Source organism: Schistocerca gregaria, chromosome X (genome assembly GCF_023897955.1).
Source record: "Schistocerca gregaria isolate iqSchGreg1 chromosome X, iqSchGreg1.2, whole genome shotgun sequence".
Taxonomy (NCBI): domain Eukaryota; kingdom Metazoa; phylum Arthropoda; class Insecta; order Orthoptera; family Acrididae; genus Schistocerca; species Schistocerca gregaria.
The window spans coordinates 197,080,397-197,219,489 of NC_064931.1; the positions used below are offsets into that span (position 1 = coordinate 197,080,397).

General features: G+C 39.3%; 1 protein-coding gene across 2 annotated transcripts; it reads right to left on the reverse strand.

The window, feature by feature from the left end:
• Positions 1-45,973: 45,973 nt before the first annotated feature.
• On the reverse strand, positions 45,974-114,137 carry LOC126297842 (forkhead box protein P2). 2 transcript variants are annotated; one of them, XM_049989094.1, is made up of 8 exons: positions 113,612-114,137; positions 102,764-102,868; positions 102,332-102,474; positions 98,691-98,796; positions 97,771-98,611; positions 84,676-84,911; positions 62,238-62,455; positions 45,974-47,695 (listed from the first exon to the last, which is right to left on the reverse strand). In XM_049989094.1, exons 5-8 carry the CDS (start codon positions 98,598-98,600, stop codon positions 47,468-47,470), a joined length of 1,512 nt encoding a protein of 503 aa, XP_049845051.1. In that variant the 5' UTR covers positions 98,601-98,611; positions 98,691-98,796; positions 102,332-102,474; positions 102,764-102,868; positions 113,612-114,137; the 3' UTR covers positions 45,974-47,467. The 2 variants fall into 2 exon arrangements, with proteins under 2 accessions (XP_049845051.1, XP_049845052.1); XM_049989095.1 differs by lacking the exon at positions 102,332-102,474.
• Positions 114,138-139,093: the final 24,956 nt, after the last annotated feature.

Below are 139,093 nucleotides of genomic sequence, written 5' to 3' on the forward strand. Positions count from 1 at the left end.
TCAAAGTACCGCCATTAATAACGCTCTGTCGCTCAAAGTGATGCTACGGATGAGAAGATTAAAAGTGCCATAGAGAATGCTTTCATCTCTCACAGTAGTGCCATAGATGATAAGATTAATAAGAGTCCTTTGCCCGATCATAGTGCTGCCCTTACGGATGCTCTGGCCGTTCAAAGTGATGCTATGAATGATAAAATTAAGACTGCTTTGAGCAGTCGTTGTGCTGCCCTTAGCAGTGTTGTGACCATTCAAAGTGATGCTATGAATGATAAAATTAAGAATGCGTTGATCGATCATAGTGCTGCCCTGGAGAATGATATGACTGATAAGATGAGAAAAGTGTTTAAGAGCGAGTTCAGGAAGTAAAGATAGGAATCACAAGTTTGGGAACCGATATAGAGGCTGTGAATAGACGACTAGAGAAACATATTACTGATTCTAGGGAGGAAAAGGATAATATCCAGACCCAAATAAATCGAACAATTGAAGAACTTCACAATTTAAATATTACCGTCTAACAAGAACGCAGTGTTGGTATTGAAGAGACTAAAAATGATTTAGATAGTAAACTCGATCAGGTAGTATATCATATAGATGTATCAGTTAATAAATTAAGAAAAAAGAAAGAAGACCGTTTTGGTGAGATGATAAAACCAGCGGTAGCACCGATATGCTTCACAGTAATGTAAAAGAAGACTCTAAGATAATCAGGGGTGATAATCAGCAGAGAGACCACATCTGGTCAGCTGGAGAATGGTGGGAAGAATTTTAGCTTGAAAGCAACAGTGGACTGTCTAGAAACTAGTGGAAATTTGAACCAGGAAAAGGGTTAACCCTACAATTTTATTTGAAAAGATTTGTAAGTGCCGTGCTAGGCTCCCGGAATGATGAGCGGAAAATATAATGGGCACTAGCACACTTGGAAGAAGAAGCTGCGAACTGGGGTAAATTGCATAGTGATAAATTTACTGACTGGGTACAATTTTGTAAAATGATTAAAGAAAAGTATTAGCCTACAGCTGAGCAACATAAATTGTTATTAGAACACATGATGCCCAACCCATATGAGGGAATATGGGGGGGGGGGGGGAGGGAGTGGTTTTTCAAACAATATTTCAAGTGGAATCTAGACAAGGCACAATTGTTAGGTGAGAAGTTAAATATATCACAAATAATAAAAACTCTGATTAGTCAACTACCAACAAACGTCAAGGGAAAATGATAGGTAAAGCTTACACCAAAACAGATGAAATTTTCCAATACGTGGATGAGCTATATATTTTAAGTACAGTGAAGGAAGGCGAATGGGCTCGATAAAACAGGAATGGGGATTCGGGTCACAGTTGTGATGCAAGTGGAAAGACGGAAGGTGGCAGAAAACATAGCCAATTTTGCGAAACTACGAGAGTAAAACATAATAATAATAACCATGGTAATCATCAGGGAAATCAACGGTTAATAAACGTCCGAATAAAAGTGCTTATCAAAGATAATACGCGAGAGATCAGAATGACTCAGGAGATTTGATAGGAGCAGTTGTCATCGAATCAGTGGAAAATGAAAAGGTCCTTCAGTAGGGCCCATGCCGTAGGACCTACACTATGTGATCAAAAATATCCGCTGGACATCTGGTTGAAAATGACTTAAAAGTTCGTGGTGCCCTCCATCAGTAATGCTGGAACTGAATATGGTGTTGGCCCACCCTTAGCTTCGATTAAAGCTTCCCCTCTCGCAGACACACATTCAATCAGGTGTTGGAAGGATTCTATAGGAATGGCAGCCCGTTCTTCAAGAAGTGCCGCACTGAGGAGAGGTATAGATTTCGGTAGGTGAGGCCTGGCACGAAGTCGGCGTTCCAAAACATCCCAAAGGTGTTCTATAGGATTCAGGTCAGGACTGTGTGTAGGCCCGTCCATTACAGGGATGTTATTGTCATGCAACCACTCAACCAGAGTCCATTCCTAAATTGCACTTCAACAGTGGGAAGCAAGAAGGTGCTCAAAACATCAATGTAAACCTGTACTGTGATAGTGCCACGCAAAAAAAAACAAGGGGTGCAAGCCCCCTCCATGAAAAACACGACCACACCAAAAGACCATTACTCCGAATTTTACTGTTGGCGCTACACGCACTGGCAGATGAAGTTCACCAGGCATTCGCCATACCCACACTCTGACATCGGATCGCCACATTGTGTTCCGTAATTCATCACTGTACGCAACGTTTTTCCTGTGTGCAATGGTCCAATGTTTACGCTCTTTACACCAAGCGAGGCGTTGTTTGGCATTTCCTGGCATAATGTGTGGCTTATGAGTAGCCGCTCGACCGTGAAATGCAAGTTTTCTTACCTCCCGCGTAACTGTCATAGTACTTGCAGTGGATCCTGATACAGTTTGGAATTCCTGTGTGATGGTGTGGATACATGTCTGCCTATTACACATTACGACCTTCTCCAACAGTTTGTGGTCTCTGTCTGTCAACAGATGAAGTCGATCTGTACGCTTTTGTGCTGTGCATGTCCATTCACGTTTCCACTTCACTATCACATCCGAAACAGTGGACCTAGGGATGTGTGGAAATCTCACGTACAGACGTTTGACACAAGTGACACCCAATAATCTGACCACGTTCGAAGTCCGTGAGTCCCACGGAGCGCCGCATACTGCTCCCTTACGATGTCTAATGACTACTGAGGTCGCTGATATGGAGTACCTGGCAGTAGGTAGCACCACAATGCACCTAATATGAAAAACGTATGTTTCTGGGAGTGTTCGGAACTTTTGATCACATGGTGTAGGTGTAGAAGTACAGGGCCATGGTTTCTTAGTGTACAAACCTTCAACCAAGACCGATTGTTAAGATAATAATTGTTGAATGAAAGATAATTTGAGTTTCACGAAGAGTTGATAACACCGGTTATATATGTAAAAATAGGCTCCACAACAAAAATCCAGTTGCTTTTAGACACGGATAGCGGTATTAGTGTTATAAATAGAAGCACTTGCAACCAGTTGAGACAAAGTGCACATTATCCCACTTTACCAGTGGAAGGAATACTAGTAAAAGGTATTTGCAGGAACCGAAGGAAACCAATTAAAGAAGAGGTGTTATTGACAGTTTTTTGGGAAACGTAAAGTTCACCCATTATTTCTTAGTTATGCCAAACTTAAATGTTCCCATATTGCTAGGCATAGACTGAATTGGTAGAAATTAAATCATATTCGATTTCGAAAATAGGAAGATAAAATTTCCCAAATTACAACCAATACAGGAAATTAATTTCAGTGCAAGGGAAAGCATAGAAAGATCATAGAGTAAATCAGACGAAGTTTGGGCAGATTCTAATGTCTGTGCAATGTTGTGCATTAAAGAAAATAAAGGGGAAGTAGACATATACCTGTCGGAAGGCACACATAGCATTAACGAGAAAATAAGTGAAAGCCAGGCACTTACTGAACAAGAAAAGGAAGAGCTCAAAATCGTACTGAGTAAATACCAAGAAGTATTTTCGGACAAGTCCAGTATAATTAAAGGGTACGAATGTAAATTAAAAATTACAGCCATTCTTTAAAAAACCATACCCAATACCTCTATCACTTAAGGAAGACGCTTCCAGTGAGATCGATAGACTGTTTGGTCAAAGTATAATAGAGAGATCTATTAGCGGATTTAAAAATCCCTTGGTGGTCGTAAACAAACCACGTGGAAGTGTGAGATTAGTTCTGGACGCCGGAACATGAAATCAGTATACTGAAATGGAAAGGAACCAACTACTACCAATAGAAGAAATTTTCATCAAAATTAGAAGACGTTAAGTGTACGACATTATGGACCTCACGTTGGGGTACTGACAGGTCGCTCTACATCCTAGCGCACGCACTGTAATGGCCTTCATATTTGAATGGACGTCATACCAATTTAAAGTGTTACCTTTCGAGTTGAATGCCACAGTTAGTGAGTTCATGAGAGCAACTAGTCCAGGAAATAATTTTGTATGTAGATGATGTGTCAATGGAAAAAAAATCCTGGACTGAACACATCAAACTGTTACAACAACTGTTACAAATGTTTCTTGTGCGGGAATTACTATAAAATTGAGTAGGTTTGCATTTGGGACAAAGGAAATAAAATACTTAGGACACATGTTTGATAGTAACGGGGTAAGACCAGAGCCAGAGAAACTGGAATCCATAGTGAAACGTCCATAGACCAAGAAAACAAAGTCATTTCTAGGAATGGTGGGATCTTATAGTAGATATTTACCAGGAATGAATTAGTGCATCTGGATATTGTTATCTTACCTAAACAAAATACTAAATGGGAATGAGGTCAAAAGGAATGTGAAAGATTTAACCATATAAATCGGGATTTACTTACTTCTGGTTTATTGCACCATCCCCATATGGACGAGTATTTTAAATTCTCCGTTGATGCATCTTCCCATGGCATAGCTTGTTAGATGTTTCAAGGGAAGTTCTCGAATGTAAATAGTAAACATAGAAGATTGCATTTGCAAGCCGAGTGTTAAATTCCCATGAAATGCATTATGCGCTTAAGGAAAAGGAAGCATTATGAATTGTGTGGGAGCTTAAAAGATTTAGATACCTATTATCAGGTAGAAAGACCATAATTTATACAGACCATCATGCACTCACATTCGCAATGAAAAGCAAATTATTACGTTCAAGATTAATGTGTTGGATTTTATTTTTGCAGGAATTTGATTTTGAAATAAGATATGTAAAGGGAAGTGACGATGTAGTTACAGACGTTCTCTCTAGTTTACCCATGGGATTAGAAAGCTTACCTACGTTAGAAGATGGAGGTAAGGAAAGAAATAATTATTTTATAAAAGTACAGAGTACAAAATGGTATGAAAAGAAGTTAGCTGACAGTATTATTGGGGAACAGAATAAAAATAAGTATCTAACAGGGTAATAGATATACTGGAAAAGGATAGTATAACTAAAGAAAAGAAAGATCACTGGTTTCCATTCAAGGGGATATTGTATTGGCGCAGCCAAGTTGGAGGCAGGAGGTGGCGAATTTGTGTCCCTGAGCAGGCACTAGATGAGCTAATACATGAAGGATATAGTCGTTTTGGTATAAATAAATGTCTACAACATTTTAATAAATTCTTCTATGGACGTGGTATGGGCAGGGCGGTTAGAAGCAACATCAGGCGCTGCGAAATATGTCAGAAAGCTAAAAGTATAAGTATTCCATATAAATTTACGCCTTACCAGATAATACCTAAATCAATGTGGGATCTCATTGCCATGGATTTCTATGGACGCTTGGTGAAAGAAAAAGGTGGAGTATCTTATATTTTCGTAGTGGTAGACTGCTAGTCAAAATTTGTAAAACTGTGTACTCTAAAGTCGGCTACAGTTAAAGGAATAATTCGATGTCCTAAGAATGATTACTTTGTTAAGTCTCAGATACCAAGAAGGTTATTATCTGATAATGGTAGTCAATTCTGTAGAGAAGAATTTTAAAAAATTCGCAGATAATTACAGTGTAAACGGTGTGCCACCTATACAGTAACCTGGCAGAGAGAATTATGAAAGAAATCGGACGCCTTTGTCGAACATGCTGTAACAAGCGACACAGGTCCGAAATGATTGGCCAATTCGAAACCATACTGAGTGAACTACGACACCTAAGCACAGACAAGTTATGCAAAACCTTGTTTCAAGTGCGAAGAGTCGATTAAAGAGACATAATGTAAATGTCAGAACACCTAAGTTCCGTAAACGGGATCTAATGTTAGTTAAGGCTCAGGGACGTAATTCAGAACTCAAAACGGAAATCGGTAAATTTTGTTTCAGAAGAAGTGGTCCGTAGGAAGTACTTGGCAAGCCACACACCCAAAAGCATTGAAGCTTTGAGATCCTAAGGCAGGAAAGTTTAAAGGTTTGTACAATACAGAGCATGCAAGAAAATACAAAGTGAATTGCTTAAACACACTGGAAGATACTAACATCTTGATACTTCTCGTTGTCAAAAGAGAAGATGGAGGTAGATTCGAATATAAAGTATTCCATGTTCAAAAGAAAAAGATAAAAAAAATTAGAAGCTGAGGACAAGCTAAGGACACAAGAAGTAATACACCACCCCGTGTTGAAAGTGCATACCAAGATTCTCTAAACGCTGTGAAGCTTCACAGCTATTAAGAATGTTCAAGCCAAATAATGGAAACTTCTTGTGTGTAAGAAATTTCAAATAACAGTTTATATTCTTGTGAGCGCTGGGGTATAAAATATGAGGTTCTGACTGAAAGGATAATGAGGACGAGGGAGTTACTGTACCTATAGATTCACTAACTGGTGCTGAAAAAAAAAAGCATATACAGTAGATATGATAAATGTCCAGGGACAAGTAGCAAACACTAGGGATAATGATATTATGCTTGTGAGATTCAATTTACTGATGAAAGTTATAAACAATGACGATTATTATTTGAATATAGAAGTAAATGGAAGGATAGTTAGGGTAAGAGAATATACAGATATGAATGGCCGTAACTTAAGTAAAAAGTATTGTGGGAAATTTATGATCTCAGAGAGTAAGAATAATGGTTTCGTATGCTACTCTCTTTTTTTCATTGGATAATGATACAGCGGTGCCAATAGTGGAGCAACAAGGACGTCACCCCACTCTCCATTGTTGCCCAATTTATTCAACATGGCGGATCCAAGATGGCGGCGATAGATATGGCAATGTTGCAATGGCGTCTTGGTGGCATGTTCAACTTTTGGTGGAAAGATAGGTCAATTGGACTACCTCCATTAACCTAACCCCCTCCACCTCCCCTCCTCGACACCAGAAAATGGTGGGAAGTTCAAATTCCAGCAGGACAATGCAACACACCACAGCTACCTCCACCAACCTAAGGAAATGGCGGGCTACCTCCACTAATCTAAGTCATCCAACCGCCACTTCTTCCTATGGTGGCGGGAAATTGACTCAGCTTGTGCATGGGATGAGCTTAAGTCTTTATTTCACATGCAGTGTTTATTCGAACAATTTGAGCCAGTAACTCCAGATAGTGTCTTCACCATGAGGTTTGGAGTCCAACTTACCTAGTACACAGTACTGCCACCAGTGGACGCTGTCATGTTCCCCGTGATGTAATCCAAGATGGCTATTTGGACGGGAAAATGACAGCCTGTGCCGGGTTGCTGGAGAGAGGGAGGAGTGTACTTTACTTATTTTCGGACAATTTATTTAGGAACAGATTTGACATTAACACTGATAGAAAACACTCGCCCTCATGTGCTTGGGGGTCACAGTTTATTTAGGGATGGTTGTTATGTAGTTTATTTATTATACTGGTACAAAACACTCACCCTCGCATGCTTGAGGTCACAGTAAATAGTCTACAGACCTGCAAACTACTCGTAAATCCCAGAAATAATGCAGTATATTGATGTGCAGAGACACAAACAACTCCTCAATTGTCAAAATAACGCATGTAAAACGTTCCGCAGACACACTTGCTAATTGTTAACTGTTGAACTCACCCATTGCAAAGGCTACAGACCTGCTCGCAAAATAATGTAGTACACGAACACACATTGCACGTAAAAAAATGCTTTCGAACTATTGTCAACCGCGACATACAGTGAACTGTTGCAACACACGCAAGTACGTTGCAGGGCTAGCCAGACACAAGCCAACACTGTCACGCCAATGCCGACAGCAGGTGAAAGTCACGTCTACAGGTAGAGTGCTTCGAGTGCTATACTGACGTCACATGTCTATTTAAATAACCGCCAAGTTACCCTCTGGGCCGCGCAATCCCTCTGTCTCCATGTGGTCCAGCGAAGACCTAAGTGCTGAGTGACTCACCCTCGCAGACGCTGCAGAAATCTGTTCCAGAATAGCACAGGCTGCATTGTTTCTAGTGATCCCGACAGGACATGTGAGCTGCGTCTATCCATGCATGCATGCTTACCTGCCCAGGGTGGCTAATGCATCACCGCAAGATGTTCATTCAGTGACCAGGACCTGTTTATGAAAACAGCCCAGAATAACTCCGACTGCATTCTTCACAATGGTCCTAACGAGGGATCGCGTGTTTCCTTCCTCAAAATTGTGACGTCCTGCTGTAAACATATGTCTCAGAAACTTTAAACGTTCTCACTGGTAAAAGCCTTCACCATGTCTGTGCATGCTCGCGAAAACACCATTAATCATAAAAGCATGCTTGTTGTTTGGAAAGAGAGCACTGTCTAAGCACAGACGAGGTGAAATCAGAACAATTACAGAAACAGAAATCGAAGCACTGTCCTACAGAAGAGACAAATGGCGAGAATTTTTGGTAATGTACAGCTACTGGTCTGGAAATGTCCTGACACCACAGCGGTGGATGATTGACGGCATCCCCGCCAGAGAATCAGTTTGTAGACGCTTCTATGCCCCAGCACAAAGGGCGTCTTGTGAATAAATGGAGCATCCTGACAATTAAACCCTGCAAAGTGGCCAACAGATCATCAAATATGAAAAGACCTTTACTCAATTACACTACTCTGCCAGTGGGAACGGAAGCTCGAATATTAGAGCATGAAACTGATCTCCAACCCAACAATATATCACTGCATACCATGTCGATGTAGTAAACATACAATTCGTATCCTTTGCCACACAAAATCGCCCCTTCTACATTATGCATATAGCTATCGACAGACAGAGACTCGTACAAATACTGCGAAGACCGACAGTATAAGCACATGCACCATAGGTATACTCCTCGCTTCACTAGATATTTCCTGCAAGATTTGTCAGTCAATCACTCCCGACGCATGACCAGAGCACCCTCAGTGGACCGAAGTCACTCTCAGAACTATTCTACAAATTCGGGGTCAGCTCCCCTCTTCACAAAGGCGTTACTACCTCTGGTCCCGACCTGCTTGCTTGCTTTCTACACACATCTCCAGACTCTCAGATTAAAAGAAAACATGTATTTTCACATTGTTTGCCAGAATATTATACCATTTACGTGATACTTCTCGATATCAAGTACATATAGCAGTATCCTACCGATCACTCACACAACATAATTCTGGAGATATACACTGGAGATTATTTCTCTAGAAACCCGAAACTTTAGCGAGGTGGAGCATGCTGTAAACTACTGAGTAACTAGTAACTTAGCCCATCTGCTACAGCCTTTACAAGAAAACTAGAAAAAAAGCTGAGGAAACTGATATTTGCACTTGTGTATACTGACGTCGGTGATGTAACTGATTCCAATTCATCACTATAATTTACAACGTCAACTAAGGTGTTCCTCATGTCTAGAGAGCCAGAAAACGTGTTTTCCACATGTGTTTCAACTGCTAGATGCACACACCACAACGATGTTCACTCAACTAAATAAAGGTGTGAATTGTGCAGAAGCAGGTAACCGGATAGTTTACATTGGGGGCGGGGGGGGGGGGGGGGGGGGAGCGAGTAATAGTCCAGTGTAAACACAAATCCATATTGAATCATCTCAAATTTCCACACAATCGTCTATAGGACGACACGGTTAAGTCAACTACATTCCTGCACCACAACAGGCCTCTCCATTTGGACGGCTCCTGCCATTAACGGGAAACGTGAATCATTCCCTCCACAGGCCACCAGGACTGCATGCCAAGCACACATAGGCAGAATCATCATAGGAAATCGGTCACATTTACATTTGATCACTACACTTATAATTAAATGTTATGTTTGCGGTCTCAGTTGAACGACGTTCGAGAATGAGTGAAATATCGGAAATACACCCTGCTGACAGCTGTGGCTCTGGAAACAGAAATATCTGTACCGTTCTTATGACTTGACATACTCTCCTCTTTGCTATCACAGTATACCACGTCAAATCCATACCTTCCTTACGACTGGACACAGTCATTTCCCTTGCACATGTTGGAACACAAACACATACTTTGTAAGCCTGATTCTCAATGCAATAACTGGTTACTGGCGATAAGAAATAATACTGACAGAAAATCAACGATGTTTGGACATGTCTCATAAGTTTTCTTACAAGTGGTACCACCGTGTCTCAGAAAGAGAGCCGTGATCGTCTTACAATCCGCCAGAAGTTAAAAAACACAACCATATTACCATCACAAGCGGTATTGGTTCAACAGGTGCACACAAGTATCCATGTTAAAACCTATACTGGCTTCATAAATCTATGTATGACATCCTCTCTGAATGAAGTGGCTTTTTCCAGCGCCGGCCGCTGTGGCCGAGTGGTTCTAGGCGCTTTAGTCTGGAACTGCGCAACTGCTGCGGTCGCAGGTTCGAATCCTGCCTCAGGCATGGATGTGTGTGATGTCCTTAGGTTAGTTAGGTTTATGTAGTTCTAAGTTCTAGGGACTGATGACCTCAGATGTAGTGCTCAAAGCCATTTGAACCAATTTTTTTTCCAGACAAATACCGTGACACTGAATATAGTTGGTGATAGCTGGAATGTATAGTATCAGACCAACTGTGCAGTTATACATCATCAATGGTGGAACCTCGTGATAAGATTACGGAATTTTGAAAAATTCGGCTAAGGAGCGTGGTATGAAACCTGTATTTGCTACTCCCACACGCCGCCGGCGCTATATAATTCTCCAGTACTTGCAAAACATTCTGTCTGGATGCCATGTCAGAGGTTTGGTGATATTTCGACTGGGTTATAGGCGATGGTTGACTGAGAAGGTCCACGAACAGTAGCAGACGGTGTGCTGATTGAGGTTTCAGATCTCTAGTGCAACGCTTTCGGTAGAAATGATGTCTATGATTTGGAATCAAGTCTTTCCATTCAACTGCATACCTGCATTGTATCCAATGGAGAAATCCTTTGATGATTACAGCCATTAGTGAATCATATTTCTGGCACTCTCATTTCTCTAAATGCGTCACCTTTTCGAACCTATCTGCTACAGTAAAATTTTAGGTAGTCCCTATGCATCTTGCAACTGCCCCTCAGACTCTGCACTACCATCCCAGCAGCTTTGCATATGTGATTGTTCCAATTTAAGTCGGAACTGAGTAGAAGTCAGAGAAAGCACCACTATCTGCAAAACGTGAGAAACAGGCTAAGCTGAGTTGGTGCAACAGAACTGTGTTTTGACCATTCGATGGAAACGGGAACGTGTTCTCATAGCCCAGCCAACTGCGCATGACGTGTAAGGTCAGCACCAAACCAAACCCAGTCCTGTAACATGAGGTAGACGGTACGGGATCTGGTAGAAGGACGAGGATTTTGCTCCTGCATTGTGGTGCTCGCCAAACTACGTACAGATACTGCACTCTGAAGCAGATTCGCGTCTTTCAGGGCCCATTCCCATCTATCACCCCCAACATTCAGTCATCGTTATCCTGCACCATTCAACAGCTAAAATTTAGAGCTATGAAAGCTCCACAAACTTCATCCGATAGAGACTTCAATAAGATTTTTACTGCAACTCTCTCCTCCCAAATATTGAAAACAAATACCGTATGCGTGCCAGCACAAAGCACATGTGGCAATCCTATTAAATATACAGGTGTTGATCAACTGCACAGGACAGTTAAAAGTTTCATCAGCTGCACTGTAGGAGGATGACTACATCCCACAGACTATACTGTAAGTCGCAAGAGACACTCCCTGTGACGCTGTGTCGTTGTTTCTACTGTAACATACGTTGTACACTGCCATACATTTTGTTTTTCTGCCACAACTTCGAGGCCTGTGTCAGATTTTAAACTGACATTCACATGTTTAGATCCATTGCCTCTTGCAGAAAACTAGACGTTGCATGGTGTAAATCAAGTTGTTACTGTTGCTACCGAAACACAACACACACACTGGATGATCTTAAATAAAAGACAGTTACAACATAAGAAAATTAGAAGAGTTTTGCAGTGTTGTGGAGCGTTTCCAAACTGCTGTCCAAAGGTGACTGACGACCTCTACATATAAACTCATCTATCACATTGACGGAATAGCTGATGGTCCTGCGTTCCGTTTCTACTGATTCCTCATATTGCAATCATGTATGCGGTCTCTGTTTCTGTGCTATCCACTTCAGAAGGTGTTGCTCCTCCACCAAAACTCTTTCTCCATCTCAAACAAGTGATATCAGTCAATAATTATGTGGTAACCAACAACGTACCAGTGGACGGATGCAGTAGAAAAGACACCATTGATGTTGTTGTTGTTGTTGTTGTTGTCTTCAGTCCTGAGACTAGTTTTAAAAAAATGGTTCAAATGGCTCTGAGCACTATGGGACTTAACTACTGTGGTCATCAGTTCCCTAGAACTTAGAACTACTTAAACCTAACTAACCTAAGGACATCACACACATCCATGCCCGAGGCAGGAATCGAACCTGCGACCGTAGCAGTCACGCGGTTCCGGACTGCGCGCCTAGACTGGTTTGATGCAGCTCTCCATGCTACTCTGTCCTGTGCAAGCTTCTTCATCTCCCAGTACCTACTGCAACCTACATCCTTCTGAATCTGCTTAGTGTATTCATGTCTTGGTCTCCCTCTACGATTTTTACCCTCCAATGCTAAATTTGTGATCCCTTGATGCCTCAGGACATGTCCTACCAACCAATCCCTTCTTCTAGTCAAGTTGTGCCACAAACTTCTCTCCTCCCCAATACTATTCAATACCTCCTCATTAGTTACATGATCTATCCACCTTATCTTCAGCATTCTTCTGTAGCACCACATTTCGAAAGCTTCTATTCGCTTCTTGTCCAAACTAGTTATCGTCCATGTTTCACTTCCATACATGGCTACACTCCATACAAATACTTTCAGAAACGACTTCCTGATACATAAATCTATATTCAATGTTAACAAATTTCTCTTCTTCAGAAACGCTTTCCTTGCCATTGCCAGTCTACATTTTATATCCTCTCTACTTGGACCATCATCAGTTATTTTACTTCCTAAATAGCAAAACTCCTTTACTACTTTAAGTGTCTCATTTCTTAATCTAATTCCCTCAGCATCACTCGATTTAATTTGACTACATTCCATTATCCTCGTTTTGCTTTTGTTAATGTTCATCTTATATCCTCCTTTCAAGACACTGTCCATTCCGTTCAACTGCTCTTCCAAGTCCTTTGCCGTCTCTGACAGAATTACAATGTCATCGGCGAACCTCAAAGTTTTTACTTCTTCTCCATGAATTTTAATACCTACTCCGAATTTTTCTTTTGTTTCCTTTACTGCTTGTTCAATATACAGATTGAATAACGTCGGCGAGAGGCTACAACCCTGTCTCACTTCTTTCCCAACCACTGCCTCCCTTTCATGCCCCTCGACTCTTATAACTGCCATCTGGTTTCTATACAAAATTGTAAATAGCCTTTTGTTCCCTGTATTTTACCCCTGCCACCTTCAGAATTTGAAAGAGAGTATTCCAGTCAACATTGGCAAAAGCTTTCTCCAAGAATACAAATGCTAGAAACGTAGGTTTCCCTTTTCTTAATCTTTCTTCTAAGTCGTAAGGTCAGTATTGCCTCAAGTGTTCCAACATTTCTACGGAATCCAAACTGATCCTCCCCGAGGTCTGCATCTACCTGTTCTTCCAGTCGTCTGTAAAGAATTCGCTTTAGTATTATGCAGCTGTGACTTTTTAAACTGATAGTTCGGTAATTTTCACATTTGTCAGCACATGCTTTCTTTGGGATTGGAATTATTACATTCTTCTTGAAGTCTGAGGGTATTTCGCCTGTCTCATACATCTTGCTCACTAGCTGGTAGAGTTTTGCCATGATTGGCTCTCCCAAAGCGGTCAGTAGTTCTAATGGAATGTTGTCTACTCCCGGGGCCTTGTTTCAACTCAAGTCTTTCAGTGCTCTCTCAAACTCTTCACGCAGTATCTTATCTCCCATTTCATCTTCATCTACATCCTCTTCCATTTCCATAATATTGTCCTCAAGTACATCGCTCTTCTATAAACCCTCTATATACTCCTTCCACCTTTCTGCTTTCCCTTCTTTGGTTAGAACTGGGTTTCCATCTGAGCTCTTAATATTCATACAAGTGGTCCTCTTTTCTCAAAAGGTCTCTTTGATTTTCCTGTAGGCAGTATCTATCTTACCCCTAGTGAGATAAGCTTCTACATAATTACATTTGTCCTCTAGCCATCCCTGCTTAGCCATTTTGCACTTCCTGTCGATCTCATTTTTGAGACGTTTGTATTCCTTTTTGCCTGCTTCATTTACTGCATTTTTATATTTTCTCCTTTCATCAATTAAATTCAATATTTCTTCTGTTACCCAAGGATTTCTACTAGCCCTCGTCTTTTTACCTACTTTATCCTCTGCTGCCTTCACTACTTCATCCCTCAGAGCTACCCATTCCTCTTCTACTGTGTTTCTTTCTCCAATTCCTATCAATTGTTCCCTTATGCTCTCCTTGAAACTCTGTACAACCTCTGGTTCTTTCAGCTTATCAAGATCCCATGTCCTTAAATTCCCACCTTTTTGCAGTTTCTTCAGTTTTAATCTACAGGTCATAACCAATAGATTGTGGTCAGAGTCCACATCTGCCCCTGGAAATGTCCTACAATTTAAAACCTGATTCCTAAATCTCTGTCTTACCATTATATAATCTATCTGATACCTCTTAGTATCTCCAGGATTCTTCCATGTATACAACCTTCTTTTATGTTTCTTGAACCAAGTGTTAGCTATGATTAAGTTCTGCTCTGTGCAAAATTCTACCAGGCGGCTTCCTCTTTCATTTCTCTCCCCCAATCCATATTCACCCACTATGTTTCCTTCTCTCCCTTTTCCTACACTCGAATTCCAGTCACCCATGACTATTAAATTTTCGTCTCCCTTCACTACCTGAATAATTTCTTTTATCTCATCATACATTTCATCAATTTCATCATCATCTGCAGAGTCAGTTGGCATATAAACTTGTACTACTGTAGTAGGCATGGGCTTCGTGTCTATCTTGGCCACAATAATGCGTTCACTATGCTGTTGGTAGTAGCTTACCCGCACTCCCATTTTTTATTCATTATTAAACCTACTCCTGCATTACCCATATTTGTTTTTGTATTTATAACCCTGTATTCACCTGACCAAAAGTCTTGTTCCTCCTTCCACCGAACTTAACTAATTCCCACTATATCTAACTTTAACCTATCCATTTCCCTTTTTAAATTTTCTAACCTACCTGCCTGATTAAGGGATCTGACATTCCACACTCCGATCCGTAGAACGCCAGTTTTCTTTCTCCTGATAACGACGTCCTCCTGAGTAGTCCTCGCCCGGAGATCCGAATAGGGGACTATTTTACCTCCGGAAATTTTACCCAAGAGGACGCCATCATCATTTAATCATACAGTAAAGCTGCATGTCCTCGTGAAAAATTACGGCTGTAGTTTCACTTGCTTTCAGCCATTCACAGTACCAGCACAGCAAGGCCGTTTTGGTTAATGTTGCAAGGCCAGATCAGTCAATCATACAGAAAAGGCTGCGGCCCCTCTTCAGGAACCACATGTTTGCCTGGCCTCTCAACAGATACCCCTCCGTTGTGGTTGCACCTACGGTACAGCCATCTGTATCGCTGAGGCACGCAAGCCTCCCCACCAATGGCAAGGTCCATGGTTCATGGGGGGGACACCATTGATGTACTGTAATAATTAAGCATTACAGTTGATAGTGGGAACAGTTGTAGCTATTTTACAGTTATTTCTACATGACCAATGATGCAACAGCATGTTTCCTAATTTCAGTATCACAGCTAAACAGCCCCTTCTCTAATTTGCAAGTATGATTGAGAATGTAGATAAATGACTCTGCAGTACATCCATTCATTGCTAATTCTCGAACACATACATCATCAAAGTATACCAGACAGTGCTCTACATATTTCTAGCACCTCAAGCATAGTACATAATTTACGATCTATCTCTATGCCAATGTGAGTAACACAGCATTCTCGCAGTCTTGGGATAAAATTAGAGACTTTAAGACCCCCTCGCACTGTCTTTGACCAGCCCGCACTGCAGCACTATTACAGATTTAATCTGCAGTTGACCAGAAGTAGCCAGGTACATTCCACGTCTTGTGAATGAATGGACCTTGCTGAGTCCTCGCCCATCCAAGTGGACAAGATTTCCCCCAGATGATCCCATGTCGAGGAGGTTACCACTCCTTATCGATGTATAGTAACAGATTTGAAAGTGTTGTGATGTAATAGCAGTCAAGAAGAACAAGAAACGAGTGATTTTTACGCATGATGGAGCTCCAGACAGGTGGAATTCGAAACATTTTACTTAAATCAACTACGCAATCAATTTTAAAGTATTGTTATTGTGTCTGGGATCAGTACCAGAAGTATATTATTGGCAAGAGAGAACATTAACACACACACTCCTAAGGCTACACAGTTCTACACTTAAAACAGGCTATACTGTTAGATCGCGTCAGTTTCCGACCTGTCAGTCATGTGGAATGCACCGCTGTTAATATTCCAGTGTAAGAAATATATTTTCGGGACATGACATACATCCTTCTTGCAGGTTGTTCTACGACAAACTATGGTAACAAGCAATAAAACGAAAAAACTACTTCCTTAAAACAGTGGCTCTGTGTGATACATGCACAATATAGCTTTCCAGAGATGTATAGCGTCCACTGTTCATATCCCATCTCAGTTCAGAAATTATACTATGCCCACATCAGTCATACATAAAATGATCGTTAGTAATGGAGAATACCTCTTACAAGGAAACAGATGAGCGAATAGCAGCAGCGTCCGACATATGAAATTACAAGTCATGCCGCCACTAACTCTGTAAACAGCACATCGGTGAAGCAGATGTATACACAGGGATTGCAGTGTTTCAAAAACACCTATCACTAACTTATAAACCATCATAGTTATGAAACTTAAGTATCTATCGCCCCCCCCTCCCCCGCCCTCCAGATGCGACAGGGAAATGGAGTACACCGCATAAACCTCCGTTCGTTCAGAGGAATGTGTCATGTTTCATCACACATGACATGGAAGTCCTCTGATGACAGAGTGTTACTGTTAACGATCACAAGTAGACACTGCTCTAAGACCCGCACAGAACACACTGTTGTAGATGAGTCGAATGCAGGCTGTGTCACACAACTGATGTGTCCTGACAGAACATCAAGAAAAAATGGTCAAATGACCTGCAGCAACTTTTCTCTCTCTCTCTCTCTCTCTCTCTCTCTATCTCTCTATCTAATGCATAATCAATCTACCATTAAATAGTATCTCGTTACAACTCCATCTCAACCAATCAATCCATCCACTCTGACATCCTTTAACGCAGATGCAAGTTAAGTTTCGAGGCATATGGTTCTCTGTCTTTCTGAAAGGCGTCAAATACAGTAGACAACTCGCGTGTATCACTATTACCTCTATAGGCATACAGTAGAATGTGGCGCGACAGGAAAAAAAGTGACTGTTTCCATGGTTCCCCTTGCTTCCATGTCGAAGTTTTCTCGGATTCCTCTTGCTGTCGCATACTTGTTCCCATGTACAAATTCTTCTGCGCCAACCAGAAGACACATAAGTAATTCCTCAATTTCCCCGCATTTTGGTGTACATTCCATTAACATATATGTATTTTTCGCAATGCTATCGATTGTTTTATGTCAGTTCTACCGATGCGATCATGACATAACCTCTTGTTCCATGTTCTAAAATTGCTTGTAAACGTAGTACCGCTGCCAACAGCTAGCACAAATGTAGTGCTCCGGAAGTATAGCACAAATGTAGTGCTCCGGAAGTATAGCACAAATGTAGTGCTCCGGAAGTATAGCATACCACTGCACTCAACTGTATCCAGTCACCTCCACCCCACATATTCCACATTTAAAGAGCGTCTGCTCTGTTTTCTGTATGTCTGTGTATGTACATATTTGACGACCTGTAGGCCATTTAAGAGTTTAAATGTCAGGGCAATATGGTGATCTGTACAAAATAGTTTTTGCTGTTTAAAGTCTCATCTACAGAAAGAAAAAAAATGCAGACTGTGCTTCCACACCCATAATTTGGAGGGTAAATTCAATAAAGGCCAATCAGAATGCTCCATTCATTCACATGACGCCCTTCATGCTGGGGCATAGGAGCGTCTACCAGCTGCTTCGAACAGGATGCAGCCAAGGTATCTATGGAAAATTCTGAGAAAGCAAGTATTCAAAGACATGTTGAGGTAGATCATCCATCTCTGGCGGGGAAGCCGGCACTCATCTGCCACATTTGCATTAGGACATCTCCAGACCAGTAGCTGTAGGATACCGAAAATTCCCGCCATTTTTCTCTTCTGTAGGACAGTGCTTCGATTTCTGTTTGCATGATTGTTATGATCCCCCCCCCCCCCCCCCCCTCAGTCTGTGCTTAGACAGCACTCTCTTTCCGAACAACAAGAATCCTTTTATGATTAATTGTGTTTTCGCGAGTGCACACAGACATGATGAAGGCTTTTAGCAGTGAGAACGTTTAACGTTACTGAGACGAATGTTGACAACAGGACGTTGTTTCTCTGGAGATAGGTTGTTTTGTACTGTTTTCATTGCGTGTATTGCCTCTTTCAATGTTGGCAGTGCAACTACACTGAGGTGGCAAAAGTCAGGATACTTCCTAATATCGTGCTGGACCACCATTTGCTTGGTGAAGTGCAGCAACTCGACATGGTATGGATTCAACAAGTCGTTGGAAGTCCCCTGTGAAAATATTGAGCCATGCTGCCTCTATAGCTGTCTATAATTGCGAAAGTGTTGCAAGGGCAGGATGTTGTGCACGAACTGACCTCCCTATTATGTCCCATAAATGTGGAACGGGGTTAATGCATGGCTATCTGGGTGGCCAGGTCATTCACTCGAATTGTCCAGATTTTTCTTCAAACCACTCATGAACAATAGTGGCCCAGTTACATGACACTGTTGTTTGGGAACATGAAGTCTATGTATGGCTGCAAATGGTCTCCAAGTAGCTGAACATAACCATTTTCAGTCAATGACCGGTTCAGTTGGACTAGAGAACCCAGTCCATTCCATGTCAAGATGGCCCACACCATTATTGAGTCAGCACAAGCTTGCACAGTGCTTGTTGTCAACTTGGGTCCATGGCTTTTGGGGTCTGCACCACACTCGAACCCCACCATCAGCTCTTAGCAACTGAAATTGGCATGCATCTGACCATGTCAGGGTTTTACAGTCTAGGGTGCAACATATATGGCCACGAGCCCAGGAGACGCACTGCAGTCGATGTCGTGCTGCTACCAAAGGCACTCCCATTGGTTGTCCATTAATACCAAATCTCGCTGTGACGTCCTAAGGGATAAATTCGTGGTAAGTCCCACATTGATTTCTACAGCTATTTCACGCAGTGTTGTCTTTTAGCACTAATAACTATACACAAACGCCGCTGCTCGCGATAATTAAGAAGGTCGTTGGCCACTGTGTTGTCCGTTGTGAGACATAATGCCTGAAATTTAGTATTCTTGATACTGTGGATCTTGGTACATTGAAGTCCCTGACGATTTCCGAAATGGAATGTCGCATGCGTCTCGTTCCAACTACCATTCCGCATTCAAAGGCTGTTAATTCCCGTCTTGCACACAATCACATGAATCACCTGAGTACATATGACAGTTCCACCAGTGCATTGATCTTTTACACCTTGTGTACGCGATACTTCCGCCATCTGTATGTCTGTCCATTACTTTCGTCACCTCACTGTAACGGCTCTGCGTTATGATCTTTATGCTGTTCCTTCATTTCCGTTCTTCCATCTTCAACGTTTAATAACTCCTCAAACTATTTCTTCAAAATTTCCATACCTTTTGTTCTTATCAGAACTCTACTGACATTTTTGTCTTTAATGGTGTACGTCTGTAGTATGGATGCTTTTCTGAAGAATCTAATTGACCCATAAAAATCTCTTGCATGCCCTAGTTTTACCCTCTAATCTTCTTTTAAGCAGACTTTCGACATGATCATTCTTTTTGCTTTTGAGAAAATTCTTGTGTAATGGCTGGTGCAAAGCCACTTAGTATAGGCTCATGTAGATTGGCAAGGACCACGAGAACTTCCGAATCCTGAACTGTACTATGGGTAATTGGTTAAAGGAAAGTTGAACAAGCTATATAGTAAGGTCATTTTACGTGAATGTTGTGGCCCTTTAGGTAAAACGTAATGAAAAGCAAGGTTACTTGACGAAACATTTACGTACAATGCGGGTCAATTGTTTGGATCGCCGCTACATGTGTGGAGTGAAAGAGAATGGTATCTTAAACGACCATTATTTTCACTTAAATGAGGAAGATTTTAGTTTAAAAAAAAAAAAAAAAAAAAAAAAACCCGAAACAGTGGTACGGAAATCACATTTTGTTTTCATTTAAACCCAAAATCTTAAAAGTGTGTCACAGAAACATAGTTCGCCACACCCGAATCACATTGTTCAATTAACCCGATAGAGCTAATCAATAAAGAAAAGACTAATCTACTGACTACCACACTAATACCTACCAAGTTATCTTGTTGTAATGAATAAAAAAAATGAAGAAAAGAATATTCTACTGACTACCACACTATTACTTTCTAAGTTATGTTGTTGTAATGAAAAAAAAAATGAAGTACTACCAAACTAAGTCTGTGGAATTTTTAAACATTTCTTTCTATGTAATTTCACTTTCCCGAGCACACATTGGAAAACAGTTATTCTATATCACCTTAATTAAACTACTTTAATTCTTTCACTTTAATTCACAGCATTTTTTATTATTTTAGCACTACAATATCACAACATTACAAACTCAAACATTTCACTTGTCTATTGCCCCTTTTTAGGCACTATCATGGACCCAACAGCTCACAAAACCTCCGTAATCATTAGTTAAATTCCTTTTTGCAAAGTAAAGTAGCATAACTGGAACCACCAAATGAAAACTTTAAAGAAAGTGGTTAACACGTGTTATAATTATGAGTTTAACTTCTTATTCTCAGTCTGATGTAGTCAGCTCAGAAGATATGTAAGACTGTGTTAATGTTTCTCCATTTTCAATTCTCTTTTGTAAAAAACATTTCTTTGGTTGTCGACAGAAATAATAATGCTCACCAATTTGAGATATTAAGTAATAGATGGCTAACTATGCTGGGGAAAAAGAGCATTTCAAGCGGACAGGTACACAACATACAATTTATAGTAGCTTGATACTCGTGACAGATGCACAATATCAGAGCATTTTATCCCAGTCAGATTGGGGTGCCCAAACATGGATTGTTCTGTCTCAAATGCCATGCAAATCCCGAACCTATCACATGCCACTGTGGCACGGTTTCATTACAAGTACTACAATTTTGGGGGCCAGCAATATATTGATGACATGACCTGCCACTAGTTATTTTGACTTGTAAAAGCAAACAGATGGGCAAAAGTAATAGTAAATCACTCATCAACTGAATACTGGAAAATAACAGGCAAGTAGCCCTACCATCCACAGACATCACCTTTACCTTAATTCACAGTAACTCTACACTCAAAGTACACAAAAAGACATCAGAATTGATGAGTAATTGTACCCTAAAATGGCAGAGCATGAAGAAAGAAATAACTACATGTGGCGATGCAGTCTGCTTGCCAGTAGGGCTCCATTTAGGTAGTACTGGAGGTATTTTTGAGTTGATTTTAACATAGGACAAAATAGGTTACCTTAAATGTCCACCATTGCGTTTCATAGGCAAGAGAGACAAGAACCCACCACCCTATTGTGCGTATAAATTTGATTCCTTACAAGTGAGCTGTATCTTAATTATGTCGGAATGGTTTGCATGATGGTGCTTGTATCGAACACATCTGCTAGGTCATCTGCCCTAACTCCCATTCAGAACACCTATAGGTTATCAACCAATTTTCTGTAGAGTAGAGTGACTGAGTTGTCATTGATCAGGGTAACTCTCCAGGGCATCCCTGTCAACATCAGTTTGTGCGTAGACAATTCTGATCCTCATGAGTAAAGTATTGCCCATCAATTCAGTCCCTAATCTTGTGCTCATTTCAATGTTCCTTGATACCATTTCGGGATAATTACCTTTCTAGATAACTGATTTCATTATAATTTGTGTTCTTCAATAGCAATGGGCAGATGTCAACTTGCATAAATCACTTGGTTTTTATAATTCGTATCTTCATTTATGCTGAGAAGTTGCCACATAAAGATTATTTCCTTTGATTCAAGAATAGTGCCTTGCTTCCACATCAGTTTTACAGGGCTACCAATCTGAATGTGTTGTTCCACAGTCCACATCCTGTAGTTATCACCTTTTTTTACATGTATGATTTTGCTAATACTTTAGCATTTTGTGTACTTCCCTAGTATTACTGCTTCCTCAGTTGATATCAATAATTTTAATTCATCATTTGCTTTCTGTGTTCCATGGAGTGAACTCTTTACTTGATAAATAAAATAAAATATTTGCAAGGAATAAATTACATCATAGATATAGGATTATTTGCGATAATATAAGTTATACGCTTTCCCATAATCTCCACACATGACCTCAAGCAGGAAAAAGTTCAACGCCATATTACTGCTTTCTCTATGTCCTCTATACCAAATCATACCACAGCAATTTGAATTTGTGTTCACCATAATAAAGTTCCCAATAAAAATTTTCTACGTTATCAAGTAATTGCTACTGTAGGGCAATGACTAAATTTGAAACTACTCTGTTGCAATGGAATCTGAATGTTAACAAATGTTAATAGTTGTGAATTCTTCTTCTTCACATTCTAAGTGAGTGTGGACTGCCAAACCCCTTTCCACAGACATCACATCCTTTTTGGTTTGGAGCAGAATAGACACAAAGGATGTGGCTACTTTGGCATCTGATAGGCAGAGACCGAAATCAGACTGCGTACAAAATAAAGACAAAATTTTAACAATACATTGTCAAAGTATTTGTAACAGGATTCATGAACTTAGTGCCCTCCAAGAAAGTTGTGCACTCAAATTATTCTTGGAACCAAAAGCTGGCTGAAACTGAAAGTACAAAAATCTGAAATATTTAATGAGGCATGGAATGTCTACTGGAAAGACAGATTAGAGTTTCAAATCACTCAAAGAAAAGTCTACACTCAGTAGTGTGAAAATATCCAGATCAAATATATTAGCTGGAGGCTACTTTAATCTACTGAGTCTAGATGGGAACATCTGTGGATTCATTGCACGTGGTATACACAGGCAGTCCAAAAAGTCTTGAGCAGGTAGTTTGGCAGCCCACATGCAAAGGAAATATTTTACACCCTGTAGCTACAAACAGACCTGACCTTACCAACTGAGTCTGTATAGACACATGGATTAGTGATACTGGTGTAACAGCAATTATGGTTACTAAAATTAATAAATCCATTAAGAAGGCAAGGAGAGTATTTATGATAGAAAGAGCAGGCAAACAAATGGAAGAGTATGTGGTGAGTAAATGGATTAAGGACGGAAAAGACCCATTGTGGCTTAATAATAAAATTCAGAAAGTGCTAAGGAAGCAGGGTTTGTTGTACTTTCAGTTCAAAACAAAATGCACAAATGTTGAGCTGCAGAATTAAAAACAAATCCGTGTATCTCTTACAAGAGTATAGATGCACAAAGCATACAATGACTTCCACTGTAATACCTTACAGAAAGGTCTTACCAAAAATTTGAGAAAATTCTGGTACTGTGTAAAATTGGTAAGCGGGTTGACAGCTTCTATCCAGTCACTCATCGACCAGTCTGATGGTGAAACAGAAGATAGTAAAAGGACAGATGGAAGTTTTAAATTTTGCGTTTAAGAAATCATTCACGCAGAAGGCTCATACAAAGTACCATAATTATCACAGCACAGAGAACATACCAATAAGCATCCTTGATATGGACAATAAACTGAAAGAGTTGAAAAAAAGTTACCATGTCCGGATGGAATTCCAATTTCGTTTTATGGAGAGTACTCTGTAGCATTAGCCCCTTACTTAGCTTGCATTAATTATAAATCTCTTGTCCAACAAGACGCCCCAAGCGACTGCAAAAAAGTGCAGGTATCCCCTTCATATAACAAGGGCAAAAGAACAGACACACATAATTACAGACCACTATCCTTAACCTCAGTTTGCTGCAGAATTCTTGAACATATTCTGAGCTGAAATATAACAAACGTCCTTCAGACAGAAAAGCTTCTGTCCACAAATCACCACAGGTTTTGAATGGATTACTCGTGGTAAACTCGGCTTGCCCTTTCTCACACGGTACCCTGCATGGAGGGCAACAGGTAAACCTCATATTCCTATCCCATCAGAAGCAGAGCCACCCGTGAAAACAGCTATGTGATATAGCAGCTATGCAGCAATTTGTGCATAGCATTTTATGCGAGTATGAACACCAACCATCTGTCAACCACTATGAATGGCCACCACCAAACTGTGGCCTTGAGCAGAGTATAGCACCCAGTGGTGGAACACGATGTTGAGCACAACTTCATTTAGTTTGATTGTTGCTTCACAATCTGCGCCAACTGGATCCTCCCTCCTCTATAGCATCCCAGATGCATGCCATAACATTGAGGCATGGTCACCTGGACAAAATCTACATTTATTCTCCACAAGCTAGTAGTAGTAATAGAAGTGTGATTACTGGGAGGAGGGGGGGGGGGGGGCGGCATGTTGATGGGCACTCTAGCTTCTGTCATTGGTTGGTATTTTGCCCATTTTCTAATCAATTTGCAAAAGATGCCCCACAGGATGATTTTAAGCACTTATACAAATTCACATTTTACACTCACTGACATTTTCCAACAAGTATATGGAAGTAGCTTGTTACTGACGTCGTCTTAAAGTGTAAACCTTCCAACATTTAACAGTAAACCCTTCTATAGCACACAGGGCCTCTTGCAGCTCAAACACATTGATTGGACAAACTTCACACTTTTTCAGTTAAACAAATCAGTGATGAAACATGCTGCTCTGCTTTTGGTCAGCAATTTGCTGCTAAGGGTTGCATACTGATGAGAAATCCTCAATAATCAGTATAATGAAGGACGTAAGCTACCTTTTTCAAGACTGAATTACATTAAGGGTCCTATGGTAGTGAGATAAAGTGGGTGTTTACTGATAAATCTTCAAAAAGTCAGACTTCACACATCTTAACCACTAACTGTCTGTCAGTGTAAATATGCCAACACAATTTAAATTTTCCACACAGTTTTTACACTTTTATTACATATTTAGTTTTGAATGCCAGTGCATGTCCTTTACATTTTCTATCCTGTATGCTGACAGACGCTGCATTGAAATTTATCAAGGAGTAGTTAAATCACAATAACAGTTCTGCTGTGCTGATTCAAGTATCAGCAAAACCAACAATGGTGTAACACATTCCTACCTTTCTAACCCTCCTGTTGTCCAAACTGAATTATAAAAGGTAATCAGATGTGAATGAGATGTATGGAAAAAAGAAAGTAAACTGTTTGTTATTTAAAAAGTAACTATCACACCTGTTAGTACATGTATTCCACTGTCAGACAAGATTGTCAATGTCTTAAGGAAAAATGTATGAGGTTGCAAACAGAAAGCTGATTGTACCCAGGTGTTCACATCATCTTCTGAAGCAAATAGATGGTCACAAATGTCTTTCCTGCGAGCTCCAAAAACATGGAAATCACATGGGGAGATATAGCGACTGTATGGAGAAACTGTACGAGCTTCCCAGTGAAAAAAGAACATGTGGGCACACCCACACATTGCCTTGGTTGGTTTGAGTATGCTGCAGAAGTTTCACTGAGAAGCCATTACAAAGCCTCCATACAGTTCTGATCTCTCCCCATGTGTTCCATGTTTTTGAAGCCATAAAGAAAGACATTTGTGGACATTTATTCACTTTGGACAAAGATGTGCGCGACTGGATACAATAATTGATTCCATAGGCAAACAGTAAACATTTTTCCATGAAGGCATTGACCAAGAATCTGCCCTGAAGATAGAAATTTTTAGCTTCTGATGAAAAGCTGACTCCACATTTTAACAGTGTATCCTGCCAATATGTTTTACTGTATTAGAAAACTGTTGCTTATTAGAAAATGTCACAGCAGATGCACTATTAGAAAATGTCACAGCAGATGCACTGACATTATCTGAACACCATTATGTGCCTATACTCAAGACATTTCTTAACGATGAACTGGACATTCTCATTTGTAAAAACTGTTAAAGTAATCATACCAGATTTAAATTGTATCGCAACCATTAAGCCTGAACAACTTGCATAATGTTGTGAAAATACCGAAATTATACATCAAGGTTAGTAATTAATATACCAAGAAAGTACTTGATTCCTACTTGAAACTAAAGCATTTAATGTTCTAAATTTTTCGGTCATGGGGGGAGGGAGTTATCAGAAAATAATGTTGAACTATAACTCAAAAACTGAGATGATCAGAAACCTCTTACCACAGCAATTAACATCTTGTAAATTCCCAGTTTTAAAGTGAAACTTGACAACAAACTGCATGTGCACTCTTCAAACAGAAAGTTGATGCAGCCATTCAATAACATAAAAAAGTGGTTCTTACCTTATTGAAGACATTGCCCAATTAATATCAGCAGCAACATACAGTTATCTTCAGAATAATCTTGAGATGAGACACTATTCTAAGTAAACTTTTGTATCAAATGCACACGTGGTAATGAGATACTTTTGACCAAACAAAGGTAGAAAAAAATTCCTGCTATGCAATATTGACCAAACAAGGATAGAAAAAAAAATTCCTGCTAAGCAATACTTAGCCCCCATGAACCATCAACCTTACCATTTGTGGGAAAGCTGGCACGCCTCAGTGAACAGATAGCCATACCGTAGGTGCAACCACAACGGAAGGGTAACTGTTGAAGTCCAGACAAACGTGTTGTTCCTGAAGAGGGGCAGCAGCCTTTAGAGTAGTTGCAGGGGCAACAGTCTGGATCATTAACTGAACTGGGTGTAACAAGGTTTTGCTGTGCTGGTAGTGCAACAACTGAAAGCAAGGGGAAACTACAGCTGTAATTTTTCCTGAGGGCATGCAGCTCTATTGTATAATTACACGATGATGGCCTCCTCTTGCGTAAAATATTTCATAGGTAAATAGTCCACCATTCAGATCTTTGGGTCGGGGGCGGAAGAGACTACTTAGGAGGACATTATTATCAGGAGAAACACAACTGGCGTTCTATGGATCAGAGCGTGGAATGTCAGATCCTTTAATTGGACAGGTAGGCTTGAAAATTTAAAAAGGGGAATGGATAGGTTAAAGTTGTGAGAATTAGTGAAGTTCAATGGTCAAACGAACAGGACTTCTTGTCAAGTGAGTATAGTGTTATGAATACAAAATGAATTATGGGTAATGCAGGAGGTAGGTTTAATAAAGAATAAAAAATAGGAATGCTGATAAGCTACTATGAACAGCATAATGAACATACCATTGTAGCCAAGATAGACACAAAGCCCACACCACCACAGTAGTACAAGTTTATATGCCAACTAGCTCTGCAGCTGATGAAAAGATTGAAGAAATGTATGATGAGATAGAAGAAATTATTCAGACAGTTAAGGGAGACAAAAATTTGTCATGAGGGACTGGAATTCGATAGTAGGAAAAGGAAAAAAAGAAGTAGGTGAATACAAACCGGGGGAAAGGAATAAAAGAGGAAGCCATTTGGTAGAATTCTACACAGTGCTTAATATTGGAAGAGAAGGGAGGAGATGTGGTGCTATAGAAGGATGATGAAGATCAGCTGGAGAGAGAAAGTAACAAATGAAGAGGTGCTTAGAAGAGTACAGGAAACCAGATCTCTGTGGAGGCACATCCAAACAAGAAGAGAGAAATCTGTAGAGCACATTCTATGACACAACATCATCATTGGGACAATAGCAGGAGCAGCTATTGAGGGAAGGAATCTGCGGGGGTGACCAAGGGTATCATACATGCAACAGATCATGAATGACGTTGGATGTAACACACATGTGGAAATGAAGAGGAAGGCACACAGAAGAGAGGAATGGCACTCTGCTGCAAACCAACCTCATGGATAAACACTAAAAGAAGAACAATACTTGGTTTAAGAATCCTGAAAGAAGGTTGTATACATCGAAGAGATCTGGAGACACCGGAAGGTTTCAGATAGCTTATATAATGGTTAGAGAGAGATTTACAGACCAGGTTTTAAATTGTAAGACACTTCCAGGGGCAGATGTGGACTCTGACCATAATTTAATTGTTATGAATTTTAGATTAAAGTGAAGAAGCTGCAAAAAGGTAGTAATTTAAGTAGATGGGACCTGGATAAACTGAAAGAACTTTAAGTTGTAAAGAGTTCGCACAGAGCATTACGGAATGATTCACAAGAATAGAGGAAAGGAACACAGTAGAAGAAGAATGGGTAGCTTTGAGAGATGAAATACTACAGGCAGCAGAGGATCAAGTACGTAAAAATACATGGGCTAGTAGAAATCCCTGGGCAACACAAGAGATACTGAATTTAATTGATGAAAGGAGAAAATATAAAAATGCAGTAAATGAATCAGGCAAAAGGGAATACAAATGTCTCACAAATGGGATCGACAGGAAGTGCAAAATGGCAAGCAGGAATGGCTAGAGGACAAATGTAATAATGTAGAAGCCTGTATCACTAGGAGTAAGATCAATGCTGCCTACAGGAAAATTACGGAGACATTTGGAGAAAAGAAAACCACTTGCATGAATATCAAGAGCCCAGATGGAAAACCAGTCGTAAGTAAAGAAGGGAAAGCAGAAAGGTGGAAGGAATATGCAGAGGGTCTATACAAAGGAGATGTTCTTGAGGGCAATATTATGGAAATGGAAGAGGATGAAGATGAGATGGGGGCTATAATATCGCGTGAAGAATATGACAGGGTACTGAAAGACCTAAGTCAAAACAAGGCTCAGAATAGACCACATTATGATAGAGCTACTGACAGCCTTGGGTGAGCCAGCCATGAGAAAACTCTTCCATCTTGTGAGCAAGATGTATGAGACATGTGAAATACCCTAAGATTTCAAGAAGAATATAATAATACAAATTCCAAAGAAATCAGGTGTCGACAGGTGTGAAAATTACTGAACTATCAGTTTAATAAGTCATGGTTTCAAAATACTAACACCAATTTCTTTACAGATGAATGCTGACCTCGGGGAAGATAAGTTTGGATTTCGGAAAATGTAGGAACACGCGAGGCAATACCGACCCTATGACTTACCTCAGAGCATATCTTAAGGAAAGGCAAACCAATGTTTATAGCATTAGTAGATTTTCTTTAAATCTACTTTCTTTAAGCTTTTAACAATGTTGATGGGAATACTCTCTTTCAAATTCTAAAGGCGGCAGTGGTCAAATACAGGTGGCGAAAGGCTATTTACAATTTGTACAGAAACCAGATGGCAATTATAAGTCGAGGGGCAGGAAAGGGAAGCATGAACGGATGTGAAATATGGACGATAAACAGTTTAGACAAGAAGAGAACAGAAGCTTTTGAAATGTGGCGCTATAAAGGAATGATTAATATTAGATGGGTAAATCGTGTAACTAATGAGGAAGTACTGAATAGAACTGGGGAGAAGAGGAACTTGTGGTAAAACTTGACTAGATTAAGGGATCGGTTGGCAGGATATATTCTGAGGCATGAAGGAATCACTAACTTAGTACCGGACAGTAAGCAGATCCAGAAGGATGTAGGCTGCAGTGGTTACTCAGAGATGATGATACTTGCACAGGATAGAGTAGCATAGAGAACAGCATCAGACCAGTCCTTTGGACTGAAGACCACAACAACATGCAGTATTGTTAACGTAATCTTTAGTGTTACCTCGATGTAGTTGATTTCAATCCTAGTACTAGTACCACTGTTTTGCACCTTCATAGGTGAAACTATGCATTGACAAAGTTCTTACCATTCATGTAGACTCATCTCACTCCTGTTGTTGGACTATTATACAGCTGCGGGACTTGCCACCAACCCTAATTTACTGTATTTTTAAATTTTTATAACTGTCCATTTCTCTTATCGTTTGAAATGTTCTTTTACTGTCCTTGAGCTTTTTTCTTTCAATATCTTCATATTCAAACACCGTGTGTTTCCTCTTCCCTTGAGCTACATCTTTTTCAGTTTTCCTATCTCATCTTGATGTGATGTATATTCCCCTTCCCCTCCCCTAATGTATGAGGGCAGATGCAACGCTTCAAGAGCTTTGCTGCCTAGTGCTAATCATCTTGAAATGCTGGCACCTGTTAAGTAGTCTTTTTTCCATATTTACTCAATTGTACCTTTATTTTGTACAATGTTCTTTATATGCAAATTAAGTAACTCAAAACCTCTAACTATACTAAAAAAGCAGGTAAAATGTTACTACACTTATCAATGTACCTCTTACAAGCAATTTTTATAGCAAAGTATTGTGATCCTTATATTGCTAGTTCTCTCCTTCCGACAGCAATTTATTGCGACAACTGAAAGTAAAACTCAGAGAAATGCTGTTATCAGCATAAACAGGGTAAAGATTATGGACAATTTGGCACACAAGTACTTTCCTGAAATGAAATGTATGGAAGGTAATAAATATGAAGTCTTCTGTGTGGTACTGTTTACATGTCAGTAATATTTTGAGCAGTAAAAACAATTTTTATACAAATGACTGTTCATAAAAAAGATACCTATATTAAGTACAACCAGTGTTCAATGAAATATGATGCCATTGTTGTTATACTGTTTGTTACACTATCATCATTATGAACTGACTATGTCAGATTCTTTCTCCAAAACTCTGGTAATAACAAAATAAAAACAAAACAAAGAACCTGGGATACCTCAATATTCCATTTTGTGGTACACACATAACACAAATAAATAAAAAATTATACAAATCAAATAATATATACACTCTGTATCTAACACTTGAAATGCTTTTGGAACAATTGGATTATTGTTCTGTTTTATTTTATTTTATAATTTTTTATGTGGGGTAATTTCACTAACTGCAGTAGTGTAGCTATCATACAATGACAAATTAAACAAACTTTCTGCCAAAGGCTAGGACACAGCCAAACACATTTTTGTTATTCTCCCAAGGAGACATTTAAACGTGACCACCGACATACCAGGTACCAATGGTATCAGAATAACAAAACTGCTGCAGGCACATGTTAGCAATATGTACAGTAACTCCCATATAAAAATTAAACATTCACTATGGTTTACTACTTACAACTAAGTACACAAATTATAACCAGTTTCACCACTGAATTTATTTACATTTAGATTATCAACATCTAGCAGACAGACTTACACAGTTTCTGTACACAGCTGCATCAAATTTTGCACAGTAATAAATGCCACATTCCTCCAAAGGGAAAATGGGCACAATTGTAGATACAAGAATTGTTCTATAAACACTATACTGCAAATTTCTTAACTTACACAGTCTTAGGAAACTATGACTTGAATGCACAAGGATGCAAACAGAACAAATTAAACACCTAGTCATTCTTTTGTACTTACCATAATCACAAACTGTTTATACAAAATTGTACTACTATAAACAATGCAAATGGCACTGAGCTCCCTGTATACAAATACAGAATACATTAATCAGCCAAAAATTATCAAAGTTTTCATCAAAATACTTATCTTGTTCTCACACCTTAAGAAATGCTGAAAATTTTGAAATAATGTAACCTGTGTGTGTGTGTGTGTGTGTGTGTGTGTGTGTGTGGACCGCATCCATTTTGGCAAAATTTGTAACATAAATTCTGGCTTGGATGAGAAGTTCTCTTTACACAGTATGTTCCGAACTTTCACTGATTTATGCATTAAATAGGAAAAAAGGGCATGCATGATGCAGTACAAACAATTTTACTTAGTAATTTTAAAACTGTTGTGATCTGTGGTCAATCAAATGCAGCACTGGATGCTCAAACTTGCATATTTACATTTGATTAAGTGGGGGGGGGGGGGGGGGGGGGACATTACACATCTATAACATTGGGAGAATACCCACGACACACACACACACACACACACACACACACACACACACACACACACACACACACACACACAGAGAGAGAGAGAGAGAGAGAGAGAGAGAGAAACTATTTCACAATGTTAAGTCACCAGTCACTGACGAAGAGTCTGGAAGTTAGAGTACACCAAACAGAACTCCTGTTTTGAGCATCCAAATCAGTCAAGTTCTTCCTCGTAGTACCGAATTCAGGGAAAATCTTGACTGCTGACATCCACAATCCCCTCTGTACTACAGTATTTAATATTGTGTCTTGCTAACAAGGAATGTTGGAACCTTTAATACGGTGAGAAAAAGGCAATGATGTCATTAGAGACTGGAAGATATCTGGCACTAGTAAATGGAGACACTGATGAATCATCGAAAATTCTCAGGAGAGGTAGCACAGTGAATGGCAATGCTCAGGGGAAAGGCAGTTGGATGAAAGTGGCATCAAGTACTTAGTGTACATAATGTGTGGATGAGATGTTAATATGTTAATAGGCAAACAGGAACAAAGAGCAAATCTGACACACAGGAAGAAACACTGAGATCGAAATAAATTGGAAGAATTAGGGGAGGGGGATGGGGAGTGCTGGAAATGTGCAATTGCTTCCTGGGAAATTAATTTTTCTTTCACTTATGATTATGAAGGTTTGATTATCACTGCATGTGCTGAGACAAAAATTTTAGTTTGTAGATGAGAACACCATAACTAGGAATTTGGAAATAAAAATTGGTAGGCACATAACATTTTCACACCTAGTGCTTTCTTAAGCTGTGAGGCAATGCAGAAGATTGTAATGGCATCTGTGAGGGAAAATTTGTACATTTAGAAATACTACCAGCCATAAACAAACTGTATTTCATCAGTCTCTATTTACTAATGCCATTCTTCACAACACTTGCCTTTTTATTTCCAATTAAATCAGTAGGACTTTCTTTTCCCACAACTGTTGGGCAATGTTCAAACAAACAATTAACACCTAATCATTGAGGATTCCACAGCTGCTCCTATATATGCTGTATGTTGGCACTGTTCTCAGGTACTTCAGACATGGCCGAATGTCAGTCAAAGATCCCAAGAAGAATGCCAACAATTTCTACATTAATTAAGGACAAACTTAGACACTTCTGAATTGCAGACACTGTGTACACTTTTCTAACTTGCTCTTGAATACAAAGAGAATGTGAAAACTCACGTTTCAGTTCTAGTCAATGTACTCTAACACCTTCTGCGTCATTCAGCAACAGGATGGTGACATTAATTCCTGGCACACGCTGTTTTCCATCAGATGTCTATGGCAATACATAGTGTTATACAGATCATGCAATCATCAAATCATTATGCAGTCTATTTTAAGTGCCTGATAAATATACCTAATTCATCCAACAATGCACACAAATGGGATAAAAATTCCTCAAATGTTAGATCATTTATGAAGTATCTGAAAGGCTTAGTCTAGCCACAAAATACCTCAAAATAGAGATGCAATACATAGAATTGAATTTAAAATTCATCCTGAGCAATGAATTCTTAAAGCTTTACACAGAATATAATATCCCAAAATATATAATAATTTCCAACATATGATTTATACTAATGTATACATTATAAAACAGCAAGGGAACACAAACTACAGCTACTACCAATACTTTGGCAATGCTACAATACAACTCAAATCTGTGTTGTGAAATGTAGAACAATGACAAAGACAGACACTCACAAGAAGAAACTAAAGATCTTTTCTTTTTCATTTCGGACCTATGCAGTCCCAGTGAGGCTGATCAGTTGTGACTACATTTGCCACATGGATATGGAAAATTCTTCCATTTCTGATTTTTGTTTTGTATCAGCTTTTTAATTTTTCGCACATATGCTTATAGGAGGATTTTTCTAAGAAATAGATCAACTAAGGAACATACATGCTGCACTAACCATATCTTCAAACTTTAAAGCCATATTTTTCAAGTCCATCAGATTTCAAATTTAATCTTTGTGTCACATATTTCATTAGACTCAAACAAATTAGCACTGCAAATATGTCATATGCAGTAAAATAGTGAGTCCAGAATTTGTCCTATGGGAGCGCAACAGGAATTTGTTTGGATAAGGGGCACAGTTATTGCCAAAGCTGACTTCTCTACATAAAGAACTACCACAAACACATGATGAACTGTCAAATACTAATGTCTGGTGGAGAGACAAAAATGGTTCTGTAACTGGTGTGCACTCATTGCCTTTCCATACTTCCTACTTTTCAGCTATGTAACCAATGAGTATGAAAGCAGGTCTAAATGCATCTATAACGATGAAAAGTTACACTTGGATGAAGTTTGTATCCACACGAAGATGACTACATTAAATCGGACTAAATTCTAGACATGGTGGAAATGTTCCCTTTTACATAGCATCACTCTACACTCAAATTCACCATCTCATACAAAGCAACTAATACACTACCGTGAACTAATACCACCACCTAATCAGAACACACATCCCAAGTATACCAATAAAATAGCAGCACACATTTTTAATTATGTTTGACATTAAAAAATAATTTCAGTGCCAATCTTCATAAAACTTCAAGGTGATTGTGTATAACATACTGCATGCATTCTAAACCTAGATCTGTATACATAAATGGAGACCAGAATACAAAATATGCATTGCTATTGAATAAACATGTCAAATAATGAGGTTACTTTTATTTGCAGTGCATTAATAGTGACACGGTAACAACATCATTACACATATAGTAAAAACCTATTATACATACTAACTATTGTAAATTATGCTACAAAACAGCTGTAAAATAAATGTAACCAACCTGAAAGTGAGAGATCTACTACTGCGCCTATGTTAATTGTGTGTTTACAATGGTTTCCCTATTTACATAAATGGGTGTCAAAATAATGGAGAAACTTAAAACTGGTGCCTTAAATTTTGTAACCACTAAATTGTGAATTCATCATCTGGAAGCAACTACAACTACACTGTGAAGTGAAGAATTTTAACAACCTTTTGTAATAATATGTATGTAGCAATACATATTTCCTTTGAATTGTATCTGTGCTTATATTGTACTGTACAGAGAAACTAATTTGCTGTTCTGGTCCCTAATGATATAAGGAAATGCTTTCTTGTGAGCAACAAAAAGGACTGTTTTTTTTTTTCCTGTGAACACTATAGAATTATTTAACATGGTGCAGCATGCATTCCCCCAGAGAATTATGAACAATAGCAGCATGACCTAACTGAAGGATAGACACTGAAGCAAACAGCTGAAACTACATGACAGATGTCCTTCACTCCAGTACTCAAACTTATTGACAGCTGTTAAGACAACTGTTAACACCAGGAGACTCTCCCAATACCTTTGTAAGAAAAATAAAAAAGGATGTAGATGTTTAGATTTCACTATGTGCCCAATAAATTAGTGGCAGTATAACTATTATTTCCAGAACATTCATTGCTACTAAAGCTGAAGTGACCAATTAAAATAAAAACTATGCTGTTTTAAATGGCATGTCTACAACTCATCTTCAAAAGACTAAATTAGATTAAAAAATGGAAATTATCCTCACCTCTGTTTTGAGCTGGTTTTTTTTAAGTAGTGGCAAATGGGGAAAAAGAAGAAGAAGTAGTAGTATTTCTTCAAAGTATAAAAACAGACAGAGCAGAGCCATCAGAAGCAAAGTAGAGACAGAACTTTATCTGACGAGGCTACTTCTACCAAACATAACAACTACAGAAATTTAAGAGAACTGTTAAAAGATAAACAATATCATGTACTGTGTAGAAAAGCATCAAAATGATGGAATAATATAAATGTTATTTTCTATGCCAGTTCTAGGTTAAATAGTCAATTAAAGTCACTTGTGATTTATGTATTTGTTACTATGAGGGATGGCCTATGTGACTAAATGAGTCACAGAAGTTTTCCATATAAAAAATAAAATGTCAACTAAAAATTCAATAGAGCAGCTAGTGCTGATATTCTGTGTATGTCACTGTTCTGTGAAGTCATCCTTACTGAAAATGGCTCTGACCCAAAAACAAGAAAATAATTTTACAAATTGCAGAAAATATATACCACATCCAATAATTAAAAACATGTAATTATGAGTACAACTCATTTTGAAGTCCACAGATGAGCAGCGGTCTTGCCCAAAATGACTAGAGCAGCGGGTATTAAGAAACTGGTATATACAGGATGCATTATTCTACAGGTTTTATCATGATTATGGGGTAATCGAACACTGATGTAGATGAGAGGGCATAACTGTAACAAAAATATGAAAACAGTTATTGATAAGTTTGTTATCAGCATCTTCCTGCAACAATCCTTTATGTAAACTGTAGAAAGAGCTAGTTTTTGTTTCTCTTGGTGGGAATTGTATCTCGTAGTATGGACGAATGATATTACAGGAGCCTTCAAATTCAAAATCAGTCCTCATTATCGCATACTATACATCAATTGCCCAATGTTATTTTAGACTAGACAAACCTTAATTCATAACATTCTATGTCCAGCTCTGTGATGTGAGAATTACCCTTCTATATCAAACTATTTGCTAGAGGGTCAAATAGTGTTAAGTCCAGGATAGAATAACAACAATATGAAAAGGATAGATCACTACTCACTACATAGAGAACTTGTTGAGTTTCAGACAGGCACTGTAAGGAAGACTGCTGAAAATTTATGAAATTTTTGGAAAACACACACACACACACACACACACACACACACACACACACACACACACACACACACACACACACACACACACACGGCTCCTGTCCTCAGTGCCTGGAGATAGAAAACACCCACACAAGTGGCTACTATTCCAGGAAAATGAACTTTTTTTGGCTAAAAGCTTAAACGTGTAACAGTCTTTTTTTCACTGTGCCTGTCCACAACTCAAGGACACCCCTATGTAGTTAGTAGTGCTCTATCCCTTTCACATTATTGTTATTTCCAAGATGTTATCAAACTGCCTGTAATAGTGTTCATTCAGCAACAATTTTTGACTGAAAACTGAAAATGGTTAAATGTTAGATTATATGACCATTTACTGCAATAAATGCCATCCACATCCCACTATTATAGACCCTTTATAATGACCAATGTTAAAACACAGCATACAAATAAAAACTTTTTGGCATTTGTTACATTAATGATAGCACTATAAGAATTAGACAAAATGCCTGTAATAAAAGTGACTTCCAGTTAAGAAACTGCAACATTAAACTGAAGGAGAATTTATTTTGTATTAGTCCTCAGAATTGATTATAGTATTTTGTCATAAAAACTGGTCACTGTCCAAGTCCTGCTATTACCATGGAGAATTTTAATGTTCAAACTGGTTAAAATTGACTTCACAGTGATCAGCACATCAGTATCAACTGCAATACAAGTTATAACTAATAAATATAGGTGACAGGAAGGTCAATGTATAACTGATAAATCGAACAATTTATCTTTCTCCAACTTCATACTTCCAAAAGCAAGTTAACTTACAGGATATTGTAATTCACAATAAACCCTCACATTTCCTTTCATTCAACACGAGCCACTCAAGATGGCTCCAGTCTGTTAAAATTACAAGCAAATATTTACCCAAAAACTGAAGACTAATTCTTTCAGTAAACACACTTCACACTTTTTTACTACAGCGGGCATTCTGAAATAGGGATGACATGCCAGACAATTTTTGAGTTTTGGAAGTATTGAACAGCCACAGCTATATCTGCACTGGTCCAACTGACAAAACATCTAAGTGGGTGAAAAGTACTATCTGCAGAATTTATATGCTGTCATATTTAAATATGTGGTAATACATACAAATATTAAGTAATAACTGCAAAAAATTAAGACATCTGCAACTACCATATGCACTTTGTATACAGCTCTGTGCAAAGTTGAGTTACAAAGCATTTTCATACAGTCAGTTGACTGCAGACTAGAAAAAAAATCATCAAGAAATGACTTACTAGGGTTCCTAAAGGTCCCCAGAGGGGAAAAAATACTAGAAGTTAAACTCAATTTTGAAGATAGAGCAGAACTTAGCCTTGCTTACTTCATACAGCAGATTACTACAGCATTCTCCGTGGCAATAAAGTAACGAAATTACGCTCCTATTTCATAGCAGATTTTGTGATTTTATTTAACAGCTAGCATCATAATTTATTCCTAACCATTTTGCTAATTCCTCCACAGATTCTTAAATGCATGATACTACTCTGAAGTTTACAATAATTAGCTAGAGATATACACAACCTGCTTTCGTCACAAGTCAAAAAATTTTATCACGATGGTAATTTCAGAGTTGCAGAAGTGGGTTTGCTCCAGTCAGACATATTTCACATGATTTGGTGGGCCTACAAAGGCAGGCCTCGTCAGATTATTTGTAGGAGGTTTTCAGACTCAATGGAATAATTAAGTAATATGAAGAGGTGTTAATTTTGACAGTACAGGTGTCAAATACAACCGAGTTAATGCCACAATGGTTCTTCCTACAAAGTCATGGACAGTTGCTTTGCATGCAGTGACAACACAGGTGGTATAATGTCAACAACATATAATGAACACAACAGAAGTATCTGGTGTAACACCATGTGATGAAATTTATACAGTGTGTGCCTTGTTGCACATTCTAAATTGTGTTATGTATACAGTGTCTGCAGAAGGTGTAACATCAAAGCAACAAGACGAAAAAGTTTATTTCATAGGTTTCTGCCAAGAGTTTCCAGTTTCAATTGAGGCATAAAACACTAAATACATAACATATATCAGCAGATGTAACTGATCACTACATAACTGTAAAACACTAAAACAACTGGGGGAGCAGTTGGTTAAATAAAAATTAATAATCACTCCAACAACAATGAAGCTTAAGACTGGTATAAGTGTGTTTAATTTTACAACCCCCAGCTTGTTTCTTTGTGAATGTCCCCAATTGTATTTGACTGGTATTATATTAGATGATAAAATACTCATATATACGGCATTTTGTTGGGAGATTTTGTTTATTTTTTGTTACTGATTCTTTACTTTTATTTTATCGTTCTCAAATAGCTATTTCCATTTCATTATGTAATTTAAATGCCTCATGCATACAGCCTTCCAGTTCCTTTCATCTGCAAGGCTTTCTGACACACTGTGGTCACCCCACATTTTTGCAGTGAAGCACATTCTTTAGTAAGGTGTCATGCATATGAACTGGTTTAGTGCTTCCACTTTATGTCCTGCTAGTTGAGTTGTCTCCTCCACATTTGCGTGCAGAAATATTTTTTACTTCTCTTCATGAAGGTCTAATTCTTAAGAGTTGAGTAACAACATTCCCTGGATAAGTATCTTCATTTTATTCCTGCCAATGGATTCATCAACTAGTAACTTCTATTAATGCTAAAATATTGTTTAACTAACACTTTTCTTTGTATCGCAACACATCACTGCTATGTGACATGAATCTACTGAATTCAGTCATAAGATTTTGAAGTGATTTGCGATGCCATTGCCTACAAAATAGGGCATGGTCCCTATAAAAGTGGTGGCATGTAAAATCCACTGTTAGCGGGACATGAGCACACATCCAATGATTACAGAGTGAGCATTTGTATGCACAGACTGTCCACTGCAATCAGTTGTGCTGAAAACAGATAAATGAAGGCTTCAGAAGAAGAACAAAGGAGTGTAGTTCATTTCCTGACAGTGGAAGGAGGATGAGGAATGAAAATTCATCAAAGGATGGCACATGTGTATGAAAAGCACTGCATGTTGGTTGCAAGGGTCAAGGCGCGGCACAAGCGATTCAAGGAAGGGTAGATGTCATTGGCCGTTGATACACGATCTACACCACCACAATGCATTACTGATACTGTTGCCCAGCAGCAGGATGCCCTCACTATTGAAGACTAGCTAGTTATAATGGCAGCCATTGCCCTAGAAGGTCAGACTGGGTTTCGAAATTGCAACAGAAATCAGTGCTTTCCACATACTTGCGCCATTCCTTAATGAATTTCTGTTCCTCACACTACTTCGGCTGTGAGGAAACACACTACACCCCTTTGCTCTTCTTTTGAAGTCCTATTTCTTTGTTTTCAATACTACTGAGTGCAGTGGTTGGTCAACGTGTGAATGTGCTCGTTCTGTTGTCATGTGGGTGTGTACCCAGTTCCTCTGGCAGCGAGTATGAGGCCTCAGCACTATTATAGAACAGCCTTCTGCAGTTTTCATTTTACATCTTCTGGCTTGTTTCTTTTTACATACAATAAATGTAGCCACAGTCAATTTATTGCCTTTAGGTTCTGTTCCCTATGAACCTATGCATGGCAATGGAAACTTTGTCTCAAAGCTGTCAACTTGACAAAAAATGTATTTTATGACATTAGTGGCAGTATGACTTAGAACAAATATTTTCGTATCTGATCAAGTAATTATGTAAAATTGTGTAAAATGCTACAGGGTGTAAGAATAAAAATATAATACAAGGAAATTTCGTAGATGCTTTGATGACTATAGCTTAAGAATACGGAATTTGTTAACACACACCAGTAGCGGTGACTGTCAACAGAATTGCAACTTTTAACAATAGCACAGCAATGATACAATTTCAGTTAAAGAAATAAACATGCTATTGAAGATGATTTCTGTAAAATGTCATAGGGGATAAGTTACGGCATGCTGTTGAAACTTAATACATGTAACAAATTGGTGGCCAACCAGGGAAACAGACACTGATTAACAAGCCATAAAGTATAACGTACATAAAAACAAGCAATGTGTCACACACACAAATCAAGATGTAAAACATATCCTTTGAATTTAGTAAGCAATGGGATCATAATTTTGACTTTTAGCCCTTCGACTGACGTGTAGGAACTAACTTGTCATACTCTGCTGTTCCCCGATGCTGTGGATGTTTTTAAACATGGCCCCTCAGTTTTCCTCAAGTGCTCCTGACATGTTCACACATCCAGTTTTGCTGACTCTTTCACTGCTGTGAACAAGTGAATAAAGCAAGTTCGAGTATTTATCATACAACATAGGTGCCTCTTTGCATGCTATTATTTGCAAGAAATCTTGTTTCGGTATCTTCAACCATTCATGAAATATGATGATTGTTATTATCACATGCTTCCTGATGCACAGGGAAGAAATGGGAGAATGATGCATGACCGTCCACATGATATAAAAACTAATAAATTGAGAATGAAATATCACTCTGTTCTCAATTTTAATTAAAATTTTTCTATCTTATCTACATTTCATAACCAGCAGTGTATGGGGGCTAAAATCAACCATACACAAAGTTTATATGATGTGTTTTTACCTATGCAAACTCTTTAAAATTTTGTGCAAAGCTTTACTTAATTTTCTGCAGCACAGTAACTATGATGAATAGTGAAAAGAGATTCAGTCTTTTATTGAACAAAGACATCAGACAGGACGAAGTGCAAAAATAAAATTTTTTCATGTTATAGTTTTCTTAAAATTGGATTATAAGTATTTCATCTCTCAGCACAGGTAGCAGCATCAGGTAAGCAGAGCAGCAACAACAAACACACTATAAACACAGAATATAGAAAGGACACCTGTAGCAGTAAAAGGGCTAATCTAACCATAGATATGACTCGTGGAAAAATGTTAACTGTGACATATACTCCACTCAGAGTAAAAATCATGCGGAGATGGAAAAAACAAGTATTCTGCTTCAGCACAAGTGAACTGGTAGCACAAAATTTAACAAATAGTAGAAAGGCAATCAACATGAACATAAACATCACACACCTCCCACCTCACTGCGATTCTGTTTATTGATTGTTACAAGGTACATAAAGAAGGGGATAGAGCAGCAAGCTTTTATACAGCCCAAAGAACAAGAACAAACAAAATGTCAAATAGTTGCGCTAATTTCCAGTCACCAAATATAGCATGTTTTAGATGTGGCAATACAGTGACCCAGAAGATTCAGTTTATTTAATCTGATTTCAAGGAGGGGAATTGAGATAGGAGTATGTAGGAATTATATACTTCAACAATTTTCTATAATTTATGAGAAAACAAACGACTCTGTGGTTGGGGCATATCCAGCTGTGGCAGTACATTTTAAAGCAAGAACTCTGATTCAAGCTACAGCTGTTTGCAATTTTATTAAGGCACAACCAGTTTCATGGCTAATAGCCACTAAACTGCTAGTGGCTTAACAGAATTGGGTCAAGATAGAGCTCTTTGCAGAGTTCTTGCTATGAAATGTACAATTTATGAGTGAAAAATAAAAATCCTGAGGACCTATACATATGTCTTAAGCTCTTTTCAGACTGAATATGCATTCATCTCAACTTTTAAGGAATGGCATGGATTACCTGGGCAAAAGTTTTGATGTTGTCAAGAAGGCGGCATCATCTGACTTACCTACTGGAGCACGAATGTCAATAACATGTCTGACACTGATGTATTCTTGCTGTCCTTTTCTATGTTTTTGAGACACACTGCAAATGTAGCATGAGAGCTTTAGATTCTTTCTGTGCAAGTTCTCTCTTAAAAGCGATCTTACTATATATGGATGAAGAAAAGATCAAAACATGAACAGTAATTCTGAAAAGATTTTGAATTATTTCAACAGTAACACAGTTCCATTAAAAGAAACAGTTTTTCTAACAGCTGTTGGCAATTTGAAAGAAATCAAGACACAAAGAATAAGGAAAAAGTCAATTTGTATTCTGTTTGACTACTGCTCTGCTAGTATGTAAAAATGTAGAGGTTTTTGAAATGTGTGAAAGGCACTCTCTATTCCTTCAAATTTCAACAGTATGTAGGTTTACCATATGATCTTTGTCACGATGATCCATTATGATTTTGGTTTGGTTATTGTTAATTTCGACTACCAATTACCTAGTTCATTAATGCTGAGACTATATGCCTGCATTCCGTAGGTCTACGATTCTTCATAGTGTCACGTATTTTCAATAGTAGCATGACAAGATACGACCTGGCATGATGTTCACATTCCATTTATAGTGAAGACACCTCCATTGACAGGAATATTCATTTCATAATATACAATGTGAATTGGCCATTGAGATGGCATTTAAACCAAGATAATGAAAATCTACTAACCAAAACATCCCAGACTGCTAATTTTTATAAGATATTTGTATCTATTTTACAGACTAGCTTTAATTTTGGAAAATGTCTGCAGTAAATACCATTAGAGCCTTCTTTATTTTTGACATTCTCATTGTCCACTTAATTTCAGGGTCCTGTATGCTGCTATTGGTTGCTTTTTACATACTTCAAAATACTTCAATTTCTGCTATCCTCCTCACACAGATTTTAGTTTCTATCTCCGACTAACCATCACAAATGAATACAGACTTTTTCTCATTGTAATATTACTTTTAGACATCTCAGTTTTATGAAAAATTGTACAAACATTCTCAAATGTCTGTATCTATGAAGAAAACAAAAATTTACTACTAATGCTTATCGAAGACTGTTAATCGAATCATGCAGGAATTCATTAACTACTACATTCTGCAAAAAGTTGCATCAAATTGTGTGAATTTCTTGACAAAAGTATTATCACAATATTTACACAGACTTTGTAAAACTGACTACCAGCAAACAATACATAATTGTTTTATTTTCCAATTCAATGGAAGCTGAAAGCCAGACTGCAATAAACATTTCAAGATTATAACAAAATCATTCTTTCACATGCTTCATCAACGCCCTCCCCCCTTTTTCTAATATACCATTTGGTCTAATAACTGGTTAAACATTTCATTTGTTTCACTAGGGTTCTGGTGCTCAGAATACTGGTCTGAAGGTTGCTTACTTTGCCATTGTTTATCACAGGCACAAGTAAATGTGCAGAACTGTCATTTCAATTTGATGTCAAACCCATGGAGATGGGAACATGGGCAACATGAAAATTACCAGGATGTTTTACAATTTCAAACACATATATTCATATTTTTTAATGTACTGACAGTTCTTTGTTATATTTAAACTCTACTATCAGAAGAGGATTTTTAGTTCTTCATATATTATCATCTATGCCACTTGCATTATTACTAGAAACATTTTATTTAGTAGCTTCCTCTATCAAACTTTTTTTTTACCAAAATCATGACCCATTTTATCTCCCTCCATTGTTCCTTATTGGATGAAATTCCTTCCTCATATAATTAGACTATAATTACAAACATTACCACAGTCACTACTCCAAAAATTATTCCACAGTTTAACCCATAAGAAGGTGTAAGAACAACTGCTATTTCACTATGAGTAAGATAATTACTTTTGCTTCTTCAGGAAGAAAACATACTGCTGTTTAAATGCATCTTAACTACAAGTTACCTTCTTTACAAGTAGTTTCATCCTTTCACCAAATATTTTTCCTCATTCAAATCATTTTTTTCTACCATTAGCTTTTAGTTGTCTTATCATTTGCTTTTGTATCACTCTTTTATAATTTTCAGTGATAGTGCTCTGTTAACTGTTATGTCGAATTCTCATTACAATAATTTAAGTTTCAGGCACTTTTCTTCAGCAACATAATGTTTCAGGGCAACACATGTGCTAGAGGTGGATAGTAGACAGGTATGTATGCTGAACACATATATGCATGCTAGCAAGTATAAACAATAAAACTAGTGTATCGATTGAATTCTCATCCAAAAAATTGCTACACTGCAATTAGAGATTAACCCTTTTGCTGCTGTGGGTGTGTATACACACCCTGCTACACTGTTCCCCAGGTGTTGTGGATGTGTATAGGTGCAATACTTGGGTCTACCTACAGTACTATGGATGTCTAAATGCGTCCCGAATTGCCGACCTCTCACCGTTACAGGCGAGTTACTTCCATATATATCGGTGAATAAAGAGTTTTAAGTATTTATCATACAACACATGCCTCACTGCATGGTTTCACATGCAGAAAACCTAGTTTTGATATTCTGAATCACTTGCGCGATACGACTGTTACTATGACCACATAATTCATGATGCGCAAGTACACGAATGGGTATGTCACGCACGACTGTCCTTCGGATATAAAACCCAATAAATCAAGAACGAAATGAGGTTTTGTTCTACTCTCAATTTTAAATAAAATTTAGATATCTTATCTACAGTTCATTCATTGCAATATGGTAAAATCAACCATATTTTTACACCTACAAAAACCTTTAAAATTTTGCAGGATGTTTCATGTAATCTTATGTAGCACAGTAACTATGATGGGTAATGACAAGAAATTCAGTCCTTTATGGAGTGAAGATATCAGACTGTAAGACGTGCAAAAATCAAATTTTTTCATCAATTAGTTTTCAAAAAATTGGATGATAAATATCTCATATCGCTTGGAGTGCTGTCTCTCAGCACAGGCATGTGCCTTTGGCAAGCAGTACAGCCATAACAAAAGCAGCCCCAGCACAGAATGCAAAGAGCTCATCTGCAGCAGTGAAAGGGTTAAGGGTTTTCTGCAGAATAATAATTTTGTAAAAGACAACTATCCATACAGGTGGTTTCTGAAAAATCAACACCAACCATTTTCCCACATACACTGTTTCCATTTTATGAGCCCTTTTGGAGACCATAAATCAATGTTTTACTGTATGATGTGTGAATTCAACCTTCTTTCTGAACCCCCCATGGGTCATTTAAACATACTGGTTAGCTACTTATGGCAGATTACACAGATATTTCCATTTGTTTACTTTCATAGGTGTGTATCCCTAGACCCCAATTTCCTGCTATACTGTTACTTAACCCAAGTTTATACCAACAAATGAAATAGCAAAAGCTATGCATTTTGTCACTATCTTGAATCATCACATAAGTCATTAACAGCATGATGAAGCTGGAAACTTTGTTGAATACAAGGACATATTAAATTAATGAAAGCCTTTAATACAGAGTGATCATCAGGAAACAGGTAATCAATCACTTTATAATGGATGAGCTTTTAAAATACTTAATTTATGTTTTCCTGGCACTAAACTCCATGAGCCGCATTTTTCGCAACACCACTTTTATAACATTTTCATAAACAAGAGAATGATTTCAAAGGCAGACTGAATTTAGATTAATATCCAGCATACAAACACTGCACACACAACTTCACTTAGCATATTAGTTGCAAAACTTTAAAAACTCATCATGTTTATTTCCCATCATTACTTTTTTAGTACCATTCACCCAACTTGGAACTTAACAGTTGGAAATTCAAGAAAACCACAAAACACACAGGATTTCTCACTAAAACCATAAAACACAGGAATCCTCTAAGTGATGTTTGGATGATATGAACACACACAGATAGGCACACTAATTATGTCTAATACTTATAATTGCAAAAAACAAAATTCCACTGCTACTCTAAAATTCGTTTTGCTCATAGGTACATATTTTGTACTGCCACAAATAATTGTCAGATAGCTTTTGTATGATAATGAAAGAGACACTGCCTCACAACTTATCTACATATTGAAAATATGAAAGTCACCATCATAGCACAAGATACAAGTAACTATTTATGAATACTAATCTATAAAATTTGTACATTTTTACTGGAAGGCAGAACACTGTAAAATATATTACTACAGAACATTTCCAATGCTACTTACAAATACTCAAACATACTCGTGCAACTGCAATTTCACTTCTAAGAACGTTTCTACTCAAGCATGCACCCCTATGATTTCTAGACTGGACACCACAGAGGCCTCTGAATAAAGTTGCACAACTTTACTGTAAAACTATTCAGTAGGCATGTGTAAATACTGTCAGTTTCACTATTTACAAAAATCATTTGAAAGGAAAAATCTTACAACTATGCATATAAATTGTAAATTGTTCAGCCACGAGAATGTAATTTCCCTGGCCAGTAAACCTTGCTCATAGTATATGTTGCACCAAAACACATTTATATCAATATGTTTTAAAAAAGTAACATTTATGTCACATTTAAAAATAAAAAATATATGTATATAAAACTATGTACATCTGATGTACTTTTAGCACAACTTTGTCCAATAAAGATTATACTCACCTGCCATTAAAGAGGCTGTAAATTCTCTTATAACACCAGAATTATCACACAGTTGCTCAGAATTGGATTCTCAACATTATTAAATACCTTACAAAAAAGCAAATGCTGCAACATTGTAACTGAATATTTTAAGAGCACGATTTAACATACCTAAGAGAATAATAAACAAAAATATATGTTTGTAAAACACACCACATTGTATGTGCTACTGTTATTATAAATATGTATTCAGTGCTGTACAAGTATCAAAACTTCACAATTTGTGTCAGACCTACAAGATAGTAACACTGGCATGGGAAACATTACAGTATGACACTATGAAACTGTTCTCTTCATGGGTTTTCAAGTTTGACTAATGCAGCTGAAGCAGTCCTCAGGAACTGTGGTTCCTTCTGTCTCGAGGAGCCACTATCAGATAGCTGCCGGTAAATGTAGTTACCTTGGACAGTGCTACGACTTCGTTTTGGTGAAGGTGCAATCTCGATATTATCAGGTGCTATTGTAATTCCAATATTTAATTTGTCATCGCGTTCAAATTCTTCATACATTCCTTCGGCCACCTGTAACCAATGTCACTTGTATGAAACTAAATACAAATGATTATCTTACTTACTATGAGAAAAATTAAACTGAAAAGGTTATCTACGTGGAATGAATACATCAAAGCAAAATTCTACCGAGTAAACAAAAATATTGTGAAACGGAACTGCTGGCCAATATTACAGATACATATATAAGTAGAAGTGTCAACGCTATCCTAGCTTTGGAACTATTAGTTCTTTCCACAGGGAGTGGAGTGGGATATGTTGCGGAATGTTTAAAATGGAGGTCAGGTCACTCAGACCCCAGGGATAAGAAATCCACATGCAATGAGGATGAAGGTAACTAATTAGTGTCCAAAGCCATGACAATGTCCCACCTCCACTTTTTTAATGTTTCTACCTGACTTCTATATTGAATGACTACATCTTCATGGACATGTAGCATGTTTTGAATAATACATGAAATATCTCGTATGAGTACATTTAGAAAAACTCTTCAGAAAATATGACGAGAGATGACACATGCAGCTGTTGTACAATGGGCACTAAGATTGTTTTAAGACTTCCTTTGCTTATCTTTAGAAACACATGTCTTCACACCTTCGTAAAGTACATGCACTTATGCATCTGTTGATGAAAATCTTTGTGTTACACTTATTTCACGTCTTTTTCAGCACTAGTCTTATGCACAAACAGCTACTTTGGAGAGACAAATAAGATGATTGGAAATGATTTCAGGAAAAGGAAGAAATCACAGAGCTTGACAGGAAATATCAGAACCAGAGATTTAGATTTTTCTGGACAGTGAGTTAGTTTGTTATCATCATTCTTGGTGCATTCAAAAAAGACTGGACGATAAACTCCTTAGTACAAATCTGAAGTTGCAATCTTGCCTTCTTCAACAACAACAAAAACAGTAAATTGACCACTGGAATCCAAATCTGACACTAAAGTTTCTGACTTATTGACTATCCTGCCTAAAAAAACTGACTTTCTGATTTGGACACAATAAAATGACTAACCACAGACTCACACTTATCATTATGAATAAACAAGGAGCAGGATTCTTCTTTTTAAATCTGGCCTCCACTATCCCTGATGCCAGTCATCTCACACTTATTTATTATTTTAATTGTAATCAACATATAAAACTATTACAATATTACAGACAATAATAATGAAAAATAATAAGGAAAATCATTGAACTTTATTATAGTAATACTGACATGTTTCTATTCGGCACAAATAGGTCAAAAACTAGAAAATGCTTTAAATTGAATCTGCGCAGTACCATTTTCAGAGTAATACAAAAAGTTTACAACTTTTAATTTCTAAATATAATGTAGAACGTCATCTAGCTTTCTTTACAAAATTAGGTCATTATGTATCACCTTGTTTTTGCTTCTTTTCTTTCCTATGTTTTTAATTTTCTTGACTCCCTCACTTTTGTAACAATCTCCAACACTGCTTGGGACTTACTTCTTTGAAGCATTTGTCTACATCATCCAATAATCCATCAACAATCGATCTTTTGTCTTATCCTCATCTTTCATTTCCTTCAGTGCCTGCTCACCATGTTCAGTATTTACTTTTTTCTTTTTAAAACTTCCTTTTCATACTTGCTTGCTATCATTTCACTCTTCCCTGTCTTTGTTTTTTTTTCAGTCACTTTTTTGTTATCTTCACAGTAATGTTTGCCTACGACATGTTTGTGAATTGAAGTAGTTGACAAAATGACTTCCCTCAAACACATTCACCACAACATCTGAACAGTCAAATGAGCCTACAATGTTCTTTCTCATAGTGGCATCTTCACTCAAGACGTTCCCCAACATGGCAATCTTTTCTACAACCGCACTGCTACACGAAAGATCAAGTGCAGCATTCATAATCTTCTTAACAGTAGGGTCTCTGTGTGTCTCCCTCCCCAGAGGATCAGTAGTTGCATTTTTATGTGAGATGCTTACATGGAAGAAAATTCTTTACCTTGGCACCTTATATTCTAAACACCATTAGAATTCATGGTGTACAAAGGTTGCAAAATACAATTCTTAACTCCAATTTACAATCACATAAAACATTGAGAGGTATATCTATGACTAAAAATATTTGTGGCAAAGAGCATGCTGGGACTTATCAAATACCTAGTAAAACTATAATATTACATGATGAGCTACATTTCCTGTAGATCTAAAATACACCTGTCATTTAAAAGACTAGAAATAAGAGACAAATTATATAAGTACACTTATTTTTACCTCACTTGTACTGAAAATTTGCCCTCCTGCTTTTCACTGATACGAACTAGTAAGTTATCCACTGACTGAAGTCTGGTATCTCAATCACAAGATCGCTTTTCAATGGGAAAGCTAACATTCTTCCATGGCTTATAGATTCGTGTAACAATGATTTTATTTTTCAAAGTTGAAAAGCACCTTTCTGTTTTGATCTATATCTATGAGGAAATGTCTTCTCTGGGCTGCTGCTTATTATAAACTCTGCTAGATTAACAGCCCCAGAGAGTAGTCTAAATCCTTGTGTTAGTTCATGATGTAGTTTCAGCTTATCAAAACACACACACCAGAACACACTTCATTTAAGATATCTCCAGGAAATTAAGAAAAATACAAAAGAAACTTTGATGGAAGAAACAATGATGAAGTTACAAGATGGTCGAGAAACTAAAACCGTCTTTAGCCTCAGAAATTATCACATCACACACCACCTTTGCTTCTTTTTTCCACTCAGTCTTGTCCAGTTTCTTTTCCTTCATTAACCAATCAGTAGATTCATTACCACTGGTGATGTCAATTTCTTATCAGATCTTAATAATATTTATTTTAAATGCTGAAATGGTCTTATGGGCAGAGCACTCATTTAATATCTCTATGCTGCAGCTGACTGAAGAGCACTTCGACTAATAGCATGACTTTACCAATGACTTCAAATCAATAATTAAAGCTGCAACTGGAAAATATATATGACCTGGAGCCTGACAAACTGTAGTTTCACTCATCATAGAGTACCCTTCCAATATGCAATTCATACACTCAATTGCACCTTTCTTGCAGTCATGAACTGTCTTTACAGATTGAAATTGAAAATTCCACCTACTAGGAAACAATCTAAGCAGATGCTTTCTTACCACCTCATCAAGGATTGCAGTCCGCTGTGGGCTGTTTGAGAAGAAGGCACATATTCACAGAAAAAAAAAAATTTATATTGCGGTTGATTGATACCACTTATAAGATCGAACATATTCTGCATTAGGATAGAATCTTTTCACAGTAAGGGATGCCCCACCTATGCAGATAATATTTGGGGTTTTTCATTTATTTTTTGTTTGTCTAATTCTTCTAGCAAACCTCCAGCTAGAATGCAGACACTGTATTGGGAAGTGTTTTGATTTGTGGCTGCATAAGATAATGGTAGAGGCTGGATCTGCACTGCCACTGCTAACCACAGCAAACAATTGTGCTGAGGGCACTACCAAATGATTTGTGCACTCCAATTTGCTTTGTATTGTGAATTGCTCGTTCTCTTCTTCTTTTGAATTGAGTGAAGAGACTAATTCCGGTCGGTAGAGGGATTTGAACGCGGCTCTCATCACAACAAAAGAAATCAGTGATCCCTATGATCGTCATCATGTCAGTTCTCCTTTCATGGACGCAAAGAATGCGGTTGTGGGATGGCAACCCTTCAAGAGGGAAGCGGAGCTTATTCCCCTGCACCACTTCTCAATCCTCAGGCAGTCTAAGTTCTCATTTGTTTACAGTTGCGGTCGATTGCAACAGTATACTGCTCGCATAACAACATCAGTGTCATGTTTGGAAAGGTAGACAAACTCCAGAACCTTTCTACTGGTTTACCTCTCAATGTGTCACAGTTACAACAGCCATCTGTAATACATTTGATATATTTCAAGTTTCATCTGCTATAACAGCTAAAAATTTGAATTCCCTAGTTTGCTTGGAAATTTCTTCATGACGTAACTCCAACATAATTTGCAAAAACCATTTTGAGATTTTTTACATGTTCCTTTGAGAACAGTTGCCTTATCCTAGTGCTGTATACAATTCAGCATTAATTTTAATCAGTCCTCTAAAAACACATCAGGGTTTGATGACTGTTCAGTTTCATCATGACCCCTTACGAGCAATCAAAGGAACCACAGAAACAAACAATTTATTAAAATATTCATCACATACACATTACGCGAAAGTTCTTCGTTACACTCCAACATTTTTCTTCCATATGCACTATCCAACTGTATATCTACACTGACAGTTCCAAAAAGTGCCAGTCTTAAACAATTTCGTATGTGAACAGCTGAAGATTCATGCTTATTCACTTTGGTACTCAAGATTATTTATGGCTGTAACTTTGAATTTCATCCACGAGGGTTCCCCACCAAACAACATGCATGGGATGCAGAATAATGTATTTTTAACTTTACAACCACATAACCAATCACTGCTTTTATAAATGTCCGTCTAAACGTTCTCTTAAACTGCTGATTTCCAGCATTAATATTTTGCACAATATTTAAAATGATAATGGAATTCCTAGTCTCTTTTCAGCAAGCTTCTCCTCATCAGTTAGATGGAAAAAGTCTATACCTTAGAAATTATTTACATTATTCATTTTCACTCACACTTCACAACCTAGAAACTATGTGATGAGCTAGTTCTCACTGTTAAGAATGTATCGGATACAGAAACTCATAGAAAAATGCGGAAGCCAGAGTCTAAACAATCACAATGAACCACCACAACATCTATGCACAAGAGTCTCATAATTAATACTCACAGATGTGGTAAACATAAACATTACATCTGGCACAGCACCAGCAAACGCAATAATCTAGTCACCTTACCAAATGTGACAATCTTAGCATTAAATCTAAGCTCTAACCTAACCTAACCTAACCTAACCTAACCTAACCTATTTTCGACTGACAAAAATATATAAGGGCCATTCTATTCCACGTTGTCTAATTTCGGAAAAATTTCCTGCATGACCATCACTAAAGTTTTACTTTTACCAATTCAATACTTCTGGAGATTCAGTCATTTGTTTGACCCCATAGCGCAATTACCAACAGTGCATCCGTGAATTTTCGGTAACTTTCAGACGTAATACGGTCGGCAATATTTTCTAAAAAGAAACAAAACTAGGCCATCTCATACACCTTTTCGCTCTCTCCTATGCGAAATGATGATGATGATGATTATTATTATTATAATTAATTATATTAATAATAATAATAATAATAATAATCATCATCATCTCATCATCATTTCGCATAAGAGAGTGAAAAGGTGTATGAGATGGCCTAGTTTTTTTTTCTTTTTAGAAAATATTGGCGGCCATATTACGTCTGAAAGTTACCGAAAATTCACGGATGCACTGTTGGTAATTGCGCTATGGGGTCAAACAAATGACTGAATCTCCAGAAGTATTGAATTGGTAAAAGTAAAACTTTAGTGATGTTCACTGGAACCATGAGTTTTAACAAAATCCGTGATGGTCATTCAGGAAATTTTTCCGAAATTAGACAACGTGGAAACACTTTTAAACCATTTTCATTAGAAAGACCATGTTTTAAAACACCTAAAAAGTGGAATTATTATTATTATTATTATTATTATTATTATTATTATTATTATTATTCCTGATCCATTATAATATGGATCATTTGATGCAAAGTCGGCTGACAAAAACAGATGCTCAAAACAATGTGAAGTTTAGCTTTCTTTATTTCCGAAAGTAACTGGAGTATGAACATGAAACTTTGCATGTATGAACTTACCAATATAAGGTCTTAGAACATAAAACTTCATTCTCCAATTGCTTCCCAATAGTTTAAAAATTAAAGGCAAACTGGATGATTTTCTAAAAATGTCAGAAACGGCTGCACTCTTTGTTGCCTTTTATTCCTGTTAGTTGTTTATTTCCACTCTGGTAGTATGAAACTATGGAATTCGCTAATGATTATAACAACGCTGATCATTTGCAAACCCAGTCAACACATAAACAGCCATTGTCATTTAGCCTTACGTGTGTACGAAATTGCACTGCAATGTCTAAGTAGTCGACAGCTTGTATTGCACGTAGACCCGTCCCCTTTTGTTTGCAGGAAAGTTTATTTCTAGATGCAACGGGGATTCCCCTGGCAGAGACATCACACACACTATGCATGCGTTCAAAAATCAACTTACGATTCATTCAGAAATCAATATAGAATTTGATCAAAAATGTTCAAAAACTAACAGGGATGCATTCAAAATCGTATGAGAAATCAATATACCAACGTCTCCTGGATGCTAGGCGCTTTGCGAAACAAGGTCTTTTTACTCAATAATATGAATTTGCAATAATATGAATTTGCAAACAGTTGAAACTAGCCAATAGTGTGGAATTAAACACTTTGTCTCAAATATATTGACTGCCTCAGCGGAAAAGATTAATAAAAGAAAATTTCTTTCAAACTGACAGAAATAACTTCACTGATCTGCAAAGGAATTAATGCTTGCCTGTCAAAAAGATGGAAATAAAATAAAATCTGAAACTAACAACATATTTTAGCCTTCCATAATTATGTTAATGTATTTTAATTCACTTAATAGCTCACAGGCACAGAAAACCATTTTGTTTTCCATTTGACGTGAGAGATGTAAACAAAGAGGAAACAGCGAAACCGTTAAATATATAAGCACAGGTGGAGACTACCCACTTCCACACTATAGCTCAAACTGCTCTGCGCATCAGCCCAGGATCTACGATACTTCCAAACCGGGGCAATACTAGATAGTGGCGCCACATCTTTCTGAAAAGTCTGATGCATAAAACATATGTATTCGAGGAAGTGTAAGAGATGTTATTTGGTCTTCAGTGTGCCAAAGTGCAGTGCCACGCCTCTTCACACAGCATTGTTCTATCGCACATCACTGCATTTCGCTCTGTGGAATTGAAGCGTGTTTATTTTGTAATGGATGCCATCAAACTATATTCAGGACAGTGGACATTAAAATGTCCTGTGGTGCCTCACCCACTTCCAGTCAGCCGGTTTGACATCCTGTCCTCCTTTTCTTCAGAAAATTTGCATTTTTTATTCCGTATTGGGTAACAACTTGCTGCTGTATGTGACACAAAATTAAACATAGGATACACAAAACCAGTTAAGACAAGCAAAACAGCACACATTTCTCCAATCCTTAGCTCCTAGATTTTTTTTCTCTAATCTTGCTACACATTTACATAGCGTGCGAAAGAATCTATTACTTCATCAAAGTTCATTGAACATTGTGCTATATGAAAAATCGAATACTGAATCTAATACTGAAAACCTGTTATTACAAATAAGACCCAAGATTGGTGTGGTTTCTCGATCTGATTACATCTCTTTTGTCACTGTCTGCTAGATAAAACAAAATAGGCTTTTGTAATACTGCAGCTATTCTAACAAACACCAAATAAACAAGACTGTTTTGGCACAAATAGTCATTTTCATAACACGACAAAATATAATTCACAAAGTACCAATACCAAATGCCTATTAGACCTACTACAAGCAAAATGCTTGATGTTAGGAAATAGTTTCACATTTCACTTCATTCATACGCTCCAGTTTCTCAAGCATAAGATCGAAAAGTAGTAGTACAAAATTTTTATACAAATTTGGAATTATCATATTCTTCCACAATTTGTGTGATGTTCCCGTTTCTTCTCCTTCCTCATTCTAACAAACTGTCTTGTCATCACTAATTCTGTAACTATTCCTGCGAATGCTTATCACTGATTAACTTCACTAACTCTGCGATTGTTCTTCGTGCGATTGCTCTTCAGTTAGGCGTTATTACGTGTTCGTGCAACGCATTTTTCATGCAATTAATCTCCAGTTAGGCATGGTTACATGTTCGTTCAACGCGTTTTCCACGCTAGTTCAGAATAGAACTTAAAGCGGCTGCTAGCCGGGGACCGTACAATTGGCCCTAACTAGTCAGAGATCTGGCCAAAAATTTTCTGTCAAAATTTCATTTTCTTGGATACGTCAAGAAGATAATATGTAATCTTTCTTACCTGTTATTCCTGTTAGTTGTTTATTTCCACTCTGGCAGACTGAATTTATGGATTTCGCTAGTAATTACAACAACGCTCATCATTCGCAAAACGTATCAACCACATAAGGAGACAGAGCTTGGCATTCATCAGTTCAGCTTTACTCCGCTCAGCTCGTATAGCCCCTCTTGCCTGCAGGATAGTTTGTTTCTAGATGCGACGAGTATTTCCCTGACAGAGACATCCCGTACACTATGCACACATTCACAAAGCAACTTATGATTCATTCAGAAATCAACTTAGAATGTGTTCAAAAATCGAGAGGGATGTGCTTCAAAGTCATATGAATAAACTATAAACCAATGTGTGGTGGATACTAGGCAATTTGTGAAACAAAGTTTTCTCCCTCCCAGATCCAGGCCTGCTGCACATGCATGAATTTGACAGCTTGGGTGCGGCAGTTAAATTTTTCCCAGTAGCATCTACCTGTTTGCTGCGACTGCTTACACAGCCAACACCCACATTTCTGTAACCAGAAGCGGGAGGAGGTACTAGTCAACTGTGCATGCGTATGATCCTGCTCATAACTGTTGAAACAAATCTAATGTATACAGTTGTGAGGTCATGCTCATCGGAGGCAATTTGTTGTTACGAAGCATTGCATAGTCTTCCTACAGCCTTGACACATTTTGCTGTTGGCAGATGCTTGCATGAGCACTGTGTGTCATTGTTGTATATGGCGCATTTTCTTCGCAATTTAAGTTTTGTTTTTTCTCTCATTCATGTTTTATTGCAGCAATACTATTCTGCAGTAGTGGGTTACAGTAATATCCTTTTTTAGAGTATCAGTTCTTACTAGTCAAAATTACAAAAACTTAACTGAAAACAAATACAATGAAAAATTCCCAGAATTCTAAAAATTTCCCGGGTTTTCCTGGTTTTCTCCTGCACGAAAAAATTACCGGATTTTTTTCCGGATCTCCCAGGTTGTATAAGCCATGCTCACACATTGCACATGAGCTACGAATTCAAACAAGCCACATGTAGCAAATAAAAAGCTGCTGGGATGCACAACAACTTGTGCTACAACTGTCTTGAGCCATCAGAGGGCTTCTAACTGCAGATCAGTTACCTGCCATACTTGTGGGAAATGATATCACACATTGCTACATGCATAATCCCAATGCACACAAGATAGGACAAGGAAGGATTGTCCAAGTGATATGCAACATGAACACAATGGCAAATGTTAGTGAAGTACATCTAATTATTGTTCATTGATCACCCCAGGTAAACAAGTGCTCCCTGTGACAGCAAGACTACAGTTGCAAGCTGACAATGGAAAATGGCAGACTTGTGCTGTATTAGATTCTGGGTAGCAATCGTGCTTCATATCAGAAACACGTAAAATGCCTCAGTCTTCACAGGTGGCACAGCAGAGTACCAACTCAGGGAAAGAGGTGCAACCTGCTGAGAAACAAAACACCATGTCTTGGCACTGGTGGGCTCTTGCATAAGTAACTTCGTGTTGTCTGTCGACTATCCAGTTTTGCCAAAGGTAAATGACACCCTGCTGGAACAACTAATTAAACCACGTAAATGGAACTTGTGATATGTTCAACTTGCTGATAGAGAGTTTTGGTAACCTGCCACGATCGACATTTTGCTATGAGCAGAATTTTCTCCATACATTAGGAAGGCAAGGGCTATCTCCACAGGAATTGATCATACCGTGCTTCAAGCAACAGAACTAGGTTGGGTCATTTCAGGCCAGCATCAAAAGGCAGAGTTTACCAGTTTTTCATGGTGGCCAGTTTTATTGTGCTTTGTAAAAAAGAAAAAGAGGGGACACTGATGTTCAAACAAGTTCTGTTCTGGGAGATAGAAGAATTACATCAAGGTATAATGATGAAAGAGAAGGAATGGTATGATACACACTTTGTGCAAGACACGAAGAAAAATTCCACAGGCAGATTCATTGTCCATGGACAGCGAAGTCAATCAGGTGGTTCTTTCCACATTGCAGTGAACGCTTCTCTCAGGTTACGCAGAGACAAGTGGGAGAAATGAAGATTCAGGGAAGCTACACTAAGTTCATGAAGCAATATGAAAACATTATGGAGTACTGTGTGTCAGGTAGAGAGGAAATCAAAACATCCACAGTGTGGAACCAAATATCTACAATGCAGAACCCAGCTCATCCGGTGTCACAGAAGAGCATCTCCTACACACACACACACACACACACACACACACACACACAAACCTGTAGCGGCATGGACTTGGTTGTCTTAAAGAATGATCTGTAACAGACGCCTCTAACCTTTGTACATTTCAGTAGATGCCAGAAGGAGCTACAGTCCTCTGTCACAACAGCAGAGCAATCCCAGACGGTATCATCTCGATTCTCGAAGTTGTCATGATTGCAGCGGATAACAATAACTGCAAAGGACACAACAGTAACTGCTGAAATGTCTTGCAATGAATTGCAGGACACTTAGTTACACTGTATCAGAATACCACAAGAAGCCACATATGCAACGGAAATCCACCAGTTGGAGACCAATAAGTTGGTAGATAATAACAGTAAGCTCAAATCACTGCATCTTATCCTCAATGACATGAGATATACTGCCTCTTCACCATCATTTCACAAGACTAATAGTGGAAGCTGATCATCATCATCTTCCTCAAGCTGGTGTCACCTGTTGCTTACATCTTTCAGGAAGCTACAGTGGGTACCTAACAGATCAAAAGCAATCCGGCATGTTCTGCAACAGTGCTTGACTTGTCAGCCTTTAAACATATAGAAACTGTGAGGCCTTTCTTCAATTGTGGCAGTGAATACACAGGACAGATCTATGTGAAAACTGACTCATGGCAATTTAAATTAAAGGAAAAGTGCTATGTTGCTCTATTTGTGCACCTGGCAAAACGAGTAGAGCATTTTGAGCCAGTTAGCAACATGACTACTGGAATATTCCTGTCAGCCATTAGAAGATTTGTATCACGACAAGGTAGGTGCCAAAAATCGTACAGTGACAATGGGTCAAACTTCGTTGGGGCTAGTTGGAGATTCCACCAGTTACCAGCTGCTGTGAGCAGTCATTATAAGCACACACAGGTGAAAAATTTTATGCACAAAGAAGGCATCAACAGGTGCTTCATTCTTCCTACAACACCACACTAGCAAAATATGGGAAGCAGGAGTAAAGTCCTTGAAGAACCACACGCTGTGAACAATGAGAATTATATACTCAACATTCGAAGAGTTGACAATGGTGGCTTGCCAAATTGGGTTTGCTTGAACTCTTGTCCTCTAATGCCATTATCTTGCTATCCTACTGATCCCTAAGTTCTAATCCCATGTCACTTCCTGATTAGAACCACAATCAAAGCACCCCTCAAGCCAGATCTAGGTACAGCCAACCTGAGCTTGCTCACAAGGTGGGAACTTCTGCAGCAAGGGATCCACATCTTTTGGTGGCACTGGTCATCTGACTACATACATCACCTGCAGCAGTGGACCAAGTGGACAGTCCACAGTCAGAAATTGTAACCTGGCGCATGGGTTGTATTATGGGTAGATAAGCTGCCTCATTATGCTGGAAGCTGGCCATCATAAGAGTGCACCCTGGGCACAATGGAATATTGCAAGTGGCTACTATTCGACACCACAAGGGCTTTTCGAGAGACCAATCTGCAAGCTATGTCCTTTACTGAGTGAGGTGATACAAAAGTGAACAGTGAATTTGTGTTTTTTATCCTGTACATTTACTTTATTTTCTTTTCTTTGTTCTGTGTGTACCTTGTAGCAGTCTCAGTGCATTTCATCTTGATCATTTTTTTTTTTTTTTTTTTTTTGTGTGTTTCAATATATTTTTTCTTTATGTGATGGTGACTGCCACACACCAGTCACACACCTTTGGACAGAATACCTGGTTGAAAAAGTAATGATTGCGTATTTCTTGTGTTCTTTCCCATGATTTATAAGGACTTAGGTTACTTGTATTATGTTGAGAAAAAATTAATATTTCCTTGGCAGCTGTTATATTTGGTTGCTACATTCGACTGAGCCACCAGAGATAATGCTGCACTCTCTGGAGATATTTCACCTGATGGACAATGGTCAATAGGAAACAGAATGGTACACTCGCTGCAGCGACGGTGAAGACAGTGGGTGAATGGATTCTTGATTGGTCTGCTGTCCTTAGATCATGGATGTGCGCCACGTGAAATGGCAAATATGTGTAGGTTGACTTGTAAATATTAATCTAATTGCAAATAATAAGTGATTATCTCAGCTGTCATCATTCCTTACAATCCAACTGGATTTGAACCATTATACAGTATTCCAAAATCCATAGTCCTCTGGTACACTTATGCTTTACAATTTTGTATGCAGACGCTAGCAAATGTGTTTGGTATTCAATAACATTACATATTTTCAACCCAACAATTCAAATACAGAATGTTATAAATCACCACCAATCTGGTGCCAAGAGTGCACTGGTGGAAATCCTTTTTGATCATTGGCTACACTTGTAAACCAGTATGCTGTGGCCATTTGTCCCAACTAAAAAGTGCCTTCAAGTGCATTTCAAAAACATCTGAATTTATTGAACGAAAGGTCAACTGATGCTTTTAAAGGTGTAACTTGCAAAAACACATTGCAAATGCTACATACAATGATTTGCATTCAGTCCTACCACAAAATCTTAAAAAACACATAGAAGTGATCCCTTTTTGACTCAACTGCCACCTACGTTGCACACATGTAAAGAAACAAAAGAAGGACCCCAGCAAGTCAAGTGAGCAGAATATTGCGCCACTTGCCAACAACAGGTGCCACTGTTACTGAGAAAATAAAATCAACAGGAACTTTCCAACTATGAAAGCTTCCCCCCCCCCCAAACAACACAGGTTCATGGTTGTTGCACCAAATCATTCTTGCAGAATTATTGATTAGACAGCATGCAACCAGTTCCATGGAAAAGGCCAAAAAATTAAATCAGAAGATTCTGCAAGAAAGATTTGGTATAACCACAGTAAAAATTGTGTGTAAATAATAAAATTACACTGTCAGGCATTAAAATCACAATATCGCACACAACAGCAAACCTAAAATCGGTATGAAGTTGACTACACTTTTGGATGTGCAAATGATTAGCATTTCACCACAACCACACAAAGTAGGTAGGAGTACAGCAAGTTCTTCATTCAGATATCAAATTTAAATGCTGACTGTGTGTGAGAAGATCGTGTTACATCTTATGTAAGATGCAGAAATGTCTACCAGAATGTGTGTGAATTCAACAGCACCAGGGACGCGGCCTATAAATATTATTGTTTCGCAATATCGTTACTTGTGTTAGTGGGATCCTGCAACCGTCACACAAATACAGAATCGGTGGGTTCAGGAGAGCCATACTCGAGCCACACAGGATCTCAGCTGTCCCACCTAGTTAGCATCTGAGAGGGAAGATTTATTGTCTGTCGGGCAACGCAAGATCGAACAGGCACGTCATGTACTTCAATCAGGGAATGTGTTCGTCTGCAGCAAAGCAGGCACACACTGGGAAGAAGCATCAAATCTGGAGCAGCACGAGCTGTTGGCACAAACCGTTGCTACAGCTCCCTTTAATGCAGTGGTAGTGAAAGGTACACTGTCAATGGCGCGCCTGATGACAACACTGGACACAGGAGTGGCACCATTTTTTTTATTTATTTATATTTTTTTTTTAGTAGTAGTCCAGGTTCTGTGAGCAGCATTATGGTGACTCTACTTATGTGTGGCAGCTTTGAGGGGAACGAATGTTGACAGATTACTTTTCCACCACCATACGGGCCTCACACCTGGCGTATCGACGAGAGGTGCCATTGGGTAAACAACACATTTGCGTCCAGTTCACATAGCTTGTAATCCACACAGCAGCCATTACATTTCTGACATTTTAAGGACGGTGGTCACACCATGTCTTCTGACATTACATTTTGAAAATATAGTGCGAGACCACATATTACCTGTGCTATCTTGATCGGAAAAGAAGATGTTCAACTGCTGTCTCAGCCAGCACGTTCTCCAGATATCCCACCCACTGAAAACATCCGGTCATGTGTTGCCATTACTGAGACACCACCACTTGCCTGCCACTACGCCTAATGAACTCTGGTAAAGAGGTGAAACACCACAGAATGTTGTACCCGTATCTGTCATCCAATCTCAGTTCGACTCAGTGCCCAGTGGGAGTGGAGCTGTTTTTCTGCATGAGGTGGCAACTATGTGTACTAAATTTCGCACCCTGTATACCCTCAAATCACCAACAAATTTAACCGTATATTCTTCGTAATATACCCTATAGGCACAATAGGTAAAATTTCCTTATTTGCTATCTTTCCTGGTGTTGCACTTTTAATAGCCAGCAGTGTACATGAAATAAACATAATAATGAATAAAGAGGCAACTAAGGACTTAAAACTGAATAAATAAACTACCCACCTCAATATCAAAGTCTAGACTTGATTCATCAAATGAATCGCCAGGCACAACCATACTGTTAATATCGAGCTCTGGTAACACACTGGGTGACACCGGAGTGTTAGGCCCATTACTTTCAACTTCATCATCACTTTCTTCGCTACCACCCAACATGCCAGTAGTTGAAAAATTGGTGAATTCTTGCTTCATTTCACCTCTCTCAAGAAGTTCAAGGTTTTCTGTAGAACGATCAAAGAAATTTAAAAATTACAAGAGAAAACAGACATGTAAAACAAATTATATAACATTTTTATTTAAGTATGGCTCACACCCAGCACAAGATTCACTTTCACTTTGGCACAAAGTTAACGCTTTATTTTCCTGCCAACACAATTTTATTAACGTGCAATTCAAAATTACTATTTCTTAATGAGTTGCATCAAAAATAACGTTTTTATGAGACACAATATTTTAAAACAACAAGCATGTCACCTAGGGTTTACAAGTTTTACTTACTAATTGAAAAATTCAAATAAAACTTTATGGATACATTGGCAAGCTTCAAATTCCTACTAGTGATTATTTAGCACATTTACAGATCTTATTTAAACTAATTGCAAACACTTTTTTATAACTAATGAAATGCTTATTGCTGATAAAATTAATATACTTAAAATATAACTACATTTTAGTCTATATAATACAGCAGAAGCCCGGTAAGTTGCAGTCTGATACACTGGGGATTCAGATGTAACATGATATAAGTATGTCCCCCAAAATAAAATATCAACACGGAAAAAAGATCTTATTATAGTCTGCATGTAGCCTTTCTGCAATATAACTTACTGCTGCAACCTCCAAGCTCTCTAAGCAATAATCAAAATAGATACAAATAAGTAAACTCAACCTTGGGTTTGTCTTATCAACCTATCACAATTGTTGCTGGACAGAAGCTCTGAATACACATCTCATGGTAAACATTGTGACATAGTCGACGAAGTGACTATGCCACAGAGTTTGGCAATAGTCAAAGTGAGCACAACCATCATGTTGATCATAGATTATTCACTTATTGTCTAGATTTCTGGGGGCTTGTTATGACATCACAGAAATGGAAAGCATATTCTATGAGTGATAAACTAAAAATTAGTTATCACATTGAGGACAATGGAACTAAAGGAAGTTTATCATGTGAGTGTGGTGTACCTGAAGGAACAATCAGCGGATGGCTGAAAAAAGAGAATGAATTTAGAAGTTTTGTAAGCACAGTTGTCAGTGATGTGGGAATGGACAGAGAAAGGACTACACTAAGAAAAGACAGTGAACCAGATGAATGTCTTTACAGGTAGTTTTTAATAAAAAGAAGTGAAGGTGTGCCACTTTATTAATGCTCACTCCAAAAATTTTCACTTTGATGTACATAACAACAAAGTTTTATTTTAGCTTTCATGGAGGGTTTTCAAGATGGAAATGTTGCCATGGAATTCGTCAAACAACCATTGAAGGAGAAGCAAGCTGTTGCGACAGTCAGTCTGCTTTACAGTTTCTTGAAATTTTACAAAAAAATAATGGTGGATGAAAATTTAAATGACCATCAAGTGTATAACTGTGAAGAAAAGGCATTTTATTAACAATCGCTTCCAGAGGCCAGAAGAACCCTCCTCTTTGCCACGAATAAATCGAACAGCCATAAACTGAACCCTCTTTGTTTAGATAAAAGTGAAAGCTCAAGATATTCCACACATGTAAACACCTCTTCATTATAATTCACTTAAAGGTGTTCAAAGAATGCTTGGCTGATGCAACATTTTCACCATCAGGTTTCAAGAAGAGTTTGTCAGTCAGTGAGAAAGTACCTACAGTCATTTAAGCTAGCAGACACTCTACCAATCCTTCCTCACTGTCCAAGCTCATCCAGCTGCAATCAGGAGGTCGAAAAACAAGAACTTTATTTTTGCCAAAAGACACCATTAATTCAGCCACTTGATCAGGGCATCATACGAGCATTTAAGGCTCACTATTGCTGTGAACTGCTCACCTGAACAGTAAATTCACATGAGGCAATAGAAATGTTCTTGAAATCTGCATATATAAAGATTATTCCGTATTCAGTAGGCCTGGGGTAGCGAAGCACTGGTTTGACCTCTATTAGGAATTGCTGGAACAAGTGTTTCACTGAAGAAAATGCAACAGATGAACGCTGTAGTGAAATAGATTTCAACAGCAGTGACATCCAGTCTGCATATGATGTTCTACAGAGCAATATTGATCTTGAAAACTTGAATCGTTGTGTGGTTGTTGAAAATGAATAACCGATTTTGGAGATCATAGATGACATGTACATTATTGATGCTTACAGTTTTAAACATGGCTGTCTCTCAGCATTCGTATATAATTTTCAGCATAGGAATCACACAGCAAGCTGGATGCAAAAAACTGTTTGGTACACCGACCTAGGTTTTGACACCTCTAAGGATGTTTTCATCAGAATGAAATTTTAAGAAACTGTAACATTACTTTGTAAGAAAGCAATGGTCACAGTTTTGAGCAGATATGCTCAAGTCAAAAATTAAAATTAAACATGTTCAAGCCTTTGGCATCAGAGTCTGATGTAGTTCCTAGCAAGGCATATGTGCCAAAGGCTTGAACATGCTTCAAGTTTTTGCTTCAGAATGTCTTCTCGAACCTTTGACCACTGCTTAATCGCACTGTACCTTTATGGTATATTAAAATTTCATTCTGATGAAGAGATCCTTAGGAGTATTGAAACCTAGGTCAATTTACCAAACAGTTATTTGCAACTGGTTGGCTGTGTGATTCCTAAGCTGATTATTGATGCTGTTCGAAATGAGAGTAGTGAAGTAGTCAAGGATAAGGATGAGGATGATGATGATGATGATGATGAAGCTGAGGAAGGAAGTACAGATGATGTTCCCAGAACAAGTGGAATATTGGATAATATAAGTAAAGTAATTACCTGGATATAGTGACAAACTGAATCAAACCAAATTGAGTTGTTGCACCTGACAACCATAAAATAATACGCACTAAAGAAACTGCATCAAGTGACCCACCAAAGAAAGGTAACAGACTTCTTTAAAGCAGCAGAATAATGATGTACTGCAGTTTGCAGGTAGTGTTGTAAATCATGATACTATATTCGATAGTGCACTTAATATAACGCATTGAAACTCACGTTGTCATTTGGTCAACCTTTGTGTGATGTTTGTCTAATTGCTGTACCCTATTTGGTGAGCTTCATAAATTGTTTACTTCTAATATTCTTTAAATTTAAATACAGTGTAGTGCAGTATGTATAATATTGCCTTATGTTTTCTTCCTAACTTTCTACACATAGTTTGTCATTACAGGGCTCACTCTCATTATACCGCAGGTGCACTATAACGCAGTACTAAAGCATGCCTCCAACTACCGTGTTATTTCGGGCTCCCACTGCTATTACAAATTTGTAACTGTAGCAGTAGGTTCTTGCCACTGTCTTATGCAAAGTATAAGAAAGAGTGGTAGGAAACACATTCTAGAAGCACTGAGACTGAATCCCCCAAGAGGAAATTTTTAGTGGTATTTGGCCATAGATGTCCAATAGGTAGTGTATAGGATTGTAAGCAGAGCACATTCAGCACTGTTATGAATGCTTCTGGAGCTAAAAGGGAAGGAAAGGAGATGGGGGAGGCTGAAGCTGGAACAAATGGTGTCACAAATTGCTGTTGTTACATATGACCTGCACCCTAGATGATACTGCCATCCATGTTTCACTGCTGCTCTAGAACAGCACTATGGAAAGATGGAGGGGAAACAGTGACCCAGCTTGACTGAGAATTATGGTGAGGGCAAGGTGGGGAGTGCTGAGTAGGAAGAAATTTCATCGTGCAGCCAACTGTGGGAATGTGTACTGCATTCTTTGGCTTTTTATGAACATCTACCAGGTTTAAACTGTAGTTTGCTGAATCCATTTGCACTCTGAATCAAACCGACTTAAAACTGGACAACTTCTCAACAACAGCACACATTTCTGAAAGAGATGCTATAGGTCTAGGTGGGGACCAGTGGTGTACTTGTGTGTTCCCTGCACCAATGTTATAGACTCTTTCCATGAGGTACGATGGAAACAAGTGGAGAGGTGTATCAACTGATTGTTCGATGCAGCCAGTAAGACAGAGAGGAGCAGATGATATGTTTGGAAGCAAGAGACATTGTAACATTCTCATACTAGTACAGAAGTGAAATCTGCTGTGTCCAAGGAGTGTGTGTGTGTGTGTGTGTGTGTGTGTGTGTGTGGGGCGGGTGGGGGGTGGGGGGTGGGGGGGGGAGCTTTGTTCTCAGGTCCTACAGTAACCACGACCTCTCAAATCGCAACATCGGATGAAATAAAGAAATACTTGTGACAACAGAGGTACAAGTTACACAGCTGTTCTGTTATGATTATGACTGACAATAAAACAAACAACAGGCAATGAAGATAAAAACTAAGGTAAACAACAATCAATAAACGGCATAAATTTAGAATAGGTGAAATGTATACTTCTTAGACAGATCGCTTGCATCAATAAAAGTTTGTAAGTTTGATAGACAGAATATGTTAAAAAATAATTTTTTATCAAGGAGCCTCTTAAAAATAAAAATGGGGTTGTCTTACATTCAGGATCATCCTGCACTTGGGTAAATACAGTAGGGCATAATTTTTTTTATTACCAACTGAACTTTGCAAAATTAGTTGCCTATTGTTTGCATGAAACTATTTTCATTGCAGCTGGTTAATGTGCTCTCACTAAGAAAACCAGCTGCCCACAGCCTAGCTTCCCATGTCAAAGAGAGAAACTACTTCCTTAACTGACTATCAGACATTCCCAGCCCACCTACCTAAACAACAACATTCCCCATACCCATCACCTTGTCACTATCTAACACACTATCCCCCATCGTCCTTCAGACTTAATTCTTTTCACACACAACTAATTAAATCTCAACACAAAAATTCTACTCCTCTCGGGGAAAGATATACAAACAAATCCATGGCATAACAAATCTATTTATGGCCCATATAGAAGAAACCTTCCTAGGCACCCAGAATCAAAAACTCCTTATCTGGTTTAAGTTCACTGACCATACCTTCACGATTTGGACCCAGGGTCAAGACGCATTATCCAAATTCCTCCACAGCCCCAGCACCTTCTCTCTCATTTGATTCACCTGGACCTCCACAGTCCATTATGCCACCTTCCTGTACATTGGCCTCCATCTCTAACAGCTCCATCCAAAACTTATTCATATCAAACCCATTAACCATCAACAGTACCTGCATTTTGATAACTGCCTGTGTTTCCAAACTAAATAGTCACTCCCATACAGTCCAGGAATCTGTGAATGTCACATCTGCAGTGACAAGCAATATCTTGATCAATACATGGAAGATTTTACTAAGGCCCTCACAAACAGACATAACAAATATAGTCCACAGGCCGATGTCCCATGTCATATCCACACGACCCTATCACCCAATGCAGACAGAAACAACTGGACCATATCCTTCCCCAGGGCTTTGACTACTTATAATTTTGTCCAGAGCTAAGGAAAATCCTACCCACTGTTGTATTCTTCCATTCACTCAACCTATGCAGTACCCTATTCCATCCTTACATCAACCTGCTTCCAATCTCTTGCTTAATGGGTCATACCCGCATGGAAGACCTGTCTGATACACTCGCACACATCCTACTCCAGTCCTGTTATAGGCTTATCCTACCAGACACAGAACTACATATAGAAGCAGTCTTGTCACACACCAGCTCTGCAATGAATGGTCACCACCAAAATGTGACCAAAAGCAGACTTGCTTAGCACAACACGCTCAATTTTAATGCAGCTTCACAACCCGTGGATCTTTCCCGACAATACCAACTTCTGTGAATCACATACAAGGTCTGTTCAAAAAATTCTGGAATTTTGTCCACAAAATTTTATCTTTTACTTATTGTGCATGGTCTCCTTCGAAATACTCCCCTCCGCAGTTTGCAAGGTGCATCCACACTATGCCTTTTTTGTGTTCAACTTTGTGCATGCACATAAATTTCCAACAGAAGAACTACGCGTGCACGTGCATAATTTCCTGGAAATGGTGGCTATGCATAAAGCGCATTGCTACCTTCCTTTGGTAAGGATCTTAGTGCTTTTTAGCAGACAAAAGACCAGAGCACCCTGGAACAGTAGCAATTGCGTGTGTTAACACATCCAGAGCATGGGGTTAAAGAATACAAACAGATAGTGAAGTGTGCTGTCTACCAAAAGACATGATATGCATCAGAAAGACTTCCAGGACTGATGCAAGGTGTCACTGCATCAGCTCCATCAGAACTTATCTCCATGTACATCCTGGGAAGACTCGAAGTAGGCAGTGAAGGAGCCTACTTTTTATTTGCAATTCTTGATATATTCACAAAATATATACAATTTTAACCTACAAGAACCATTTCAGCAACACTTCTGCATCTACATACATACTGCGCAAGCCACTATATAGCGTGTGGTGGAAGGCACCCTGTACAACTACTAGTCATTTCGTTTCCTGTCCCACTTGCAGATAGTGAGAGGGAAAAACGGCTCACTACATGCCTCTGTATGAGCCCTAATTTCTCGTATCTTGTCATCTCTGTGGTCCTTACATAAAATATACAGTAGCAGTAGTAGGATTGCTCTGCAGCCAGCTTCAAACGCTGGGTCTTTAAATTTCCTCTTCAAAAAGGACATCGTCTTTCCTCCTCAAGTGATTCCCATTTGAGTTCCTGAAGCAACTCTATAACTCTTCCATGTTGGCTGAACCTAACATTAACAAATCTGGCAGCCTCCTCCTCCTCCTCTCGATATCTTCCCTTAATCCAACCTGGTGCAGATCCCAAACATTTGAGCACAGATAAACCACAAATTCTCCCAATAAACCAAAGCAGCTCATTCACCTTCACTAGCACAGTCCTCACATGCTCATTTCATTTCAAACCACTTTGCAATGTTATGCCCACATATGTAAACACCATGACTGTTTCAAACAAGACACTACTAATGCTGTATCTGAACATTATGGGTTTGATTTTGTTACTCATCTGCATTAACTTACATTTTCCCACATTTAGAGCCAGCGGCTATTCATCACACCAACTAGAAATTTTATATCTTATACCATCCCACAGTCACTTATCTTCAATACCTTCCCATACATCACATCACATCACTACATCACTAGCAAACGACAGATGCTGCCCATCCTACATGTACATAGGAAATATTAGTGATCCTATCACACTTCCCTGAGGCACTCCTGATGATTTCCTTGTCTCTGATGAACACTCATCACCAAGGACTGCATACTCGGTTCTATTACTTAAGAAGTAGTCAAGCCACTCACATACCTGGGAACCTATCCTGTATGCTCATACCTTACTAACAGTCTGCTGTGTGTACCATGCCAAATGCTTTTCAGAAATCTAGAAATATGGAATCTGCTTGTTGCCCTTCACCTTCAGTTCATAGTGTATCATGTGAAAAAAGGATAAGCCGACTTTCACATGAGTGATGCTACCTAAAACCATGCTGATTCGTGGACATAAGCTTTTCTGTCTCTAGGAAATTTATTATATTCGAACTTGAAATATGTTCTAGAATTCTGCAGAACACTGATTTTAAGGTTCATTCTTTTACTCTTCTTAAATGCAAGCTAAGTACGGGGCTGATGTCTTAGAGTACGATTTGTCCAACCAAAGTGGGATTCCATCCAGATCTAGAGATCTGTTCCCAACTCTTTCAGTTGTTTCTCTATGGCAGGAATGCTTATTACTGTGTCGTCTATACGGGACACTGTGCGATGGTCACATGACGCCATGTTAGTATGATTCTCCTGCCTTAATGCCTTCTTAAATGAGGAATTTAAAACTTCTTTTTCAATTTTGCTATTTTCAACTGTCACACTAAACTGGTTGAGTGACTGAATGGAAGCCATAGACCCACTATAGATTTTACATAGAAATAGAATTTTCTTGGGTCCTCAGCCAGATCATTTGCTAAGATATGACGATGGTAGTAGTTGTATGCTTTACACATAGATCTTTTCGCAGATGCATGAATCTCTACTAATTTTCGCCCATCATCATTTGTGCTTGCTCCTTTGAATTGAGTGGAACACACCCTTTGCTTCCTCCGCATTTTTCAAATTTTATTGCTGACCCACAATGGGTCTTTTCTGTTCTCAATCCACATACTTGTCCAGAACACAATTCACAACCTGTTTACATTTAGCCCATAATTCCTCTATATCCAACATACAGGAGCAAATAATTGCAATTTATTGTCTAATTGAGATGCTAATAACTGCTTATCTGCTCTTTCTAGCAGAAGCACTCTCCTAGCCTTCTTGACTGACTTATGTAGTCACAGTCACTATGATGACATAATTAACACTAATCCCCGTCTCTATACTGATGCCATGAATGAGCTCTGATCTGTTTGTAGCTACTAGGTCTAAGATATTTCCATTGTGAGTGGTCTGCCAAACTAGCTGCCCCAGAGAGTTTTCGGAAAATTGTGCTCAAAAATACTTTGCAAGACTATCTGTCTGCACCCTCTGCAATGAATACCTAGACATCCCAGTCCATACTCGATAGGCTGAAGTCCTCCAACTAGTATTGCACGATTTGGGTGTGTGTGTAATACTGACCATAGGCTTTCTTTGAATGACTCTAAAACTGTTATACTGGAATCGGGTATCTGGTAAAAATTAACAACAATTAATCTGGTTTCACCTACACATGCTATAGTCCAGTGAAACTGTCAGAAAAAAAAGCCTGTACCTTGCAAAAGGTGGGGTAGAAGATTTTTTTTTAACTCGTTCATATTGTTGATAAGGTTACAAAACCAAGTTTTGCCAACAAAATTTATCTTGGGGAAAACTTTCTGCAGTCAAAAAACTTCGAGAATTTCGGACTTTTTCAGTTTTTTCAAAATATCTCAGTTTCATTTGCTCCTATCGCTTTAACGTCTAATTTCTTTTTTAAAGAGCACAAAATTCTCTACAAATTCGATTCTTACCATTTTTTTTTTTTTCCTACTCCCAGTATCTAAGGCACTACAGCGCGTCAAAAAATACCAATTTTTCAAATTTCGAGCAAAGTGGCAAATTATCTCATTTTTGAACATTGTTATTTCAGTTTCTATTTGCGTAGTATAAACATATTACTCATCATGTTATTCATTGGAATTCACCATCTCACTCTGCTGCAGGGCCAGGACAAACAGCATCATATTCAGTAACTACGAACACATTCACGTGGGATTGCGTGAAGTTTATTTATGTTACAATATGTAATACGATAACATACAGGTGCCGTCCATTTTCTACAGTTGATTGACGTTAATGACCAGTTATAAGAAAAAGTATGTAGGAACACTGACAGCTATTAGCACACAACAATAAGGGTCCTACAGTTTGGAGTCGCTTCCATTCAGTATATGTTCTGGAGCTGAAAATGAGTATGTCTGACATGAATTTGTGTTTCATTTGCGAAAAAACTGTGGTGTGTGGTGGACGCAATGTGAAAAAGAAGCCGGCCGGTGTGGCCGTGCGGTTCTAGGCGCTTCAGTCTGGAACCGCGTGACCTCTACAGTCACAGGTTCGAATCCTGCCTCGGTCATGGATGTGTGTGATGTCCTTTGGTTAGTTAGGTTTAAGTAGTTCTAAGTTCTATGGGACTGATGATCATAGATGTTAAGTCCCATAGTGCTCAGAGCCATTTGAACCATTTGTGAAAAAGAAAGGACTGAGCACACTTATTGATTGTAGCGCTAAACGCAGGGAGTCTGTTCACACCCGTTTCTTGAAAATGCTCAGTGAAGTGATGGTGCATGAAGCATGCTACAAGAAGTACATTAATGAGAGAATGATAGCAGCTAGCCTTCGACATCCTCAGGAACCAACAGGCGTACTACGTCGGTCGCAGGAAAAAGGTCAGTTCAATTTCAAAGAGAAATGCTTCTTATTTGCAAAAAGGGAATTCTGATGACTTTTTAACCAAGCAGTTAAGATTTCCATATGCCAAACGAAATTTTGTTTACAAAGTAATGAAATTGGAAGTGCAATCGACAGTATTAGAACAGGCTAAACGGCGTGCTGATGAATTTGGTCAACAAGTGATAGAGCGGATTCAAAATGTAAATGATTTGGTTGCTGCAGATGGGTGATACCACAGATTTTGCTACTGAAAGTTCTTTCGCCGTGTTTCAGCTACTGGACAGAATCGAGGTTACCAACCTGCAACACGAGTAGATGAAGGCATGGAGGCTATATTTGCCTACCTGGAAACCAATACAGAAGAATGTCAGTTTTCTATGGACAATCTGTTAGAGAAAATACCCACATCACCTCGTCCTGATATTCGAACTGTCAAGGCTCACCTTGTCTCGAAATATGGTGATGATGTGGTGATAGCTGAAACAGCTTCAAAGCCAGGCACAAGAAGATGCTGACGTCATGATTGTAACATCTGCCATTTCAAGAACCAAAGATTTTGGAAGTGTTGTCATTGTAGAAGAAGATGTTGACCTGCTTTTGCTCATGACCGGTTTGGGGCAAGGCATTGAAAACTTATTTTTCTTAAAGCCAGGAAGAGGAAATGCAGAAGACAAGTGGTTTTCCACTGCATCTTACAAGTTTGACAGTGAATATATTCTGTTCGCTCACGCTGTTAGCGGATGTGATGCAACATCCGCTTTTTTTGGCCAAGGAAACATTAAGTGCTGCAATATTGTTGCGAAAAATGAACACCTAACCTCAACGCTTTGCACGTTCAATAAACCACATGCTACCCGTGAAGAAATAATAACAGCAGGAGAACAGGTTACTATCGCATTGTATAATGGAGGTGTCAGTAGTTCCCACACACTAGACCATTTGCGGTACCAGTTATTCGCCAAGTCTGCCACAAAAAGCAAACTGAACCCTGCACGGTTGCCCCCTACACAAGATGCTGCACAACATCATTCGTTGCGGACTTACCAACAAGTCCAAAGTTGGATGGGAAACTGGAAACCTCCTGAGAAACCAGGCTGGAATCACAGTGACCACAGTCCAATATTCGTTATAATGGGCTAAGATCCAGCATCTGAAGCACTTCTTCACATTGTTTCATGCTCATGCAAGCTGAACTGTGGCAGAGCGTGCTCCTGCAGAAAAGCGGGTTTGAAATGTTCTTCAATTTGCAAGAAATGTATTGGGGTCAACTGTGAAAACGTGGCAAAATTTTTGTATGAAGACAGTGAAGAGAATGTTATGGAGGATGCTGAGGAAACCGCTGAAGAAATCAACGAACTTGCTGAGGCTGACTCACTGTTTAAAGAAGAGGCCAATCTGGGATCAACTCTATGTACAGACCCTGAATCTGTAACTCAAGGTATTTCTGGTGACACTGAGGAACCTGGCCCATCAAAACGTTGGAAGTGATGCTCATACCTGTCTCAAGTGCGCTAAAGTGCAATATTACAAGTATTACACATCCAGAACTGTCAACATTTTTTAGAAACTGACAATGCATTTTAATTGTAATAAACCTACTTATTTTTAATGTCAACTGTGTGGCTTTTATACACAAGGATAATTACCTACCTAATTAGGTTGCCTATTGCACTAATAATTGTTCAGTTTCCTGAGACAATTTATTTTGTGTGTGTGTGTGTGTGTGTGTGTGTGTGTGTGTGTGTGTTTTAATGATGTATTTTTATATTTATAGTTTTACAAATACCAGGGCTGAGGTGGCCCATAGTGAACTTCAGGTAGTGATGTAAGAATCACAATAGTTGGGTGCGCAGCAATCCTCATGTTGCATACAGAGAAACTGAATACCTGAAAGTGAGGTGGTAAATTCCAACATATAGAATGACGTATAATGTATTTATACTACACAAACAGAAACTGAAAAAATTGTGTTCAAAAATAAGGTATCTTGCCACTATGCTCAATATTTGAAAAATTGGTATTTTTTGACGCATTGTAGCGCCTTAGATACTGGGAGTAAAAAAAATGGTAAGAATCAAATTTGTAGAGAATTTTGTGCTCGTTAAAAAAGAAAATAGACGTTAAAGCGATAGGAGCAAATGAAACTGAGATGATATGAAAAAACTGAAAAAAGTCCGAAATTTTCGAAGTTTTTTTGACTGCAGAAAGTTTTCCCAAGATAAATTTTGTTGGAAAAACTTGGTTTTGTAACCTTACCAACAATATGAACGAGTTAAAAAAAATAAAATCTTCTACCCCACCTTTTACAAGGTATATCTGCAACTTGACTGAACTACTATACAAAACTAGATAAATTCACTGTCACTTTCAATTTAAACCTCAATGGAGAAAATATTTTTGTCAACTGGAGTGAACACACTCCCTCCTATGGAGTCCAATCTGTCGTTCTGGTATGTGTTTCAAGACTCGCTAAATATCTCAGAGCTTTCTTCTTTTGGTTTTAGCCAGTCCTCAGTCTCAAAAAAATTTGAGTGTTAGAAATTCCCTGGAGGGCAGTAAACTGGGCAACTTTGTTACAAATACTTCAGCGATTTACTAATTAAAATTTGACAGCCACTGTCTTTACTTTGAACATTGTCTGATGTCCCTATCTGCGTATGCAGTGGCGAGTGTTCATCGGAGTACCTCAAACCACCGCCTAGCTTAGCCTCAAAGAAAAACAACCCAATGTGAGGTGCTTGTGTCGTTATGCAGAAACATTCAGCAATCCACAGGGTGTCTTGTCAGACAGCAGCCAACACTTCACTTCTCATGCCTCAATCACTGAGACGCAACAGTGGGCGTGACAGTACACAGAATGAGCTACTATCATATGACTAATCTAATCAAGAGACCTTCCAGAGAAGTAGGTAAGATGAGAATTCTGGGCCACATGAAACACACTAATTGGGTAGAGTATATACTGTAGTTTGAGATTACGCCCTTCCTATACTACTGACCTGGGGGAAAAAAGGCTAACAGCATTGAGGAGAATCCAGAGAGACCTGGTCGAGAAGAAAATCTCCATGTTCCATCTTTTATATGACAGCCATTACTGAGTGGAGAAGGTCTTTTGGTGATGACTTGTATGTAGTTGCAGATCCCAATACTGATGTTGACAAGAGGATACAAACCACTGGAAACACCTAGCTATTTATTAGTAAAGCTATTCACTTAGCATTTATATCTATACATTTGTGTATAATTACAAGTTGTTGCAAGGTAACTGACAAAACTGGCCAATTCTGCTTTGTAATATGACTGCATGTGCGAGCTGTCAACTAAAGTTTTCTAATCGTTGTGTTCTGTTTATTTAAGATGTAAGTCAGTAAATTGTTGAACAATACCTACATCTCAGCCAAGCAAATCAAGAGAGAGGAGTTTAGAGAATAAGTCTGCCAACATGGCTGAGAAGCACGCACGCACGCGCGCACACACACACACACACACACACACACACACACACACACACACACACACACACACACACAGAGAGAGAGAGAGAGAGAGAGAGAGAGAATCCATCAAAATGGATTAAGAGAGAACAGTGTATATTAAATAAACAAATATATTTTACTCACACATGTTAATAAAAATACCATATTTACCAGAGCATAAGACAACTCAGATGCAAAATGATTTATTTATTTAAGCAGGCCATTGAGAAAATTGTTTTTAATACAGTTCGAATAGTCATAGTTATGAACTGTTTTCCTGATGTAAAGCACTTGCCTAAAAAGATTATTATTGTGCCTATTCTAAATTTATGCCACTTATTGATAGTCTGAAGTTTTGGCGATACAAGGAGAAATAAACAAAAAGAAATGGTTTACATTCATTTTTATCTTCATTTCCTTCAATGCTTACAGTGTAAGCTTGTCATCTGTGGTATCACTATTTCTGGTTAAAGTGTACATCTGGGCCAGCACCAGTAATGATGGTGTTTCTCTTCTCATAGGCTTGTTGACAAGGCATCTAATTCACATGCCCAGTGGGCATAAACAATATGAGGCAAGGAAAGAAGCAATGAATTCCTAGTGGTGAATGTCAAAACATTCTCTTCTTTGCTGTTGTCACAGAAATTAGATTTTTTTCTGAATATGTAATGTGTTATGAGGTTGCAGTTACATTGGGATCCAATAGCATAGCTTATGTTGCTATAAGTGAAACACATATTTGGTTGTTTCTGCTGAACATGTTGCAATTTCCCAAGTTGTGGTTGCACTGCAACCCGAGAACACAGATGTTTTCTTCTGAAGACATAGTGGATTTTGCATCTATATTGTCGTCATACTGTGACAGAATCCCTCTGTCTCTTACTTCCAAACATGTTGTCTGCCCACTGCTCTCTCAATGGCTGTATAGAACCAGCAGCTGACTCCCCCACCCCTTTCCTTTTCCAATCATTCCTCACCGACAGTGTTGACAACACTACTGCATGAAATGTGGAAGTATGCCACTGGCCTATATCTAGACTTTTACCATCTTCTGGAGATACGTGTACTATTATTGAGTATCTGTCCAATTTTAAAGTGAATTCATATCATGCTACAAATGCATTCAAACCACAGTTTAAATGTAGTATATGTTCATAAGAAGCCAAGGTATGTGGCATACATTCAGACGATTGGCAGCACAATGAAATTTACTGCTCACCATTCCCCTCCCACATTGGTCCCAGTTCTCAGCCTAACTGGTGTCATTGTTCCCCGGCCAACTCCTCCAAATTCTTCAAACTAAATCTGAATGTGACCTCAAACTAACAAAGCTTCATCTGTAAATATAGATGATCCATATATATTGATCTGTAAAACAAGGTTGAAGTCAACCACTCACGTACAGTGGATCGATGCACGGAGCACAGTAAGACCAAACAGTAAACAGCAGTCACACTAGCTTTTGAGCATTAGCATTTTTTCCAGCAACAGTGAACACACAGACACCTAAACACACATTTCATCTAATATACAACATAAAATGTCCACCACATAGATATAACTGCAAATGTAAGATGGCCTTATGTTTCTTGAATTACAAATTTGAAAAAAAAAACTTCGTCTCATAATAAAAAAAAATACAATATTTTAAAAGTTGGTATTGCACACAAAGGAACTTCATATGTTACCCACAGCAAGATGACTCTCTGGTAAACTCTTCTTGTGAACATGTCACACCTCATTGATGGCTTTGAAACTCAATTAGTTTTTCTGGATTGGGGGGGGGGGGGGGGCATGTAGAGGAGGAAAAGGAGGAAGGCAATAAAGTCTAGAAAAATGGAAGGCGTCTCACTTTTAATGCTCTGAAATTACCTTATAACTTTCAAATGGAGAAGATGTGGCTTATTGTTTGCGAGACTAATCATTAATTCTAAATGGCTTTTATCACGGCCTTGTGTTTTTAATACATAACATATTCACAATGCCCGTTTCTGTGACTGGTAGTGTTACTTCTCAATGAAGTAGCTCCTCAACTGGCCTCACAGGGGCTTAGTGCACCCTGCTTGCCAACAGTACTTGGCAGACCCAGACGGTGACCCAATAAGTGTAGGCCAAGCCTGACAGCATTTAACTTTGGTAATCTGGCAGGAACCAGTGTTATCACTACGGCAAGGCCATTAGCATGAGAAAACAAATTTCATGTTGTTGAACATTTTCACCAGAGTGGGTACAGTTCTGGAGAGGTAGAAAAACTGAGGTGGAACAACTTCATGGGGAATCTGTACCAGCACTGAAGAACATTTAGTTTTGGGCTACTGAAAAACGATGATTGAAGAAACAAAGCTGATTAAAATTGATCTGATTGCTAAGTTGATCACCACAAGAAGGACAACGGGAGAAATTTACATAATACAAGCCTACCAAGTGAAAATACCATATTTACCAACTGTCTTACATTCACAGCTTAAGCTGTTGCTACTCAGGTCAATGTTTTTACTTTGTGCTAAAGATTAATATACAAATCATCTTATAATTACAGGTTAAGCTTGGCAACTAAAGTCACGTGCAGATTTATTTTGAAGAATCTGGGAAGGCTGGAGGGGAAACAACGACACCAGCTTGGCTGAGAATTAGGACAAATGTGGGGATGGAAGTGGTGAGTGGGCAGCAATTTTGTCATGCTCCCGACCATGGAAATGTATACTATGCACCTAGACTCTCTTATGAAAATCTACCATGTTTAAACAGCAGTTTGCCTGAATCCATTTGTAATCAGATTTGAACTGACTTTAAAATTGCCCAAATACTCAGCAATAGTATACATTTCTGCAGGAGATGATAAAAGTCTAGACAGGGGCCAGTTGCATTCTTGTGGGTTTTATGCACCAAAGTTGTCAGTGTTTGTCATGAGATATGAAGGAAACAAAAGCAGGTGTGTCAGCTATTGGTTCCATGCAGCCAGATGATATGCTTGTAAGCAAGACACAAAGAGATACTGCCACATTCTCACATCAATATAAATGCAAAATCAGTTATGTATATGGACAAAACAGTTGTGTTCTAGGGTCCCAAAATAACCACAACCTCAGATATTGCAACATATTTGGAAGAAAGAGCCAAATATTTGCGACACCCAAGATTATAAATTTCACTATTCCTCATATGTAGAAATACATTGCATTCTTTCTTGCCTCTCATTAGTTGAAACTACTGTCCCAGATAGTGATAGTAGTGATGGATGGATGGATCATCATCATCATCATCATCATCATCAAAATGTAGACAAACAATAAATAGCATATGTTTAGCATGCACATTTACTTACGTTCTGTCAATAAAACAGTTTTCGCAATTTTGATTAGTCAAAATATGTTACAAATTTAAAATTTCCTCAAGTAGCCTCTTAAGAAAATGGAAATCGTCTTACATTCAGGTAAATAAGGTATACGAAATACTCTAGACTGTAGGTGCTTCACCTTCCTTTAGATATAATTAGAAATAGAAAGGTTGTGTGCAATTGTTACAGAGCAATTTCTGCAATGTTCAATCACAATCTGTAGGGCTTTCTGCACAGATCTGTAATTGGATGAATTCTGCACCCACAATTTGAAACAAAGGGCAATCAAAACAATATACTGAGGTCAGAGGGAGCTCCCTGAAAGATAATTAGTATTGTCAACTGGTTAAGTGATGGCCACAATTTCCTTAGCAAAATCACCATACCTCAGATGACCAGAATATGTTAAGCTTTGTTGTTTGAGTATCTACAGCATGAGTTGACAGGGTGTATACGTGGACAAGGGAAAAAAAAATCCTGGATTTCCCAGTTAAAAATACACTTTCTCCTGGGTGACAGTTTATTTTCCCTTATCAATCCTTTGAGTGGTTATGGTTTTATACACGGGCATAGAATTTCCCGGTACTTTAGAAAATGAAACGCTTTTGTAAGCCATTCGTAGCTCATGTCACGTGATCTCACCAGCCGATGACAGCGAATATTTGGAACATACGACACATGATGTAGTCAGCCAGCAGCAACATCACTGTTAAGTAGCACGAACACACAAACAGGGAAAGTTAATAGTTTAAATTAATATACATAGTGTTGCTACAAGAAAAGCAAAGCTTTCACATATAATATTGTCCTCAAGCTGCAAGAGAAGCTAAGCTTTCGCATATATAAGATATATCACACAAAATGTGCCAGTAAAATTTTTAATGATATATATGTCTAATCTTCAGGCAGACATGCCAACTTTAAAAAGTGAAAAAAATCGGGAGAATTTTAGCACGGTATTATTGTGAATTACAACACATCCCTGACGATTCAAGTTGCAATAATTCAATAACTGTAACAATTCAATTACATTTGCTTTATTATTTACATGTAAATACTAAATAATGGACATACCTGCGCCTTCGGACTGTATAATTTATCATTCAACATGCTGGACAATATGAATGATGAGCTCTGCAGGTTTCTTTGGATTCACACACATTCAAATGAAGCACTATCGAGAGAACTACAGTTCGAAATTACGATCCGAGGAAACAAATTAACGTATATTAGATTTCTGTTTTGACGTTAGCACAGTTTTTGCATGAATAAATCACTGTTAAATGATCACAGGTTTTCATTTCATAATGCAACCCATATTTGCATGGGATCTTATATCCAGAAGACATCTTTCCCAAATTGAAATCAACTTTATACAGGATGTACATGTTAGGCTTAGCAAATAATTTGAATAGTTTATCAGTCTGAATTTGTCTGATTACGGTAGTTACTTATTCAGCACACCTTAGCCTTCTTCAAAAACTCTGAACTAAATTTCTGCTCAAAGCACTTGCCTTTTTGAATCTACCAAGTAGCACCCATACCTTGTCATCCACCAATATATCCAAGGCGCAGGATTTTCAAATAGTAAGGAAAGTATTGAAACTGCTCTGAAAATTGGAATATCGGTCCTCACTGTCGGGAGATCAGGAGGAAGAAGGAAAAATCTGGAGTCTCCCACTTAAATCGGGAGAGTTGGCACGTCTGTTCAGGGTTCGAAATTCTTCAAAATGGCTCGTCATCAAAGAGTTGATTTTTAAATGACAGTACAACGCTCTGTGATTTAATAAATTCATACTACATTGTCGCATGTAGTTCAACTTACGTAAAAGGATATTTACTTTGAAAGTAATGCTTTTCAAACCACTATTTGAAATCATGTTCAAAATCGGGTATCTGCCAGTTGTTTGACACAAACAACTGGCAGATACCCGATTTTGAACATGTAACATATCGCCAGGAAAGTTTCACTATTTGTAATATTTTCCCATGACCTGTTAGAAATAGGTTTGTTCCAGCAGTTGCCAGAGAGCGCAGATAACAGGCAACAGAGCGCTTGAGTAGCTATAATGATATACGAAGCCCATATGAATGTACGTATAAAACATTGAAAGATCATACATTATGTCATAAAAGAAACAAGACATCAGAGGATAGTGCAAGAGCATCGGAATTTCGTGAACCATATTAAAATGTGCACATTTAAAGTGCACATTCGTATGTCCAGATTCCCAATGAAGTAGGCCTCGAGCTGATATTAAGCTTTTCAGTGTGGTTTTGGGGATGTAAATTTTCTTGGAGCACCAGTACTGTATTATATCATGTTCGGTTCTTTATTATGGCATAATGACATAGGTGCTAGAAAATGGAAACATACACTTGAAATGCAGCGAACAGTTGAAACTAGCCAGTACTGTGAAATTAAACATTTTGTTTCAAATACACCACTGCCTCCGCGGAAAAGGTTAACAGAAGTCAAATTTCTTTCGCAAACAGACAAAAATAACTTCATTGTTCTGCAAGGCGATTAATGCTTGACTGTCAGAAAGGTGGAAATAAAATAAAATCTGAAACTAATGACATATTTTAGTCATCCATAATTATGTGAATGTGTTTTAATTCACTTGATAGCTCCCGACCACAGACATCCATTTTGTTTCCATTTGACGTGAGAGTAAACGAAGGGGAAACAGCAAAATAACTTAATGTAAACATGGGTCATGTGGAGACTACCCATCAGCCCCGGATCTACGACACTTGCGAACTGGGTAAATACTAAAATTAAAAAAAAAAAAAAATGAATCGATTTTTTAAAATTGTTCATCTTGTAGCGCACATCTTTCTGAGAAGTCTGAAACATAAAACATACGTATTCAAGGAAATGTATGACATATTATTTGGTCTTAAGTATGCCGAAGTGCAGTGCCACACCTCTTCATGAAGCATTTTTCTACCGCACGTCCAAACTATTCAGGAGAGTGGAAATTTAAATGTCCTGTGGTACCTCCCCTCCTCCCAGTCGGCCGGTTTGATAACCTGCCCCTCTTAAAATAATAAACTCACAATTAATAGCAGATGGAATTATTTGTAATTGAGAGAACAAGAACTCTTCAGAAAATCTGAACTCTTTATTGCCTATTAGTTAATAACTTACTCTTTTGTGTGACATAAAATTAAATAGAGGATGTATAAAACAAATACTGACTAGAGATAAGCAAGAAATTACACATTTCTTCAAACCTTAGCTCCTAGCATTTTTTTCTCTCTAATCTTGCAACAGCTTTACATGGCGTGCTTTCCTTTCTGCACCAAAGTTCATCAAACGTTTTGCTACATGAAAAATCGAAATGTCGTTATCTAATACTGAAAAAGCTGTTAATACAAATAATACCCAAGACTGATGTGGTTTCTCGATCTGATTATGTCTATTATGTCACTGTCTGCTAGATAAAACAAAATAGGACTTTCTAATATGGCAGCAATTTTGTAACACACCAAATAAACAAGACTGTTTTGGCACAAATGGCCATTTTTATAACACAACAGAACATAATCCACGAAGTTCCAATAACAAATGCCTATTAGGCCTACTACAAGCAAAAAGCTTTATGTTAGGAAATAGCTTCACATTTCATTCATATGCACCTGTTTCTCAAGCACGAGATCAGAAAGTGGTATAACAAAATTTTTATATAAATTTGGAATTGTTTTATTCTTCCATAATTTGTGTGATGTCCCTGTTTCTTCTCCTTCCTCGTTCTAGCAATCTTGTCATCACCAATTCTGTAGCTATCCCTGCCATTGTCAAAATTTGTTCACCAATTAACTTCACTAAGCCTGCCAGAATCACAGGTTTAGTCACCCGCGATTATTTTCTGGTTAGGCATTACAGTATTACATGTTCGAACAAGTTTTCTGCATTACTTCCAGAATAAAAGTTACGCCACTTCTAGCCGGGGACTGTGCTACTGGTCCTTACTAGTGTAGCGATCTGGCCAAAAATTATCTGTCAAAATTTCATTTTCTTGGATACACCGAGAAGATAATACGTAATCTTTGTCACCTGTCATTCTTGTCAGTCATTATTTCCATTCTGGTAGTCTGTGTCTATGGATTTCACTAGTAATTTTAATAATGCTGATCATTCACAAACCCAATCAACCACATAATCAGACAGCAATTGGCATTCATCCGTTCGGCTTTACTCCCTCAGCTCGTATAGCCCCGTCCCCTTTTGCCTGCGGAAAGTTTATTTCTAGATGCGATGAGGATTCTCCTGACAGAAACATCATGTACACTACGCATGCATTCAAAAGTCAACTTATGATTCATTCAGAAATCAACTTAAAATGTGTTCAAAAACCTACAGAGAAGCGTTTCAAAATCATACGAATAATCAATAGACAAACGTGAGCTGGATGTTAGGCGCTTTGTGAAAAAGTTTTTTTCCTCAAGAATATGAATTTGGCGCCCCCTTAACCCGGTAGCATCTAGCTGCTTGCTGCGACTGCTTGCACAGCCAACAGCCACATTCCTGTAGCCGGAAGCGGGAGAATCTACTACTCAAACGCGACTCAACTGCGAATGCGCATGAGCCCGCTCGTAACTGCTAAAACGAATCTAATATAAAACCCTTCGACACATTTTGCTGTTGGCAGATGCTTGCAAGAGCACTGTGTGTCATTGTAGTATATGGCGCATTTCCTTTGCAATTTCAGTTATTTTCGTTTTTTTCTCTCGTTTATGTTTTATTGTTGAAATATTATTCTGTGGTAGCGGGATACAGTAATATCCTTTGCTAGAGTATCGGTTTTTACCAGTCAAAATTACAAAGATTTAACTGAAAACTAAAACTATGAAAAATTCCCAGAATTCTAAAAATATCCCGGGTTGTTACCGGTTTTCTCCCGGATGAAAAAATTCCCGGGTTTTTTGGATCTCCCAGGTCGTATATACCCTTGTTGAACAGAAGTGGCCAATACTAGCCCACAAAAAAATGCTCTTTCAGTAAGTAAATACACTATCTCACACTACAGAACTGACAATGGCTATTGTGCATTAACTGAACTTTTAATGGGTCTCTTTGCAGTTGTATTCTTAATATTTAACTCCACGCAATTTTGCTACCTAGTCACCAAGTTGAAAATTTGTTTCACATGAAGATATTTGCGTCAAATTAGGAAGTGCAAGTTGCTATTAATGAGTGCTTTGCAGCTCTTGACAAAACACATAATTATATAAATAGAACTTTTTTCTCCTTCTCAAAAAGCTTACACACAGCTAAAGTAGGATTGGGGTTTAGCACCCTGTCAACCATGAGGTCATTAGAGATCGAGCACAGCTTTGAGAACACTGGGGAAAGAAATAGGCTGTGGCCTTTTGAAACGAACTCACCACATTCTCCTTCAATCATGTAGGATAATATAGCAAGCTCCAATGGCTCGACAGAGGTTTGACAATTGCACATAGCATATTCTTTCAGCAAAGCTGAACAGAGTACTATCAAAGAACTATTGAAAAACCACATTTACAATTTCACTCAGTGATATGGGCAAAAATTTACTCTAGTTTGTTTGTGTTTTTACATTTAACACCAACAATTATCTAGTAAAAGAAGTCTCAATGTTTCAGTACCTGGACAAATCATTGCATTTTTAATGGCCATTGGATCCTTCTTGGACCATTTTTGAACTTCTTCATCCATTTTGGCAATTTTAGCTGGATTCATTGCCCAAAGACAACCTTTACGTTGTTGACTTCCATTTCCTGATGGTTTATCAATTTTCTCAAAACATTTATTCAGGCTTAAGTTGTGCCGTACAGAGTTCTTCCATCCATTTGGTGCCGTTTTGAAGTACGGAAAATGTTCACTGAAAGTAACAAGTTTCATACAGATAATAAAAGCTGACATTTAGTGATATATCAGATAAACCAAAAATTGCAGAGATAAAATAGCTTACACATTATACAATAACTGTTTAAAAAGGCATGTTACACTGGCTGTCAGGTGAGGATGGGGAACTACAAAATAATGTAATACAGAAAGTCGCTCCTCTCAATATACCCCCCCCCCCCACAAAAAAACTCAAAATTCGACTTCTTTTCCAAAAATTTGTTTCTGTGGATATTGAGTCTCCAGCACAATACTTGTTTTAACATTTTAATTACACATTATTTAATGTTAAGTCACGTCTGTTTATTTCAACAGGGTACGTGCATTAAACTCCTCCTACAAGTTTTAGTTTTGACAGAAACTTGTTTAATACTGAAACACTGTTTTAGTCTTATTTTAGCCACAACCAAGTCGCACATGAGTAACGATGGGCCTCCGCAGGCGACGACCCATGCATGTGCCAGCGTTAACAACGCGACACTGGCAACTAGGACTGAAATGGGCACACGACCATTGGCACTGGACAATAGCACAGTGGCAGAGTGTTGCAGGGTCTGTGAATCCTGATACCATTTTCATCATGCCAATGGGAGGGTACAAATCCAGGGGAACATCTATTTGACACCTGTACTGCTGGACAGAGACAAGCTGCTGGTGGTGGCTCCATTAGTGTGTACTTCAATCGAAGCCACACTTGTTCTCCAGTTTTTGTAATCCAAAAAACTGCCTGCAGCTTAGAATCGAGTGCAAAGTAAGCGGAAGTTCTGAAAAATGTTGGTAAATGCCGCCACAACGAACTTCTGCCGTCAAATGTATTTAGCGCTACACAGGCACGCTTTACAGGCATAAAGATAAATACTGGCACCAAAACCTCTGTGTCAGCAAAAAGAAGAAGAAGAAGAAGAAGAAGAAGAAGAAGAAGAAGAAGAAGGAGAGTGGAAGACGAGCTTTTTTTCTCCGCCTCGAGTTTCGACCACTTCATTTTCATACATTATCCAACGAAGTAAATACAAATTCCGTATTATTCATCTTCGAATGTAGCAGCATTTCAATGCACTACAAAAATCCAACTGGCAAGACTGCTTGGGATGTTTGCCAATATGGCCAACTCTACATTCTGAATTTTTTCCTACCTGTGAGAAGAGATGGTTGCTAATAGGAACTTTTATGAATTGTGAATCACATGCAGTATTCTCTTCACCATAAGAATAATACAAATATAAACATTTTGCCATGTATTTTTTCGTGTTTGCTGCTATCTCATTTAAATCCTGTCAGCCTAATAAACTACGAAACTAGTGAGAGACAACAGCAAACGCGGAAGAATATACATATCATGTCATGTTATATTCATATTATTCTTATGCCTAATAGTGATACAGCTACAAATAAAGCACGGCAATTGAATAGATTTTTAAATCTGAGATGACTAATTTCTGTGCAGAATGTAGTGTACTAAAGAGGCTACTGCAAAGATTTTCAAACTGAGAAAAATTTTCGCTAAACTCTCATTCAGAACATCTTCTATCATACACAGTCTATTATTTGGCTCTTATTGATCATTATCAAAGAAAGCAGCAGTGTAAGTGACAACAAATAGCAGTCTCTTGCCATTGTTTCGCTAATAAGATGATTCCTCTTTCTTTTTGTTAATTGTAAGCAGCGGTAGTGTGCACAAAAGCAAGCCATGCCGCGAGCGGCGACGGGCCGTAAACACTCATTATCAGAATACAACAAACAATGCACGACACAGTACAATAATGCATTTTCAGCTAAGAGTGACGTAAACACCTATAACAAAGAGAACAGCACTTATCAGATCAAAGAAGAATAAGCAATCAATTCAAGCCAGACGAAGCACGTGAAGAAGGAAGGGTACCCGTATAAATACGGACAGAGATCCTGATGCATCGCAATGGCTTCCTGGTAAAGCTTAACTGCTAAGCTTACGACTCGAACCGAGCTACTGTACCTGTATCGTCATTCATTCGACCTACATTGTGTCTAATATTACAATGGACCAACTTTGTTTCAATTTGGAGGTGCTGCCTAAAACTTTTCTCTCCCCTTGCATTTCGAGTCTCAGATTTCAGGTGCGGCTTAGATTCAGAATTTTTTTTTTCCATTGATTTCGAGTCTCATTTTTCATGTGCAGCTTCGATTCGAGTAAATACGGTATGCTCTGGGGAACATTCATGTGGAAATCCATGGGTCCAGTTGGGCTTGTACAAGGCACCATGACGGCCAAGGAGTACTGTACACTCCTTCATGACGATCAAATTTCCCCGATGGTAGTGGCTTTATCGACAAGATAATGCGCTATGTGACAATGCCAGGAGCATGATGGAGTGGTTCGAGGAACACAGTGGCAAGTTATAACTGAAGTGCTGCCCCCCCCTCCACCCCCCAAACCGCCAGATCAGAGCCCGATTGAGCACATCTGGGATGTGACTGAACATGGCATCAGAGCTCATTACCCACCCCATCCCAGAATTTGAGAGAATTGGTGGACCTATGTGAGCAGATGTGTTGCCAACTCCCTCCAGGGACATACCAAGGCCTCACTGCTTCCACACCACACTACGTTGCCAATGGTACCCATGGCGAAGTTGGACGTTCCAGGTATTAGATAGGTGGTCATGCTGTTCTGGCTCATCAGTGTATTTATTAGAGCATAGAGCTTACAAAAGTAACTAGCTATTTCATTTCCCGGGCTTAACACGGAAAAATTAAGTGCAGAAGATCTCTGTTAAATTTAATTTCCTTAAAAGCATCACAGACTCCAAGAAGTAATGCAGAACATGAAGTATAATACTTTGAAAGCTAGATTACACTGTTGCACCAGAAAATTCTCACAAGTACTCAAAGTATTAAGATTTTTCATAACTGGTGATATCTAATTGTTATATACTAGAGCCAAGTATAAACAATAACAGCAATTTAACCTAGGCTTTCATGAAAAGTAATCTTCTGTGCTGTATGTGCCGTTTTACCAGTTTGTTAAGTCCAATAAATATGCTATATAACTAGCCTCACTTGTGGACAAAGTCATTTGTTGTGTGAGAACATTACAGTCAAAGATCAAGTCTATGATGATCTCAGATGCTGATTTTTATATGAACTGCATGCAAGAAGGAGCAACTCGGCTAGCAAAGTATATGTGGGATGTCCTCTCTTGGAACTACCATAGTTAAATGTGACTTTCCCCCAAGAGATAAGTAGATTGTCTGACTATGGCAAAAAAAAATATACGCCCTTGCCCATTTGAGAAGGAAAAAAACTGTAATGCTGGCACTTAATAATTGCAAGAGCATTCATTTAATGTTCCGAGAATTGTTCTAACAAGAATAATAATTAATAATACCACACTACTGTAAATGAGAAGTTGATAGAAAATAGAAATAAATAGTGTTGAAGACATTAGTTCTAAATGGAACAGACATCATCATAATTGGTTTTGACACACTGAAAAACGGCAGTATAAAATGAAACAGTATTATTCCTATTTACACTTAATATCTGCAAATTCTTTATGTACTTAGTGATTTCATTAAGTGGAATTATGTGTTTCTAAGTGCACTTGAGAGCTTCTATAAATTATTATCTTATATAACCCTGGATACAGTTTGCGATAATTCCTCCTTACAATGAAGGGGAAGAATTTGAGAAAAATACAACTCTAAGACTGTTGACACACTGTAATCCTATCAATATGACTACAGTATGTAGACATCACACAATGGCAAAGTGGACTTCACATTTAACACTTTCTTGAACACTTTTCACAGCAAACAGTTGCAACATATAATATTATTTACACTCAAATGCTGTGGGGAGAAAAATAACTGAATTATAGCATAACAGTCCTACAATACGTTTGTAAACAAAAATTCAATTGGCATTAACCACACTGAAAATTACTCAACTCACTGTGTGCTATGTTTAGTTGAAAACTTTGTTGATATTTTGAATTGCTTATTAAATACTATGCATATCCGTGTTAAATGGAAGACAGAAAGTTCATAAAAATGCTTTTCCTGACAATGTTATGATTTTTCATGTGTTCCTAATGGGAAATCTGTCGGAGATATCTGAAAGGGGATAATTTGAGTTAAATGTGATGCATATTGCCGTGCTCACATGTCAAAAAACACAGCACTGGGTTTATAATTACCCTATTACTACTTTTTCAGGTCAAACGTTCTACTTATTTGCAACATAAAAAATAACTGAGCTTGTTAATTAAAGAGAAGAAACTTTTCAGTTTTGAAGAAGGAATGGTAGGGATGACAACATATATTATCTTAGTATTTAAACAATTATAATGGAAACACTGAGGTTTATTTCTTATCATATGGAACAAGTTCCTGAGGTTAACTTCATTTTGACCCAGTTGCTGATAACAGAATTATTAACAAAAATATGAAAATATAATTCTGCCGTGCTGTTACTTACACCCACCACACTACGAACACCAAACATTCAGCCAATTCCACCTGGGCACCTTCCTTTTAATGTCCATGAAAAAGCTTTACTGAAATTACTCCATCACTGTCACCCACGTATATGACATTGTAACTGTCATTATTTAACAATGTGTCCGTTTTTATAAAAAAAAAATATTGAACAGGTTCAGTCTGCCATGCTTTACCATGACACGTTATGAATGACTGATGCTTTTCATCCAGTTTTCAGAGGTGACTTTCCTAACAACTTTGTTGCCAGGTGTCTCAACTGAAGACACTACTTTTTTAATTATTATTGTTATGGCAATGCCCTCATCAAGAGAACAATGTTGAACATTTCAACAATATTTGACAAATCTGCTCCTGACAAGGGAACCTCTCCATCGCACCCCCTCAGATTTAGTTGAAAGTTGGCACAATGGATAGGACTTGAAAAACTGAACACAGATCAATCGAGGAAACAGGAAGAAGTTGTGTGGAACTATGCAAAAAATAAGCAAAATATACAAACTGAGTAGTCCATGTTCAACATAGGCAACACAAGGATTAAGTGAGCTCAGGAGTGCCGTGGTCCCATGGTTAGCGTGAGCAGCTGCAGAACAAGAGGTCGTTGGTTCAAGTCTTCCCTCGAGTGAAAATTTTACTTTCTTTATTTTCGCAAAGTTATGAGCTGTCCGTTCATTCATTGACGTCTCTGTTCACTGTCATAAGTTTAGTGTCTGTGTTTTGCAACCGCACCGCAAAACTGTGCGATTAGTAGACGAAAGGATGTGCTTCTCCAATGGGAACCGAAAACATTTGATCGCAAGGTCATAGGTCAACCGATTCCTTCACAGGAAAACACGTCTAATATATTCTATACGACACTGGTGACGGAATGTGTGTCACATGACAGGAATATGTTGTCGACCCACCTAACTTGTACACTTGGCGAATGGGTAAAAAGATTCTTCTACCTTGCCCGATTTAGGTTTTCTTGTGGATGTGACAATCACTCCCAAAAAAGTGATGAAAACATAAGAGTTTGTCACATAAACTGCAACAAATGAATGCAACAGTTTCACAGTCGCACAGTTTTCCCTGTGCTCTGTCAAATCATATGTTTTTAACGTTTTCATATTTTTCCGTGTGTAGACCGTCAAAACCTGCATATGTCCAAGCAAATCTGAACATGTCCTCGAATTTTGGAGAGCGAAGTTGATGACGTGTGAGTGCCTGAACTTTGATAATTGACACGGACGGTCAGATAATAATTGTCTGAAAATAAAAAATTAAACTTTTCACTCGAGGGAAAGTTTGAACTAACGACCTCTCGTTTGCAGCCACTCACGCTAACCACGCGACCACGGCCCTCCTGAGCTCACAATATCCTTGATGTTGCATATCTTGTGCATGGACTACTCAGTTCGTATATTTTGTTTATTTTTTCATAGTTCCACACAACTTCTCCCTGTTTTCTCAATTAATCTGTGTTCAGTTTTCCAAGGCCTATCCACTGAGCCAACATACAACTAAATCTGAGGGGAGTGCGATGGGGAGGTACCCATGTGAGATTCCTCGGTATCGCACGACGAACAACACACAATAGCAGCAACAGATAACATAATAACCCCCAAATGCAAGAAATCTCTATATTTCAAGATTAAGCAACCTGAAACTGTCGGGCAATGCAACTAGGAAATGCAGCAGTAGTGGTGGTGGTGGTGGTGGTGGTGGTGGTGGTGGTGGTGGTGGTGGGGGGGGGGGGGGTGAGAGAACGGCTGCATGCGAGCCGCACCTTCCATGTAAGCCTCATCACAATATTTCCTTTGTAGCTGTGAATCCTAAAGTAATTCCGAACAAACACTAGGCTGTTCTAAAACCCTGTACCATAAGGAACACCACCTCCACCCCACTCCATCAGCTTCTCTGCATGTCCTTGATCGGAACTGCCATTGCAAGTCCTTCAATTTCATAATCTACCTGGACTCAGTCTCTGCTAGCCCCTGTTCTACATGCACATCCATCCCTGTCCTCAAGTCTTCCGTTCCCTCCTCCCCACTCTACTGTAAGCAATCTCTCCACTGCTCTATTCCACAGTGTTTTCTCCGAGATTTATGTTCATATTTTCCATCATCTCAAATGACAACTCCATATTGTTTGCAACATGCAACTTCTGCTGTCTGTACAAGGGCAGGCTCACTGGTACCACATTCCTATCCCTCCCTAGCTGTCAACTAATCTTCATTCTCTACAACTTTCACAACCCTACATCCCAACTTGTCTGCAGTGCACGAATAATATAGCCATGTGCAAAGATATGTATCTACGAGCAGCTACCCTCCACCACTATCACTGAAAATTCATGACACCCATAACAAGGCATGGGGAACACAGAAAGAGCCTCCAACGGCAGTGTGTGTTTCACACTTTAACACACACTTGGGCATACCCTGGGCAACGGTTGAAATTACCCTTAACTGGATGGTCTTTCAACTACAGAAGTGTTGCAATGAGCGATTTTTATATATAAAAAAAAAAGCGTAGGATCTTTCTCAATACCAAAATTGACGATAATGACCATAAACATTCAAGGCCTGGCAGCCAGCTAAGAAAACCTTCGACAAATTGTGTGTCAAGATATAAATTGTGATGTACTGTGCATGCAAGAAACACAACAGAGATATCACTCAATGAATACTAAAAATACCAGGCATGCACACTGCCACTGAGAGACCAAACAGGCAGTATGGTACTGCCATTTTTGTGAGACACTGTAGCAGAGCTCTCAATTTATCTAACAGAGGAAAACGATACTGCAACCTTAACAGTTAAGCTGAGCAGTTTTACTTAACACTTGTCTACAAGTCTCCTGCTGGAAAATTTAACTTCAGTCCACTAGTAAATTTACAAAATCAGGACACCCAGTTCGTTGTTAGTGTCTTCAACAGCCACAGTAACGTATGGGGCTACAAGGCTGATGATGTAAATGGAGAGGAGGTACTAAGAGTTGGCTGACTGCAGAAGATTAACTCTCTTGCATGACAGCAAGCTACCATCTTCACTTAACAAGAGCCACTGGAAAAGGGGATATAACCCCGACTTGCTTTTCGTCAGCAACACCATTTCCGCACCACTGTATGAAGACTGCATTATTACCTGTACCTGGCACCCAACATAGGCCAATGTGCTGTCAGGTGTTTGCAGCCATCAAACCACAAATGATTCTATTCCGTAGGTGATTTAATTGTAAGAAGGCCAACTGGACGAGTTATATGGAAACTCTGAATGAGGCAACACTAAGCATCGAACCCATGCCAGACTCCTACAACCATTTAGATGCAGTGAAGAGGTGCCCTTGTGCTTCGTTCCCCAGAGGCTGCTGTACAACATATATTCCAGGTATGACTGAAGAATTATTGTCAAAATTACAATAACACCTTAGACTGTTTGATGAAGACCTGTTCAACAAAGATACAGTAAAATTAAGAAAGACATTATCCCAGCAATTGGGAAAAGTCTCTCAAAATTGATGGACTGAAATGTAGGGAGTATTGAGGTGTCTAAGAGTAGCAGAAAAGCTTGGAATTGCTCAAATGACTCAATAATGACCCTACTATCCCCAAAATAAGACCCAACATTACCCCAAATGAAGTTGCCCACCAGGTGCTGCTGAATGAGACAACTGAAGAAAGAAGGAAAAAAATAGGGATAGCCCATCAACATCCAGAACCAAAATGGCTATAATAACAGCCTAAAATCCCACAGAAGGACAAAGATAATCGCTATACTGAAACCAGACAAGCCAGCTTGTGATCCAAGAACTTCTGCCCTATATCTCTTTTGTGCCATCTTTATAAAATCCTCGAAAGAATGATGCTCCATCGTCTCTGCGCTGTCATCGAGCCACAACTGATTCCACAACTAGCTGGATTTAGACCAAATGCAAATTTTACAGCACAAATACTCATTCTGACACAGAATACTGAGGATGGTTTTGTGTGGGGTCTGGTCACAGAAGCAGTAGTCTTAGATCTCTTTGCAGTTTATGATACTTTGCAGGACAATTTTGCACAAACTATATCAACTAATGAGAGATGAGTTTACCAGTTTCATAGGAACTCTCCCTCAGAACCACAGATTCTACATCAAACTAGATGGCAAGAAAAGTAGATAGAGAATACAAAAAGCAGCCTGCCTCAAGGTTGCATCCTGGCACCAGCCCTGTTTAACAATCAGCCACAACCTCTTAACACAAAAAGCTTCATCTATGCTAACGATGTGGCACTAATATCTCAAGTCAAAAATAACAACCTGAAATGGAATCCATCTAAAACTCGAGTATGTGCTTTTCATCTATGAAACAAAGACGCCAACAGAAAATTAAAAGTCATATGGAATAGCATGGAGCTGGAGCCCTGTCACAATCCAAAATATCTGGGGTCACACTGGACCATACACTAACATTTAGATAGCACTGCCTAAACACAACGCAAAAAGTATCCCCCCACAATGACATCATCATAAAACTCACAAGTAACAGATGTGGTGCCCAACCAAAAGTACTCAGAACATCTCGAACTCACATTATGTTACTCTGATACTGAATACACCTGCCCTGTTTGGTACAGTTCTGGACATGCTAGGCATGTCTCGTTGCCCTCAACGAGACATGTAGAATAACATCAGGATGCCTGAGAGCAACGCCCACCTACAAACTCTACAGCCTGGAGGGGATAGCCCCACCAGATATTAGACGGAAAGCTGCCGTGAATACAGAGAGAAGCAAAGTGGAAATAATGGCTGCTCACCTGTTGCATGGACACCAACCTCCCCCATGCAGGCTCAAATCTAAGAAGAGCTTTCTAAAAATTTCCATGAAAAACAGTATGCCACCATCAATGGCACGACAAAACCTGTGGAAAACCAGAAATGCAGATACTGCATCTTGGATCCCTCCTGCGGAGCATCCCCCCCCCCCCTCCCCCGGCCCCCCCTCCAGGTAATGGAAAATGTGGAAGTCCCGTAACAGACTAAGAAATGGTGTGAGTAGAACAAAGGATAATATGGCCAAATGGAACTATCTTGTGGACCTATCACCTGTATGTGAATGTGGAGCCGAACAAACCCCAAGCACCTGTACAACTTGTCCTCAGTTCCCAGTTTCCTGCAGACTGGAGGACCTGCTGTGGGCCAGGGACAATGCCACTGAGGTCGCTAATTTTTGGTCTGATTCTATTTAGTGTTTGTAATTTGCTTATATTTAACTATTATTATATGGCTATATTTGCCTCAAATTGTATCTATATTTCCTATGTATGTATTAATTTTATGTATTTGGTCTGATTTTCTACTTTTGTCTATTTCTTATGCAAGGCTTTTGACAAGAATAAATAAATACATAACTTACAGCATATCTTAAGTGGAAGATTTTGCAACCTGCGTGCAGTATGAGCACTTTTTTAACATAATTATCATTTGTGTTTTGGCTTTAAAGATGAGTACTAGAAACTTGCTGTTCATGAATGTACATGTCTCACTGCCATCAAATCACAGCTTGGACACTACAGAGCTTTACTGTACTGTGTTCAAAATTATTTTAGCAATGACAACTATAAAGAAAGTAGTGGAGTTAATCTCATGCCAAGGCATGTCATGTTTTCAGCCCATCACACACGACCTGTAGCCACAGCAACCACTTGCCATTACCAAACCTCCACCACCATAACTACTGAACTTCCACCTTGCATTACATTTGAATTTCAGGCAGCTTGCTGTACTTTGTGATGTTTTAGTTTTTCAAATGTTATGGGTGGAAAACTTCGACACCGATCTCTTGGCCAGCATATTGCCATAATATGTTCGCTGACATTTGCCTTCCCACTCAAATACATAGGAAGTCTTATACTTCACATTAATCCCCATTGCCTTAATTTTTTATCAAGTTTTGTGGAATTTTTCACAATATAGTTGATATTCAGCACTCCAATAATTAATATGTACACTGAGAAAGAAAAATTGCATAAACTTTCTTACGTAAACAAGGTAACTGGGAAAAAAAACTGCCACAGCTCTAATGTAAACACGAACTTGTGAAGACGAACAACAAAATTTTTGAGAAAGAAGAGCAGCTAGAAAATAAATCAAGACTGGCAAATCCAGAGGAAAAAAAATTGGATTAGCAGAAAAAATAGATTAATTTGCTCTGGCTGCAAAAATGTTATTTTGTTTATTGCAGTTATTAGTGCAGAAAGGAACATCTGACACTTAGCAGATCACTGGTCATCCTTAAGGATGCAAATCTTTTTTGAGGTAGTCCATGGAACAGACATTCGTCAAAGAATGACACAAGTGTATGGAGAGCACTGAACGCCTGTTGCAATTCCGGCACTCAGTCCGACTTCTGTGACCATGGCTACCACCGTAACTCACCAGTCTTCAATAACGATAGCATCCACCTGCTGGACATGGCAATGGTAATGCAGTGTGGCATTCCATCACCAGCCTGACACACACACACACACACACACACACACACACACACACACACACACACACACACACAGAGAGAGAGAGAGAGAGAGAGAGAGAGAGAGAGAGAGAGAGAGAGAGAGAGAGAGAGAGAGAGAGACCCTTACTCTATACTGTAATCAGCATGCAAAGGCACAAGACCTTCAACTACCATAATTTTAAAGTCAGCAACTGAAGTCGGTATAAATGGGTAAGCAACTGCCATGGAAATGTACACAGTAAAAGTTTCTTTTTTCTCATCAAGACGATTAAATGTACTAAACATGCTTAGGCAAGAGGATAGTGATCTTCAACAAAGTAGAAATGATCCAGGAAATAATCAAATCTTAATGTGCACAACTGAAGACACATTAGAGAAGCTACTTCTGAGTTGTATATGTTATCTACAGTAAATGCAGGTCATTTCCTTAATTCTCATTTTTATTTACTAGGTGCAAGGTGTATATGATAAGTGGAATAGTAATGTATTTACCAGAAACAATTAACAGCTGTCAGGGGCACCAATAATGCAATCATATCAACCTGATACACAATATTTCTTTACACTCAACACTACTACATCCATCATACTACAACAATTAAGTTTACAAACATTATATTGTTTCTGTCAACATGCATTACAAGTCAGAAGAGATTTTATTTCTGGCACTTACAAGTGCATACCATGTAACAAATGATCAACATTGATGGCAACACCAAAACAATTACATAGAATATGAGGTATTAGTCAGAGGCAAATAATCACAGACACACTGAAGCATTATCTAAAGAACATTCAAAACATCAATGTATAAAAGGCTATTTCACTGTGTGTATTTTATAGCATATACTCAATGTACAGTCACAGGGTGTACAGCAGCAAGTTCAATATGCAGTGACCAAACTTTCTAAGGGCAGTAACTTGTCAACATCACACAGTGAAAAATGTAAAGACTAAGGCAAAAATACATCACAGCACTTTAAACTTAACTACAACTAAATGTGATATTATTGCTGGAAAGCAGTAATTTCTTAAAACAGCTGCGCAATTAACACAAAAAACTGAATTGAAATTTTATGCTGCAGCCAAATAGTTAATGTAGAGGCTGAAAATGAGTTATCTGCAAATGCCTTATTGCTTGTGACACCACAACAATGTTCCTTCTTTGTGGTATTTGTCACCTTTTGAACTTCATTAAGTGCTACAAAATTAATTCAGAGGACCTCAACCAAATTTATACTTCTGTCTACTCATTAACAAAATTCTCAAAGCCCTGTCCAAAATATAAATAAAATTTTATTTAGTCTATTGTTTGTAACCTTCACCCATTGTACATTTCAGTGGATCTCAATATAAGTGCAAGGCACCAGACAAAGAATGGAGCTAATAACATTCATGCTGCTGGGTATAAATGGGAAAGACAAAAGCAAACTATACAACACAGATGGAGAGACTATGGTGCAACTATGAACTTTATGTTAAAAATGGGCCACAAAACTTACTCCTGTAAAGTAAGTTGTTAGTCACACTTAGTAGATGCTGTGATGGTTCACACTAAGAAATGTCAGCACCACCAATGGCGATGACTGATGCATAATCTTTAGGTGCTTCAACTTAATACAGCATCTGTTAAATACAGGTAGTGTATTTTCTGCAGCAGAACTGTAGAAACAACAAATTTTTTTCTCAAAGAATATGGTAATAAGGAGGCAAAATAAGTCTGATGGTTCAATTTTTCAGGCCATTTCCTGAAGACCTGCTACCATAGTTTCAGAGTTCTTTGCAGTCAAAACAATTCAGTTACAAATTTTACATACAAGTACATAATGCTGCACACTAAGCTTAAAATTACAGCTGATAAAACTGTAATTGTTACTCACCACATGAAATTATAGATTTCGGATACAGGTAAACTCCCAGTCCTGCTGTTTTTTAAAGCCATGGCAATAAGACACGAGTAAGAGTATGCAGGCTTTGGATAAGGTCTCTCATCAAACTCCATATCAAAGTTTTTGGTGTCACGTTTCCTACTATTAGGCTGTGGTTGCAAGGACCTTGCAATTAAATCCACATTACTCTGATGAGCAGGAACATGATCCTTCTGTGTAAACTTTGTACTGCTGATAATGTTTGGGACACTTTTTGTTGTCATTACTGACTGAAAAGCATCGGTCTTGGTGATGACTTTGTTGACACTGTGAGACACTGTTGAAGCATTTAATGCTGATGACAACTGGTTTACTGGAGTTGTGGAAGCTGAAACTGTTTGGGACATAACAGTATTTCCTGAAGAACTTGGCACTGAAGTGTTTAAGTTGTCTGACAGCTTTTCTTCACAAGGCATCAAGGGTTTACTAACAATAACACTAACAGTCTTAGGTGGTGCCTGAGGAACAGTCACAAATGTCACTGGCAACACAGTACTTGGATTTAACTTCACTGCAGTAGTATCACAACCCAGTAAATCCAGGTTCAAATTTGAACTGGACGAGTTACTATTTTCACTATACAAGCAGCCATTAGTAAGCCACATTGCCATATCATCTGAAGTACCCAATGCTCCTTCTAAGTCTACCGGAGGAAATTCTCCACTTAACGAGAGGCTGAGGTCTGTCCCCAGAACACTTTCCAAATCTGATTTGTAGTCACAGTCAAGCATCTCTTGGAGAGATAAAGACATTGTATCCTGTGTACTGAAAAAAGGATCCATTTTTGTAACTTCTGCAATAAAGAAAAATATATTAGAAAATAATTCCCAGTCCTCTTATATTTAACTATAGTACAATCATCATCAACTTACCCAGGTTACATTCTTGCTCATCCAGCAAATACAACCACACTACACTACTTTCGACGAAGTACAATATTAATGACTAATCATCATCTCGTCAAAGCACTACCAGTGCCTGAAAATGCAAGACACGTTGCTATTTATATAGACATGAGGAGCATATTATGGAGTACATCTACACACACACACACACACACACACACACACACACACACCCTTTCACATGAATTATTAATCTCAGACATAGCCATAACAGTTCAGAAATTGTAATTTTTGCGTAAATGTTTAGCCTACATTAAGTTGTATATAGTTGCAGGTGACAAACTGCAATGAAAAACAGTAACTGTAAAAAATGTAATACAGCAGGAAAACCACACCATGTGGTAGGAAGGTATGAAAGCACAATTTTATGTGCTCTTCAAAAACCTGTAATTACAATTTAAAAACTAATATTTATATGTATTAAACAGTAAAGAACATTCCTTATCTTCAAAAGCCATAATAATAAAAAATCACTGATGATGCTACAACTGCAGTGGTACATGTCTGGGACAAAAAACAAAATCATATTTTGCTAAAGGTGGACCCCACTCAAAAACATATGTTACTGTTAAAGCAAACACAGACAAAAGAGCTTAAACATCAAGATGATTAACAAAACATACAGATAGTATCAATTATTTTTAACTTTTACACACTAAGGCTGTACCTTGAATAAAGTGTTATGCACTTTTCTTCTGTTTGATACTAATTGAAAATAATTTGAATGATCTTTCAGCATTAACAGTAGTATGGTTACAACATTTTTAGGATACATCATTTGGAAAGAGGTATCTGGAAACATATTACTTTTTTTTGTTATAATTGGCCACACATTCTTCCTAGATGTATAGATTTGATGTATGGGAAAGGTACAAAGGAGCTTTGGATAATTAAATGAGATTTGATGTCTGTACTACTACTACTACTACTACTACTACTACTACTAATAATAATAATAATAATAATAATAATAATAACAATATAGTAACAGTTGCCTTCCCACTCATTTGCAAAGGAACTCTAATATTTCATTTAAAACCCCATTACCCTACATTCTCTATAAAGTTTTATGGATCTTTTCACAATATACGGGATATTTGGAAACCCACACTGTTCATGAGGCACAACACCACTTAACACTTCACAAAATACATCAATGATTTCAAAGTTCATTTACCATTAGTCCGGCTTGAGTACTCCAATAATTAATTAATGTTACAATACCCACCTTTTTTGAGCAAGTGCTCCAGCAACTGAGCTATTGAAACATGACTCACGTCCCACCCTCACAGCCTTACATCCGCCAGTACCTCATCACCTATGTTTGAAACTTGACAGTTCTCTGCCATACCGTGAACAAATAGCACTTCTGGAAGTAATACTGTAAAGAGACATGGCTTGGACATAGCCTTGGAGATGAGGTAATGGCAAAAGTAAGGCTGTGAGTTGTGCTGAGACAGCCCAGTCAGTAGAACACTTGACCATGAAAGGCAAAGGTCTCAAGTTTGAGTCCCAGTCTGACACAGTTTTAATCTGTCGGGAAGTTGCAATGTTATATCTTCAACTGACATTTTCAAGAAGGAAAAAATCGTGCTTAATCTGTGGAATAAAAGTTTCTTGTTCACATCATTTCCTCCATGTACTGCATGTAATGGCAAACAGATTTCATCACCACTATAAGAAAATCATTATGGATATTTTGTGTAAGTAATTCACGTTGCAAAGTTCACGAAATTTTCCAGTTTGCTCAAAGTATCCTCCACTGAGTTCCATGAACTGCGTGTATTCTCTCAACCTACTTGAGGAAACTCTCACAACTTGGTTACATGGGAAATGCTGTGCATACTATAATCCTGGAATTCACTAAATTTCCCCTAATTCTTTTCTTTTACTTCTGAGAAGCAAAAGAAGTAAAAGAAATCAAGAAAAGGTTCAAAGCAGGGCAAGAATTTGCAAACGGATGTGCCTGGATTTCAAATTCTCGACAAATCCAGACATTGTGGTCACATAGTGATAATGCGTGTCATCGGGGAAGAACATGATCCCTTGAACACTTAATTTTTGATCCCCACTCCCACATTATTTCGAGAATATTACTAAGGCAGTGATTGTTCAACCTCCTAGCAATGCAACTGGACTGATGGGTACATCTGCAGTGAAGGACAGGTACACCACTCCTTTGCTTCAAATACTTGTAATTTTCACTTAGATTGACACTGCATTACTGGAAGATATGTAGAATGAATGCCCCCACTTTGTAACTGGTAAAATAACGCCATTTTGAATCAACACACTGAATTGCATTAACAAAGGCGTTCGACACAGCTTGCCAACTCACCACTAAACTGTTACCTTTCAATCTAAACTAGACCTCAGATTACGATACCAATAAGTATGTCACCACATCTAAGGTCCCATATTCACATTCATTGGCATCACCAACTCATGACCAAACTGTCACTGAACAACCTAAACTAGACCTCTGGCTATGCTACGTATCAGTCTGCCATCACCAAAAAAAAAAAAAAAACTTTCGGTTTTTCATTCCGTTCCAGTTTGCAATTGTATGACATCAAACACCACAACATCCTTATGTTACACAATGGAATTTGCATTCAGTATCAGTAGGTTCAGTTGACTCCATTGAATCCACATGACCAAAAATGGTGCTGTAACAATGTAATTTGTTATGATGCAGATTACCCCGCAACCATTCTTGTGCATGTGTACAACTATTCCTTTGACAGAGGGTGACTTGTCATCTCATTACTTTGATACTTAGTTGCATAAATCTACATCACGCAGTGTAAATTTGGTGTGTTTCCAAAATAAAATTTTTGTATTTGATACTTATTAATACCTAACACACTAATGCGTCAATTCATTTTTGTGAATGATTCAATCATACATAAAATTTAAAACGTACAAATAAATGTACTTTAAATGATAATATTCATTCTGTGCATATTCTGGCAAGTACAAAACTGTCAGTACATCCTTAAAGCAGAATGTAACATCAATTGTGTTTCACACATTACTTAAGTAGATGACAAACCGAAAAAATTACAGAATGGAAATGTTTGAATAAGATATTACTTTAAGTCAATTTGAGTTTGTTCAGATAAATAGAGCCAACAGTTCACAAATATTTTTCCTTTATCTTGACAATCTCAAGCGTCAGGTAAAGTGTCAGTCTTTTAGTTCTCTCCCCATAGGTGGATACATTACAAGGTGACTGCATGCTTAAGTCATATAATATGCAGTAGCACTGACATCAGGTATTATTTCAACTTCTTCAGTAATCAACAACACAACACAAGACTGTTGTTACTGGAAGTTTACACTCATTGTAACCTTATGAAACTGAATGTATGACCACAATCACTTTCATACATTCTAGTAAAGTTCAAACTTTTCAACAGAAAGTTAGCTGGGAGTTGTATGGAATACAACTTTTATATTACAAACAAAAGAACATAAATTAAGTACTCAAAATTTAATTCATGGGAGAACACTAAATGCTGATTATTATTATCATGATCTTTATTATTAATAATACAATTATTATTATTATCATCATCATTATTATTGTTTGTGTTGTTACGCACTTTTTTTGACTGAAATTTTACGCATCCTCTTCTGAATTTTAATACAGAGTAACATTACGGCAAACTCCAGAATGCACTGTGGTGTCACTTCTCGTGCATCTATATAAAGCCATTTCCCAAAACCTTGGATGCTTTGTTGGCCACTATAAAAAATCAGTAATAATGAACATTCGAACCCAAATACATCACAGTTTGTAACACAACAATGTACATAATGTTCTCTGACATGTTACTATATTTAACTGCTCTAGCACTTATTTGTAATGGTTCACAGTTTTTGTTTTCCCCAAAATAGTCTGCAGAATATATGCGCATTAAGAACCTATGTAATGGCAAATGTGAACATGAAGTTTTGCATTTGAAAATATGTAAGTAATTAACAATATTGTAAATTTTTTTATAAGAATAGAAGAAAAATAAACTGCAACATACCTTCAGTACAAATGTTCTTGATATTACAGCTGCCATAGGTATCATACAATTGCTTTTTTTGCACATCTTGAAACGAAACTTGTCTCGGCAAGAGACAAAGGTAACCTACAAAAAAAAAAAAAGGCAAGGTATCAAATCTGAAAATGACGGTATTTTGACAATGTTCAATGTAAGTGGGCTTCTTGCAGAAAGAACCAAATGAAGACCACTAATAACTTAAAAACTAATTTAATATTCAACAATCCGATAATAATACGTATCATATGCACCAAAACTAAGTCACTATGAACACCACATATCACGTTGATAACAAAAAGAAAAAAGGTCTAGAAGTTTAGGTAAAATTATACTCAGCTTCCTGTGAGAACCTGTATCGTGCTGAGAGTTAAGTGTACTTAACAAGTTCCACAGTGTGGTCCCTTACTGCAACAAGGACATAAACATTTGTTTTTCAAATGCAAACACCTTTTCATACTGCAATATAATATTCAGTTTTCAGAGTGTTCTACCTTTTTTTGTTACATGCATCTACAGTGAATCTTTGTAGTCACCATCTGCCTATCCAACCAAGATCCGCATTTTATGCCACATGGGCCATATTTCTGTAAAAATATTTTGGTTTTCTCATTTGTCCCACTGTCTGTCATCACCTAAATGATGTGAACATTTTGTAGCAATCCAGCAGCATCAGAAAACACACTGGGTAGCACTATGGCTCCGAAACAGTTCAATCTATGAGCTAGTCTATTCTTAGCCTCTGTGGTTTGCAAATGCCCCTTGATGTCTCTCCACCTAGTAATAAAGAGTATATCATGGTTTTCGCCTTCTCCATTATTTAACCTGGAGCATCCTCACCTAAGACTACAACTCCACTGCTGATCTGGAAATAGCTTCAGATTCATATGAGAATTGTGATGAATTTTGTTGTAAGAACTTCATTTAATTTGCAGGAGAGAGAGAGAGAGAGAGAGAGAGAGAGAGAGAGAGAGAGAAGGTGGGGTGGGGGGCTTCAATAGCTAGATACAAAAATTACTATTATGAACCATACAGCAGAGTACTTGCCTTTTTCTAATATTAGGCATGTATTCACACTCTATGAGGCACCAAATATAACAGCGAAACAAGATAAATTAGAGTAAAGAAGAGGTTTAAGTCTTGTAGTTTTGACATAAGTGAATGTAGATTTCCTGGCATCGTTCGTAGGTTTTAAGCTGGGAGGCAGTTTTGAATCTTCACCAGAAACTGCCCAGCTGTAACCATGGGAGATCTTCATCAGTCATAATTTGGCACCACTTGACAAATTAAGGCATTCTATCTTCAAATAATTGCTTTGCAACTAATTGGCCTTTCAGATGCCTTAACATATAATAAACAGTATCAATACAAACTCTTCAGTACACAGCAGACATTTAAATATGTGTTCCAGAAGGAAATCAGTCGTAGTATGATATTGAAGACAGAGGCTCACCACAAGAGTAACTGCTGTACTCTGACACCCTGTAACTATACCCCAGGGCATAATGTAAGCCTAAGCACAAAATCTACGTAAAGGTCTGAAATGGAAACAATATGTATATGAAGTAACAACAAAATGAAGGACCCAGTTGTGAAGCCTAAGACAATGATATGGAAGACTGTGCCGTTAGAGAGTGAAATGACTGTAGAATGGCCACCAAGCACAGAACATAGTCACATCTAAATGAAGGAATTTTGTTGCGGTACTCTACTATTCACCAAATTAACACAATCTGAGACACTGTAACATACTTCTGTAATATAAATGGTGCAATTTGTGCCTTTAAACACAGTATAGTCTATGTTCACAAAGGAAACTAAAGAGTAATAGTTTTTTTTAAGACAGGACTCACAAGATGAAAAAAAAAAATCAGTGAAAAATATACCATTAGAACTGGTCAGCGTTTCAATTATCTGGCTTGTGATATTACATATGAGTATGACAAAGATATAGATAAAAAAAGTCATGAAGCTTGGAAACATGTGGAACTACAAATAGCTACTTAAGAAACAAGACCCAGAATGTCCCCACAGTGCTCTAGAGAAGTGCGTTGTAGGTCATTTGCAAACAAGTAAAATCCAGGCATCTGAAATGAGATTTACTATGCCTGTGAAAGACTGTTCCTGAATACACAGAATATGAAACAATAACGCCAGAAAGGAATTAAACATATTTTATGTAAGAAAGAAAATTGAAGAGTTCTTCTTCAATTCCCTTATGCTTTCTAGCTTTGGGTAGCCTCACTATCCATTTCTTCCTTTCCACAATATTTTCACACAATTTCTTCATTTCCACAATTGTTTTTGCATTCCTTTGTCCCAGTTTCTCAATCTAGTCTTCCCAAGTGAAGCAGGGTCTTCCTCATTCTGTTCTTCCCTGCACATATTCCAAATACTTTTTTAGCTTTTCTTTCCTTTCCCATTCTTTAACAAGCCCATACTAGCTCATCTGACACCCCTCTGTCACCACATACATGGCTTTCTTTTGTCCAGTCTCATTTCACTCAATCTCTTCTAGGATTTCTTACTGTTCACATGAACATTCCTTTGGCAGTGATCCAAGTTGTGTGTTTCTCTGGTACTGCAGAGCTTTCACACCATTCCATGTATGGTGCCATAACTGCACTGTAAATTTGCATTTTAGTTTTCATACTTCTTTCTTCGCTACTACTATGTTATTCGCCTGATAGTACATTGAGACTGCTTTCTTAGTTCCAATTTAGCACCTCTTGTTTTATTTTCCTCGTTACTTTTAAGTATGACACCTAGGTATTCAAAACTGTTTACTTTTCCAAGAATCTTTCCAGTACAGAGTATACTGGGTTGTTCTTCCCGTCTATTGTTTTTTAATAGCTGCCTTACTTTGCTACGCATTTGCTACCATTCACTTCTTCATACCATTTCATTACATCCTGCAGAAGTCTTTCTGGTATGTCACCCACCAACACTGTATCATCTGTCTAGTGAAACATTTGCAGGTAGACTGGTCATAGTCTCTATATTCCAAGCTTTGTTCTGAGGGTTCACTTCTTAGGTGTGGTGGAGGTAAGTTCCTATGGGAGCAAACTGTGAGGTCATTGGTCACTAGGCTTACACACTACTTAAACTAACTTACACTAATGTGACACACACACACACACACACACACACACACACACACACACACACACACACACACACACACACACACACACGGGAGGTGTTTGAACCGCGGCAAGGCGCTGCAGACTGCTTGGCTGCCCTGCGCGGCACTTAGGTGGGTTGGTTTTTTTTTGTTTTTTTTTTTTACTTCATATAGGAAGACATTTAATGTGTAAGGGGGCTAAGACTTCACGTTTTTGAGTCATTTCTCCATTGGGAATGTTCCTGACCCTTCACCATCAATACAACACACTCCCATCAGTTGTTCATACACACTCTCCACAGAATTAATCAATTTCACTGGTACCATCTTTGCTACCAGTGCTTTCCACACACAGTGCCTTCACAAGAAAACAAATGCAGCTTCAGGATTGAGAAAAAAAGAGATACATGTCCCAGTTCTTGGCTATACTCTTCTTCACAATTGTTCTTAAAGTGTAGCTGTGATCCTGCATCTGTCGCCCCGGCTTAACAGCAGGCTCCTCGACACCCTCTCCACCAATTTCTCAGTTGACTCTCCAATATATGAATATAGCCTTCATGGACTACTAATGATAGACAGATAGCCCTGTAGTTATCACAGTCATAACTGTTTCCCTTCTTACGCCAATATATGATTGTTCTTCCAATCCTCTGGGATACTAATTTGCTCCTACACACTCTGGAACAGAAGTTCCTTTGACACTTCTGCTCCATCATACTTGATTATTTCCAAAGCCATCTCATTTTCCAATTATTCCCAGAGCTATCCCCTTTTCTATGATCTGAGTGTTGCATAAATATGTACTATTCAGACAGTTCCTCCAAGTAACTATAAGTTTCTCAAATTTGATGGATTTGTACTAGTGTTTGTTTGAAAATATCAGGTACATGAATTTTCCAAAGAAAATTAGGACGGCTGTAAATTTAACAGACAATTATCATATTCTGGTAACAGTATGAGCACACCCATACACATTGCTAAGGATTGCTGCTGCACACTAAGTCAGAGCACTACCACAAGGAACCATTGTGTTATTTCAAAATTCAAAGAATAATTTTAATCCAGAATGAGGGATAACTCCATCGGAAGTGTGCAGAAAACTTAAGATTCTGAAAATAACATTCTCGCCACATTCGTTCTCAAAACCAGAGCTACAACGCAAAATTATTACATTTTCTTCCAGTTATGAAACAACTAGTGTCTCTGTATTGGTAGCACACAGGTTTTTTTTAATTATAATAAACTGCCAGTGCACTGTTATTGAATTGAGAGATTTGTGCTAATGTTGCCTGAAAACTAAACTGGTCATCAGTGAATGGAATGTGTTTCTTGTTCTGCTTTAAGCACAGTCACAATTTTTCCTACACCAGACTCTAATACTAATGACTATACAGTTTGATGCTAGACTTGAGAAAGTGCCTTGAACTTTAATTTATGTATCTCAAACATTCATACAAGAATTGTCACAAACATTAGCAGTACTGCTTACTTACCAAGAGCAAAATGTGAAACAGAGGAAATTATCTATGAGACCAATAAATAAATAGATCGAGTAAGATGAAAATTTTCATGTGTCCAATTATGTAGGTTCTGTATGCCATTTGTTACTTATTGCACAAGAATATATTTTAGCCCCAGAAAGGAATCTGGAGCTGAAAATATCTTAATTCTACTCAGAATTAGGTATATTGTGAACTACAATAAATATATGTTTGTGGCTGTCAACATCCTCAGCTACTTGGGCATGAAGTTTGAACACAGCAGAACTGCATACCTTAAACAAAATGTGCATTTCAACTACCCAGCTAGGCATATAGACACAGCAAAAAACTATTGAAATATTTTAGTATTTTTTATTTAGAAATTATGCAATAATTTTCAAAGATAGTAAAAGATATTGTAGATATACATTCACTCTAGGGCATACAGAAATCTACAAGCTCCTAGAACTCATTAACAAAAAAGTGCTACTGACAATGCTTCTTTACATCACACCGCAGTGCAATGTGAACACAACCCCTCCCCTCCCGAGTGTGTTTTATTATGAACAACTGCACCTAATCTCCCAAAATTTATACAAACTGGAGAATGACAAAATTCATTGTAATAATCCCAAATATTTGTCACCACACGTACTTTGTGATAACAGAAACAATACCTCTTTTTTTAAATCAAAGACACAATTTTGATGCAGTTAACACTTTATTTAAACATACATTGCTATATCAAATAATACTGTGTGTGCTTTTAACACATTAGTAACAAATGAGGAAATTTAACAGGTGACTGCTGTGATGCTGACAATTTACTTGACTAGTCATGTTAACTGAATAAGGAACAAACACAGCAATGTGTCAGTCTACAATTATAGCTTACATTTATAGCTAATTCTAGTAACATTGTTTCAGTAAGAAGTATATAAGATATTATGGCACCTTTCAAGTAACTTTGGACTTCTTTTATCAAAATATGTATACAGTTTCAGGTTTTACACATGGGCTAAAATGAATTGTACACCTGTACAAATAAATATATTTGTGTTTAAATAAATAAATATATATTAATAAATAAAGAAATATGTATAAATAAATATACACACAAATAAATACATACATAAATAGATAAATACAGCAATTCGACTTAACAGGGGCAAGTTTACTACAGCAAAGAATCATTTGTTGACCTTAAATAGCATACTGCTGTTATTTATGCAAACAACCATCAGACAGTTATGCACACACCTGGGTGAATATGTTAAAAGAAAAATTAATTATATGATCACACTAACATTACACAATAGGTTATGCTGAAGGTAACTTGTAAAAATATACAACACAGTTATACGAGACATACGCTTCTCAGATCAACTTGGTCAGCTTCTCATAAATAATGACTGTAAAAATAAAATATATGTGTGGTAATACAGAAAATAAGGTCAAGTAATTTATAATCAAGTCCAGACTCTCAAAACGAATGTATGCTGTGCGTGATCCACATAAAGCTAATACGATGTGGATTGACTGAGGACCATACTATAAAACTTCACACACAATATATTTTACAGATATTTAGTTGTGCACCATACAATTAGTGTGTATCCAGAACACTCATGTAATCCACAAATAACTGCTTACCTATGCCATACATTTTAAAGCTAACATGCTGCGAGTAAACAAACATTCAATACATCAATGAATTTTTTTTCTGAAGCAATGGGCCACATACTAATAAAATGGAGTACCACCCCTCTGAACTCTCTCCATGTACAAAGCAAAGAGGAGTTTGTTATTTTCGTAATAATATGGATTATCAGCAGCAGTGAGATCCGGAGTGTACTGACTAAGAATTTGAGCTGACATCCATGGATGCTGCTGACTTGGTGATGCAGGAGTCAGGTTGCTGTAACCATTATGTAATATATCTGTGTTCATCACTGCATTAATACTCTTGCTTTGGTCTGCACCATAACTGTAATTGGGAGGCTGAGCCACTGAGTGTGTTGAACTCCCCTGACTTGGTAATCCATTCCAGTCTTCCCCCTCAAAACTAGCATGTGCAACATGCTGAGAAACTAAATTGTTGTACACATTTTCACCAAAGTGCGTACTGTTAACTCTTTTCGGTAATGGCATAAAATCGCAACTGTCTGTTCCACAATTATCTCGGCTGCGTTTCCTGCTGCTAAGGAGTCCTTGTGCCATGGCTTTGAATAAGAGGACTCCAAAAAACACTTGCGCAGTTTCCAAATACAACCGTCCCTACATGTATCAACACACCTGTCCGAGGACAGAAAACAATTAATTAAGATCACAGTATGGATTAATATACACTAATAGGTCCTGAAAGGAAAACATACTTCTCATTTTGAAAGATAAGTTTTACAGTTTGGTTCGAGGTGTGGCGGTGAGTGCATTTCATCGTTATGAACATATTAAATGAAACTTTCAAATGAAAATGTATGTATTCTTGTTCAGGCAAGATTAGATAAACTCTGAATGAAGTAATCACCGAAAACTGCATTCTAACTGCTATTTTATGAATTACTCTTATTTCAAGTAATAGCAGCATATTATTACAATAATCCATATCAGTACACAAATAATTCAAAATCCAGAGTATTGCATGAAAGGTTAACACAGTTTAAAAGTTTCATTTATTACGATGCCTTGAAATCAAAACTGCAAATGAAGTATGTTATCACAAAAAGTGAAAACAATAAAAAACATCACACAGCAACAAACAAAGAAAACAGAGGCTGAAAGTGACCACTGCAACTATTCTCAGTTTGCTTCATCATCTCCTTTACATTTTGTTTAGAATGGCCCTACTCTCAACACCAACCTGTCTCCTCCACATTAAATAAACAGAACCAGTCTATCACCAAAAAGTAACAAGTAACTGCAAATGTGGGCCTCATTTTTGGGAATAGTGTCAAAAAAACCAGCTCAACCATTCTGTTTGTTTTATGTACACTGCAAGTGCCATTTCTAAATACTGGCAAATCAATTCAGCATGAGGGTGAAGTCAGTAAGGTTCGGTCGGTCGGTCGGTCGGTAGCTCTCTCTCTCTCTCTCTCTCTCTCTCTCTCTCACTACCCCCCCCCCCCCCCACCTCTTACACTCTGTACCCATAGTTGACCTTGACCAATTTCACTGGCCATAGATTTCCCTTTAGGTCGCAGTAAGGGTAGCTGCTATTAAGAATTATAAAGAATCTAAGCTTGCTTCTAAAATTGAGATCCATCACTGTACTCAGTGGTACAATAAAAACAATGGGGGCAAGAGGGGGGGGGGGGGGCAAAAAGAGAGAGAGAGAGAGAGAGAGAGAGAGAGAGAGAGAGAGAGAGAGAGAGAGAGAGAGATATGGGGGAGGGGGAGGAATGAAATGCACATTTCACCTGTAAGGCAACAATAACTTACACCAAGTGCACAACAAACTCAAAATGCTGCAGCACAACATAAATGAACCAAGATATGTGTATAACATTTTCATAGATAACTATTTTTAAGTCTGCACAGTGTTTTCTGCCAGCTCAGGCACGAGTTCTATGCAGCTCTCTTCACAAGGAAATACTCTGTTTAGTCTAAGTGTAGCATCTACAGTTAACACCAAAAATTCATTTTCGCTAATTTAACCATAAATATTTGCAAAACAACCTCCAATCAACATTTTTCATACTTGAAGTTAACACTTTCTAAATCATTTCTGGAATACATTTAGCATCAAGACAAGGCCGAGCAAATTTACATGGGTCTAATCATTTAAAGTTCATGTTGGCTGTTCTACACATTATGAAATTCGCTACACTCAACAACAATTCAGCACTTAAATATTTCAGTGGTCCAACTCATTACTACAGCATATAATAACCCCCTAGTGAATTTTCAAAGGTATGTATCAGATAAGTTATGCAAATATGCAACATCTTATTTGACAATCAACCGAGGAGCCCAACTGAAGTCCATAACTACCTATAGTCCAGGTGCATAAGGAACTCATCTTTATGTTACAAAGCATATACTCAACATGTATTGGCAATGAGTCTGGAGAACTCCAGTGGACTATGATTTAATTACCAGCAACATTTCTATCCAGTATTTGCTGTCTGTATACAACTACCTTCACAGCATTTACCTACTATGGTACAAAAAAATGGAAAGGCTGAGAAATAATGAACACAAGGTGAAACAATAATTTGACAAAGTAGAAGAGGTACACTGAAAAAAACTGAACAGAAAGAACCTATTATTTACAAAAGCAACAAATACAGCATAAGCAGAACAACGTTTATCATAGTGTGGAGGGTTGAGTTAGAAATATCATGACATATCAACTGGGAGATGAACTCTACAAAAAGTTTTTTAAATTAGTTTGACAAGAACCTCAACATGACAAAATGGGATCAGTACAAGAAGGCACATGACTGTAGTTCATCAAGACGAGTTGACTTTACATAGCTAACCTACAAGTATTACATTTTCTTGAAATCATACATTATCTTAAAATAATATGTACAGCAAGATGTTTGGGACTAAGATTAAACAAAACTATGCAAATCAAAGGCTGGGTAACTTATAAAGAACTTAAAAACTGCAGCACACAGGGAAGCTGACAAAGAAATCTATACAATCTGATGTCTGAATGGAAGAATAAGATCAGCACACAGTACTTTGAGACAATCAGTAATACTCAATTCACCACTTCTGATAAGGGGCCATCACTTACATAATGCACACATATCAGTATAATAATTATACCTACACAATACTGACATGATACAAACACCGGACCACTATATTAAACTGACTCATGTTTACACAATCAAAATTATTAAAAGCAACTATGACTAGGAACGGCTGTTTTTAGATATAGCTCCAATAACAGCACTGTGCAATGACCATATTTAGTGAACAGCCAGACAATATCATGGGCACCCCGTGTGTTTATTTACAAAGTGTTAGTAACTATCATTATACCAGCAATGAGATGATATTTTACTGTGAATGTAATAAGACAGGAACCACCTATACAAAAAGGCTGTAGTATTATATGTGAATAAACAGCAAAAGATTTGCCTTTTTCTTTGCTTTCTTCCAGATGAAAAGTTTCACTCAACATATTACTAGGGATTTTTGATACTGTATCGGCTTGCATCACGCTAGAAAATATAGGGACCACCCGCGTAACAGTGTAAGATGTTTGTCACAACTCGCTTGCTCAACATATTTTAACGGTTTACAATGCTAGAGTCATTCAACATTAACTACAGAAATGAAAATACGCCATTAAAATGCATTTTCACAATGTCAAATATAGTATACGTCCTTTCTACACATCATAATCCATATGGATTGAATCAAAGCGACGTATTTACACTTTTAGGCCGCAACTGTGTACAGTGCGAAATTTAAATAGCTGTCTCCGTATTTGACAAGTTATCAGACTTATGTACGGGCATTTCACGCAATTTAGATTGCCGTGATCTAACTAACAAATAATAATGTGTCTCGAAAGCGAGTTTTCATGTAACATTCTATATTTACAACCAAAAACGTATATAAATTTCTTCCAGATTTACACAATCACCTGCACGAAAAACCGGACGTTCCTTATCATACGATACGCAAAATCATTAAATTTTTCTATTTTCGGAACAAATGAAACTAACATTCCTTTTACCGAATTCACGGAAAATATCAAGTGCAATAAGTAACTATTACCAAGGAAATCTTATGAATGCGAACTGAGATTTGTTCTTTTATTTGGCACCCGTACATTACAGAAACGAATGCTGGGACGCAACAACGCTGTGATCTCTGAACTATTGGCGCCAAAGCAATCGATTAAGACAACGTTTCTACAATTATACTACTGACACAAATTGTCTGGAAATCAAACACGATTAACAACACTTCGTTGCGCAGAATACCACATTATACTCGATAACGCTACTGAAGTCATCTAAACATAGTCGCAACAAAAACTTCCAGCATAGTATTAGACACAAGTACTACTTACGTTGATAGTGGCAGGTTCTTAATTCTTCATGCTCACTACACTTACAGGCTTATTTAATCTTAAAACTGCTATCCAACGACTTACTGTAAATTCGTTTACGCTGTCTGGTAATGGCAGATATTAAGAGACATCACACACTGTTTACAAATATCACGCAAAGACGATTTGCAGGAAGACAGGATAAAACTCACCTTATCCGTGACAAAATCGCAGCTATTTTCAGGCATGAAGTCCTTCGCAGTTTCTTGAGTGTTTAATAACAATTTTACACTATGGCGCAACTTTCACATAACTTTCATGTTGAACTAACAAACGTCTGTTGTGGACCTGGACAAAGACAGACTAAAGTTTGAAAATGGAGCATGCTCATTGGCTGATTTTCCACTGCAGGCTTTCCCGCCAATTCGTGATTGGTCAATTCATTGAGTCTGCGTTCAAATGAGGTGCACATGGCTGCCTGTACTCTGTAGTAAGCAAAGCATTCGATCTTCACCAGAATAACAAACAGGAGGATTAAGAATGTAATATGCAGGGTTGAGATACATTTATCGTTCCCGAAAAACGATAAACGAGTGAACTACGTGTATCACCGACTTATAATCATACACGAATTATTGTGTAGTTGTACTAGAGAAAGCTGCAATGTGTAATAATATGGCGTCTACTACTGCTGCTCTTTCTAAGCTGAATTTACGGAAATAAAGATGATAATTGTGCTCCCGCGTAGGAGATGTGTTGAGTGAATCCTTATATAAATATCATTATATGTGGCTACTTGGTCTTGGACGAATATGATTTAATTAATGCTTTATCTTTTAACTGCTAGAAATATTTACCACATAAAAATACACGAGTCGTGGAAGCCATGTTTTTCGATATTTGTGATGAATATTACTCACATTCATAGTACAACATAAAGAATAACTTCTAGATTCGTACGTCACAAGCTTAGTTAATGGAGAAATAGAGAACGAAGGAAGAATACAGTGTTTATACAAATATACTATTTAAGTATTGCCCTTATTCGGTAGTTGTTTACGCTGAGGAAACTACCTCTCTTTGCAAGATAGTGTGCTATTTATACATGATCCTGTTTCAAAGGAAAAATGTATTGCGTTTCTTTCTGATATTAGGAGATGATATAACGGAAATATCCGGAAGCACTCGCTCGCCTTTCAGTATATGAAATGTTTTTGAATAAATACCAAATTGTACTAATCTGTAAATAATTCCGGAGTATTGTGAAAGTAATAGAATAGACCTCTAGATACTAACAGAAAAAAAATATTTTTTTAACGTGAGTGATTCGATTGTGAAATATCAAGCAGTTAAGATTGTGCCGGAGTGATTTAAGGCCATTTATGGAGAGTCATTGGTGTTTTGCTTACTTTAAATGGCAAATGTACTTTATGGTACGAGTAGACGCAGGACCTTGACTGCCTCTGATCTGTCTTCACTTAGTAGGTAACGATGATCGGGAGGGGGATTATAGTTTTACATGTAAACTGAACCTCGGTGCGATTTTTAGAAAATGGATGTTGTGAAAAGTTCAGAAAATAAGACGATGTAGTCTTAGTTACAAAAATTCATAACACTCGACATGATTCGAAACTTTCTCAGTACACCAAAAAGAGTAGCTTGTAAATTTATGTCATCAAGTTAGTTAATACGTCAGCAAAAACTATAGTAAATACGAAGGAAACAAATGTGTGTGTGTGTGTGTGTGTGTGTGTGAGAGAGAGAGAGAGAGAGAGAGAGAGAGAAGCACAGGGAATTATTGTCCATCAGACTAGGGTAGAATAAAACAACGGGAATTCAATAGGATTTTGATAGCCTTTCTTACTAAACCTTGATATCCTGCATTGTCACTCGCTTACGTATTAAAACTACATAGAATGCCGATGGATGATTGACTAATTGAAAATGTAGGGGCTGTAAGATGAGTTTGTGTGTCTCAGATGTTTCTTCTGAGCAGTGAAATTAAAAAAAAAAGACGGTGTCAATAAAGAGACACACGGTAACATCTGCGCAGAATCGACTGAAAATACTACACTTGAATTACAAGCGTTAATGACAGTCTTTCGAAGTATATAGTTGCCAGACTATTGCCTCAAACTACTAGTCCGACAACAGAAACGCGATATAAACATTTTTGACCTATTCGTTACAAGCGAACACGGCCAATGCAGCATCATCAAATAAATAGAGGTAACATTATTGCAGCGAAGATAGTTCCCAAAGGCAAGAAAGATAGGAGAGTGTATATAATATGTGTCTATTAGAAATGACAGGCAGTCACGAACATTCTACTTTAAGTTATGAACTGAGAATAAAAAAGTTGTGGTCAAAATTTAGATATATCTTAAACCGCGGTCTAATTGTACAGTGTTACAAAAAGGTACGGCCAAACTTTCAGGAAACATTCCTCACACACAAAGAAAGGAAATATGTTATATGGACATGTGTCCGGAAACGCTTACTTTCCATGTTAGAGCTCATTTTATTACTTCTCTTCAAATCACATTAATCATGGAATGGAAACACACAGCAACAGAACGTACCAGCGTGACTTCAAACACTTTGTTACAGGAAATGTTCAAAATGTCCTCCGTTAGCGAGGATACATGCATCCACCCTCCGTCGCATGGAATCCCTGATGCGCTGATGCAGCCATGGAGAATGGCGTATTGTATCACAGCCGTCCACAATATGAGCATGAAGAGTCTCTACATTTGGTACCGGGGTTGCGTAGACAAGAGCTTTCAAATGCCCCCATAAATGAAAGTCAAGAGGGTTGAGGTCAGGAGAGCATGGAGGTCATGGAATTGGTCCGCTTCTACCAATCCATCGGTCACCGAATCTGTTGTTGAGAAGCGTACGAACACTTCGACTGAAATGTGCAGGAGCTCCATCGTGCATGAACCACATGTTGTGTCGTACTTGTAAAGGCACATGTTCTAGCAGCACAGGTAGGGTATCCCGTATGAAATCATGATAACTTGCTCCACTGAGCGTAGGTGGAAGAACGAAACTAAAATGAGCTCTAACATGGAAATTAAGCGTTTCCGGACACATGTCCACATAACATCTTTTCTTTATTTGTGTGTGAGGAATGTTTCCTGAAAGTTTGGCCGTACCTTTTTGTAACACCCTGTATACGTTCCAAGTAAGGCAATGACGTATGGGAAACAGCCAGCTTGGCTTTAACTATGTTATTCGCTGGATGTTGCGAAAACAGAGTTACACTGTCGTTAGTAAAGCAAACTTAGGGAAACTGATACAAAATACCTAATAATGACAGCTCGTGCAACTGTTGGAAGGGCTATGTGCCTAGCCTATTACTTCCAGTGAGATCTTGGCGTTGTACCGAAAGAGATAGCACATTTATAAGAGACGGGAGCTATATTCGGAGGAGGACAGTTCAACACCCGCCCATCGTTCCCTAAATCCTACCTTGCGCTCTGTCCCTAACGACCCCGTCATCGACTGCAGGGTAAGCCTTTCCCTGGTGCTGTGTGAGTCAAAAAACCCTACGAAGTGATTCTTCGTCAACTCAATGAACGAATGCCAATCGTGCATGCAATCTCTGGTTGACTATTCTCGCGTTTAAACTGTAGACAACGGATGAAAATTTGAAAAATAAATCGCGTATTTAATACGCTCTCACATATGAGGTTTCAACTACCATATACATAATCAAAATATCCACGGGTGTACTGCCGGTCTATAGTGTCCAACGGGCACAATATTTCGGCGATCAAACATGTCGCCATCATCAGGTGAACTGCCGGCACGGATCTCCGTGCCGGCACGTTCACAGGAGTTCAGTCCGTCAGTTCACCTGATGATGGCGACATGTTTGATCGCCGAAATATTGTGCCCGTTGGACACTATAGACCGGCAGTACACCCGTGGATATTTTGATTATCAAATACGCCGGGAGAAACTCAAGAATCATACCATATACATGTTTGACCTCTGTACACACTCACGAGTGAGAGATATTGAAATAAGCATCCCTGGTATTGAAAAATAAAATAAAGGCTTCTCAAAGAAAACAAGGACTAGTCCTGGATGAAATTCGTACTGATTTTACGCTGAATATGCTGCAAAATTAATCCCTTTCCTTGCTAATGTTTACGGGGAATCTCTCAAGCAGACCATGCTTGCAGCTGCTTCATACCCAATTTTCTAACTTTGACATATAGGTAATTTTGGGAAAAAATGTTTATACATCGGAAATCTGAAAGCAGACTTGAAGTGGAATTTACAAATCCGCAGCACGACGGTTCAAAAATGGTTCAAATGGCTCTGAGCACTATGCGACTCAAATTCTGAGGTCATCAGTCGCCTAGAACTTAGAACTAATTAAACCTAACTAACCTAAGGACATCACACACATCCATGCCCGAGGCAGGATTCGAACCTGCGACCGTAGCGGTCGCTCGGCTTCAGACTGTAGCGTCTAGAACCGCACGGCCACTCCGACCGGCCAGCACGACGGTTTAGCCACTCACCAATCGGGCAGGCTAACCATGTAATTTATATATCGTTTCCGACGCTTTCGCAACTTATTTGACCTGTGTTCAATTGTTCACGTTCCTGTGCGAATTGATAGTAAACATTTCACTGCGTGCATTCTCATCATTTGCAACGGAAAGTCCAAATGAAGTGGAATATTCGACACTGTAAAAAGATAAAGATAAATACGTAGTCGCCGGTCGGAGTGGCCGTGCGGTTCTAGGCGCTACAGTCTGGAACCGAGCGACCGCTACGGTCGCAGGTTCAAATCCTGCCTTGAGCATGGATGTGTGTATGGTGTCCTTAGGTTAGTTAGGTTTAAGTAGTTGTAAGTCTAGGGGACTGATGACCTCAGAAGTTAAGTCGCATAGTGCTCAGAGCCATTTGAACCAAATACATAGTCATTATTGACGAAAGAAACAGTACTAAAGAAGACGTGGCGTGAATAAGCTGCTCTGCGCGCAACTTCATCAGGAAGTCATCGTCCGATTAAAAAGTTAAGGGACACCACTAGCATAAAAGTAAGACAGAAATAACAGGAAAACAGTTACTGTTAGCGTTCATTTCTTGGCAACAGAATATTCATCTCAGTGCATTGTATACCTACCCCACGTTTATAACCTATCCATCGTTCGAATAGTATGTTTAGTACAGATGTCAGACAAAACTATGGAAACGCCTCAAGAAATGCACGCTTGAACATAAATACGGATGCTAGCCATAGCTGCAGGTTGCACTGTTGTCTCGAACGGCACCTGTGCAATGTCCTCAAAACGAAGCAACTGCATGTCGTGTCTTCTGTAATTGTGAGTGCATTATGTCGGAACTAGGTGAATCCAAACGTGGGTAAAATTGTTGGTGCTCTTATGGTGCGTGCTTCCGTAACCAAGATAGCCGAAGTGTTGGCTGTCTCGTGATTCTTTTTTAAACAAGAGTTGGGGCCCCTCCACTCCCACACCAGCATGATGGCCAACTCAAATGTCTACTGCCGTCTGTGCGTAAGGGTTAGTTTTCAATAAAGTGAGGTGTCGCAGGATGTGTACTGCGATGTTTGCGTACGTCTGGTGAAGGTTAACCATTAATACGCGCTCATGTGGAGATAGAGTGGGTCGAAAGTCGAACGAAGGGTAGCGGTTGGAAGGGCACAGGGGGAAAAAGAACTGCTAAGGCAAGAGTCAGGGGAAGAAAACCTCTGCGGTAGTTAGGTCGGGTAGTAAAAGCAGTAAGTGATGTCTTGCTGCCTGCAACAGGTCACGCAAGGGTAGGCTTTGTTAGTAGTGGGTATCATGCATGTCGATACCTTTGACGTTGTGCGTTGCTGTTACTCGGCGTCTGCTGCTGGGTGCCGGTGTTGATCTCTCGGTCAGCGACAGCAAACCTGTACTGATTCATCATCGTTTTGTGTCCGATAGGTCATATATCAGATGCACAGTGCAGGGTGATGTTGGCGATTTGTCTGTGGGCGAGCTCGTCGGTTTCCTTGTTGTAGCTCGTTGGTCGGCTTTAATAGCAAAAAAAAGGTTAAAATGGCTCTGACCACTATGGAACTTAACTTCTGAGGTCATCAGTCCCCTAGAACTTAGAACTACTTAAACCTAACTAACCTAAGGACATCACACATATCCATGTCCGAGGCAGGATTCGAACCTGCGACCGTAGCAGTCGCGCGGTTCCGGACTGAGCGCCTAGAACCGCTAGACCACCGCGGCCGGCCATTACGAACAGATGCTCGATCGTGTTGAAAGATACAATCGCCATCCCCGAACTCCTCTTCAACAGTGGGAAGCAAGAATGTACTTAAAACATCAATGTAAGCCTGTGCTGTGATAGGGCTTCCCAAAACAACAAGGGATGCGAGCCCCCTCCATGATAAATACGACCACACCATAACACCACCGCCTCCGATTTTACTGTTGGCACTAGACATGCTGGCAGGTGATGTTAAGTGGGCATTCGCCATACCCTAACCCTGCCATCGGATCACCACCTTGTGCACCCAACGTTTTTCCACTGTTCAATCGTCCAATGTTTACACTCCATACAACAAGCGAGGCGTCGTTTGGCATTTTCTCGGCTTGATGTGTGGCTTATGAGCAGCCTCTCGACCATGAAATCCGTTTTCTCACTTCCCGCCTAACTGTCATAGTACTTGCAGTGGATCCTGGTGCAGTTCGGAATTTCTGTGCGATGGTCTGGATAGATGTCTGCCTATTACATATTACGACCCTCTTCAACTGTCAGCTGTCTCTGTCAGTCAACAGACAAGGTCGGCTTGTACTCCTTTGTGCTGCATGTGTCCCTTTACGTTTCCACTTGACTATCACATCGGAAATAGTGGACCAAGGGATGTTTAGGAGTGTGGAAATCTCACGTACGGATATATGACACAAGTGATACCCAATCACCTGACTACGTTCGAAGTCCGTGAGTTCTGTGGAGCACCCCATCCTGCTCTCTAATGTCTAATGACTATTGAGGTCGCTGATATGGAGTAACTGGCACTAGGTAGCAGCAAAATGCACCTAATGTGAAAAACGTATGTAATTGGGATGTCCAGATACTTTTGATCACATAGTGTATGTTGTGGGCATTCTGACACTGAGTGGGTTAGCGATGACATCAGTGATAAGTCATGGGATTTTTCCATCCCTCCCCCACCCCTATCTGAGAGAGGTTTTCCGTGATTTCCCTAAATCGCTCGAGGCAAATGCCTGGATGGTTCCTTTGAAAGGGCACGGCCGACTTCGTTCCTCATCCTTACCTAATCCAATGAGACCGATACCCTCGCTGTTTGATCTCTTCCCCCAAACAACCCAACCCAACCCTGTCTGACAAAGGTCAATTGCCCTATGGGTAAAATGTTGGAAAATTCAAAAATTGGTGGGAAATTCAATTTTTGGTGTCGATTTACCTCACTCCTATGAAAGTAGGGGTGATGTCTTAAGTATAAAATGGCAGGAAATTAAAAAATCCAAGATAGCGCATTGTCGTGCTGGCTGACCTGAAATACTGGCACAGGCTCTATTATGTCTGAATCCAAGATGGCTGAGCTGGAACGCTGGCACTGGCACTGGCTGTGTAAGGTCAGAATCCAAGATGGCTGAACTGGAATACTGGTGCCACTTTAGTATGATGTCAGACACCAATACCTGGAATACTTGGCTAGGCTCTATGACAACAGGTTCGAAGATGGCTTACCTGGAATACTGTCTCTGGCTCTATGGCACTGGAATCCAAGATCTAAAATACTGGCACTGGCCCTGTGACATCAGAATCCAAGTTCTGGAATACTGAGACTGTGATGTTAGACTTCCTTAGACAAAGGCTGTTTGTGCAGGTCCATGCCTGTCTGCTGGATGAAGGATGTCCTTCACATATTTTTCCTAAGGTGCTATTCACTCACGTGTGTGTGTACGGATGAGCCTCGCGCGGCTCGCATTGGTGCCGTTGCTAGGTTGGCATCGTGTAGTAAGGATAGTGGCGTCTCGTTTTCTCCTTCTGTTTACTGGCGCCACTACGTCAGCTAGCGTTGTCTATCCACGAGTTGCAGCAGCAGCGTTTATCGATATCTAGTACCTGTACTATCTTTGGAAGGACGGGAAGTGTTTTTCCGGGTTAGTGTGCTGGCAGTCCGGTTAGGACGGAGCAGCAGAGAGATTAGGTTAGTGTTTTTTAAACGTCCCTTCGACAACGAGGTCATTAGAGACGGAGCGCAAGCTCGGGGTAGGGAAGGATTGGGAAGGAAATCGGCCGTGCCCTTTCAAAGGAACCATCCCGGCATTTGCCTGAAACGATTTAGGGAAATCACGGGAAACCTAAATCAGGATGTCTGGAGACGGGATTGAATCGTCGTCCTCCCGAATGCGGCAGCAGGGAGTTCCGACAGCGCGGGGGGATGCCGGGACCGCTGGCGGCAGGCAGGCATTGCCGGATAGAGGGGCTGTAGTTGCTAGGGCCACAACCTCGTTGTCCACCGGACCCAGCACGCTGAGTTGAGTGAACATTAATCCAGCAGTGAAACCTCCATTTTGTGATCACGCTGTTTGTTTGTGCGCTGCTGCTCGAGGGTCCCCATGAGACGAACAGCAGCAAGTGGACTGTGTCGAGCTAGTGGAATCTATGAGCCACCTTTTACTGCCTGTTATTAGTTTCTGAATTTGGTGTTAATATCTGGTGAAGTGCGGTATTTTACTGTCTAGTGGCCGCTAACGCCCCAGTTACCTGCCCTGGAGGTTAGCGTATTTTTGTGGCAGCGTACTTTTCTTCTTCTTGCTGATTCCATCTGGCATGACGTATAGTTCGACAGCTTCCTTGGTTGCGGTGTGGATTGTGGTTTCTTTTGTCTACTTCGGTTGTAGTGGTTCCTTCTGCCTTTCGGTGTTTTCAATACCGGATTCTGAAGACGCAGTGATGTCTGTCACTTCGCCCTCTCTTGAACTATTCCATCGTTGTACTGGTCATCACACGTCAGGTGGATTTGGTAAGAGGATTAATCGGCGTTTAAATTGTCCCTAGTTTTAGTTACCATCCTGTTAGGTGAGCATAATCTTGGCTGCCTGTTTCATGGCTTACATAGGTTAGGGACTTTTCTCAGGTCGATCCTTGCAGCACTGTCTGTGGATCACTTCTTTTTTTTTTAAATTTTGTCTGATTGTGTCAATTGTTCAAAAATAATACTTTGTTTAAATTATTCCTATTGCTTGCGGCTTTCAGCCGACAAATAATTTTGAATTCTCTCTTAATAAGGCCTTCAGCCATCAGTATAGCTTGCGTTGAAGTCAATTTCTTTTAAATGATTGTTTAAAAAAATTATTTCCTAAAATAAAGTGTATGTGTTTACTGTGGAAGCAATGGTAACTGATTGGGCCCCGTCCACACCTTCTCCTGCTTTCCATAAGTCCCACGTCTGAGTGGTAGCAGAGCATGGTTACGATTGTAATATTGCATTTACAGTTACTGTTGGTTCAAATTGTAACTCTGTCAGTGTTACACTATATCTGTCTTTGCTATTTGGATGTTTCAGGTGCCCAATTGTAATGGCGGACAGACAATGGCCCAGGATCAGCCTGTTGAGGAAGGACCACCTCACTTATTAGCTGGCGATAAGTCGCCAGCCTATTGACGGTAGTGTCTTGGGCTTAGCCGCCCGTTTGTGTGCTACCCTTCCTCAGCCGGTTGACGTCACGCCGGGTGTTGTGGGTGAGACAGAAGCAGCCATTGGGATTTTGTGTAAGGCTGTTAGGGGCCTTGAGGACACCATTAGCTTTTTGGAAGGCACTCGACCTAGTGGCAGTGAGACAGCGTGTGGGCACTGTTAGTACATTTAACGAACCGGACAGCGGACTTAAGGAATCAACCACTGAATTGGGGTCCTTGACCAACTAATTGCAGTTTACGATTACATGTTTAGAGCTTGATGGGATGAGAACCGGGGAGCAGGACTTGATGTCTTTAGGGGGCGCACTAGCCAGCCTGGGAATGATGCACGTATGTCTCCTGAGAGATTAGACGCAGCGTTTGCTAATTTGCCTAATCCTTTGGTGCATCTCTTTCGGGACATCACAGAAGTAGTGATAGACTAGAGAAAACTGAAAGGTTATTATGGTTGTTGGTTCTCCTTGAGCAACACGCTGATACCTTTGGCGTTTCGCATCAAGTAGTTTTGTCGCTGTTGTATCTGTTAGCTAGAGGGGAATTGAGGACCCTCGTATGCAGAGCTATGGCAGACGGGTTTTCATTGTGGCGGTTGAGGGAGCTTGTAATTAACGGAAGATCTACCATGGGAGTTCGCTAAAAGCTCGAGTGTCGCTATATTTGGCAGATGCATCAAGATAAGGAAGAGTTACAGCAATATGTGGACAGAGTCAAGACGGCCTGCTTGGCCTTGTTAGCCGACTTGCCAGAACGGGACTGAGTTTCTATTGTCCTGAGGGGTATGCGAGAGGCGGTTAAGGCGCACTTTGTTTTTCATGGTCGTCCCTCCACCTGGGAATAACTTCGTGCCGCCACTGTAGCGATATCTGCGTTACCGCTCGCGGACGGTCCGTGCTTCGAAGTTAAGGTTCAGCCCGCGGGTATTATCAAGGACAACTCCGGATTATCTACAATGTCTGAGATTTGTAAAAGGGAACGGTGGCGTTGTTTCAGGTGCGGTCACACAGGTCATTTAGTTCGTTCTTGCGTTCAACCGCGCGCACCCAGGGACAATAAATGACGCTGGGCTGGGCAGCAACCTTAAACATTGGTGTGCCCGTGTTGTTGCTCGATCATCACCTCCCCTGCCGTACATTTGCTCTCGCGTATACGGCCAACCTATTTGTGCCCTTTTGGATTCTGGTAGCTCCTTTTGGTTGTTAAGCTTGGAAAGGTTTCTTGAATTTGGTCATCTTAAGATACTTAAGTCGGCCCCTTCTTCGGTGCAGGGATGTCGGGTTGCCAACGGGCAGGTGTTGCCTCTGCATGGTTGGGTCCGTGGGAGTATTTCGGTTGGGGATTTCTCCTGGCCCTTGTCTTTGGCCTTCGTTAAGAAGTTGCCGGTCGATTTGATTTTGAGATGTGATTTTATCAGCAAAACTGGTTTTGTCTTAGATTATTCTGGGTACACCTTCTTCTTTAAGCTTGCTTCTGCTCAGAAGTTTGGGTTCTGTGAATGTGCTAAGCCTAAGGTGCATCGAAATGCTGGCATGCTCTCTGTTGATGCTAAGGTTACCGAGTTTGATCTTACCCATCTGTCTTCACAGCACGCCTTTGAATTAGGGGATTTGTTGCAGAGGTTCCCCTAGCTTCTCTATGATAGACTGGATTACTAATATTCTTGAATACCATATTCGTCTATCTGACCGTATTCCCATCAGGCAGTCCCCATATCTTCTCTCATCGCCTAAGATGAAGATACTAAGAGGAAAGATATCTAAAATGCTCGAGCAAGGTGTTATTAGGCCTTCTACATCTGCTTATGCTTCCCCCATATTCCTTGTTCCTTATGATCAGGGGGCGAGATTTTCGGCCTGTTGTTGACTATCGGCTCCTGAACACCATGGTCGTCCTCGAATCACTTCCTTTATCTTATCTTCATAACGCTTTTACTTAGTTTGCCAGGGATAATTGGTTCACTGTGCTCGATCTGAATCGAGCATATTATCTGATTTCCTTAGCCAATGAGTGTAAACATGTTATAGCATTTTGTACTGGTTGGAATCTGTTTGAGTTTAGCAGGGGTCCCTTTTGTTTGGCTACTGGCGCAGCTATACTCACTCGTTTTTTGGGCAATGTTCTTGGAGACTTGAAATTAGTCTGTGTTTATAATTACTTGGACGACTTGGTGATGTATAGCCATTCATTTCAGGAGCATTTGGAACATATACAGCAAGTCTTTGTTAGGTTGCAAGGGGCCAGTTTGACTGTTAAACCCAGTAAGGTGACATTAGATAGGGCGGCAGGTATCCTTCTTAGGTCACTTAGTATCAGGCGAGAGCATTCGCATTGACCAGGAGCGGACTAAGGCATTGAGAGCTTTGCCGCCGCCTGCTGATAAACGCGGGATTGCTAGGCTCATAGGCATGGCGAATTATTTTAGAAGTTTTATACCTAATTTTGCTCAGTTGGCGGCTTCTTTAAATGAATTGCGTCGAAAAGGGGTGCGTTTTGAATGGGGGCCTGCCCAAGAGGCCGCGTTTGAGCACATTAAGGCAGCTATAGCCAACCCTCCCGTTCTCGGAGTGCCTGACTTTAATAAAAACTTATTGTAAAAACCGACACACCTAATGCGGGAATTTCGGCCGTCCCCCTACAGCAGTCCGAGGGTCAAAGGTAGCCATTATCGTACGCGTTTCGTCGGTTAACCAGTGCCGAACTTAAATATTCCGTTTACGAATGTCGACCGTCTTGTTCGCGCTGGAGTAGTATCGCTTTTATCTCGAGCACAGAGTATTTCAGCTAGAAACCGACAATGAAGCATTGAGCCTACTGGTAGCCAGGCCGCGTAAAACTGGCCGTATCGCCATGTGGGCAGTACACATTTCGGCGATTCAGTTCGACGTGAAGCAACATTAGAGGTACTGAGAATGCGGCCGCGGACGTCAGCCGTATGTTTACTGAACAACCATCTAGTGAGGGCGCCCAAGAAGCTGCGGAACGCAATCTGTTGCGTTGTGTTAAGTGATATTCCTCATTTATTTAGTTACATTGCCGACCATCAGGATCAAGACCACACTTGTGGGCTGGTTAAGAAACGGCTTTCGGCGGGTGAGCATTTGGATGAATATATTGTCAGGAAGGGTATTTTGTGTAAAAGGGTGGGACGTACCAAGGAGGTTAAAATCTGTCCACCAAGCACCTTAATACATCCGGTTTTCCTTCATTTTCACAACTCATTTTTTGGCGGGCATTTAGGAACCTATAAGACCTTGCAGAAGATAAAGGAGCATCTGACTTGGGGTCCCCCAAAACGAGAATGACGAATAGCCATTTTAACTGAAGAGATTGAAGTACCTCGAAAAGTACACATCGGATCGAAAAAGCTATAATTTCAATTTGTTTGTCTCGGAGGGGGGCTTTTGGTGATACCACAATCTACACCCCATCCCACGCCATGCATGGGTGGCGGGGAGCAATTTTGAAATCCTCAATGCGAATCTCCCTTTTTTATTGCATATTACGATTCTATGGAAAAATCTACAAACATTTTGTCTGAAGCATTTTCTTCGTTTCGCCGCAGATGGCGCTGTAATCGGAGGAATGGAAATGGGTATACAATCGTAATTTACGACATGCTACTCAACGACCCTTGAATATCCAATGGCACCTGGGATCCCACCTCCATGCTGCGATGGCAGGACAGGCCAGTATTTCATAACTTCTAATTGTAAACCCGATTCACAACGATCTACTCCTCCGACACACCGAACAGGGAACTATTAGACGCGCCACTGTGGCCGTGGCTCGAGGCAAACGCTACTCTACATTTCCAGTTCAAAAGTAGTACCTCCAGCTTCAGTATACTTAGTCATCCGCTTTTAAAAATGGCTCTGAGCACTATGGAACTTAACTTCTGAGGTCATCAGTCCCCTAGAACTTAGAACGACTTAAACCTAACTAACCTAAGGACATCATACACATCCATGCCCGAGGCAGGATTCGAACCTGCTACCGTAACGCCGGCCGCGGTGGTCTCGCGGTTCTAGGCGCTCAGTCCGGAACCACGCGACTGCTACGGTCGCAGGTTCGAATCCTGGTTCGGGCACGGATGTGTGTGATGTCCTTAGGTTAGTTAGGTTTAAGTAGTTCTAAGTTCTAGGGGACTGATGACCACAGATGTTAAGTCCCATAGTGCTCAGAGCGATTTCAACCATTTTGCTACCGTAGCGGTCGCGCGGTTCCAGACTGTAGCGCCTAGAACCGCTCGGCCACTGCGGCCGGCCACCCGCTTTTCAAATGAACCTGCGACCGTAGCAGTCGCGCTTCCGCATGTCTGCAGAAAAGTTAGCGCAGGCGTTTATGATGAGGTCGACCGTGTCTTTACGGCCTGTTAGCACTTGCTGGTACACCTTATCTTTTAAATATCCCCAGAGAAAGAAATCCGGCGACCTAGTAAGCTAATTAATAGGGCCACCTTTGCCGAACCACCGACCAGTGTAAACACGGTCTAATACCCCCGTGCTTCACTTGCGTAATGCGCTGGGCAACTGTCATTCTGAAACCATGTGCGTTATCTAACGTCCAGGGCAACATCCTACAGTTCTACCGTTAGTTCCTGTTACAGAAACGTTCTTTAACGCCACTACGGCGACTTGTGAGTGAATGAGAATGAAATGAATGATGATGAGACAAACAACACCCAGTCATCTCGAGGCAGAGAAAATCCCTGACCCCGGTGGGAATCGAAACCAGGACCCCATGCGCGGGAAGCGAAAACGCTCCGCAAGACCACGAGGCGCGGACTTCGCTCACTATGATTGTACAAGGACGTTGATGGTCAGTTTGCCGTAAGCAGTGGGACTTGTTTACGTTCCATGTTGTCACTCGTTAACGCTACCATTGTGTGTGAATGAAGAGTAATCGGAGAACGTGGGGGCGTTTTCATTTGCTGTCGTGCACATTCACATTTCCACTTATGGAAATCGGCGCCGTGAAGTTCTTGATGGCAGTGACACGTGGTATGGATGATACTTATAACGATCAATATTGTGACAATACTAACTACGGACACACCGAAATCGCAGTGTAATTTCTGGACACTTATCTGTGGGTTGTGGTGCACTGCTGCTAGTACATCTATTTCATTGGCTTCTCCAGTAACACATTTGTTTCCTTTCCTTTTCCCGGTGTGTACGCTGCCTACAGACACGAAGGCGTTCGCAACCTTGTAAAAGAACGAACGAGAGCGACCCTTCTCTGGAAAACACTCGGCACACAAGGCAACGGCAGCCTCAGCAATTCTCCTGCATTCTCCGTAAATCAGGATCAATTCAGATTTTGCGTTTGTGATTGGAACATTCATCGTCCACATGCACTCAACGCTCCACAATGACGCGTTGAGTAGTTCCTGTTCGATATGTTGGAGGAATACAAAGCTGCGAATGGGGTTTCCGATTAGAAGTTATGAAATACTCATCTGTCCTATCATTGCAGCATGGAGGTGGGTTCTACGTGCCATTGGATATTAAGGGGGTCATTGAGTAGCATATCGTAAATTACGATTATGCACCCATTTCCATTCCTCCGATTAAAGCGCCATCCGTGGTGAAACGAAAAAAATGCTTCAGACTAAACGTATGTAGGTGCTGCCGTAGACTCGTAACATGCAGTAAAAAATAGGGTCACCATTGAAGATTTCAAAGTCCCCCCCCCAATCTCTTCACCCGTCACCCACGCACGGGGTGGGGTGGCGGGTCGAGTGCGGCATCGTTCGATGTCCCTCTCTGAGCAAACAAATTGGAATTTTAACGTTTTTTGATCCGGTGTGTAGTTTTCGAGATATTTCAATGTCTTCAGATAAAATGAACAACCTGTATAGTCCGTATCTGTTTAGGAGTTATATGTATGATATTGCACACTCATATTCCGAGAGTTTCTGTGTCTTACATGTCTTTTTATTCTCCCTGAGAACACTGGCAGATCTCACCCACTGTAAGTGAGCTTACAGGTTTCTGTTTTGGCGCTAAATTTTTCGCTATATATGGGGAACTATAGCAGTTTCATCGCATTATGACCCTCTTGTCGTCGTCTAAAGAAAACTCCAGACTAATCTTACCAATGTGAATGTGAAACATCCCCTTAGAAAATTTATAAATGACAGTGCTGGAAAACTTCTAACAACCGCCGGGATAGCCGAGAGCGCTAACGCGCTGCTTCCTGGACTCGGGTAGGTAAGCCGGCTCCGGATCGATTCCGCCCGGCGGATTAACGACGATGCCGGTGTGCCGACCAGCCTGGATGTGGTCTTTAGGCGGTTTTCTACACCCTGCTAGGTGAATACTGGGCTGGTCGCCACGTCCCGCCTCAGTTATACGACTCGCAGACATTTGAAACACATTCACACTATTTCACGATTTACACTGGACACAGACAGCTGGGGTACACTAATTACATCCCGGGGGGTATGGGGTGGCGGCAGGAAGGGCATCTGTCCACCGCTTAAAATTCACCATGCCAAATCCGTACTTAACCCTGCCGACCCTGCGCACATTGCGGGATAAAGGCAGTAGCAAAAGAAAGGAAAAAAAAGAGAAAGTGCTGGAAAACCTCAACGTTATTTGATTTTCAAATAGCTGAGCAAAACTGAACGTAGTCAGACATTTCTCTCTTTACTTATTCTGATCAACACTAAACTGACACAATATTTTTAGCGCAACGCCATCAGACTTGCAATAATCCCTACAAAAGAATGACCCTGACTAATAATAACCTATACCTTTCATGAATCACTTACCTCACAAAAATCTTACTTACTCGAAGTACTGCAATACAGCGAGCGCCAATACTGTCAGCTAAATAAAAGAGTCTAACTACTGAAAGCACTAGCTACTGATAGACATAGTTAGCAAATGAAAGATTTTGATAAAGAACAAACAATGTATTTACCTTAATAGTGGTCCATGACATCCAGTCTTACAAATTTCCTTTTTGTGACGGACACACGTCCAGATCGTCCGCTCTGAAAACTCTGCCATCTCTCTCCTCACATCCACCACTGCTGGCGGCTCACCTCCAACTGCGCAACGTTACGCGCTGTTCACATCCATCTGCCCAACACTACAATAGCAAATATTCCAACAATGCAAAACAGCCACAAACTGCACACAGCACAGTCAGTGATTTTCATACAAAGCGCTACGTGGCGTTACCAACATAAAAACCTAAACAGCCTACTTACAAATGGACACAAAAGGATTGGTAGTTCACCTACTTGAATTTTTACACCTCTTCTAGCAATGTCACACACTCTCTAATAATAATAATAATAATAATAATAATAATAATAATAACGCGAAAGGTAAAGGTCCCGAGTTCGAATCTCGGTCGGGCACACAGTTTTAATCTGCCAGGAAGTTTCATATCAGCGCACACTCCGCTGCAGAGTGAAAATCTCATTCTGGAAACACCCCCAGACTGTGACTAAGCCATGTCTCCGTAGTATCCTTTCTTTCAGGAGTGCTAGTTCTGCAAGGTTCGCAGGAGAGCTTCTGTAAAGTTTGGAAGGCAGGAGACGAGGTACTGGCAGAAGTAAAGCTGTGAGGACCGAGCGTGAGTCGTGCTTCGGTAGCTCAGATGGTAGAGCACTTGCCCGCGAAAGGCAAAGGTCCCGAGTTCGAGTCTCGGTCGGGCACACCGTTTTAATCTGCCAGGAAGTTTAATAACGCAATAGTTTATATCGTGTTGCGTTTCTTCCTTTCACCTGGGAGCTCTGGATCATCCCTGCTGTTGCCGATGTTTCATAACAATCCACTCCCTATGTTAAGCAAAACAAGCTTATAGCGTGAGCAACGGTTATCTCCAAAGTCACCCCTAGATTTCTGCCGGTAAACATGCAGGCATCCGTGAATTATGACTGGTTTTCTAAGGCAGGATGCCCCCTCTGTGAATGTCTGATTTTGTGGCAGTGCAAGCTGCCAGGTCAGTCACGTTAGAGACGATTACACATACATATTATATTGTTTAAATAATGTAAATTTCTGTACCATTCCTGATGAGGTGAGGTGTAGTGCCGGGCCGCCATATGGAGCTCTCCGTTCATGGCCAGGGGTTCAGTGCCGGCCATGGCCACTCGAGGAGTTCCATAATCTGCAGTTATCTCACTAGGTTTGTTCGGCCCCCATTATCCGGAGAATGCAAGGGGAGGGGGAATGGAGGGCAGATATTCTCGTAATCTAGGTGTGCGTTTGTAGCAGAGTGCTAATTGCTACTCATAACCGTATTTATATATGTCTTTGGTTGAGTCTTGAGAATCGGTAAAACTGCAGTGCTTACTGTATTTTGCTACGATGTCACACAGTACTGCATACATATTTACCGGTAAATGCCGTGACATCACAATTTACACCTGTAAAATACGCTACGGCTATAGGGATGACATAGCAAGATTTTATATATCGAGCTGTGGTACTTCTGCTAGGTGTTCCCACCGATTAACGTCACTGCGTGTTGGACGCACACAATCACCTAGAGGTGTGGATGGACTAATATTTTCCACCATTTGCAGTAATATCTAATAACTCGCGAGAATCAAATTTACAAACAGTTTCTTGCTTTGTAATGAACATGTTTGAGTCTTCCACCATATGGAGCGTTTTTTTTCCAACTTTTTTGCATAATATATAATGATCTCATTAATTTAGCCAAACACTGCCTTGCCATAGTGCCCTACACTAAAAATTACGTTAATATTTACCACCATTTTGCATAATATATTGTGATTTCATTAATTTAGCCACACACTGCATTGTCTTAGTGCCTTACTCCATAAATTACTTTATTATTCATCGGCATTTTGCATAATACGCTGTGACAAAAATTTAGCCATACACTGTACTGCCATAGTCTCTTACACCACAAATTAATTTAACGTTTATAGCCGTTTTGCGTAATATGTAGTGACATCATTATCCTACTGACGGGGGAACGTATGTATTTCCAGCACACACACTATAGCGTCACACACACACACACACACACACACCAGTAATGTAGTGAAGCTCTAGAAATGATTATTAATTCGGGAACATGAAGCATTAAGACTGGCTGAGAGTATCATGACGTTGACGTGATGCGGTGTTGATGTGACGTCAAGAGCAGTACGACAGAACTCTTGTAATTGGATAAAATTGTGGAAAAACGGTAAATACAGAAAGATATACCATTCCACCAGGAAGGAGGTACGCTCGTGTTGTCTGTAGTTCAGCCATTCCTAGACGGTCAATACCGCGGTTCGATCGCGTCCGTATTGTTACTTTGTGCCAGGAAGGGCTCTCAACAAGGGAAGTGTCCAGGCGTCTCGGGGTTAACCAAGGCGATGTTGTTCGGACATGGAGGAGATACAGAGCGACGGTCGATGACATGCCTCGCTCAGGCCACCCAAGGGCTAATACTGCAGTGGATGACAGCTACCTACGAATTATGGCTCGGAGGAACAGACACCAACGCCACCATGTTGAAAAATGCTTTTCGTGCAGCCACAGGACGTCGTGTTACGACTCAAACTGTGTGCAATAGGCTGCATGATGCGCAACTTCAATCCCTAGGTCCATGGCGAGGTCCAACTTTGTAACCACGATACCATGCAGCGCGGCACAGATAGGGCCAACAACATGCCGAATGGACCGCTCAGGATTGGCATCACGTTCTCTTCATCGATGAGTGTCCCGTATGCCTTCAACCAGAGAATCGTCGGAGACGTGTTTGGAGGCAACTCGGTCGTTCTGAACGCCTTAGACACACTCTCCAGAGAGTGCAGCAAAGTGGAGGTTCCCTGCTGTTTTGGGGTGGCATTATGTGGGGCCGACGTACGCCGCTGGTGGTCACGGAAGGCGCTGTAACGGCTGTACGATACGTGAATGCCATCCTCCGACAGATAGTGCAACCATATGGGCAGAATATTGGCAAGGCATTCGTCTCCATGGACGACAATTTGCGTCCCCATCGCGCACGTCTTGTGAATGACTTCCTTCAGGATAACGACATCGATCGACTAGAGTCGCCAGCATGTTCTCCATACATGAACCCTATCGAACATGCCTGGGATAGATTGAAAAGGGCTGTTTATGGACGACGTGACCGACCAATCACTCCGAGGGATCTACGCCGATCGCCGTTGAGGAGTGGGACTACGTGGACTAACAGTGCCTTGATCAACTTGTGGATAGTATGCCACGTCGAATACAGGCATGCATCAATACAAGAGAACGTGCTACTCGGTATTAGAGGCACCGGTGTGTACAGCAATCTGGACTACCACCTCTGAAGGTCTCACTGTATGGTGGTACAACATGCAATGCGTGGTTTTCATAGCAATAAAAAGGGCGGAAATGATGTTTATGTTGATCTCTATTCCATTTTTCTGTACAGGTTCTGGAACTCTCGGAACCGAGGTGATGCAAAACTTTTTTTGATGTGTGTAGATCTCAAGTGTCATGACTTAATGTTGAAAGGTCTCTGTTGGATTCCTTTCTTGTACGTGGAGCTACAGGCTTGGTCGGATGAAAAAGCGATGTCAAAAGTTTGTGGTCTGTGATTTTGGTAAAGTTACGACCATACAAGAAATCATGAAACTTTGTAACACCAAATACGAGAGCCAATGCTTCTTTCTCGATCTGTGAATAATTTTTTTGAGCAGACGAGAGCAATTTGGATGCAAAGGCAACAGGGCGATCGTGCGATCCATCTTTGTGCGCAAGCACAGCACCGAATCCGAAATCCGATGTATCCACCATCAACAAAATGGGCTTCTGGGGATCGAAAGGCGTAAGGCAAGTATTGGAAAGCAACGCCGATTTCAACCGGCGAAAGGCGCGTTCGCATTCCGTCGTCCAGACGAACGGAACACCCTTGCGGCGTAAGCGATGAAGCGGAGCTAAAATGGAAGAGGCATGCGGAACATAGCGCTTATAATACGTAATTTTTCCCAGCACACTCTGTAGCTGCTTCATATTCTGCGGCGAAGGCAAGTCTTGTATGGCACGGAGGTGCGTTGGACTGGGATGTATGCCTTGGGCATTGAGTACATGTCCCAAGTATGGCAAATCCCGAGCAAAAAACACACATTTGTCCTTCCGCAAGCCAAGACCATTTTGTCGCAAGACCTGAAATAATGTTCTGAGAGTGGCCAAATGTTCTTCTTGCGTCTTTCCGGAGATCACAATATCGTCCAGATAATTTGCTGCAGTAGGGACCGACGCACAAACAGTTTGTAGATATTGCTGAAACAATGCAGGGGCGGATGCACACCCGAATGGCAGTCGTTTGAATCGATACAAACCAAGATGCGTGTTAACCACCAAAAAGCGCTGGGATTCTTCGTCCACCGGTATTTGCAAGTACGCATCTGCGAGGTCCAACTTCGAAAAATATTTACCCGGGCACAGTTTGTCAAAAAGATCTTCCGGGCGAGGTAAAGGAAAAGTGGCAGTCACTAGTTGTGGATTCACTGTTGCCTTGAAGTCCACACAAAGTCTCAACTTTCCGGAAGGTTTTGGCAAAATTACTAATGGTGATGCCCAGAGAGAAGCCTGCACACGTTCAATTACACCTTGTGCTTCCAAATCGTGTAATGTTTTTGCGACCTCATCACGCAATGCGTGGGGAACATTGCGCGCTCTGAAAAATTTCGGTTGCGCTTTTACTTTCAGTTCCAAATGTGCTTTATAGTTCTTAGCGCAACCGAGGCCCGGTGCAAAAATGTCTGCAAATTCTGCACATAGACGAGAAACACTGTCTGAAGGCACAGTCTGGTTCACTGATAGGACCCGATTTACTATAGACAAGTTAAACAACTGAAATAAATCGAAACCAAACAAGTTCACTGCAGAAGAAGAACGAAGGAGGTAAAATGACACAAGTTTTGTTTGTCCTTTTTATGTTCCAAGAAGGCTGCACTGTCCTAACACAGGGATCTCTTGACCTTAATAGATAGTTAACTTAACATTTGCGGCACGCAACGGAGGTGAGCCCAGCAGTTTGTAAGTGTCTTGATTGATCAGTGAAACTGCAGCTCCGGTATCGAGCTGGAATGGTATCACTTTACCGGTAATGTCCAAGTCCACAAAAAGTTTATTATCCTGATGACGACAAGTGCAACTGTCTCGTGCAACGTGAACTGACACTGGTACATAATCACGTGCGACTTGACGGGAGTTCTGGCGATGTCGTCGCACACTATTTTTGGGACGAACACCGTCACTGTTAGAGAGAGTGGCACTGGGCGTAGTGGAATGAACTACATGAATTTCGCGAGCCTGAGTATGCTTGGTTCGATTCCGATTCCGGCGCGAAGCAAAGGGCCTGGAACGGCTTTTAGCTTCCGATCTGAGCTTTCTCTGGCAAACACTCTAAACATGTCCTTTTTTATTACAATAAAAGCAAATAGCTTGGCGTGACGGGCAATTCTCACGCGAATGTTTAGTAGTACACCGCGGGCATGATCTGATCACTTGCTTGCCGGTGCGGCACACGTGGCTGAGAGCCTGGCGGTAGCGGCGCGGCCGGGCGCGAGGGCTGTTTGCTGCTCCGTGCAGCTCGCCCGGCGGGCCGGTTAACCTGACACACTGCTGGCGAAGTTTCAAATGATTCCTGAGCAAAGTCAAGTGTGTCCTTGAAAGGTCTCTGTTGGATTACTTTCATGACAATTTCTTAAATCTGTTGTCATTTATGGCATAAATTCCTCTTCTAAATTTGCTGTGGTGTTTCTGACTATCTGGGAGGAGACTGAGCAGTGAAATGTGTTACGTTTACACATAAACAAGAACGATCTGTCACACTACTACACTTTAAAACACAGTTTATATGTAATTCATGTCACACAGTCTCATACGGAACCTACATCCGCTTTCCTTTATATACTGTATATGATAAGATACTGTCATCCCCCTTCCCTTCTGTGTGAGAGGGTGAATGAGCAAATGTATTTCTAGTTGCATGCTGGATGGTAGCAGACAAGCCTGTCTGCTAGAGAACCGCAGGACCAACGTCGGAACAGGTAGCTACGCTTTCTAAAAGCAAAGAGGTTTCTATCCTTAGTATTGTCCTGTCCGTCCCTTGTCATGTTGGTATAGGGAGCTGCCTGTCTGGTCACTTCCGTTTTGTATACGGAAGCACGCTCGGTAGGAGCCCGGCAGGTCAGTCTGTCCGCGGTGAGTGACTGAAGTGGTAAAATCTCCGGCTAAGCGCGTGTCTGCTAAGTCCGTAGAACAATGGATTTCTTAAGTTCGGCCTAACTGAAAATTTAATCACCTTTATTTCAGGTTTAGCTCTAAAAATATATAATGTTATCTTAAATTGCATCGCAGTGTGATTCGAGTGTACAGTTCAGAATATCTTCCGGTAGTTGCTTTGTCACTGCTTTGTGAGTAAAGTGGAACCACGTGTTGATCAGTAACTCTAAGATCATCAATCTTAAATGCGAATGTGCGTGAGATTATAACGTCTCGTCTTAACAATATTTTTCAATATAGCAACTTTTCTTTATGTTTAACCCACGTGGGGTGTACTTTGTGAGACCAGTACCACGTGCTTATACAGTTGTTTGACCCATCAGGTTAATAGTAAGACGATAGTAACCAGTTCAAGGTTTTTCTTTTGTAAATTGCTTTTCGATCTAATTTATTTTAATTATCAAAATTATTGTGGAGTTACACTATTTGTGTAAACCAAGTTGACCACGTGAAGCATGCGGTGTAATCATCAAAGTAGCTCTCAGCTATTCTTTTCGGGAAGATTTCACAGAGAGTTATTATGAATTTAGTATACCAGTGTGTGGTAATTACTTGACGGACAGGATTGCGCTACAAACGTAACTTCTTTGGGTGAAAATTGAATCGGTTGGTTGTGGTTAATTTCCTCTCGCATACGTTTCAACGTTCTTCGTGTGTTACATATTTGATGTGTTCCGTAAGATTACAAACTCACATTTTTACAATCCTAAATAAGGCACCAGCTTAGTTATGACTCAAGTTTAATATGCTGAAATTTCAATGATCAATGTTAAAATAAATTTCCGAATATAAACTGATTTATTTGTTTTTATTTAAATTCTCTTTTTTTATATATATCACCGGTTGTCGTATGACTATTAAAAGATTATAGTTAATGTTAGTCTGGTTGCGAATTTGGTAAGCTAGACTGGATACCTGGTGAAACAGTTGCGCAGTAACGCAAGGTTAACTAACCCCCGACAGCTCACAGCTTTTAAACCGCTCTTATTGTCTATCAGCACCGCCTTCATAACAAATTAATGCAACAATATTACAATGTAATTACAATAAAATTATCTTGTTATTTACAAATGGACACAGCCTGATCCTCTCCCTATGCTGTACAGCTCTAGAGTGAAACGCCCTCTCAAGTGCCACAGTTATAAGAGATGACGATGAGGATGGGATGCATGAATCTCATTGGTCCAGGGCTCCAGGGTAGAGGATAAGGTAGGGTTCCCCTTAGTTATCTTGATCAGTTTTTGATAATGACCTTGGGACTGTGGAGTGACCTTGATTATAAGTCGTCCAAGTGTGTATCCTGACACCGAAAGTCTTTATCACTGACCTTGAGATAAGATCGTTATCTCGGATGAAACTCTCCTTGATAACCTATTGTCCCAGTAAATCATGTCCCTTTAAATCCTGTTATCTTGTGATACGTGTCCTTTTCAATCTAGAATCCGTGCGTTCGACAAATTTCAATATGTGTAATTTATCGTGTAACGAATTTTATTGGTACCTATGCGTAGGACCGCACATTTTTTACTGTGCAGGTTCAATTACTACTTTTCACACCATACAGATATCTTATCTAAATCATACTACAGTTCACTTTGATCTTCTGATGACTCTTACGGACGATAAACGACAGCATCTTCTGCAAACAGTCCAAGGGGGTTTCAAAAGACGACTTCCTGTCAGTTATTACAAACTGTGACCTTTGTGACAGGAAATCATGAATCTAGTTGCACAGCTAAGTCGATAACCCACAGGCACGCAGTTTCATTAAAAGCCGCTTGTGAGGTGTCAAAAGCCTTCTATAATCTAAAAACATGGAATCAATTTGAGGTCTCCTGTCGACAGCACTCTACTTTGTGTGAATAAAGGGCCAGTTTGTTTCACAAGAATGGTGTTTTCTGAATCCTTTATTGGTTATGTGTCAACATATTGTTTTCTTCGACATATTTCACAATGTTCTGCACAACATATGTTCCAAGATCTTACAGCAAATTGATGTCAATGATTACTAAAAATGACGCTATTTCATCAGTGTACTCTGAAAGCAACCTAATTGCTCCACAGTTTGAAATGGAATGCTTTCGTTTACTTACTTCAGTAGCTCCAATGCACCGAGGGTATCTACTTCTAAATTACTCATACAGTCCAGTGTTTTGATTTGAATTCTGTAATACACTCCTGGAAATTGAAATAAGAACACGGTGAATTCATTGCCCCAGGAAGGGGAAACTTCATTGACACATTCCTGGGGTCAGATACATCACATGATCACACTGACAGAACCACAGGCACATAGACACAGGCAACAGAGCATGCACAATGTCGGCACTAATACAGTGTATATCCACCTTTCGCAGCAATGCAGACTGCTATTCTCCCATGGAGAAGATCGTAGAGATGCTGGCTGTAGTCCTGTGGAACGGCTTGCCATGCCATTTCCACCTGGCGCCTCAGTTGGACCAGCGTTCGTGCTGGACGTGCAGACCGCGTGAGACGACGCTTCATCCAATCCCAAACATGCTCAATGGGGGACAGATCCGGAGATCTTGCTGGCCAGGGTAGTTGACTTACACCTTCTAGAGCACGTTGGGTGGCACGGGATACATGCGGACGTGCATTGTCCTGTTGGAACAGCAAGTTCCCTTGCCGGTCTAGGAATGGTAGAACGATGGGTTCGATGACGGTTTGGATGTACCGTGCACTATTCAGTGTCCCCTCGACGATCACCAG

Excerpts from the sequence above, each read along its gene's own strand:
- LOC126297842 (XM_049989095.1), bottom strand. The coding sequence starts at position 98,600 with ATGGATCCTTTTTTCAGTACACAGGATACAATGTCTTTATCTCTCCAA. Across the intron at positions 84,912-97,770 it reads GAAATCTATAATTTCATGTG|TGAACATTTTCCGTACTTCA; the intron begins GTGAGTAACAAT and ends TGTTACTTTCAG. Across the intron at positions 62,456-84,675 it reads AAATGCAATGATTTGTCCAG|AAAACCTTGAACTTCTTGAG; the intron begins GTACTGAAACAT and ends ATCGTTCTACAG.